At 38.3% G+C, this 144,179-nt stretch overlaps 2 protein-coding genes across 2 annotated transcripts; one reads left to right on the top strand and one right to left on the bottom strand.

Annotated features, from left to right (window-relative positions):
• Positions 1 to 27,357: 27,357 nt before the first annotated feature.
• ERMN (ermin) lies at positions 27,358 to 34,713 on the top strand. The gene is made up of 3 exons (XM_006935296.4): positions 27,358 to 27,803; positions 28,479 to 28,571; positions 31,579 to 34,713. Exons 1-3 carry the CDS (start codon positions 27,563 to 27,565, stop codon positions 32,094 to 32,096), a joined length of 852 nt encoding a protein of 283 aa, XP_006935358.2. The 5' UTR covers positions 27,358 to 27,562; the 3' UTR covers positions 32,097 to 34,713.
• A 5,600-nt stretch (positions 34,714 to 40,313) lies between these two features.
• On the bottom strand, positions 40,314 to 83,034 carry GALNT5 (polypeptide N-acetylgalactosaminyltransferase 5). Its single transcript, XM_003990785.5, has 10 exons — positions 81,089 to 83,034; positions 67,065 to 67,231; positions 65,434 to 65,553; positions 57,292 to 57,427; positions 56,587 to 56,706; positions 54,249 to 54,366; positions 52,695 to 53,018; positions 47,685 to 47,765; positions 44,413 to 44,574; positions 40,314 to 41,203 (listed from the first exon to the last, which is right to left on the bottom strand). Exons 1-10 carry the CDS (start codon positions 82,537 to 82,539, stop codon positions 41,063 to 41,065), a joined length of 2,820 nt encoding a protein of 939 aa, XP_003990834.2. The 5' UTR covers positions 82,540 to 83,034; the 3' UTR covers positions 40,314 to 41,062.
• Positions 83,035 to 144,179: the final 61,145 nt, after the last annotated feature.

The raw sequence follows: 144,179 nt of genomic DNA, 5'->3' as shown, positions 1-144,179 counted from the left end.
CAGTTGTCCCAAGCTTTGTTTTTCTCTAGGTGAAACTGTGTCTTCTTTGAGAAAGCTGAAGGAATCATAGAATATTTCCCAAAGTTCAGTATACATACATGGGAGGAGTATTATTTGCAGGCTGCTCATGCTTATTCCAAGTGCTGTTGGTCTGTTAGAGATGCTGTTAATGAGCTCCAGACACATGACTTTCTTAAACTTGACAAAGAAACAGTGAAAAGTTATGCATGGTAAACACACACACACACACACACACACACACACACACATACACACGCACACACAGAAGGTAAGTAGAAAAATAGAACTTGAACAGAAGCTTGGGATTCTGAATGATGGACCAATTATAAGCATTAGTAAGATGAGGGAGTCCATTTATTGTCTGTTTTCTGCAGAAGGGACAAGGGCACGGTAGCCATCTTTGTTTCTAACCACATGTATATGAACTGACAGCAATAGCATTTGAACAGAAGAGCTGTTTCACCATCAAAAGTAGCCAGAGAGGATACTAAATATCCTCAGAGAGTTGAATTTCTGATCGGACAGATGAGGAAGAATAGTTGCTTCTTAAGGCAAGTGATAAGCTAATATTGGATGCAAGTCAATTGAAATACTTCTTTTAATATTCTAAGACATTCTTAAGATTGACATTATGAATAACACTGTTATGGAGCTGGCTGTCGTAATAGGAAGAGAATGGATTTTGTATTCAGACAGACCTGGATTTTAACCTTGCTCTGCCCTTCACAGTTCCATAACCTTGAGTAACTTATTTAACTTTCCAAGTTCAGGTTTCTTACTCCATAGAAAATAGCCAGCAAGGTTACTTCACTGGGCTGTTCGGAGGATGATGGGAGAAATTAAGGGCAAAATGGAGCTTGGTCTTTCACAAAGTAGTTAAACCAGATTCCTACCGGAGGGCAGATGGGAGTCTGGTGGAAAGCTTGTTATCGGCGAGCAGTCAGCCAGCCCAATATTCAAAGGATTCAGAAATCTAGGCTCCAATGAACAACCTAGCATGCCAGACAAATGTCAGAATTTTGGATTCTAGCCAATTATGTTATTTTGGCAGTCATCCATGTCACTTTTTTATTAAGGGCCTGAAGACCAAGAGTCAGAAACAAAAGGAAAAGCAAAGTACTAGTTGAGAAGATTATATAGGCTGAAAGAAGAAGCCAGTCAAATGGAGTTGGTGTGAACCCTACTGCCCTGGCTTCAAGGGCAGCAAATTTTAAAATCCACCTCGGGCTGGCCTTCCTCTGCAGCTTTTGGATTTCCTTTTAGATATTCTAATGACAAATAATGCTTCTCATGAATATTTAAATATCTTCCATGATGAGGTTCTGGAAACATTTTGCATTTCTTTTTGGCTTAGGACTTTGAGCAACCTTCTTTGTGATTAGAATGTAGAAGAGTTATTTCCCTTTTCTTATTGGTTATTTGGAATTCAGGTATTTCAGACATTAAAATGTCAGGATCCCACAGAGAGTATGGATATGGATGAGATCCCTGAAGAGTAACATCAAAGGTCTTACCTTACCTGTTGATAAAGGTTCTCTTTATAAGATATGTGTTGTCATGGTGATAGGGGTAGAGACCGAGTTGGAAAGGAATTAGAGAAGACAGTATAGCATGGTAACCAAAGGCTTAGCATATCTAAATTATGGAGAAAGTACACTTCCTTGAGCTAGTCTTAGACATCACACACACTGCTTACAGGCTACTGGCTCACGATATGAAATCAACAAATAGCTGAAGAAATGGTTTCTTTCTTCTCTACTTTATCTGAGTTATAACTTCAAATTTGTGAGAGTGGAAGTTAGGTGTGGAAATTGTTCTGGTAGTTAACATCTGAGAAGAGCAAGAGGTATTCCTATCTTAAACAAATTTTCTTGATACATCTAAATGTCAACTCAAACATTTGAATATTTAGTTAGCAACAATTGTGCATTCAACACTCAGATGGTTACTGCAGGTCATGCAAAGGAGGCAGGATATTACCCTCAACTTAAAGGAGATAAAATCAGGTATCACATGCAAATTGTATTTTCATTATTTATTGATGAATCCTTTTAAAATTCTGCGGAGGAAGCTTTGAGAGTCAGTCTTAGGAATTTGTGCCAAGCACCAAAGAACTAGTTTCTCTTATTAATAAGAAACAACTTGATAATAAGAATATAACTTCATTGGCTGGGGGCGCCTGAGTGGCTCAGTTGGTTGAGCGTCTGGCTTTGGCTCAAGTCATGATCTCGTAGTCTGTGGGTTTGAGCCCCGCGTCAGGCTCTGTGCTGACTGCTCAGAGCCTGGAGCCTGCTTCGGATTCTGTGTCTCCCTCCCTCTCTGCCCCTCCCTCGCTCATGCTCTGTCTCTCTCTCTCTGTCAAAAATAAATAAACATAAAAAAAAAGAATATAACTTCATTGGCAATGCTAGTATAATACATTTAAAAATGTGTACATTGAATTATAGACTATTTCCACAGTCTTTTATAACTAAGTTCATGATTTTTGCCAAAGCTCAACTCACCTGTACTAGTTTTCACTTGTTATTTAAAATAAATCAATTAAAAATTTTTTAAATTACTTTATTTGAAAAAGAAATGGGAAATTGAAAACAAATATTGCTTGGCATAAATAGAAGGCAATGGTAAAAAGAAATACAATTAAAACAAAATAATGTAATCAAATCATAGATGAATGCCATTGCCTGCTGAAGAAAGGCCTTTGACCTAGTTTCTCTCTGTTTAAAAGGGAGATTAACAAGTGCTAGAAAGGTGTGAAACCGTACTAACACTGAACACAGACTTTCTTCTTTACATAATTAGAAGGACTAAAGAGAACTGAAATAATTTTCTTACTATGTGACTTAATGCTGTTTAGTACACATCCAACAGCTGTGTAAAGCATCATGTTCCAAACTTTGGAATTCACTGTCTTGAGGCACTAAGGTCAAGTTCATGTAGTTTGTTTTATTTACCCTTAACCTTCTGAGGTTGGCACTAACAGCATATTCACTTATTTATTTTAAATTTTGTTAATTCTTTTGAAAGAAAGAGAACATGCATGCAAGTGGGAGAGGGGCAGAGAGAGAAGGAGAGAGAGAACCCCAAGTAGGCTCTGTGCTGTCAGTTTGCGGAGGGGCTCAAACTTAAGGAACTGAACCATTAGATCATGACCTAAGCCAAAACCAAGAGTCAGACGTTTAACCGACTGAGCTGCCCAGGCTTCCCAGCATATTCATTCATTAACCCAATTTTAGACATGTGGAAGCAAAGGCACAAGAAGTTACAAGGTCCCTTCTATGTTTGGTCAGTGGTGGACAGCAGACAAACCCAGATTTTTGAAAAGCAAAGCCCTTTCCATTATAAGATAATGTATTGTATTATGGTATGCACTATGCAACAAATTTTTCCAGCTCTTTTTTATTCTACACCCCCCTGCTTTATTGAGATACAATTGACTTACAACACAGTGCAAGTTTATAGTGTACAATCTGTTGATTTGATACACATATATATTGCGAAATGATTACCATAATAGCATTAGCTAACACCTGCATCGTGTCACATAATTACCTTTTTTTGTGATGGGAACATTTAAGATTTACTCTCTTAGCAACTTTCAAGTATGTAATACGGTATTATTTACTATAATCACCATGCAGTACAATAGATCCCCAGAACTTATTCATCTTGTAACTAGAAGTTTGAACTTTTTTTTAATGTTTATTCATTTTTGAAAGACAGACAGACAGAGTGCAAACAGGGGAGGGACAGAGAGAGAGAGACAGAATCCAAAGCAGGCCCCAGGCTCTGAGCTGTCAGCACAGAACCTGATGCGGGGTTTGAACCCATGAACCACAAGATCATGACCTGAGCCGAAACCAGAAGCTCAACCAACTGAGCCATCCAGGCGCCCCGGAAGTTTGAACTTTTTAACCAACATCTCCCCATTTTTCCCACCCCACAACCCTGGGGAACCACCATTTTACTCTGTTTCTATGAGTTCAGCTCTTTAAAGATTCCACATATAAGTGATAGAATACAGTATTTGCCTTTCTCTGACATTTCATTGAGCTCTTTTATTAATAAATATCTCAAACAAGTAACATAGAAATTAGCAAAATTTTTTTAATCAAGAAACAGGAAACTGAGCTTCCTTATATCAATACCTTAATGATAGGCATTTTATTAACTAGAGAGATATTCAACCTCTGCTAGTGATTTGTTTCAAGAGGGATATAGACTGGAAGTGAGCTTTATTCATCTGCATTTGTATATAGTGTAATAAATGTATGAAGAAAGAAGAGAATTGATATGGGTGGCAATAGAGAAATCGTATTAGACTTCTCCAATTGACCTTAGATTTACAACAATGGAAACAAGGGCTCCTAATATTAAACAAATATATATAAGGTGACAACAGAGGGGAAAACAAAGTTCTGAAGATCAGATTTAGAAAGGCTCAGGTCCAAAATGGGTCGCAACTTATGATAAAAACAAAAACGATCAAAAGATCTTAGCTGCAGGGTGCCTGGGTGGCTCAGTCAGTTGAGCTTCTGACTTTGGCTCAGGTCATGATCTCGTGGTCTGTGGGTTCGAGCCCGGTGTCTGGCTCTGTGCTGACAGCTCAGAGCCTGGAGCCTGTTTCAGATTCTTTGTCTCCCTCTCTCTCTGCCCCTCCCCCACTCAAGCTCTGTCTCTCTCTCTTTCTCTGTCAAAAATGAATAAACATTAAAAAAAAAATCTTAGTTTCATTTAGGACAGGAATAAGATCATCATAAGAACAGACTCAGGAATAGGGCAGTATTTCACCATTAGGGTATGAAGCCAATGGCTGACATAATGGAGTAGAACCTTTAATTCCTATTTTGCTTTGTCTTTTTCTGTGAAAGAGACTGACTTCTACACTGGACTATGCAGAGTAAGCATTAGTGTGGAAGAATAAAGATAAAGATGAGATAAATGGTATAAGATGATCCTGCTGCTAAAAATGAGCTCAACTTTTCTGCTGTGGGAAAACCAAACCCCAGAGTACAATATCCTAGGGTGCAAATGAGGAGAGTAATATATGAAGAAATTTTAAGGATAAAGCGGGAAATGGAAGACAAGAAAATGCAAATGTAGATTCAAATTTTAAAAAGAGGAACAAAAAAATGTATTCTGCCATTCCAAATTAGTGAACTTTAAATTAATGTTGGGCAAGGTTCCAGAATGAATTATTAAAGAGATGATTCATAAAATCCTAGAAGAGGATCCAACAAAAGTTCACTATGATCAACTTATGACAGAATTCATCATTTTGTTTTTTAGCAAAAAACATTGCCTGTTTTATATCTGATATTCCACAGGCATATTGGAATTTTTTCATAAAGTTTCTGGGGAAAGGATGAAAAAGTATGTATTTAAAGCAACCTATTGCAAGATGGTTCACATATGTCCAAACAAGGGATGCTTAACAGAATGATGTCATTCAAAGAGGATTTTTAATGTTGCCTCCCAGGATCTGTGCCTGTTTAACATTTTGTGCAGGACAGGTCTGCTGGTGATGAATTCACTCAGTGTTTGTTTGTCTGAGGGAGTCTTTATTTCTCCTTCGCTTTTAAAAAAAATTAATGTTTATTTATTTTTGAGAGAGAGAGAGCAAGAGAGTGAATGGTCAAGGGGCAGAGAGAGAGGAAGACACAGAATCTGAAGCAGGCTTCAGGCTCTGAGCTGTCAGAGCAGAGCCCAACTAGGAGCTCAAATTCTTGGACCACGCGATCATGACCTGAGCCAAAGTCAGATGCTTAGCTCTCTGAGCCAACCAGGAGCCCCATATTTCTCCTTCACTTTTAAAGGATAATTTCACAGGAGATCTAGGTTGGTGGATTTATTTTATTTTTTTTCTTTCAGCAATCTATTTCATTCTACTCTCTTCTTGCTTGCATCGGTTGTGATGAGAAGTCTGCTGTCATTCTTATTCTTGTTCCTCTACAGATGCACTCCCCCTCCCCCAGCTTTTTTCATGATTTTCCTTTTTTGTTTGGTTTTCTGCAGTTTGAATATGATATGACCAGGTGTTTCTTTTGTTTATATCATTTATCCTGCTTGGTATTCTCTGATCTCCCTGGATCTGTGGTTTAGGGTCTATCATTAATTTGGAAAATTTGTGGCCATTTTTACTTCAGATATTTCTTCTGCTCCACTCCCGTTCTCCTGATAGTTGAACTATACATATATTATGACTTTTGAAATTGTTCCATAGTTCTTAGATGTTGTGCTATTTTTTTCCTCATCATTTTCCTCTTTACATTTCAGTTTAGGAAGTCACTGTTGACCTATCTTTAAGTTTGTTGATTTTTTCCCCAGCTTTAGTGGGTCTACTAATGAACCAATCAAAGGCATTCTTCATTTCTGTTACAAAGTTCTTTTCTTTAAGTATTTCCTTTTGATTTTTGTTTGATTCATTTTTCTTCTTGCATTGTTCATCTGTTCTTGCATGTTGCATACTTTTTCCATTAAGGCCCCTAACATATTAACCATAGAAATTATATTATAAAATCCCTTTCTGATTTTCAATATCATTTTAATATCAATGACATATTAAGTCTGGTTCTAATGATTGCTTTGTCTCTCCTGACTATGTTTTTTGTTTTCTTTTTGTAATTTGTTTTGGGGGGAAGCAGTCAGACAGGTAAATAGGTAATAGGCTTTTTCTGTAAGGATTTATGTGAATCTGGCTACAAACTGGGCTATGCTTAATGTTCACTAAAGCTTCAGGTGCCAGAGGCTTCAAATTCTTTCTTAAAGGTCTCCTCTTTTGATTTGGGCTTCCCCATGCACTTTTCTTCAGAGATACCCTGTGTCTTCTAACTCCTTCATCTGTAATCCTCTGTTATCATACCAGAGTCCCATTGCTATGGTGGGAAGGTATAGGGGAAGGAAAACATTCAATAATTTTATGATTAAATCTCAGTCTTTTCTTTGAGGGGGTACTGTTTCTCTGGGGTATCTACAACTGTTTTTTTAGTGGCATCACTTTTTAATTTATCCCTTAAAATTAACTGGTACAGTGAGGTGAGAGGGGGATGGGCAGGGGGAATGGCCTCATTCAGCTGGAATAAGGCTCAGGGAAAGACTCCCCCCCCTTTCCGTGGGTAGGCCTTTGTTATGGAGAAGACTACAAGATTTCACAATGATGATTTTTCCCCTTTTTCCTCCAGAGCCAATGGAGAATCTCAGATCTTCACCATGAGAACCTGGCTGGGTTTCTGGAGGTAGCATTCAAAAATATGTGGGGCCGCTCCTAAGACTACAGCCCCAGGAGTTTTTCCTCTCACACTAATCCTGACTTAGCCTCTAGCAATTTATCAGACCTACTCTATAAATGTTCTTAATGGCTTATGGTCCCAGTGCCTTCTGTTCTAAGTAAACACTTATAGACTTTGTCTCTCCAGATTACAGAGTAATGTTTTGTTTTGAAACCTGAGTTCTCTGATGGGTACAAGCAAAGTCACTGAGTTTTAGTTTAACCAGATATTTTAATCAGAAGGATGGAAATGATGGCTTTCAACTTCATTATGTTGAGGCTGAAAGTGAAGGTCCCAATTCTTCTGTTTAACATTTGTAATTCCTTGTCTGAAGATTTAGAGACTATGGTCAGCTAGTCTGAGGATGAATTATACCAGGAGGAACAGTGACTCTACAGGATGACGGAGTTGTGATACTGACAATCTGAACCCATAGCATAAATTTAACTAAATATAAAACAGGAGGGATAAAATTAAGTCTTTGGCCTTGGGTTCAGAACACATTTTCCAATGGTGGGAAAGGTGAATGGGTCCTTAACAATGACATGAAAATAATATGGGGCTCTGAGTCACCATTTAGATTACCATGACTCAAAAGTGAGGATCAGTTTAAAAAATAATTAAAGCATTGGTTCACTAACGTGTTTTGGGGTATTAAACATCACAAGGGGAAAAACTCAAATACATTAGATAAACCATTTCCTTTATTGAAGACCGTCTTAGAATCTTTAATGTGCTCAAGTTCAACATGATTTTGCAAGAAGATAAAGAACTGGCCGTATTCCCCAAATTTATTTGACCATTGATCTGTTTTTTAACTTTAACTCTGGCATTTAATAGTTGTGAAACAATGGATACAATATGTATCCTCTGAGGATCTTAGTTTTCTCATTTATAGAATAAATATAATGATGACTGCTTTACAGTTATGCTATAACAACAAAATGAGAATAATATTTGGAAACACTTGCCATTGTGCTAGGCACAGAAGTGCTGAGTAAATGCAGGTTTTCTATAAAGGCTTTTTTTTTTCCAGGCATTACTTTTAAAAAGATAGTTAGGAATGGGTCATGTTTAAAATAGTTAGCAATTGATATGACTTGGTCATTTACCAATCAAAAAGACAGTGGTCTAAGAACAATTCTTAGCTATTGGTCATAAAGATGTCAGGAGGGTCCCAGTTGATAGGGGAGGGCAGTGGTGAGCACTGAGGGAGAGTCTTAGAATCATGGCTTTTTATTCATTATAGTGAAACTATTTCAATATTTTGATGCAGTGTGTCTGTAGCAGTGTCTCTCTGCCCACGATCAGCTCTGTACACAGGCAAACAAGAATATGTTCAAAGAACAATGTTGAACAGTGCAAATATACTCAATATAATGTAATATGAGGGATAGCTAAAAGAACCAGAGATGATTATTTCAGAAAAGGGAAGGTTTGGGGGACAGGGATGGGCATAAAAGCTGTCTTCAAATATCCAAAAGATTGTTAGGTGGAAGACAGATCAGATTTGTTCTGTGCGGCTCAAAGGGTTTAATCAAGAACAATCAGTGTATGAAAGTTTCAGGGCATGAAAGTTCAGCTCCACACAAGAAGAGGTTTTTAGAACTGAGAGCAGTTCAAATCATGGCTGCCCCCATGAAGTGCTGAATTTTCCATGATTTAGAGATGTTTAAAAAGAAAATAGTCAAATGTTGAACAGATGTTGTAGAGGACATTAAACTTTTGGACGGTACGTTTCATAGATTCAACTCAAGTTGCCTTCATCCCTGAGCATCTGGGCAGGGGACAAAAGAGGCAGGAGTTCTCAGTGGTAATTCTTCCATTTCCATGAATTTACACACTCTTCCATTTTCATGAATTACACATTTATATATAAAATATAACTATGTAAAATATAAATAAATATGAAAACATAAATTATTATATGTAATATAAAATAATTTATATAAAATGAAAATATGTATAAAATAACAAGTGCATTCTCTTCTTTAGCCACTAAAATAAAATGAGAGCCAGAGAACTACATAAAGTAACCAGCAAGGTAAGGTGCTGGTAAGTTAGACTACAAATTGAGAACCTCTTCACCCCTGAGGTGTATTAACCCAAAGACCGACAAATAAAAGCAATTTGCTATTGTAAAGATGTACAGAAAAAACTCAAAACTAACTGAAGTCAGCTTATCTTTTAAAGATGTGTGTTTAAATGCTTTAATTTTCCTTAACCCACTACATAAACAACATATTTTAGTTACTGATTAATGCCAGTTAGTTTAATGAACAAAGACCCAAGGGAGAATAAGAAGGACTCACAGACATACAGACAAAGGGTGAGAGAGAACTGGAAAAAAGGAAGGTAATTGCCAGAAGCATGTTCTCCTTTATATGCCTGGCTCCTTTTCCTCTCTCCTGCCTTAATTTCTGCTTCATGAAACTTTCTACTTCTATGAAGGTCGAGTTTTTCATTTGTAAGAGAAGGAATTTGGGTAAGATGCATCATTTATTCATTCAACAAACACTTATCAAGTGCATATTTAGTGCCAGGCACTTTGTTAGTTCTCTGTGTATGATGCAAAAGTGCAGGTCCTTACTCACCCTCTGTTTCTCCAAGCCCACATCAGTTCAGTGACAAGATGTCTGTGATCCTGGTTTGCCAGGAATTGCTTTTGGAAAGTTCCTTTTTTTTCTTTTACATTTATTTATTTTTGAGAAACAGAGTGAGACAAAGCGTGAGCGGGGGAGGCACAGAGAGAGAAGGAGACACAGAATCTGAAGCAGGCTCCAGGCTCTGAGCAAGCGGTCAGCACAGAGTCTGATGCAGGGCTCGAACCCACAAACTGTGAGATCATGACCTGAGCTGAAGTCGGATGCTCAACCGACTGGAGCCACCCAGGCGCCCCAGCTTTTGGAAAGTTCTTAACTGGAGTCAGTATGAAATGATTTGCTTCAGTCATATCAAATGAATGCCTGGTTATGAACCCTGGAATGCTCCATCTATACACACATAATTATCATCCCAAAGCCTGTGCACAGACCATGAGGGGTTAGAAAGGAGAAATGAAAGAAATCACTGTTGAATTGCCACCAATTCCCCTTAAGGATGACTATGAGTTCTGACTACTGTCATTTCCTTACTTATGTTCCTCTTCTCCCTTGGGATTTTGTATGGAAGAAGTGGCAAGTTGTTCCTTAAAATTGGTTGCAAAATCCAGCCCTATGAATGAATTTTATTCTTAGCTATTGATCTCCTGAAATACAGCCCAGGAGATGCTACCCATTAAACTATGGCTCTTGCTATAGTTGGTAAAAATGAGGTATAAACTTTAAGCTTTTAAGTACACATTAGCTCTTTCCCCCAAAACCAGCCCTCTATAGAGGTTGTTAGGACTCCATCCCTCCAGCTTCTGTGAACCCTGACTTTCAGTAAGGATGGGTTGGTTTTGTTAGACAGCTCATTTTTAAAATTAGAGGGCAGTGCCTGAGTGGCTAAGTCAGTTGAGTGTCTCACTGCAGCTCAGGTCATGATCTCACAGTTCGTGGGTTCGAGCCCTGTGTTGGGCTTTGGGCTGACAGCTCGGAGCCTTGGAGCCTGCTTTGGATTCTGTGCCTCCCGCTCTCTCTGCCCCTCCCCACTCATGCTTTGTCTCTCTCTCTCTCTCTCTCTCTCTCTCTCTCAAAAATGAATAAACGTTAAGAAAAAAATTTTTTTAATTAGAGGTGCACACACGTGTACAGACTGTTGCATGTCTATCCATGAACATCAGACTAAAACATGGTAACAACAGTAATTCAGCATGGGGATATTGTAAGGTAAAAAAAGTGGAGAGCAACAAATGAAAAGAAATAATTAAAAAAAAAAGTTGAACGCAGCAAAAGGCTGTCATTGACTACAGTATTAGTGACCTGTTCTCCTGGGGACTTCATTAAATAGAAAAACTCTACAGAAAACTTAGTCCCTCTTGTTGAAGAGTAGCTGTTTAGTCCATGTGATTTGGTTTGGCAGAGAATATTGCCATATTTGTGATGAAGGGTGGATCTGTGTTTAAGAGCATCAGCTCTGGAGCCTGACTTTTTTGGTTTAGAACCTGGCTCTCTTTGCTCTGTTCCTTATAGAGAGACCTTGGCAAGTGACTTAAACTTTCTGTGCCTCAGTTTCCTCATCTGTAAAATGGTGGCAACAAGAGTACCGATCTCAAAGGGTTATTTTGAAGAATAAAGGGCTACTGTATTCAAAGTGTTTTGACCAATCTTGGTGCATAATAAGTTGTAGAGTGTGTTGGGTATGCTTATTATTATTGTTGTTTTTTGTCATTACTGTTCCCAGAAGTTTGTCTTAAGGCTTTAAGTTCTTAAGTAATACAAATAATGAAAGAAGTTTTATCCTTCAAGAGAGTTGCTGCTTTTTATTTTTCCTTGCTTAGGAGTGTGTTGGAGGTCAGTTATCATAGGTGTTTGTTAGAATGTATACCCAAATCACCCAGATATTTGTTATCATGTATATGCTCAGGGACTTAACCCAATCAAAATATCTAAAAGCATTGGAGAAATTGTGTTTTAAATGAGGAACCCAGGAGATTTGAGGCAAACCGAAATTTGATGGCAACAAGAATATCCTGCATTAGCTTAATCACAGAAGCAGGCTCTTTCTAGAGAATATGTTAGATGCCAACTACTGAGCTCTCTGGACATGATTTTAATCTTCACAAGAGGCTTTTTAAATTTTTTTTTAATGTTTTTATTTATTTTTGAGACAGAGAGAGACAGAGCCTGAGCAGGGAAGGGGCAGAGAGAGAGGGAGACATAGAATCTGAAGCAGGCTCTAGGCTCTGAGCTATCAGCACAGAGCCTGATGTGGGGCTCGAACTCACAGACTGTGAGATCACGACCTGAGCTGAAGTCAGACGCTTAACCAACTGAGCCGCCCAGGCGCCCTTATCATTACAGGAGGCTTCTATGAACAGGTCCTATCATAATCTCAATTTTTCAGATCAGGAATTGTGGCTTTCAAGAGTTAAATGATTTGCCCAAGGTATACTAGTTAATAGGACTTTGAAAGATGGGATTGGGTCTATCTGGCCACAATCTGGTCTTAAACACGTCAAATAAGTCACATCCTGTCTCAGCACAGGCTCTTCCTCTGCTGGGGCTTTCTACTCTGAGAAATTTGACCCAGAATATCCATCTTCAAATTAGTCAGGGCTGACTTAGAAATCCCTCTAATACATGATACACAATACACTCTTTTAACATGAAGAATGTATTAGCCAATGTGTATTTTGCCACGAGGGTCTGTCTGGTGAGCAGCCAGGAGGTGAGAGAGAACAGCATTCTGTGTGGCCTTAGGGCTGTATTTTTATTTCATTTTCTAACTTAAATTCTGCCTGTCTGCCCGTAGGTGGTGTCTTCTAAATCCTACATTGTAGAGAACCCAAGGAACACTTAGATCCTGAATCACTAATATTTGATAAAAGCATATTTATAAAAGAAGGATAGGGTGGCTAGATCAGCACCAAACCATTTTGCACACCTAGAAAACTGATCTGAGGACTAACACAACAATATGCATAATTTGAATCAGAGAACTCAGTAAGTACATGGCACAGCGAGCTGAACTGGGGGAGAGAGAAGCCCTGGAAGGTAGGGAGCTGTTTTTGTTTGTAGAGAGAGGGCAGAGACAGAGAGGAGAGTATAGGAAAAGCACTCCCTCCGAAAGCAGCTGGAGAGAAAGAGAAAGAGTGGAAACACCCAAAAGGAACCGAACAAGAAAGGGAGAAAGGGAGAAAGGAGAAAGGAGAAAGGAGAGGGTTTCAATACCATTAAGACTCTATAAACAAGGGAGCACAGAGTCGGAAACTCCGCAGCTCGATACCTGGTGGTGCTCTGGTGGGAAGGGCGAGCCCCAGGAGCAGACAGCAAGGTCTGAGGGGTCCTCGGGCCACACAGGGAGAGGCGGTTCCCCTGCCCTGAGGACGTTTTGTAGAGGCCGTGCAGCCTCCCCACAAAGGTCCCAGCAGACCCCAAATTACAGCCATGTTCGCTGGTGTAGGAACAAGAACCCTAGGGTGCAGTGAAGCCTGGCACAAGATGTCTTTAGTGATTTACCGTAGTCCCTTAACCGCTGCTTCTACACAATCATGCAAATTTTGGGGGGACAGGGTGGGCACCCAGTCACAGTCTCTGGGCCTCTGCAGTGACATGGTAGCATGAGCACTCCCGGGAGTGGGATGGTACCCAGCAATTGCTCAGCAAGACCCTCTCCTAGAGGCTCAAGCCACAGGGCCCTTAGAAATGAGGGATTTGGAAACATAGCCCCACCTGAAATAAAATTAGGGAGGGAGGTGCAGCTTGGCAGACTGATGACTTGGTTGTGGACAGTGTAAAGGCAGGGAATGGATAGAAGCTGGAGACAAAGGAGGGGGTGCTCAATTTCTGGTTGGTGAGAGCACAGAGTTCTGATGCTAGAAACTAGGAAACTGGGTGATGCCATTTTCACCTGTCCTGTGCCTATGCATACACACATATGCACCACACCAGTCCAACCCAGTAAGCTAAGCATTGCCACCTAGTGGAAAACGGAGCTGTTATGAGCCTCGTCCAAGTGTGCCAACTAAGCTCTAGAGGACCACCATAAGTTTCTCTGTCTGTTTAGCTTATGGGCTATAAAGGGCTTCACAATTTGACTTCTAGGGGAAACTCGATGTAATTTCGTTTGGATTTCATTCTGTTCTCTGGTCCATCTATTCAATTTTTTTTCCCTTTCATATTCTTGGACACAGAAAGAGGAAACGCATTTTTATTTTCCATTTTTATAAAAAAGATTTTCTTTAATTTTTTCTGCTATATTTTTTATTCTTTTTTGTAAATTCAATCTTACTTTATTTTATTTTATTCTACTTTATTATATACTTTTTTATTTTAAATGTTTTCTTCCTTTTTTCCCTTTTTTTCTCTTCTTTCCCTTTTTTCCCTATTCTATCAAGCTTCTTTTGACAACCAGACCAAAACACACCTAGGATCTAGCTTACTTTCTTTGATTTTTTGTGTTGTTTTTAATTTAAAAAAAATTTATATTTTCTTAATTATCTTTCTTCCTCCAAAATGACAAAACAAAGGAATTTACTCCAAAAGAGAGAACAGGAAGAAATGACAGCTGGGGACTTAATCAAAACAGATATAAGCAAGATGTCTGAACCAGAATTTAGAATCACTATAAGAATATGATCTGGGGTTGAAAAAAGCATAGAATCCCATTCTTGGAGAGAAAAGAAGTAAAATCTAGTCAGGATGAAATTGAAAATGCTAGAACTAAAATGCAATACCTACAGGATGCCATGGCAGCAAAAATGGATGAAGCGGAGCAGCGAATCAGTGATACAGAAGACAAACTTAGGGAGAATAATGAAGCCAAAATAAAAGAGGGAAACTGAGGCAAAAGAACATGATATAAGAATTAGAGAACTCAGTGATGCATTAAAAAGGAATAATATCTGAATCATAGGGGTCCCAGAAGATGAAAAGAGAAAAAAAGGGGTAGAAGGTTTATGTGAGCAAATCATAGCTGAAAACTTTCCTAACCTGGGGAAAGACACAGACATCAAAATCCAGGAAGCACAGAGAACTCCCATGAGATTCAACAAAAAACGACCATCAACAAGGCACATAATAGTCAAATTCACAAAATACACGGACAAGGAAAGAATTATGAGAGCAGCAAGGGAAAAAAATTCTTAACCTAAAAGGGAAGACGGATCAGGTTTGCAGCAGACCTATCCATAGAAACTTGGCAGGCCAGAAAGGAGTGGCAGGATATATTCAACATGCTGAATTGGAAAAATATGCAGCCAAGGATTCTTTATTCAGCAAGGCTGCAATTCCACGTACAAGGAGAGATAGTTTCCCAGACGAAAAAAAATAAAAAAATAAAAATAAAAGAGTTTGTCACCACTAAACTAACCCTGCAAAAATTTTAAGAAACCAAGCCCTCTCTGAGGGGAGAAAAGACAAAACAGAACCAAAAAGACCAAAAGCAACAAAGACTAGAAAGGACCAGAGAACACCATCACAAATCCAATTCTACAGGTAACACAATGGCAATAAGTTCATATCATTCAATACTCACTCTAAATGTCAATGGACTAAACACTCCAATCAAAAGACATAGGGTAACAGAATGGATAAGAAAACAAGATCCATCTATATGCTATTTACAAGACTCATTTTGGACCTACAGACATCTTAAGATTGAAAATAAGGGGATAGAGAACCATCTAGCAAGCTAATGGTTGCCAAAAGGAAGCCAGAGTAGCCATACTTATATCAGACAATCTAAACTTTAAAATAAAGACTGTATCAAGAGATGAAGAAGGCAATTATATCATAATTAAGGAGTCTATCCACCAAGAAGATCTAACAATTGTAAACATTTATTTCCCCAACTTAGAACACCCAAATATATAAATCAATTAATCAAAAACATAAAGAAACTCATTGACAATGATAAAATAGTAGGGGACTTCAACGCCCCACTTACAACAATGGACAGATAATCTAAGCAGAAAATCAACAAAGAAACAATGGCTTTGAATGACACACTGGACCAGATGGACTTAACAGATATATTCAGAACATTTCATCCTAAAGCAGTGGAATACACATTCTTCTCGAGTGCAGCACATGAAACATTCTCCAGAATAGATCACATACTGGGAGACAAATCAGCCCTTGACAAGTACAAAAAGATCGAGATCATATCGTGCATATTTTCAGACCACAACACTATGAAACTTGGAATCAACCACAAGAAAAAATTTAGAAAGACAACGAATACTTGGAGATTAAAGAACATCCACTATGTTACCTATAAAGTTGCTGTTCCTGGAGATTGCCTTTGTTCCTTTCTAGTCTTTGTTGCTTTTGGTCTTTTTCCCGCTCAAAGTGTCCCCTTTAATATTTCCTTCAGAGATGGTTTAATGTTCATGAAGTCCTTTAGTTTTTGCTTGTCTTAGAAACCGTTTGTCTCTCCTTAGATTGTGAAGGGAACAATCAACAAACTAAAAGGCTACTTATGGAATGGGAGAGTATATTTACAAATGACATGTTGGATAAAGGGGTAGTATTCAAAATCTATAAAGAACTTACCAAACTCAACACCGAAAAAACAAATAATCCAGTGAAGAAATGGACAAAAGACATGAATAGACACTTCTAAGAAGACATCCAGCTGGCCAACTGACACAGGAAAAAATGCTCAACATCAGGGAAATACAAATCAAAATACAAATCAAAACCACAATGAGATACCACTTTACACCTGTCAGAATGGCTAACATTAACAACTCTGTCAACAACAGATGTTGGTGAGGATGTGGAGAAAGGGAAATTATTTTGCACTGTTGGTGGGAATGCAAACTGGTATAGCCACTCTGGAAAATAGTATGGAGGTTACTCAAAAAATTAAAAATGGAACTACCCCATGACCCAATAATTGCATTACTAGGTATTTATCCAAAGATACAGGTGTGCTTTTTCGAAAGGAGACATGTGCCCCCAATGTTTACAGCAGCACTATCAACAATATTCAAATTACGGAAAGAGCCCAAATGTCCATGGACAGATGAATGGATAAAGAATACGTGGTACGTAAATACCGTGGAGTATCACTCGGCAATCAAAAAGAATGAAATCTTGCCATTTGCAACAACATGGATGGAACTAGAGGGTATTATGCTAAGTGAAATTAGTCAGAGAAAGACAAATATCATATGATTTCACTCACATGTGAAATATAAGATATATAACAGGTGAACATAGGGGACGGTAAGCAAAAATAATATAAAAACAAGGAGGGGGACAAAACATAAGAGACCCTGAAATATAGAGAACAAATAGGGTTGCTGGAAAAGTTGTGGGTTGGGGATGGCTAAATGGGCAAGGGGCATGAAGGAGGCACTTGTTGGGATGAGCACTGAGTGTTATACGTAGGGGATGAATTGCTGGATTATATTCCTGAAATCATTATTGCACTATATGCTAACTAACTTGGATGCAAATTAAAAAAAATAATTAAAATAATTAATTAATTAAGGATGGAAAACTGGGTCAGGGATATGTTCAAATGAATTTTCCTGTCACATTCCAATGCCAGAATCTTCTATGGCCAATTCAAAGCATACGTATATAATGTAGACCATGAACTGGATGCAATGCTTGCCCCTGCAGAAATATAAAAATGAATCACACAAAACTTGCAAGGACCTGATAATATATTAATAAATAGCATAGCTATTATAATTCAGCTCTCGTCATGTGTCAGGCACTGTAACAGGTTATCTACATTTATTTTGTCACAAAATTTAATCTTTCCAAAAATTCCATAAGGCATTCTTTGGATGCTTTGAGGTCCTGAAAATTACATAATTTTCCTAAGTTCCCATAGCACTTCAGTAGGAGAACTGAGATTTAAATGGAGGTCTTTCAATTAGAACAAGGTTTTTTGGTAGTGAGATAAAACAATTGCACAAATAATAATGCAAGGCAAAATAATGAGGTATCCATAAAACAATATAAAGATAAATTGTGAAGGAGGCTCAAAGAAAAGTCCAAGTAGAAACTGTGGCTAAAAATGTCATAAAACATTTGGTACAAGATGTAATGTTGGAGCTCCTGGGTAGCTTAGTTGGTTAAGCTTCCAACTCTTGATTTTGGCTCAGGTTACGATCTCACAGTTTGTGAGATCAAACCCCACATTGGGTTCTGTGCTAACAGCATGGAGCCTGCTTGGGATTCTTTCTTTCTGCCCCTCCCAGCTTGTGCTCTTTTTCTCTCTCTCAAAATAAAGAAATAAACATTAAAAAAAAAAGAAGATATAATGTGTGTGATGTACCTTGAAACATGACTCTGACTTTGGTATTAAGTGAAGACAATGCCAGGGGATGTGAGGAGGAAGGTGTTCCATGTGTGGGAAAGAATAAACCAAGACGTGGAAATGGGGCATCATGTTTAGTAGTGTAGAATAGTTGTCTATTACTAGTCTAGAAAAAAAAGGGCTGGGAAATTTTTAGTGATAAGCCTGAAAAGTAGCTGTATCACGTTATGAGTTTGTACTCAAAATGATAATCAGTGGGGCAATGGGCAAAAGCTAAGAGAGAGAGTGTGTGTGTGTGTGTGTGTGTGTGTGTGCGTGCACCCACATGTAGGAGATTATGGCAAATAGAGAATCTTTTAAAATTTTCCTTTTCTATTGGACGTCTATTATAATGTACTAAGGGGTTATTCAAAATATTTCAATTGGGAGGTGGGGGACAAAGGACTGGAGACTGGATGTGCGGAACAAGGCAGAAGACTCTTACAATGGTCCATGTGGACAAATCTGAGAGCCCAAATTTACTTTACTGTGTCGACCCCACTGATTGAGTGTGTTGTTCTTCTCCCCACATTTCTCTTGAGTTGTTCAGCTCCTATAGTGCATTTTCTGTCTTCAAATGCTTGGGGATGAGTAAGCGAATCAATAGAGCTTTAAAATCATTGCCCTCCTCATCTAAAGGTCAGGAGAATCTACACAGCTGTCCAATGTTCTTTTCTTGGACTCAACACAAAGGCTTTACAAGAGATGCTAATACATCTACAGATTTATTTCACTCATTGGGAGTATGCGAATTTTTCCTGCTCACCCTGAGACAAAGTTTATGAAACTAAAATGTCACAGGCATCTTAGGAGAGAAATTTTATTTGTTCACGGTCACGTCACTATCACCTTCTTTCAAATGTATAGATGACTTACTTCTTTTTTTTTTTCGTTAAGGAAAAATGTGTTTAATTATTTTGTTGCCTTTCTCCTCTGAAAAACATGTTGCCCTAAACTCGTAGTAACATTCAACATAGTTCAGGAGAGATTCTGCCAATGGTGATACTACTTTCATACAGCTCTGCTTCCCCAGGAGGATTATAAAATGCTTTTAAACTGCCAAACAGTGTATATGCATATACAGCTAAAATTCTCTTTTTGTGGTTTTATAAACACCTGTACACATTCCATTTCTATCCACTGAACACTTAGGGACTCTTTCATGAATGGTGAAGCCATGTTTTCCATTAAAATGCATCAAGGGAAATCCCACTGTAGGACAAGGTTATAATTTTCTGGCCCAAAGCTCTGGAGAACCCTGTCCACTGGGGACATTTCCTTATGTATGTAAGATAGTATACTCTGAAGCTTATTTCATGGGGCTTCCCTTTTCCTTCCTTGTGTGATTGCTCTCCAATAATCTCAAACACAATTCATTCTCTACTGCATGGATTTGTACAAGAGATAGATCTATGGGTCAGGGTTTAGAGAGTCACCCTATTATTTCATACACCTTTAGGATCAGTTTCTAGCAAGGCAGTGCACTGGGGGGTGTTTATAGCGGCCATAGGCTGGGACTCACACACTCATTCCAATCCAAGATGAGAAGGATGAAGTCATGGTACTCATTCCAGTGTGTGTTATTAGATGGAACAGATGCCACCATTGTCTACAACGATCTTCTACAACAAGCCATTTTAAATGGTTCCAGTGACTGAAATTTTCCTGAAGACGGCAGGAAGGGACAGGACTGAAGCCATATTAGACTCAAACTTCATGTATGTGCAGAAATCTCAGGAGGCGGCATATCACACCCTCCAGTTTGCCTCCCACTGAGTAAAAAACAGCCCTTTGGTGATCTAACTCCATCCAAACTACAAGTTTCAATCAAGCTTGTACTGTCAAAAAGATGAAAAGAGAAGAAAATACAACCTTATTATGGGAAGTCTTTTTGGCCTGTAGCAAGCAGTCCATGATAGTTGAGATTCAAAAATACATATCCTGCAAATGGTTTGGAAAGCTAAATTTTCTTCCCCTAGCCAGTCAATGAAAATTAAGGCAGAGAAGCAAGGAATTCAGTGTATTAGTTTCCTATTATTGCTGTAACAAATTATCACAAATTTAGTGGCTTAAAACGGTACAGATTTACTCTCTTTCAGTCCTGGAGGTTAGACGTCTAAAGTCAAGATGTTGACAGGCCTGTATTTCATTTAGAGGCTTCAGGGGAGAATCTGTTACCTTGCCTTTCCAGCTTTTATGGGCTATCTTGTCACATCTAGTACTCCCTTTCACCTTGTAGCTTCTCTTCTATCAGGGCCCTTATGATTACTACATTGGGTTTGATCTGATATTCCAAGACAATCTCCCCATTTCAAAATCCTTAATTTAATACATCTGCAAAGTCCCTTTTATCATGTAAGGTAACAATTCAGAAGTTATAGGAATTAGAACTTGGACACCTTTGGACACCCACTACACTCAGCTAGAGATAGTATGAGACATGGAAAAAGATTGAACCCTCAGGTTCACCTAAGTACCTCCTAATCTCCTAATACTCACCAGCTTGTGGCCGAGAGAGAAAGGTTACCTCTGACATTGCTTAAATGCTTGGATCCAAATAAGTAGGAAACCAACTCTGGACTTTCTAGTTAAATGATCTGTTATGTTCACAGAGTTTAAGATCCTTTAAATTGTGTTTCTTTAATCTGCAATCCAAAGAGGCCTGATTTGTACACCTGCCAAGGATTACAAAGCAGCAAAGCTAGGATTTCATGTCAGGTCATCTGATGCCTGCGTCCCTCCTCTTGACCACTATAGGGATCAGTGATGATAATGTTCATTTGTCCTCTGAGGGGACAAATTCTAATCCCACACACCTCCCTGCCTTGGCCACAGGAGCTTATGCTGTGGCTTCTTCTTTTTTCGTCTTCAAGAAATACCTAGCTTGTTTCTACCAGTACTTTTCTTTAAAAGCTGTACTGGGGAAGGGTCACTGGGTGGCTCCGTTGGTTAAGTGTCCAATTCTGGGTTTTGGTTCAGGTCAGGATCTCATGGTTTGTGAGTTCAAGCCCCACATCAGGCTTATCACTGAGCATGCAGAGCCTGCTTGGGATTCTCTCTCGCCCTGTCTCTCTGCTCTCTCTGCCCCTTCCCTGCTCACGACCTCTCTCTTTCTCTCTCTCTCAAAATAAATAAATAAACTTAAAGAAAAACTCACCAAGGTAGCATTTAAAAAAGAAAGGTGTACTGGGGACTCACTGGGATGCCAGGCCTTAGACTCTAGGACTACAAAGAGATATACCTTCACTGGGGTATAAGAAAGTCTGTATCTTTATAGAGATGATGGACAACACCTGCTCCCAACCCCGACTTGCCTCCAAGATTGGAAAGCATGTTTTCGTAAGATGTGGTTGAATTGTCAAATTCTATTACATTAAATTTTTTAAATGTTTTATTTATTTTTGAGAGAGAGAGAGAGAGAGAGAGAGAGTGAGCATGAGTGGGGGAGGGGCAGAGAGAGAGAGAGGGTGATACAGGATCTGAAATGGGCTCTGCACTGATAGCAGTGAGCTCAATGTGGGGCTTGAACTCACGAACTGTGAGATCATGACCTGAGCCAAAGTCAGATGCTCAACTGACTGAGCCACCCAGGTGTCCCTATTCTATTAAATTTTAAAATCTTACATGCTACTCATAAACTTCACTCTTAGCTTTTTGAGGGAAAAACCCCATCCTTTATACTTTGAAATCTTATTATTGCCAAATGAAAGTGTGGTTTTATACCAGGCATAAATATAAACACAAAGTATTAAGATGGCATCAGATAATCAACTTAATCTAATTTGTACTAAGTGGCAGGCAATTACTTTTTATGGATATATGGATACTGATAGATTTTATTATGTTATGTTTTATATTTCTGTTTCCTTTAGCTGGGTTGTCCCTCCAATTTGGAATGTTAATCCCTTAAATGAAGCGATTCGGATTATCCTGTCTCCTTCAGGACTGCACATTCCCTTGAGGCATTACCTATTCCCTATAGAAGGTTCTATGGGTTTTTGGTAGGATTTTGAGCCCAAAGTTTGCCTGTAGTACCACCCCGGCTCAGAGAGGTGATGAAAGTCCATCCTGCTGATGTTATGTATCAACCTGGCCAGTCTAAACTACATTTCCCCAAATTCTCTTTCCTGATTGTTTCGCTATTCTGTAACGCATACACTCTTATTGACCTGTTGGCTTACCTGTTGCATGGCGGTACTCAGCCTGCAAGTGTCCCACCTTCCCCTGGATCTTCCTTCAGCTTCTCTGATTTCTCGGCCTTGACAAGAGAACCACCTTCTCCTACAGGACACTCCTACCACTGAGGTCAGAGGCAGCGAGAACTGAGGTTTCAATTTGTCCTTGTGTGTTCCAGCTTGTTCTTGTTTTTCACATCCATCTTTCTTTCCCAACTTCCTGCCTTTGTAGACTTTAAGCTCCAGTACCAGACTCAACCACAAACCCACAGAGACCCCTTAAGCAGCACGCACCATTGTGTAAGGTCAAAACCCTTCAGATAGAGAGATCACAATAGATCAAGCTATAGATCCCTTAGTGCTTCTACTTTTCTGTTTCACCCCTGATTGTTGGAATACCCCTTTTCCAGCCATACAAATCAATTTGTATAAGAATTGACTCCAAGCTGTCAGGATCAAAAGCTGATGTTTCAAATTTATTTCTTGTTTTTCTCCAGTGATCATTGGCCATCTTTTAGATATAACACTGACTTGTGGCTTGGCTTTTTACATATTATTAAAAGTTAGAATTTTATGACTTTTCCCCAAATCTTATTTCTGGACCTAATATAGCCTTAACATTTATCATTTGGTATTTGACAAATGGAATATGGGTATTTACATAATTTTATTTTGATACTTTACATTCCCAAATGATTATCCTTTCATTATTATCATATTTTACTATAGATGTGATGATGGTTACATTTATACAATATCCTATACCATTCAGCATAATACCAGGAAAAAAAGACAAACACTCCACTAAGTCATCCTAAAAAAAGTCATATTTCATGCAGTGGAGATTATGCAATAGTATTTGAATTAAGGACTGTTAGTACAAATTCTAAAACTGCACAAGTCATAAGTTTTTACTGAAGAGAAGAAAATATTGTTATCCCAATATATGCTTCTGGAATATTGATTATTTTAAGCTGGTTACTTTTAAGAAACTGCAGAAAAAATAGAGACGTTTTGAAAAACAAGTAGAAATTACCCTCTTTTAAGAGATATTCACCTTTATAGAGGAAATTTCCATTTGTAAGGGTGTCTGTCTGCTCTACCAGAAAGAAGGGAATGACTCAATCTCTAGAAACTCTTATCAATGCAGAAGCCTATGACTTACATCTGCATAACAAACTTGTCCTTATTTACTGTGCTTTTCCTGGTAAATTCCCATTAGTAACTCCCCATCCCCAATATCTTTTGTCTTGAGCTAAAGATTGTATTTAAGGTGTGACTTCAGCTATTTTGGTGAATGACTCAGTTTTCCTGGGTCTGTCTTGTGTATATGGGAGGTATATGTGTTATTAAACTTTCGTTTTTCTCCTGTTAATTTTTTTCATGTCAATTTAATTCTTAGACCAACCAAAAGAATTGTGAAAGGTATAGAAAATGATTTTCTCCCCAACATTAGAGACAATCGGTGACAGTTTATTACTATTATATCTTTATGGATAAAACATCCTATGTTTTATTTGGTAGTTGGATAGACTCATCTTGGTGCTAAATGTATCTTGTGTCGCCATGTGCTTGTAGGAAAAATAATGTACGTTACAAAAGTCTACCTGACCTCCTATTCTGTAGGACAGCATAAAGACTCTGCTTTTTATAGAGGTGAACATGCTGCATAGACAGAACTCTGGATTATTTTTTTATGTTTCAAAGCTGAACTAATTCTAATGCCAGAAAACAACTGTCAAAGCAGGGCATTCAGAAAGAAGATAATCCAAAGAAGAAAAATAAAACTCCCATAAAAACTAAAGTATAAGTTGCATGTTGTTACAGGGTCACGGAAATATAGGAGTAGGAGACAGACAAGTTAAACTCTCTAAGCTCTGCCATATCCTTGAATTGAAGTGTATGGCAGTCTTGAGGGAATGGAGAACGGGAATTGGAGTCAGGTCTTTAAAGCCAATGCGAGCATTTCTCTATGTCTATGTTTACTGCTGGGCATTCAGTTGAACTTGTGCCCCTTCCTGCCCTTAAGGGCCTCACAATTTAGTATATCCCCACATATTTCTAGCTTTGGTCTTAGTGTCTTCATTTCCCCTGTTTCCATTCAATACTTTCTTCTTTCTCCAGATCAAGGGCTATTCCAGCTCTAAGTTGTGAGGCCGTCTGACCTGCCTTTGAAGCTTCAGATTCTGATCTTGGAATTAAGTGGATAACCCTGTTATTCCTGGTGGGAGGAAATTTCCTGGCCTCCCAACCCTGTCCACAGCAGCTGGGCTGTCTTGGGAAGGCCTTGATATGGCCTCAGGCCCTCTGCTGCCCTCTCCTGGCTACAACTACTTCTCTGCCAAGGAGATTAATGCATCAGGCTGGATGGAGCCCACTGAGACCTCTGGCCCAAGGAAACATTAGTAGCTAGGCCAAGGATGGCACTAGGTTTCATTTATGCTGCAACCTCATCAGTGAGTTTACTAGCTCTGTGACCTTGAGCAAGTTCCTTTATTTCTCTGTGCTTCATTTCATTAGTGTGCAAAATGGGGATGATAATAGCACCTACCTTATAGCACTGTTAGGAAAATCAAATGTGTTGCTATTTGTGAACAGTGCCTGGCATATAATAAGTGCTATATAAATATTAAAGAAATCTTTGAGGGGCGCCTGGGTGGCGCAGTCGGTTAAGCGTCCGACTTCAGCCAGGTCACGATCTCTCGGTCCGTGAGTTCGAGCCCCGCGTCAGGCTCTGGGCTGATGGCTCAGAGCCTGGAGCCTGTTTCTGATTCTGTGTCTCCCTCTCTCTCTGCCCCTCCCCCGTTCATGCTCTGTCTCTCTCTGTCCCAAAAATAAAAATAAACGTTGAAAAAAAAATTAAAAAAAAAAAAGAAATCTTTGAAAACTAAGTGAAGGGTACCAGATTATGCCACCTCAAAATACGTCTCTTTGGCATCAGGATTATGTTGAGCCGATTATTTTTGAGAAGCAGCAGACACTGAAGAAGCTCTGAAAACAAATGAGAAGTTACTCTTTCATAGGGGAAACTGACATTTATAAAGAAAATGTCCTGTTATCTGTCTTTCTCTCTGTATCAGGAAAATAAAAATGACTTTAAATCACAAGAGAATCTTACTAATGGAAAAGGCACCCACTCAAATGTGGATAACAAACCTCACCCTTGTTTACTATGCTTTTCTTGGTAACCCGTCATAACTGCCCCCACACCAACCCCCAATATGCAACTTTTTTTTTTCCTTTTGTCTTTAACTGAAGATGCTATTTAAGTTGGTAGCTTGGGCCTTCCGGGAGTTACTCAATTATCCTGGGTATCTCCCTTGTATATATCAGGTACACATGTTAATAAACTTTTGTTCCTTTTTTCATTAATCTTTTATTGCAGGGGTCTCAGCCAAGGACTTAAAAAGGTAGAGGGACCATTATTTTTCCTCTCCTAAACAAACAATCAGTGTGTTGGGTAGGGAAGAGCCGGTGATGATAAGGGAAAGCATTCTAGGGTCTGTTAGACATGTCTTCCAAGGACATGTGACAAGAGGATGAAGCCAGAGTGTCAGATATTTGTCATCTCTGCTATAGATCCTAATGGGCTCAGCCCTAAACACAATTTTAAAGGTGACAATTTTTAATTATTTGCCAACCTCTATTATTATTCCCTTTAGAAATGACCTAATAGGGAGTCAAATTTACTCAGTTATTCAATTTTATCTATTATTTATCTGTCTATCTATCTATCTATCTATCTATATCTCTTACTTAACTAGTTCGAAGCAGATACTACATGCTGGAGACCTATGTATACAAGCGAACCATGGTCCCTGCTTAGAAAAATCTTAGATTCTGGTTGGTGAAAGAGATGTCACGCAGATAATTGTGCACTTACGTGTTTAATCATAACTGTGAAGAACACTCTGAAGGACAAAATAATGTGAAACAGGAGTCCCATCTTACCCCTGTGGGTCAGGGAAAGTGTCACAGAAGAGACAATATTTCAGCTGAAGAATTGAGATTTAAAGGAACTGGTTAGGCCAGGGATTTGGCCTTGAGGAAGAGAAGGGCATTCTAAGCAGAGGGAGCAGCATGGGCAAAAGTTTCTGGAATCATTTGCACTATAGGAGATCCAAAAAAAAAAAAAAAAGAAAGAAAAGAAAGAAAGAAAGAAAAAAGAAAAAAAATTAACATCTTCCTTTAAAAAGGAAAGGTTGGTAAGTAGCAGGTGTTTTCCATAAGTACCAGTTTCCCTCAAGGGCAGACTGTGTTGGTGCCATATAATTTTACCAGCATCAGGTAGTATCAATAGAGAATATCGAGAATAAATCTGACTGGGGAAAGGGAAAATTTCACGGAGGAAATTCTACTAGGGCTATAAAGGATGGGCTTGGGCTTCAACAGACATAAATAAACTAAAGGAAAAGAAGCTACAGACCAAGTGGATTATTCTGAAATGTAAAATTTTTGGTATTAGCAAGATACAGCAAGATTTGTTTTTGTTTTTGTTTTGTGTTGTTTTGCTTCTATTTCGGTCTTTTCTCTGAGCTCCTGAAAGTACACCATGGAATCTGCTGCCAGAACCACTTACAATAAGGTCGTCCTGTTTACAGGTTCGGTAAGCTGTTTTTATTCTTTAATAAATGAGAAATGATGCCATTATCCCCTACAACATAGCTGAGGTTTTACTTGAACAAAATCCGTTTGGAAATGTTAAGCTGGTGACACAGAACTAATATGCCTCAAGGTGGTCATTCTCTCTGGATTAAAGCTGTGGAACAATTGTGGCTCCTGTTACAAGGAAAATGACAAAGGGCCATTATGAAAAGGGACAAAAATCTCTGTTCCCAGAGGGGGGACTGACAAGCTGAAAGTCCCCATCTACATGCCAACACAAAAGCCTGATTGCCTCAGATTGTTTGTTTATGTAAATCAAAAGGCTGCCATTAATTCAGCAAGTGGGGCTGCTCAGTGACAAAGAAGGTGGTGATTGGCCGGATGCTTGCTCGTGGGCTGGTGGCAAATCTAACAAATCCTATTGCTTTGGTTCTAAGCTCTATCTGGATACCTTTAAGAAAAGCAGCATTTATTATGTACCAAAGTAAATACTCTGTATTCTTAGAGTAGGGGTTAGAACGCTTCTATCAAGGACCTGTTCACTCAGTTTCCCCAAAGCTGTCTCCACATCGTCTAGCGCAACTGCACATCATGACAGACGTTCCCGGGACACTCGGTCAGGCTGAGTGCAACGGGGATACACCACCTGAAAATGGTCAACAACCAATCCCTAAAACAAATGAGGGAGCCAGTGATGTGGATGGCACCCCACCATACTACCGGGTCGAACGCCGTCTTGAAGACTTACCCACAGAAGGAAATCAGGAGAAAAATGAAAAATTACAAGGGAATAGGCTTGTCAGCTGGTCCACCGATGGGGAGCTTCTCAAAGGTAAAGCATTTTCCTTGTCTTCGATTTGCTTGATTTGGCTTATAAACTCACTCAGGATTCTCTTTTGATAAACCATTATGACAGGAATGTGCTGTCCTTCCTCCCACCCGTGTCCCAGACCTGAGCAATTGTTCTACTGGAGCTGGATAGCAGAAGGACAAAACTTCTGCCTCAGGTCGAATTCAGGCTTCTTTCTTTGATAGCTCTGGGACCCTAGACATCTCCCCTCCCCTCCTGAAGCCTTAGCTTTCTCTGTTAGCAGAAGGCAGAAATGACTGTACTGACATTTGTACGGTTGTTGCAAGGATTACTCAGTGTTGCTTAAATGTTTGCTGCCGTTATTTATTATTATTGTCTACAGCCCACATATTACTTACGCAAAGGAAATTCAGTATTTCAAGTTTTTCTTCTGAAATATACCTGAACGTATCCCAATTCATGGTTCTATACCTTTATATAGATGTAAAGTGAGAGGTTATCCTTATGTTTATAAGTAGGAACCAATGAAGAAATGAATTGGAAGAAGTGAAATGGTTACTTTTAGGGATCACAATTGCAAATCAAATAGATCTACCTAGCTAGAGTCTAAATTGATAATTTATTTAATCCTGAATGGCTTTAAGTATTATGGGATTAATCTTGTGGGTGTCTGTTGTTTTTTGGTTTTCCCCTCAGAAAAACCAGAAGAGAATCTTTTTATTGTTCATAAGGCTGTGGCAGATCTTTCTCTCCAGGAAACGAGTAGCGATGAAATGACATTCAGAGGAGGTAAGACGAACTTCCATTTTGTACACCGAAATTGTTTGACTGAATATGGATGGCAGGTTTTGCATGGGATATTGCGTGAGTGTGGTGTTGAAAAAGCAATCCAGGCAATGCCTTCAAAAACTCAGAGCTGCTAGAGACAGATAAGGGAGTAGTCCTGATTATCTGTGGGTTTCACCTTAAGGAGTATTCTAGGAAGATCAAGACTAATACTGACTGGATTGGCATAACTGATTGACATGCCTTGACCTAACCATATGATATCAGTTTCTCAGTAAGTTAGTCCACTAAATCGATCCTTTAACAAAACAACAACGACAACAACAACATCAACAACAACAGGTTTATTTAGTGTCTCCAAATCTGTGTCAGGTACCTTGCAAAATATGAATGTTTCATAAAGGGGTTTGTCCTAAAGTTTTACCTAAAATAACACTATAAATTTATTTGATCTGTAGAAAAATTCCAGGCCTCTGATGCAAGCAGAAGATGGTTATCTAATTCTTGTTAATGAAATCTCCCAGGTGATGAAGTTAATTTTAATTGTGTTCTTTCACAAAATGAGAGAATATTGATTTTTAAATTTTTTTAACATTTATTTATTTTTGAGACAGAGAGAGACAGAGCATGAACAGGGGAGGGTCAGACAGAGAGAGACACAGAATCTGAAACAGGCTCCAGGCTCTGAGCAGTCAGCACAGAGCTCGACGCGGGGCTCGAACTCATGGACTGCGAGATCATGACCTGAGCCAAAGTCGGACGCTTAACTGACTGAGCCACCCAGGCACCCCAAGAGAATATTGATTTTTAAGAGACTTATATTTCAAATAAACTCAAGAGACTAAGAGACACAAAATCTTTCAGACTTTACTTCTGAGAAGATATCTATGTTGAAGCAATTTCCAAATCAAGTACAAGATAAACACCTATTAATGAAGCACTCATTTCCTGTTTTGCCGCCATAACCATCTTGTCTCAAAATTGAAGTCAGTTCATTAGACCTGAGCGATTTAGCTTAGTTAAGACCTTAACAGGAAACAATGTGGAAGAGATACATTTAAAAAAAAAAAATAGAACATCGCATAAAATAATAGGTACCAAAAAAGACAGGGATGTGACTGGCAGTTTCTCGGGTTTGTCCACTTTGCCTGGATGCCTCTCAGACTATCTGCTGTTCATATGTAGTGGTGGAACCTCCATTGTTGTAGTAATGTAGTAAGGAACAACCATTTTTAAGCTTTTACATTATCACACGCCATTTATAAAACTTATGCCCCGTGAAGTGAATTAAATAACTTCTTTGCCCTAATCTTTCTGTTCCCAATGTAGCAAGTTCTCAGAGGCAGGGATGTCAAGGTCCATCAGGAGACCCTTTCAAATTTCTGATCAGGAAGTCTGCTGGAGACAGCAGTTTGCTGGAATCTTTCATTTTTATCAAACAGAGAATGAATGCAATCTGGATTTTCAAGTAGATGGTCTCAGGGTGAATTTTTCCCAGAATAAATCCTTTTGTGTTTGATGGAACATATGTTTTTCCTGTAAGACACATGTTGGTGTCTCCTGTTTTCACAATGACAAACAGCTATAAAGTCTCCAAAGAGAATACTCCTGGGTTGAAAATAGCAAGATGCTAAAAAAACTGAGGAAAAACTGTAATTTAAATTCAAGAAGTAATTTCATGCGTGACAACTCCAGGCCTGAGTCATGATATGAGCAAAAAGATCAGCTTTTTCTTCTTCTTTTCTTCTTCTTCTTCTTCTTCTTCTTCTTCTTCTTCTTAAAGATCAGCTTCTTTGTTTCTGTGGGGGGAAAAAAGTGAATAAAAGAAAGCTTAATATTATAGCAAACATTCTAACATATATTTATTTATAATGTAAAGAACATTGACTAGGCACCAACATGCTGATAGGAACCGTGTATAACTAGTTAGGAATGATAATCCATCTTTACTTCTGTCTCTTTTTATGAGTTTACAATCTGGTTCCTGTAGTTGGGAAAACAAAACAATGAAAAAAAGAATGAAAATTCTTAACTGGGCATGGATTTGTGAACATCTTTCAGTAAAAGTAGAAAATCGTGGAGGGGAAAGGCAAAGAGGAACATTGTCTCTCATTTTATTTTAAAGACTCTTATGGTGTTGAAAGGGAATAGTGAACCAAGGTCCAACAAGGGACACAATCCAGACAATATCTTGGAGTTATGCATACGATAGACTGAAACTTCCCACAGAAGTCCCTTTAGAGGGGCACCTGGGTGGCTCAGTGGGTTAAGGATCTGACTTTGACCATGATCTCATGGTTCCTGAGTTCGAGCCCTCTATCGGGCTCTGGGCTGACAGCTCAGAGCCTGGAGTCTGCTTCAGATTCTGTCTCCCTCTCTCTCTGCTCCTCCCCCACTCATGCTCTGTCTCTCTGTCGATGATAAATAAACATTAAGAAAAAAATTAGAAAAAATATATATATAAGAAGTTCCTTTAGTGGTGAAAGCCTAGAGAACAACTTCCACTCTCCATTCTCTTATAATTAGTTCTCTTTAGCATGTAAAATAAATATTGTGCTGATATGCTGTAGTAATTGTGCAGATATGCTGATGTGATCTGCTTGAAAAGTGAAATTTGTGATGAATTAAGCCATGTAAAATTCACTCCATGATACCAAACCACTTGATTCAGTTGTCGTTAGGGACATGTCTAAAATGATAGGCCAATCTAGCTATATAGAGATGATCTCAGCATGATTTTTAAATCTAGGCTCTCCAGAAATCAGAGGCAGATCTTAGACTACATTGTGTGTGCTTTGGGGGGCTTGGTGTTATAGTTAGCCTAGCATTTGACTCCTGACCACCCATGGCCCAAACTAATTAGATGGTGCAACCCATTTTATTGTGTAAAACATACCCATAGCCCACAGAATAATATCCTATAAAGAATATTGTGGGGAAATGATTGTCCAGAAAGGTAATTTAAAGAATAACAGCTGGGTATTTCAATTACGAATTGATTTTGCTACAGGGTATCAATGGAAGAAGATTCCTCTGAGCGTCAGTAACCAGGAAATAAGTAGACAGGAAAGGATTGCTGAACAATCTCTAGAAGAGAAAGGAGAGGAGGACGGGAAGAACAAAGCTCATCAAGCAACTGAAATTGAATGGTTGGGATATCGGAAACCTAGCCAAGTTGATGTGTTGCATTCTAAACATGAGGAGGAGCAAGAGGTTTGGGATGAAGAAATTAATAACGATGATGATGATGGTTGCAATGATGACGAAGATGAAGTTCGAGTGATAGAATTTCAGAAAAAAAATGTTGAAGATTCCCAATTAAAAGAGGAAGGAAATGCAAATGAGGACTCCCCACTGAGCAGCCCTAGTTCCCAACCTGTGACACCTGATGAGCAGCCACCCTTTGGGAAGAAGAGTGATATCTCCAGAAATGCTTATTCAAGATACAATACAATATCCTATCGGAAAATCAGGAAGGGGAACACCAAACAAAGAATTGATGAATTCGAGTCAATGATGCATTTATAAACTAAATGGAACTGCGAAGTTCTTGTGCCCACTAAAGCAAAAGCTAATTCTATTTTCCTGAGATGCGTCTTTGCCTGCCTTATTTGAGTCATCCCCTTGAAAGATGTGAGAGGTTAACCCCTGCTTCACTGTAGAATAATATGGAAATAACCCTAGACAAAATTCAGTCTGGTAACCTCAATCAAAACGCTTTAGATTCATTCTTGGGCATTTGCTTTTTAAAACTTTACTAATATAGCCTCGTGTGGTAAGCACTAGATAGCAAATAGCAAGCACTCTTGGAGACTGTGGCATGATTTGGCTTTAAAAGTAGCAACACTGGAAAACATAGTCTTCAAATGAAAGAGGACTCTTAGAAATGACCTGTATTTCTTTTGGTATCTTTCTTCCTGTACATTGAGGGTGCTGGAAAGACTGGTTCAGTTCTCTTTCTTTTAAATATGCTTTTATAGACTCTGGCAATAAGCTTTCCAAAATACTTTGCCTTTCCTATTATCTTCAGAAAAGATTTTAAGTGGTTTTCCTTGGCATCTACAGAGTGAAAACTCTGTACAGGCCTCCTTCCTAGGTGTTATCATTCACTGAATTTTCTCACTAGAGGGGCTGAGCAATTGTCAGTCAGGACGATTGTGTTGACTAAATGTTGGCTTCATGTTCTCAGGATGAATGAAATTCATTGTAAGGTTGGTATAAGGAGGGGCTAGAAGATGGGTGGGCAATAGATTAAAGAGTCAGATAGTTTATTTCTGTGACGGAAAATAAAATCTCATCTGGCATAGTTAAATTCATAAAAAATGAAAATGACAGCTTCGGTGAAATTTGAAGAGGATATCCTTCTCTTTTACTATACTTGCTCTTATTAACAGTATCTCAGAAGAATTTTCTTTCCTTAGAAACCCAAGAGAAGTCTCGTCATAACTGTACTCGTTACTATGAAAATGGAAATAATTATCTTAGGGTATTTTCAAAGTAGAGCGTGAGCCTGTATTTTTAGTGAGAAAGCTCTGATAGTTGGGAATATATAATTTACTGGACCTCAGCCCAAATCAAGATGCTTAAAATTGTACTTATGGAGCTTCACTCAAACCGGTGTGTCAAATAATGTATTGAATATTTATGAAAAGGGAGAGTCTATATTTATATTCTTAGATAGTTTCATAATTTTTCATTTCATGCTTCCATATATATCACTCTGGACTTTCTGTCACCACCGTTAAAGATATTTTTGGCCCTGCAAATAAAAAGACAATTCCTTATTGTCTGAATGTAATACAGTCTTCATTGTACTATTCAACCCTTTGTTTATTTCTTTTTCATTTTGTGAAAAACCCTGGGTTAGCCCTTCTTAGATTATTGCTTATTTATGTGTAACAAATCCTGCACATTCTAATGGAAATTTCTTTAATTCTTCCTGGTCATATATTTCCAGGGTATCATGTACTATTATTTACTGTTTACAAGACTCAATTTTGAATTCAAGATTGAAGTGCTCCTTTTATTCTTTCAAACAGATATTTTGCAACCTGATCACGTAAAAGTTCTGTCACTCTTCATCTGTGGAACTTAAAGATTTCATTCTTGACAATGCAAGTTCTCAGAATAAAGCCAGGGAAATCGGGTCTTTCTTGATAAATTTAGGTAGATTAGTGCACTAGGACAATTTCCTATTTATTTAGATCCTCTAAATCATTCCACCTGGACAACCTATTTTCTTTTCTGGATTACTGATGACCCCTACAATTTTCCACTTAACTTCAAAACACAGTATTGTGTTATCCATCATGGAATGGGAGCATTTTGTTAACCTACCATCAGCAGAGCCTATATTATGAACTGTTCCAGCAGAAGTGTTGAATCCCTGTGGAATCTGAGTGAGGTGGGTGGTCTACGGCCACCATCGATAGTGTGACACGGCCAAGCAACTAGCTCTTATGGGGATCCAACGCCTAGTAACCGTGGCCCTTTTAGCTTTGTGCTCTTACCAAAAATTAACCAACCACAAAATATTCTGTCAACAAAGACTTTTTCGGGGTAAGCTCAAGGAGTAAATGCTTAGTGCTCATGGATGAGGCAGTGTAGTTGCAAAAGAGCACTGAAACCATTCTTTGACATTAATGCCCACTGCCCTGTGCCGCCATCTTACACGAAGGCCACAGACTTGAGTGATTGTAAGTAGCATGATGGGGTTAGATGACTGTTTGATTCTTTGTAACCTAGGAAAGGCAAGGGTATGATTCAGATTGCACGAGGGATATTTGACATATTAGACACTCCTATGGGATAAATTAGAACACAAATTGGTAATTATACTGGAAGATTTACTGCTTTTGTGATTCAAGCTTTGAGCGTGGAAGGAGGACTCTGGTACCTGGTAGGAGGGAAATTGGTTTATTGTGAGAATGTTGATACTTCTTACACGAGTTTTAATTTTTCTTGGTTTTTGGGTCAACAGGAATTAATAAAAAGCTCTGTTTCATAGTCAATATAAAATTCACCTTTCATATAATGCTACATTTAAAGGCATGGAACATGTCCGAATCTGTCTATCATCTGTCTACAACTTAAATAAAAAACTGCTGTGTCTGACTTGCTCTCAATAAAAGTTTGTGTCCTTGTTTTTGGTGTCTCGAATTTATTTTCTTTAGCTGCTTTTTAAAACGTAGAAAGAGCCCTTGCATATCAACAGCTACTAAAGATTATTCATAAATGCTGTTTAGAAAGCAACAGAACACCTTATTTAAAATCAAAACAGCATTATTTATTTCAAAAAGGTCTTAAAATGGTTGTGTAGAAAATTGCAAAAAAAAAATTTCTGGTGGATACATATGTAATGTTCATTAAAAAAAATGTGTATTATTTTTTACAGGAACTGAGTCCTTGTTTTAGATACACCTTAATTCCAATAACTTGAAAAACATATATATAAATATATATATCTATATCTATATATCTATATATCTATATATATCTTTACAGTCATCAAAGTAATACATTTAAACCATGATGACACTTTTATAGTAATTGTTTCTGCACATTCACATGGGGTAGTACCTTTGGTACATTTTCTAATGAAGAACGGACATTTAAGTTTTTCAAAGTGATAGGAAAAAAATATTTAAAATACATAATAATAGAGAATTATGGAAAAAGATGAAACACTGAGGTATCATAAAGAAGAAACATGTTGACCACATGAGAAAGGCAACTACTTTTAAAGCCTTAACTTTCATTGCTCTATAAAAACAAGAGGGTTATAAAAAGTAATGTCAAAAGTTACAGCAAACATTTGACAATATTAAAATATCAGACAGTAACATAATAAATATGAATACCAAAATGTGTATGTAGCTCATGAAGAACACGAGGCGACTAAGCCATACAATCAATGTAAACACAATGACGTGGGCAGTAATCAACAGCAGCGGTCACCGAACAGATAGATACGTGGCAAGTTACAAAATCAAAGGATGATATCTAGTAATTAACTGCCAGTGTGGGAGAGTTTTGGACAGGAATTTGGAAAGTAATTTGCGGTTTTAGTTCGAAACGTAATATTACGCATTTGATTCTTTCTTTGTAATGACTTCAGTTGGGCAGAGGCAGGAAAAAACGGATACTTCAAAATGTTCAAATTACTCTAAATTCCTTTATGCTCCATAGTTTTAATCTCGTTCTGTTAACAGAACGAACAGATGTTTTCATTAACTCTTCCTTTGCCTTCTCTTGTTTCTCTGCCCACTTCTTCTAGATAATATGTATAAAACTTGCAACATTTAGACAGTTGTCTGAAGGAAGAGAATTAAGGCATGTGCATATTCCTGAGTGAATAACAAGCATCTTGATAATTTAAAGTTTGGTTATTCCCTTCAAGTATGGAAAACAATACCCAGAGTGAAAGTCTACTGGAGACGTTTTTGTCCAGAAGGCCAGATTCAGACAAGGCTGTGCACCTAAAATAATTCAAAATATCTAAACATATTTCATAATTTTCTTTATATGTGAGTAGAAACTCTTGGTTTTATTTTCTCTCACTTCAAAACATAAGAGATAGAGCCTCATATATTTATATATACACACATATATATAAATATATGCACATATTTATCTATATAAATATAAGTTTATTTACATATATATTTACAAAGATTGATTTTTTTGGTCAAGTAATCTGTGCTCTCAAAAATTAGTGTTAATATCTTATATATAGGTTATATTTTATATAGATATTTATGACTAATATCCTTGAGCTGGCAAATACCAATCAATAATAAAATAGAAAGCCTTTGTTATCAAAAAAATTATTTGTTACTTATTTGATGGCAACTATCATCATTAGAAATGCAACATATTAGAAGCTTGCTCTATCTACTGAAAAATGAGAACTTTCCTGTATGTTTTTGCAAAGTGATGATTCACATAAGTTTGCAAACAGACCCTAATTGGGATGGTAACTATTAGCTGCCCCATTGGGTTGAAAACAGAGGCATTAAATCTGCTTGTTGTGAAGGGGTTTCCCCCCTGCCCCTTTCTTTTAGGTCCTTTCTTTTAGGTCCTTTCTTTTAGGTCCTTTCTTTTAGGACCACCAACACCTGAAATATCCATTAAACCTCAGCAGGAGTAGATAATGCTTTACATTGGCTTACTCAAATCTGTCCATGGAATGGCTGTTTGCCAGAAATAAATATTTTGTGTACATCAGCTTTGGTTACTGTTCCTTTTCTCATTTCAAGGCATGCAGCTTGTAGCAATGTTTGAATAACCTACACAAAAGTTGTAGAAGCACTATGGTGACAATCTGCACAATGTAGTAAAAGTTACAAGACTTGGTTTGTATTTTAAATTAAAGGACCCTTCAATTTTTTACTTCCCACCTCTGTTCAAACTGGACAGTCTTTCAGCCTTGATTAATGGTTGGTAGAAGAAAGGGTCGGCAGAATTATTTACAGAGAAGCAATTTCTCTATGTCCGCTTCTCCTTCGCATATATGTTATAGGAAATGGAAAAGAGTATGTCCTCCACGAAGTCAAGGAGATGGACTATTGCAAAGCATGTGGGGGTAGCTAACCTTAAGCCTACATTTCGGTTGATTAACAGAAAGGATGTAGCCTTTTATCCTATCTATACAACAGCTAAGAAAGACCTAAGAAGCTCGACGTCACAATGAAGGGATTTTAACTGAGTCCACCTGAGTTGACCTCTCTACTTAAAAAACAAATCATAGCAGCATGCTGTAGTCAAAGAGATTCTTTGCTTCTCCTTCTCCTCCTCCTCCTCCTTCCCCTCCTCCTCCTCCTCCTTCTTCTATCTTCTTTTTCTTCCATCTTCTTCTCCTTCTCCTTCTCCTTTTCCTTCTTCTTCCTCTTCTTCTTCTTCTTCTTCTTCTTCTTCTTCTTCTTCTTCAGACAGAATGGAAACTAAATTTTAATCTCTTACTCGTGGGATGATCTTAGACAATCCCTCTCAGCCATCCTCCTTGTCTGCATATTGGGGAGAAAAAAGACCTAACTCATGGAGTTGTGCACAACAGTGAGATGGGGCATAAACAGTGCCTAGCACATCAAAGATATTCAAAGATAATTAGTTCTCATCTCTTTTCCCTTTATTCCCTGTAAATTCCTTGTTTTTTATGGAAGATATTGGGACCCTCACCTGCGGCATATTTCTTTTCTGTGTTTGAATGGGAAGTTAAAGTTGTTAAAACAAATAAAATGGTACTGGCTGGCTGGCCTCAACCCTACTCTCTTACATGAGAGCCCCTTGAAAACCATTCTAAGCCATTCATAAAATCAAGGTGGACTGGAGAGATTGAATTCCTACGTACAATAGCTGGTATCTTTTTACTCCTCTACAATCCCTAAGGCGATACTATAAGCAAGGGTTTTTCATATCGAAAATATTTCCAGATTAGTTGGGAGAAGCTAACAATACATTGTGATTATGGCATATGGTGGTTTTGGGGCCCTGTGAATGACAGCTGATTGAACGTCAGCAGACAGAAATGAGCAAATTTGATGCTAGCGATGAAACATGGCTGTACCAACAACAGCTCTGTCATCTTTTAGGGAGAAGTTCTGGGTAACTGTTGAAAAAGAGAAAGAAACTGGGCAAACTGAAAGGTTCAGAAGTACTTGAATGGTCTGGTAAGTTAGCTTTTGATCAAACAAGTCCTGTGAAATATTACCAAAACTATGCTTGTGTTTAAAGTAACAAAATGTATAGACGCTTTTCTAAGAAAAGGCAATGACTCAAACCAATTCAGGGAAAACTCTGAAGTCCCTGTAACACTGCCTCCTACTGATGGATTTAGGGCCGAAGAGGACCCTAATGTGTCCCATTCAAGGTTTCTCACTAGAAGTACTAGAGACCTAGTAGCATTTACTCCTTTACTATAGTCTTCTAAAAATAGAATTTAGAGGATAATGCTTAAAAAATGTTGGTAGGAGATTTCACAATTAGTCAATACTCTTAAATTTAGGTCTATAAGACTTCTAACGAGTGATTCATTGCTTGAATCTCAGAGTAATAGAAAAATACATGGTAAAAGCTGTTTTTAAAATTCTTTCTAAGAATAAACATGTCACATATGAAAATAATCCTCTGCGATATTGACAGTATGGATTCAAATATAGCTTCATATTATGAGCATGTCATGGTGAAGTCAGGGAGAGTGTGCACTAAACAGACTATAGAAGTTTTGTTTTGGTTTGGTTTTTTTGTGAAAAACATTCCAATTTCTTTCATTGGTATGCCCAAAGATAAGTGAATCCAAACCATAATTCGTCTTTTTCTGAACAGAGTTGATGTTTTTCATGGAAACGTTTTTTGAATAAAAAGAGAGTTTTTACACTGGGGGAAAAATAAAATAAAACCTTTCAACATTTTTGCAGTCACACAAATAATTGCATGAGGCACTCAGCAGATTCAGTTTGGGTCAGCAATTCAGTTAGTCCTTTGGCAACTGGCTTGTGTTTTATCCGTTTTGAAAAGAATTATCTCATTTTCTAGTCATTCTCTTATCTCATCTGCAATGTCAATTATCAGAACAAAACATCTTAAATACGATGCAAATAGGCAAACCTATTTTCCCTTCTGAGTCATAGTTATAGTTCCGCTTTTGTGTAATTAATTGGGAGATAAAATTAAATTTTAGATAGGAAGTCAGAATTAAGATGCCCAGTTTTACCATCAGCTCGACTGAACAAAGTTGCATTTGTTTTTATATTAACAAGCGTATAGCATGGTTATCCTCCAGAGACCCAACTCCAGCGAAAAGCTTTATGTATCTCTATCTTAAGAATGCTCTAGATCAGATTTGTTTGGGCCAGTGGCTTGGGGCAGTGGAATGAGCCCTCTCTGTAGAGATCCAAATTCTAATCATCACTAACTGGTGTGGGATTTTTAGACACATAATTCATCTTTTGGGTATCAATTTTCTTACTAAAAAAACAGTATAAAAGATACTAGGATTTCTAAAACCTTTTCTAGTATGCCTAAGTATTGGCATCCCTAAGATTAGGAGCTCAGTTTGGACCAAAGAAAAATTGGACTTTGTCCCCAATTTATCGGTGTTATCACTAAGTCCACATCTATGGCCTTATTCCCCACTCCCACCCCACCCCGTAGAGGTGCTATATTCCCTTTCTTTTTTGGCCAAGTCTAGATCAATTTTTTTTCTTAACTCTCTTCCTGAGGGTTGTATATTCTTATTCTCTTCCCCTTTCATTATGTTTACTTCATTTTATTTCTACTTTGGAATCTTTTAGAGCTTTTTAAACATATTTCAACCCTGTGAATGCTGTTAAATCTAAAATACTATTTTATATAAATCTTTAATATTTTTCAGTGCTTTATTTCTTTTTTTAAAAAAAAATATGTTTGTTTATTTATTTATTTATTTTGAGAGAGAGAGAGACAGCCAGCACAAGCAGGGGAAATGCAGAAAGAGAGGGAGAGAGAATCCCAAGCAGGATGCAGGGCTCTATTCCATCATGGGATCATGACCTGAGCCTAAATCAAGAGTCAGAGGCTTAACTGACGGAGCCACCCAGGTGCCCCTCATTGCTCTGTTTCTGCTTTATTTATTTCAGCTCCTCTTATCTGATCTTGCATTAGAGTGTGTTCAACGATTAAGTGTATTTTTCGTGACTACTGTGTATTGTGACCCACCCAGTCTTTTTCTTTGCCTTTTTTCTTTCTTTTTTAACGTCCACATAGGTCTAGGAGGTTGCTACTAAGACTGTTTTTTTTTTTTTTTAAGTGTAGCTTTAAAAGCACGAAATGAATTAAAACAATGTCTATGTCTAGAATTGAATCAGCATTTGACTTCCTCACTGAAAATTTTTTTCCATTGACTCATATGGGGAAAAAACAAAACAAAACAACATTATGTAGTCCTCTAGATTAAAGCTCTACCATTGGGGAGTATGATATTGATACTCTTCACACCGGTAGGCGAACATGAGTGCAGTTGGAAGGGACTTCATCAAGATGGCAGCTGCGTGTGTTTCTAAGGTCTTTTCACCATAGGAACTCAAGTCATTGTTTTATTAAAAATAGTAAATAAAGGTCTAGGTTCTCATTGATGATACCAACTTGTGAGGCCCAAGGAGCTGGTTATTATCTGACTCAGTCATCATGAATATCACTGTGCTTCCTCCGGTACTTTTGGCTTCATTTCCAGTTACCTGTTTGATCACATAGGGAAGCTTGCAGGCTGAGGTCCAGCACAGGACGGGAAGCAGGCAATTCAAAAGGCCACCTAGAATTGAAGAAGGACTCCAATCCAATGTTAGACTGTTTCCCTGAGCTCACTCTTGGTTTCTTAACTATTGTGGGTTTTTTAATCTCCTATTCAAGGGCTATTAATTTTGAGAATGTAAACTACCACGGAGAAACACAGTCCCCACCTCCACTGTAATTTTCACAGTGTCTGATGGGTTTACTGGATAAAAAATATTAGTTGCTCTTTAGTCTTCATAATATTTTTCAAATTTCCACTTCTGATACTGCTTCACTGGGTCACAAGCAGCAACTTTCAGGGTCTTCTGAGAAACATTTCCTTCTAAGCATAACAACTGATGATAGTTTCCAAAAACAATGTGATTCACCTAGGAAGAAAGAGAATCTGGAATGAGCCACAGAATGAATTTGACAACTGCCATATAAAGAAATACAAACTAATAAAAAAAAGATAATTATATTTTTGATTCCTCAGGAATTCTTCTTGCCTAAATTAACAACATGCATACAGTCTTTAGACTGTATTAAATTTGTCTCTATCTCACTTCACCAAGCTACAAGGCTGTTAAGACTTTTATGACTTCCTCAGGGAGGAGGCAAAAGATTTATTTTCTGACAATAGGTTTGATTACTCTATTATTTAAAGAAAATAATTCCATACAGCACTTACTATATTTGATGGATGATGGTTCTCTAATTGATGGTGATCATGAAAAAATACCCATTGCAAAAAGTGAGTTAGTTAATGTCTTAATTGAGTTCATACCTTAGAATGCAAACTTGGAATACAAAGTGCTAGAAATGATGTATATATTTATAATCTTTCCACCATAATCTCTGATAGTACATAATACCTGATGTTCAGAAAATCCAGAGGTACTTAGAAAAAAGTCAAAGGTATTTCAGAGAAGTTCTATTATTGGTTAATATTTACTGAATATCCTAGAAATAATGGATAACCAATTTAGAACATGCTTATGGCTTTATATATTTTTTCACCTTTTAATTCTCTCAATTTTCTATGACTATGACAAAGGTAATCTTAATCATACGTACATTGTTTTGAATTATTCAAAAGAATATATCAAACAGGGGTGACTTCATAATAGTTTGTTTTAAAGATGTTCCTACAAAAACATTGCCATCTGTAGGACTCTGGTAAGACGATGTTTGAGTATGCTCAAGGTTTTGTAAAGGAGTTGGCCTTGAGCAAAATCATCCTGGATTATCTACAATGTTCTGCCAGTGGATTATAAAGTGGTAACTGAACAACTTGTCCCCAACCTAAAGACATTTGATGAGGGAACCAGTAGTGGATGGTCATTACATGCCCCAGTATTTAGAAGCTACCTATGAAATGATTTCCTTTTAGGTGTCCATAATCCAGAGCATTTGGGTGGGTGGGCTTAGAGAACATATTTGAAATGCAGGTTGGAAATGTATCATTTTAACAATGCATTGGTATTCAGGGTCAAACTCTCTATTACCCTACTTCCTTCCATGAAGCTCTCAACTCCTAATGCTAAAAGAAAAGATATGTTCTTGTTACTCATAGTCTTATTCTCCATTTCTCTTAACATGCTTTGGAGGATTCAGGAGGTTTAGTATAAAAACTACCAAAATACTGAAAAAATAAGGAAGGCTATTATTAAGATATTCATCTCCATAACATCTAGCAGCATGGAAATGGGGAACCGAAGGCAGAAGGCAGCTATGTGGCATGATACAAAGTCACAGGCACAACCAATGTCGGGAAACAGCTATCCAAGTTTTGCTATCTTAATTAAATTACTCTCTTTACAAACTGGTTTACCATTTAGAGGGACCAAAATTAAGCCTGTATAAAAATCAGCTAATGAAGGCTTAAGTTTTCAGTGGGGTCAAGCCAGTTTGTAAATAAGACCTATGTGACTTAAGGGCTGCTTACTCCTAAATATTTTCTCACCAGCCTGAATTTTTTTCCTGGTAACAGATTCACTTCTGGAAATGAAAAATGTGTTCTCATTCTCATCCTTTCTCTCCCCTGCACCCACCACCTCCCCCAACACCTCCCCCATCCCCCCACCACCTCCTGATTTGTTTGGCATAAGGTTAAGGAAGCCAAAGAAAATATTCAATAGATGTTTATGCATTTTCCCAACACCATGAAATATAAAATTAGTAACTTGTACAATAGTAATACTTCATTTTTCTGAATAAGTCAACAAGAGCCATTATCACTAACAAGGAAAAAAAAAATGTCCAGAAGGAACTGAAATATAACAGAGAAAATTAAAAGGGAGGAAGGTTGGGAAGCGTGTTGCTCAGACCCTGGTTTTGATCCCGGGTGGGAAGAAAACTGTCATGAAGGGAGTGGTCATTGGTTGTGACATCAAAAGGAATGGAGGCACTCTAAGGAGAAAAAGAAGCGTGCTGACTTTGGGGACAGGCCTGAGCAAAATGATGGTCTTCATGCACCCAGTACATTTTGTGGATTTGATGGCTACTTGCTAGTGAGATAGTAGAGACTTTAGGAAGGCCTTCCTGAAACTATTCTTGTCACCCCAAGATCTTACACCAAAACTTACGATTTGATATCTTGTTAAAATAGAATTGGGGAAGGGGTACCTGGGTGGCTCAGGCAGTTAGGCATCTGACTCTTGATTTTGGCTCAGGTCATCATCTCACAGTTCGTGAGATCGAGCACCGTGTCAGGCTCTGTGCGGACAGCAGGGAGGCTGCCTGGGGTTCTCTCTCTTCCTCTCTCTCTGTCCCTCCATCACACACACACACACACACACACACACACACACTCTCCCTCTCTCAAAATAAATAAGTAAACTTTAAAAAATACCATTGAGGAAAACTGTCAGGACTTTGAGAATGAAGCAGATATAGCAGGGGTGGTCTAGGAAATATTAACAGCTGGACCTCTGGACAAACACCCCCAGATCTGTAGCATGGGTTTATGTAATACTCCCATCATGGCTTGTTTCAAGCTACCAATGTGATGTCATTGAATGTGAAGTTAGCGCACAATTAGCTCCTACAAGCTGGTGGGAGATGGTTCCAACACCTGTTGAGAGCCAGGTCTCTGGTAACCAGGGTGGGGGATGAGGAAAAGTCACCCCTTGTGGAAAGGAGGCAGAATGCCAAAAATAAACGGATTCATCCTAAAGTGCAGGCCTTGTAGAAAGCACGCTGGTTCTTGTTTTCCCCATATACTCTCCTTATAGACTTTTCTGGTGACCACTGAGAACCAGTTCTAGCCCATAAGCATTATTTTTGCCGTTGTTAGTTGACTGAAGCAAATGACTTACAGAAACAAAGATGCTGATACTAATGTAACCAAGGAACCTGGTGACTTATATTTAAAACAACCTACCTGAAATAAATTTTGTAAAAGAAAAAGAAGGACTTGCCAATTTATAAAAAAAAAAAAAATCTGTTTATCTCTCTGTATGAACTTTTATTTTGCCTCGATCATCACAAGCACATTTAAAGGTTCTGAGTGAGGAAGCCGACAATGAGAGTTTTATGTCCCCTTTAATTGGAAGTTGGATTTGTGATAAAGAAGAGGTACAGATATTTTGCTTACCAGTTCCGGATGAAAGACTGATGTTGATTTATGCAGCCATTTTAGCCCTTTGTTTCTGTTATCACAAGGGTGCAGCCTCAGGGCCCCGGTATCAGGGACTGGAGCTAAGCACCACTCTCCATGTTTAATAAGTCTTAGCCAGGTATAATTAAATTGCTGAAGCTGTCGGGAAATGAATAAAGAAAAGGTCACTTTAAGCAGCAAACACAGGTAGGATCTTTGCTTCACAGTTTTGTTAGCAATGGTTAAGGAGATGGGCACTCTGATCAAATGTTTTGTACCCAAATCCTGGTATTGCCACTTTCAGTTCGGACAGTACGGGCGTACTATTACCATATCGCATTTCATTCTTGTCATTTTTAAGTTGGATAGCAACAGCGTGTATCTCAGAGAGTTGAGGTAATGACTGCTAGGTGTTTATTTAACACACAGTAAGCCCTCAATAAATGTGAGTTGCAATAATAAAAATTATTTAGTGCAGTTAGTACGTACGCGCAAACGGAGGTCATTTCAGGTAACTCGGAACCCCAGATAAGCCTGGTGTTTTGAAGCAGTGAAACATTCAAACCACCTGCAGCCATTAGGGCTACAAGGAGGTCTAAGTCACAGCCCGAAATTACTTTGGTGGAAATGATTATGCTTCTTTAAGAGTATCCAGATTACTGGACTCCTAGAGGCTTTGTAGGAAAGGCCCACAATCTTTCTTAAGGGTAAAAAATGTTTCTAATGTAAGCAATGTCAAAAATCTTTCTTTGCTGATAGCAGAAAGACTCATCGGGCTCTGCTCTGTTAGCATCCCCTAGTTCCCAAAAATTACTCTTGGAGAAGTCCAGTTTGGGAGAGTTGCTGAAGTCTAAAGTAAATACTGATTCAGGTATTGAAACCAGGTTTTAGATTTTTATAAGTCCTCTCTCCAGTTATTTACAACCTAGTACTATCTGTCTGGTCAATTACTGTATGGCTCTCGGTCTGGGGGACGTCTGTTGTTTTGCACCAATATAAACATAAAAAATAGACTTCTGGTAAAATCTATCTAAATGTTTTTATCTAGTGAATCATTTGTAATGTAACTGAGATGTAAGTTAGATTATCACACTTGTCATTGGGTTAGACCTCACCACTCAAAGGGTACTCCCTGGACCAACATCAGTATCACCGGGGAGGTAGTTGAAACGCCTGACTCTCAGCCCCATCATGAACTATTGAATCGGAATCTGTATTGTAACAAACTTTCCAGGTGATTTGTGTGCACATTAAAATTTGAGATGCATGGTCTTATGCCATAGTACAAGGAAGTGAGGTGGCTACAAAGAGCAGCTAGATATTACCTTTAGAAGGGACATCTCAATTGGTTGAAAAGTTAACAGTTACTGAAAAGCTAATAGGGGACTTTTTAGGTAAGGTGAAGGATAGAGCTTGGTGGTTAATCCTAGAAATTTATTCCTTTTGTGCTTTTTTTGGATGAATGTTATTAACTGGCTTGGTATAAAGTTTAGTTAATTCGGCCCCAGATAAGTTAACTTCCTCCAACTTTCCCTTACTTCTTATTACTCAAACAAACTATAAGAAGCAGAAGCTAAAAATGAGTAACAAGACAAAAAGGGAGATGGGTGTTTTTTTTTTTTTTTGAAAGCAGGGGGCTGCATATCCATATTTTCACCTCCTAGTATCTCCTTGAGAGGCTCAGTGGTTATCCAGACTACAATTTGGGTCTTCAGATAAAATACTGGTTTAATCAGGCATGGAAAATCACTAAAATGATGAGTCTTGAAGGACTGAGTTAAATAATATTTTGCTTTCATATGATTCGGACTACTTGTGGTTTTATAATTTATGACTTTATTTCCTCTCGGAATGGTTAGTATACAAGTTGTGTATTTCAAATGATTTTTGACACATTTTTCTTCCCTCTACCTCCCTTCTTTCCTAATTAAAAAAGAGTTCCCTTAGCTTCAAGTTTATAATCCTTAGCTGAATTATAGCAACACAGATGACAAAGATGCCTTTCTTCTAGTAGCAGCTTTGAATTAAGAGTGGAGAGGAAATGTGCTCAAAAATATAAGCAATGTCTTGGGGCGCCTGGGTGGCTCAGTCGGTTGAGCGTCTGACTTCGGCTCAGGTCGTGATCTTGCAGTCTGTGAGTTCGAGCCCTGCATCGGGCACTGTGCTGACAGCTGCTTTGGATTCTGTGTCTCCCTCTCTCTCTGCCTCTCCCCCGCTCATGTTCTGTCTCTCTCTCTGTCAAAACTAAATAAACATTAATATATATATATATATATATAGAGAGAGAGAGAGAGAGAGAGAGAGAGAGAGGCAATGTCTCTAAGTCAAAGCAAACAAGTAAGTCTGGGCAAGCCTAGGTTGTCATCACAAAATAATTTCTCCACCAAAGTGTGATCTACAATTTTAGGAAGCTGCATTGTACTCATGTACTGATGTTCCCATGAGTTTTATTTGGCACCCAAACCAATAATAATATCCCCACAGAATGAGAATGGGTAGGGAACGCATGTTGAAGAGGGAGGTCCCATCACTCAGAGCTCACCTCCAGCACTGCAGAGTCCTTGCCCTGTGCTCCTGGGCCCTCCTTCCTCCCCTATCTGTTGTGTTCTGAGTTTGTCAGAGATTCGTTGAAGGGTTTTCCATCATGGATCATGGATTATGTAATTTGCATTATAGATGCAAATTACACATGCTCCTTTATATGTATGAGAATGGGGAGGAGGGGACTGAATCAAAACAAAATTTCTCCCTTAGATTATTTAAAAATATGTTCTTCCTTCATTTCCTTTATTATTTTATCTTTATATGTAACTTTTTTTAATTTTTCACATTTTGTGTCTTTATCATTATAACAGTGAACATTTGTGGAGCACTAAGTGTTAAATATTGTTCTACATGTTTCATCGGTATCACATAATTTGATCTTCAAACCTGTTTTAGGGGTAGGGACTGTTATCACGACTATTTACCTAAAGATTAAAGGGTTTGCAAAGTTAACACACTTTCGAAAGCAGTGGAGCCAGCATTGGGTCCCTGGTGGGTTGACTTCAGTACCCACACTTTTACTCCCTTGCTCGCTGTCTGTACGTTTAGTTGTGGGCTCTCTTGTCACCAACCGTATGATTATGTAGAAATGTATAAATTATTGTTTGTAAAAGCGAAAATAAATTTCTCAAGCGAGCAGTAAATGTGCCATACCCTGCACTTATCACCTACACCTGGGCCATCTATCCACTGCACCTATGAGAGAGAAAACCCAGGCCAGGTACCTTGCTGCTTCCGTCACAGTCTTCCAAAGTGGCTGTGGTGTTTTCAATGGAAATGCATTTGCCCAAGGCCACATTAATAAGCTAGGAAGCAAAATATAAAATATGCATTAAGAAAAAAATATTTTGAAGTAGAACAAGACATTCAGAAAACACAGGCCATAAAACTATAATAAGGTTAAAAGATAGTTAAGTTGATAGCTTAGCATTACTTAGCACTATACGATTTTATTGGTTGCTATCTCTAACAGAGACATAATGTAATCTTGCTAAAGTACAGCTTCAATCTGTCAATTTAGGCCTATGATTCAGCCACAGAGCCAACAAACAGAAGCTTTTAATTAACCCTTGCCTGGAATGCTGAATAGGGAATGAGCAAAAGGTAGCATGAGAAGTAGTTATTTTCTTGTCTCAAGTTTTTCTGATGCATACATTAAAAGTCAACGCACATACTTGCAATTTAATCAAACCAACAGTTATGGGCTCTGTTCCCTGGCTGACCCCTCCAAGCTATTTCACTGCTTAGGCACTGAATCATAGATAAATGGAGTCCTTCAAAGAACAGCAGAGTCCAGCTGATTCCCCGTCAGAATCTTCCTAATGACTCAGGCAAGCTACAATTCATTATAGGAAAGTCATGAAAGCTAGTACAGAGCCAAGCTTAAAGACACTATCTGGCAGGCCCCCCAGGTTTTTAGTGGATTTACAGGGTCAAATATGGAGGCAGCTTTCTATAAGTCACCATTTAATGCAGAAAAATGTTGATTCCCTTGCCCTCTTTGACATCTTGGGGAAGGCTAATGAGATGGTGAGTTAATAGGGCAATTTAGACTTCTTAGATTTCTAGAAGAGCTGTGTAGAGTCAAATCTACACTCAGGAAAGCCTTCTGAGCTGGGAGTGGGGGGAAAGTCTTTGTTGGCAGGGACACTATTTGTGCCCTTTCCTGTTCTATCATGCCTAACACAGAGCTCTAAATCCAGGGTGCTTTATGATGCAACTGTCCAGCTCACAGAGTTGTGAGCCTTCATAACAGCATGCTCACTGGTTGGTCCTCACTTTTACATGCATAGCTTAGGTTGCAAGAAAGTAAGGCAAATATTCAGGGACCACCAAATGCAGAAAACAAAACAAAACAAAACCTTTTAGCAAGTGGGAAAATGGCAAATACTGGTAAGCAACGGACTGATATTGTAAGGACAGGAGAAAGAACTTGGGCATGGACAAGCCAGAGAGTTGGGATTGCAGTCTTTCACATAAAGATGGACAACTGTAGACCCTCACTAGAATGGTGTCCCGGGGAAAACAATTTACCCAGTGGCACAGGGAGACAACAGGGAAGCTAGATTCTCCCTTGGGAATCTGAACCTTGCACTGACCTTCATTTGGGTTTGAGATGCAAGTTGAACTGCTTGCATTGGATAGGAACTTTGACAGACGTAAAAATAGTGCCAGGGTGGTTACTTCTAGGGTGGCTGGCATGGAAAAGAACTCTAGAAGGACAGAATTTCCATCAGAAATCTCCAAAGACAGCTCCATTCACAATTTAACGTGACAAATATGGGAAGAGACAATCCACCACTAGTTAATGGAGCAGTCAGGACACACAGAAGGAATCAACTTCAGGGAAGAGATTTAATAGAAATGCACTGAAGGAGGATAATCCTAGAGATTAAAGAAGGGAAATGCGATCCAGTTGTTGTCTGGATTTTCACTGAGATAAATATAAACTTCTGTATTTGTGGATTACTCAGAAAATACCTTCCCACGTGTTTGGAAAACTCTGGCTTCACTACAGCTGAACAGGTTGGACTGCTCCAGAACCTGGCAGAACCCCTAGGACGGTAATGTTTAGTTGTCTGCTACACGAGGGAGTGCAGTGTGTTTGCCAAATATATTTGGCCCTGGGATCCTATTTCTGGCAGCACAACTAACCTTGCGCAGAGCAGTGTATGGGAACCCCTGGTTTAACTGATTACTTTGTATTTATTTTGTACAGTCCCTTCTGCCAAACATGGAAAGGCATTGGATAGAAGGAGAAGATTTTTCTTTCCCTTACTTACCACTCCCCCCAGTTCTCTGAAGATTTGTTTCCCTTCCTCCTGATCAGAGATTTCTGGAGAAACTGCTTTTCTTCATGTATAAACGATTTATGAAGTGCTAAGGGGTTGTTATTCTTTATTGACTTGCGAATGGTTTTAAACATTGACTTGTATTCAGGGGCGCCTGGGTGGCTCAGTAGGTTGAGCATCTGACTCTTGATTTTGGCTCAGGTCATGATCCCAGGGTCGTGGGATTCCTGGGATTGAGCTCTGCCTCAGGCTCCATGCTGAGCATGGATCCCTGCTTGAGATTCTCACTCTCTCCCCCGTGTCTCTCTTCTGCTCATGCTCTCTCTTTGTCTCTCTCAAAATAAATAAATAAACTTAAAAAATTATATTTGTGTTTTTAATGTAAACCATTTCAATCTTTTTTTTTCACCAGGCAGTATGTAAATTTTTCAATTGTTTTTCAAAATCTATCCATTTTGAATTCTTTCCTTTTCCAATTTAGGAGGTGGAGTTCCCCACAATTTATCACGGCATTTGCTAAACATTAGGCTCTAGGCTGCTTACTAACCATTTAATCCAATGTGTATAAAGACACATTGTTAGTGAGGTTCTTTTATTCATCAAACATTTTTGGTTCAACAATAAACGATCGGTTCTTATAAAAAAGAAAAGAAAACAAACAAAAACCTTTTCACTGGATTTAAATTGTAAAATATTTTCTTGGGATTTTTCAAGACTCTCCAGCTAAAATAATGGTTCAGTTAATCTTAAGTCTGAAATGCCTAGTGAAAGATCTTCTTTTTTTTTTTTTTAAGTGGTAATAATACTCCCTACTAGTTGCTTCAAAGAGAAGCCAGTGGCATCTTGATTATAATTTGTCTGAGGAAGGCAACAAATAGAATTCAAAAAAATAATTTAAAAATATTTTGTGCATTTTAATATATTATAGCTCCGGCATCAGCCGGCTGTTCATAGAAGAGCTCTTCAAAAATTTCATGGGAACTCTTAGACACATTAGCCTCACAGAGGAGGCAAAAGGTAGTTTTTTAGTTCCCTCTGGTGGTTAAAGTTCAGTAATGCTCTTGCTGAGATTCTGTGTTAGGACAGAATATGGTGAGAATTTCTTTTTTCCTTACTCAGGAGTTGGAATTAAAAAAAAAAGTGTCAGTTTATTTTACATACAAATAATTTGAATAGTGTATAAATCCACGGTGTTCTCCCTAATGAGTTACCTAGAAAAAAAATATCAGGATAAACCACCTGAAATAGCTGTTATTCTATTTTGACCTATAAAAATGATCATTTTATACTACATTATGTTACAAACAGATCACTTTTACTATTTGTCAATTGAATTTTCAAGTTTCCTCTTTTTTATACTCTTCCAGGATCTTCCCTACACTGGGAGAATGGCTCTACTACGTCCTAGCCATCAGGAATTTTCCTAGACAGAGAGTGATTGGTTTGTGTAATTCACTTTCTAGGGAGAATTGAAAAAAACATGGCCTAAAATAGCAGGCTTACTGTTTGTCAAGTCTGAGAACCTCTTGCATGAAGAAAAAGAAAACTCTGAAAGAAAATAAAATAATGCTGGGAATATTTATAAATAAAAATTAAATGAGAAAGCAGTAACACGGATTAAAAACATGCATGAATGGGAAAAGCTCTAGGTCAAGTCTTGACTAATCACCTCTAAACCCATTTTATGATAAGTATCCTCACGTCTTGCCATCCTCTTCGAATTAAGCCCCACTCCTAGAATGGGTTTGGAATGGCTTTCATCCAGTTTCTCTACTTTCTTGCTTTAGTTCACAGATTTTTGTACTGTGTCCAACCTGTCTAGCTCAGTTTCTTCCTTTTTGGCACATTATGTTGTGCCCTGGAATTTTCTCTGTCATTGTCTTTTATTTTCAGTTCCTGTTTGAAATCTGTGAAAATCTAATTAAATCATGTCATCCCAATCTTAACCCTACTCAATAGCTCCCTATTACATTCAGGAGAGAGAAAAAAGAGAGAGAGAGAGAAAGAATGAAAGAAAGAGAGAAAGAAAGGAAAGGAAAGGAAAGGAAAGGAAAGGAAAGGAAAGGAAAGGAAAGGAAAAGAAAGAAAAGAAAGAAAAGATAGATGGGAGGGAGGGTGTGAAGGAGAGAGGAAGGAAGGAAGGAAGGAAGGAAGGAAGGAAGGAAGGAAGAGAAGGAAGGGGAAGAAAGAGAAGGAAGGGAAGAAAGGGCAGGAGAGAGAGAGGGAGGGAGGGAGGGAGGAAAAAGAAAGGAAGTAAGAAACAAGAAAAAGAAAGGAAAGGGAAAGGAGAATCCTTAGTTTGCCTATAAGGACCCATGGGACCACTCTTCCTTCCTCTCCCTCTTCATCTGTTGCCATTCTTTTCTCCTTCACACCCTAAAAACATTCATCTTCTTTCCGGTTCTTGAGTGCCTAGACGGTCATCTAACTTAGAGTTTTTGTACAAGGGGCATCCTCTGCCTAGGGCTCTCTTTTTTGAAGTTTGGCTGACCCTTGTCTTTGAGGGCTAGCATTCAATATCTCCTCAGAGTTGAATATTCTACCTTAGAAGGACTGGTCACTAGGGACCAGTTCCCTAAATTAGAGCCATTTTACTTTTTATTTAAGCATTACATATTTGTACATGGTTTCCCTTACTCACCTTTAAGCTCCACAAATAGGCATCAAGTCTACTTTATACATATTTACCCTATAATCCAGTTCTGAAATACTGTGTGGTTTATTGATATCCAGTAGGTACTTGCCGAATTAATCAATGAATGTAGCTGCCTAAAAGCCTCCCTCAAGTTCACCTATATTTAATCCTTAACCATGCTCTGTCTCATCTGCCCTCATATTGGATATTTATTTATAGTGTAATCCTTCATTCTTTTCCACACTTTTTCAAGAGTTTTTAAATTTAATATTTATGGACTCACAATTTAACTTCCTCCTTGAACTTACCACACCATTAGCCCTCACAATGGGAGCCTTCAAATCAGGAAAAACATTCTCCAAATACCATTTGAAACTTTTGCATTTTAGTTTCTTTCGAAGTTTCCGTTGTTCGGTGAGGTTTCCAACATCTAAGCCTTGGTCTATGAGGTGGTCCCCGTGGCCATAGAATAGCTCCTTGTACTCATCAAGCCAGACCTCAGCAACCCGCACCAAGTTCCGCTCTACTGTCTTCATCCGGTCCTTGGGGAAGGTATATGGATTGTCATTTCTGAATATGTGGCCTACTCGGGAACAGGGAATGATCTCAATTTCACCACCACACATCCATACCTGTAACAGTTTGATAGGAAGCATCAATGATCACATGACTGCCCACAATTCATGGGCAATTAACAATGACAGGAACCACCTGGTGACCACCCCCCCCCCCCAGCTTGAAGTACTACTGTCAACGTCTAAAATCTTTTTCAATGGTTTCAAATTAAGCTCAACAGGTTTATTTAGCTTTTCACATTGCTGTGGAGCATTTTAGGATTCATAAAATATATATTGTTTTCTTCCCTACGCTGCAGTGTACATCTTTTTTTTTTTTAATTTTTTTTTTCAACGTTTATTTATTTTGGGGACAGAGAGAGACAGAGCATGAACGGGGGAGGGGCAGAGAGAGAGGGAGACACAGAATCGGAAGCAGGCTCCAGGCTCTGAGCCATCAGCCCAGAGCCCGATTCGGGGCTCGAACTCCCGGACGGCGAGATCGTGACCTGGCTGAAGTCGGACGCTTAACCGACTGCGCCACCCAGGTGCCCCTACATCTTTTTTTAATAAAGAAATTCTCACAGAATCCCAATGTATAAAATATATCGTATGAAGTCCTGCTTTGGTTGGATCAGGGTAAGGAGTATATATTTCCTTTTTTTTTTTCTTTCAATTTTCCCTCCTTACATCTTGGGGTGATCCATATAACTTAATGGAACACAACTTGAAAATGAGCTCAAAGTAATATCCCTTTTACTATATACCAACCCACTCCCTAAGAAAACAGTTGCCTTTTGGATTCTCTTCACTCTGGCTACTGCCAAGGATTTCTTAGGTGTTGATCAATGATCATAAATACCCAGAGCTGTCTGAGATGTCCAAAGTTGCTGCAAGATCGCCTGTTGATGGCCTGCTCTAAAGGCACTTTTTGTACCTCTGTCACTTGCACTAAGATGACCCATTACTGAATGCTTTCATTACTTCTGATATATCAGAAAAATGTTCCTGGAGATATTTTGTATGAAGTATGAATCTCACATCATTTAGGTCAAATGGCAGACAATACTCCCCCTATATTCAGATGTAGAAACAGTGTTATAAAATACTAGGGATCTCTGATAAATTTCATGGGAGCTATTGATTCTTCCAAATTCAATCTGGGATAGAAAAACATTCATCTAGAGACCCTAAAGTTTCTGTGAAATTTCTTCCCAGAGACAGTCCCATAGCTGATTATGTTAGTAAAATGAAACCAAATGATAAACTCTTAATTGTAGAAAGAATTTGAGGACCGCTTGGTAATACCTTGAATGAGAGCTCCATATTTTCTCCACCCCAGACATCAAGCCCAGGGTCGTATGTTCCAAGTTCGAAAAAGTAATTTTTATCAATGGAAAATAGTCCACCCGCCATGACGGGACACCTACAAAAAGAAATGTTTGTTTTTTTAAACTTGCATGTCATGTGAATTCAACTTTTTAGAGTGGGTCCCCTGTGCAGTTGTGGTGGAGTTAAGAGACATTTCAAAATAGCTATCGAGGGTGGGGAGGTCTTGGAAAGGAGTCACAAATAGCACTGAAGTGATCAGTTCCGTGGTTCATGGTGGCAGAGATTGATTGGGGTCAACAAAGATGGGGTTTGGAAGTATGATTCTTATTGTCTTTACTCTCTGACCCAAACTCTCTGAATATGTTATTTTTAAAAATGCTTATTTAGTGCTAAGGGAGTACCAGGCACTGCTCTAAGTATTATATATATACACACATACATATACGTATGTATGTATGCATATATATGTATGTATATATATGTGTATGTATATATATGTGTATATATATGTGTATGTATGTGTGTGTATATATATATATGTATGTATGTGTGTGTGTGTGTGTATATATATATATATATATATATATATATATATATAACCTCAGACTTTACAAAAACCCTGAAACTATATACCATTAAGAAAGGACAACACAGAAAAGGTTAGAAATGTTCCCAAGGCCACAGATTAGTATGATGTACATCTGGGGTTCAATTTAGGTGGTCTGGTTTGATGTTATGATCTCTCACTCCACCACACTGCCTCAACTGTAGACAGACTTAACTGACAGCTTGTTATGTGGCAAACACTTTTTAAAGCATGTTATATAATCAGATTTAATTCTCAGATAATGGAGGTAGCTACTTCTATTAGTCTTAATGCAGAACTGAGGAAACAGAGATTCAAAGAGGTTAAGTAACCTTTTAAAGCTCACGCCATCAGTCAATAGTACAGTTGAGATTTGAATCCAGAGTCTGACTCCAGAGTCTTCATTACTGTTATAGATCATGGGGGATAGAAACTACACTTGAATCAGCAGTAATCACTTCCCATGGTGTTAAGATTGAGCCAGCTGAAAGGGGTTTGTGTGGAGAGCTTGCCTTGTGTTTAGGGTATACAGCAATCTCAAGGGTAAAATAATTCCTACCCCACACCTACTTCCCTTCCCCTTAGGCACATATTCTGTCTGAATGACAAATGTCCTTTCCCATCTATCCAGAATGCATTCTCTTCCCAACGTTATGTTGGATATAATCTGAGCTCGATCAGTACATTGACCCTCCAAATGGGAGTCTGAAAAAGGCAAAGATGTTCTTTAGGTGCGGGATCAGAGCAAGAGTGTTACATTCAGGCAGATATGGATTTGAATCCCAATTTGTTCTTTTACAAGCTATATATCCCTGGGAAAATTATTTATTTTAAGGCTCAGTGTCCTCATCTCTGTAATGGCAATCCTACCCACCACCTTTTCTAGGGTTATAGAGAGGGCTAAATGCAGACTGCTTAATAAATGATAATAAGCCTACCTGACTTGCTAGGAATATCAATTCTGAAAGCATGGCACCTAGCAAAGGATAGGGGGTAAGTTCTGAGAGATAATGCCACAATGCACAGTCTGGGCTGGGCTTTCTCTTTACACTTGTCAGTTCAAGTTCTCTCTCCAACTGGGGAGTCTTTGGGACTCCTGCTGTTCTGCCTGAGGCTGGCTTCATGCAGGTCTAGACTCCTGGGGAGTGTTCAGAAGTCTTCACTTTGACTTCAGGTCTAAGCTGTATTCTTCAATCCAGCTTCTCTAGCAATAAAACCCTACTTTCAGTTCATATCTGCTTCTGTGTATATTTCTCAATTCACTTATAGAATATGGCACCCCTCCCATGGAAGGGGTAGGGTTAGACACCAAAAGAAAATCCTAACAATAGTTATTATTACAATAATACTTTTATTACTATTATTTACTCTTCTAATTTTTACTCATGTTGCCTTTAATGTTACGTGTGCTTATATAGCATTTATGCAGCATATTCAACTAGTTTATATTTCTTAGGTTGTAAATCCCAGGGAGAAGGAATAGTATTAGCAAATTTCTCTGGATTCAGGGCTGAATAGGGTGTAATTGACCATTTGAAAAAATGAGTTTTGGTAGTGGGAAACTAATTTCTTAGGGAAACTTTGCTTGCTTTTGATCATCTATTGGCTAAAACCGTAATTCTTGATGGTCTATAGAATGACGGGAAATACTTGTTTCGTGGGATTGCTTCCCATGCCTTTGCAAAAAGATACACGATTGCCTCCTAATCTTAAATCTCACACGCTTACCGTATTATATCAGTTTCTTTAATTCTGTTTTTTGCAACAACATCTGGAGGAATTGTTCTCCAACCAAAGTTCATGGGCCACACGAAGATGCCTCTTTGAAAGTTGTCCACTGTCATGTAACTAATCCAGGAAAAGAACACAAATGCTGCTTGAGATCATACACATATACTTGATCAACCTGACACCATGTCTTGTTAAAATGAATGAAGCAAGTGCTTACACAAATGACTCGAGATTATCACAAACTTTTTATAACATTTCAAGAGAATTTATGAGTACAACTTGCATTAGTGACTAATTGGCTAGATTGCTTGTTTTTAACTTCCACTTTTCTTTTAATAATGTTCTGGATATTGTTGAGGGAAAAAATTAGGAGCATATGTATATTTCCCACAAAAAAGATGAATGAATCTTAAGGGAGATAAATATTTTGGGGCACAGCTGAATAGAAAGAGGAAAGAACTGGACAATGAGTATTAGGAATTCTTGGTATTAAGGGTTAAGCATTTTGATGATCAAGTAAACAATTGGATTGACGTTCTCTGATCTCGATATATCTATTATGTGTTTCCGTTTATGTAAATGGATTAACTGTGTATTTCTCAGAATTGTAAAAGTGTGCAGCCTAAGAATATGGCCAGTACTTTCTGCTGCTGTTAGTTAATGAGTCACTTAGAAGTATCTTGTGGAATATGACAATATTACCTCATATCTTTATCATTGATGACTTCGATTACTGGACAGGCTACCTTCTTTCTACTTAAATAAACTCTTTCCAGAAGAGGTTCCAACCAACCAACGTTACATTCCACGTGAGAATCTAAGAATGTCAACACATCACCTAGAGAGCCAGAAAAAAAAGTTCATTTGAAAAAAGTGATATACTGAGTGTGTGTTTGTTGTGTTCAAAGCTCTTGGAGATTGCTCCAGAAAGGTGATTGCAAAGGCAGTACATCGTAAAGGCCGGAACTATCACCGAATTCCTGGTCCCTATATTTTCATTCTATCATGAAATAAAAGACATTTTGTTTCTGGAAGCATCATTTTTGTTTGCAAAAAAAAAAAAAATGATAAGCCACTTTGAATGGGTAGCCAAGACTTTGAAGGGAATCCTTAGTATTAAAAAGGTGGCTGCTTTGTCTCTTCTAAGGAGGGTGGGTCCCATTACCCTGGGGTGGGGGGGGGGGTCTGTGGAAAACTGAGCTTTGTTTTTCAGAAGACCAGGCAGAGTTTGATAATCCAAGGTTGGCATCAGAAAAGGGAAATACCATTTTGCATAATAGGGGTACAAACAGGCAAAAGGGGAGGAATCAGCAAGGCTAGAAGGCAGTGTGGAAGGGCTACAGGGGTGGGAGGAAGAATAGGGAATAGGTTAATGGGTAGAGAGTTTTAGTTTTATAAGCTGAAAAGCATTCTAGAGATGGGTTGTACAACCGTGTGAATATACTTCAGAGCACTGGACTGTGCACTGAAGAAATAGAACTGAGACGGTAAATTATATGTCACCCGTATTTTACCACAATAAAAAATACGAGCGTGGCAGGAGAAAGAGAAAAGAAAGAGAAACTTGGAGGCTAAAAAATACTCATTAAAAATCCTTGTTCTCCTATTCGTTGTGTGCAGCAGTACTTTCATCTCAATAAAATTCTAAGTAGCACCTACATTGTTCCAAATGATTTATGCAAGTGGATTATGCGTGTGTGTGTGTGTGTGTGTGTGTGTGTGTGCGTCTAAGATTAATAATAACCTGAGGAATCTGAACTATGACCGAAATCCTGTGTATCCTTTCAGGCCTGACCAGAGGCAATCACAGAAGCTTCTCTGGCAGGCCTCGTGGTGGAGGCCGCCCTCTCACACCAGACACGGTCTGCAGCCAGAGCACCCCAGCCTCTGAAGGGAATTGCAGTCAAGAGCTCAGGCCCTCCCTCCCACTCAGTGGACATGCCCTCAGCAAAGCTGTGTTTCCAGGCCACATTCTTCCATGTTCCTCCACTCCGAGGACCGCTTCAGGCCAGGAACCCGGCTTCACCATGTGGGAGATGGGTAGATCTCCAGCACATTTGCCTCCACTCTGATTCAGCATTTGGTACTTTCCCACTCCTACCCCTCTCTTTTCTCTCACCCTAGCCCCCAGGGCTATAAAACAGGAGGAGTCTTTTGTTCTGGGCTCCTTTAGGCAGTAAGACGATCCTCACATCTGCTCAATCCATCAGTCCATTTTTCTACAGGGAAGAATGGAACATTGAGGGAGTCAGCACTTCTGTTTCAATTCTTACTTACACTTCTTACTTACATTATTGGAGGAAATGATTAAAGACTTGAGCGTTACTTTCATTTTGTCTTGTTTGAACTGACCACTCTAATACCCGGCTGCCCCCCCCCCCCCAGCTCTTGACTAACCAGTAATAACATCAGTTATTTTCAATTAAGTGTTTTTTTCTATGCCAGACAATGGTTCTAAGCATTCTACATGGCTGTCTTGTTTAATTCATGCAACAACCCTGAAGTATAAGTCTAATTTTTATTCCCACTTCGGAAATGAGATGGAGGTCTAAGTTTTATTCCTTTTGAAGAGAAACAAAGAACTTAAACTTTTCCAAGTTTGCACAGCCAAGTGGCAGCCTGATATTAGAAAAGAGTTTATTCCATTGCCTGTGTGCCTAAAAAAAGAAAGAAAAAATGGCCAGAGAGAGGAAAAGCTATTAGACCGTGAAGGCTTGAAGTAAAGGCAGAAGACAATAGCAGGCAAAGAACAAGGTGAAATTAGATACCTGGATGATAGATCATGATCCACTAAAAACTGCAACCAAACTCTTAATTAATGGTTCAATATTTTATCAATTAACTGATCAACAATGGAATTTTTGAAAGAGGGTGAAGAAACCGAACTTAGCCAAAATGTTGGTGAGGAATGTTCTTGAGAAGTCTCTTTAGGCAGAAGTGGGTTGTGCTAGACCAAAGTCTCCATCCCCGCTCATCTTCAATTGTTGGGACACAACGGTTATAACTCCTGATCATGCTGGCGGAGTCTTATTTTCAGAGATTATGGCTTGTTTGATAATGAAAGATCATTATCTCCTAAGGGTCTCCCCTTGCACAGCCTGCTCCCTGTGTGTGAAGGTTCACAGGAGCCATCTAGTGTGTAAGGTATGCAAGCATGGTCTGCTAAGGTCCTACTTGGTTGGTATATATAACAGGTGCAGAAGACAGTCCCTTTCTCTTACTACTTATTATTTTTTTTTAATTTAAAGTCAAGGTAGTTAACAAACAATGCAGTATTGATTTTGGGAATAGAACCTAGTGGTTCATTACTTACATATAACACCTCAGTGCGTATCCCAACAGCTGCCCTCCTTAATGCCCATCACCCATTTAGCCCATCCCCCCCATGCATCTCTCCTCCAGCAAACCCTTTGTTCTCTGTATTTAAGAGTCTCTTATGGTTTGCCTCCTTCTCTGTTTTTACCTCTTATCACTGCTACTGCTGGTCCATTTAAACCAAAGAGCAGTCTCTACTAGACTGCCTGTTCCTATCCTCAGGATACGCTTATAGGGTCAAAGAGTCTGGATTGACTTTCTCAGTCTTTGGTGGTAGCTAGATGGGTCCCCAACCCTACATTCACTTCCCACCTGGCCCAGATCCCCATACAGATTTTCATTCACTTGTTGCCAGGACCCAAAGGAAGCAGCCTCTGCCCAAAACATAGACTGGAATTTTATACTGTTTTATTTTGGGCAAGAAGAGAATCCTCCTATGCGTGAATGTCATTGCTCCATTTTCAGACACTTTTTAACTTAAAATAAGATCTCAGGAACTAAACCAGGGATCTGTCTATGTTGCTGACTCTGGTTAGGATTTCCACTTGTGGTGGATATGGTCTGGGGACATTTCACACACTATTCCTATCCTGGAGAGTCACGGTGAAATAGATGTAGGACTGAGGTCATGCAGCTCTGCTTTCCTTAGCCACACTGGATAAGTCACTTAACCTTTCTGAGCTTTACCTAATAGAGCTACTTCTAAGATCTACTTAATACCTAAATTCCTTATAAACGGCTAGTATTGTTACTGTTTGTCAATGAGTATTTAAGCAAGAGCTCAAAATAATCTTATCTTGATGGCCAACTGGCAGGTTTTTCTGTTTCCTAAGAGTAGGTCCCAGCAATGCTGGATTGTTTGCAGATGGATTTGATTGTAACTTACTTATTTATTTACTTTTTGACCAGCCCAGAGATGCTTAATGTGCCTAAAGCTTTGACTTCTTGTTGAGTATGGGCTCCCATATATGTTTAGCTAACCAGCTTGGGATATTGGTGCCAGCACCAGTTAGTGTTGGTTTGCTGTGTGTAGGGTTCCTTGAGGAATGTGAACCTGTCTGGCTGTTTAAATTTTCATAATAATTTATAAATGATGCTAAGGAAACCATCTGTTTTACCTGCAGCAAAAAACAAGTTGTAGAAATTTACGGAAGGACTGTTGCTTTTCAGGAGACCTCAGGGTTGTCCAGGAATTAGATGCCACTTTAGTCCACATACTTAAAGTTAGCCAACTGATTCTTTGGAATGCTCATAGCAATGTCAAATATTTCCTAAATGCCATTGTTATAAAGGAAATGAGAATCTGATCTCTATTCTGACTCTCTGGAGTGTACTACTGAACCTTCCTGACTGCAGACTCTTCTTGGCAGGGCAGTAACTTGCTCTTTCGTTCAATACTAGCATGAGATCCTGGAGGTTGGCTTATACACTTGCACCTCAATCACTGTGTCTCTTTTTACTTCTGTGGCTTCATATAGAACATTTTCCCTAGAGATCCATTGACCGTGGCATACCCTTCAAGTTTTTAAATCCTGTTTGGCCAGTCTAACTCCTCATTCTCAGGAAATAACTGATTGGACCTGGACCTGATCTTTTTGCCTGAATCAGATCCAGATGAAGGACGTATCGTGCCCTGAAAACTGAATATGTAGTGAACATTGCCAGTTGTCAGAGAGTTACTGTTTTTCCCTTAATATTTTGTATTATGTACTTACAGAGAGTCTAATAATACCCTGGGACCAAAACAGGGCCACTTGACCAATTTTTGCAGGTCCTTGGATCTTTGATCTCATCCTTCCTTGTCTGTGGTTTCCCCTTCCTTTTCTCTGAATCCTAAAGGGTAAATCTTTAGGAAATCATAGCTATTACGGTCTGTCAGATTTTGGATTCAGATTCTGGTCCTTCATCTCTTTGTTTGGCTGAGGCAGTATAGAGACATTTTCTGCCCTGATACCTTTGCTGATCTCTGATTACAGAGACTGTTCAGGTCCAGGGCGTCTCCTACTAATCCTCTATTTGTGATGGCTGGGGAATGCTCAGAGGGGAGTCTGGGAGAACTCACCAGGTTGATCAGCCTTGCTCAGTCCAGACCCTGAATAGTCCTTGAATTATTTCCTCACCTAAAGCTGGTACAGGATTCTGAATCCCCTTGAATTTTTCACAGGACTCAAGTACACTTCAGGGCCCTTGGATATATCCTTGGACAAAGCCATTACTAATCCCATTGAAACATACCTTTCTACTTCTTCTTCTATGATAGTTTAGAAGCAACTCTTCATTAGACAGTGACAAGCAATTAAGATGCACCTAGCTGGCCTTTCCAAACTAAATTTGGGACCCCTTAGCAAGTCACTACCACAACATAGTGGGATTGGTCAGAATCTAAAAAACAAATAAAACAAAAAGAGAAGATACTAGAATTTGTTGCACATGTTATTTCATGAAATGTCTATTGCAGTTATATGTGTAACATAGGTATGCAGTAGGTTCTGATGCAAAATTTATTTCTTAACATGGGTTATGGTCAAAATAGTTTTAAGAGTTACCAGAGTAAAATTGAGCTAATGTGCTCAAGAGTATTAGGGACAAAGAGCCAAATTTATATTATTATATTTGGATTTACTAAATTCAAAGAATGATTTGATGGCTGTAACCGTAAGTACTTGAACAGGCCAAGTGGGCAATTGCTTTGACCAAGTTCATTGCACCCCATCTGAAGAGGCCTCCTGTGTTGTCTTAACAGTATGAACTATTGCAGAGATCATCTCCAGCATGCGTCGTGCTCCATGCAAGGCAGAGAGAAGTTTTTATAAGCATTGCATTTCTGGTTCTGCACTTGTCAGCTTTCTCTACATGGATATCTCATTTTCATCTCAAATTTACATGAACAAAATTGGAACTCAACTGCAATCCCAAATCTGTTCCTCTGGTTATGAGGAACATCCACCAAGTTGCTCTGATTCCAGTCCTAGGGGTTTTTTGTTTTAGTTTTGTTTTATTTTTTGACTCGTTTCATTATTACTCTCTTAATATCTTACTTGATGACAAGTCCTGTGGGCTCCATATCCACAATATATTCTTACTCTGACCACTCCCTTCTTCTGTCCTAGTACCTCCCTGGTGCCTGGACAACTGTAATAGCCTCCTAAATGGTCTCCCTACTTCTTCTCACATTTCCCTAATACCCGTTCTCTACAAGGCAGCCAAAGTGAGCTTTAAATTAAGTCAGACAATTTTATTCACCTGTTTAATGTACTTCATTGGCTTCATATTATACCAAGAATAATGCCTACACTCCTCAGATGACTCATAAAACTTTGCAAAAGCCTGCCTTTGCCTTGCCCCCCAAATGAATCTCATACCACTCTCTTTATGGTCAGCACCCATCAACCATAATAAACTTCCTTCTTTAGCTTGAATAGACAGAACATATTTCTACATCAGGACATTGTACTTCTCGTCCCACTTGCCTGGGGATGTTCCTTATCCAGATCTTAGCCCCAAACTTGTCAGTTTGGACTATTTCCTCACTTCCTAGTTTTGTATCATTTGTGGGTAATTACTTCCCAAAAGAAGTCAAACATGGATTTTTACTTAATTTTTCAAATGCAGTCTATCATTAAGAATCTTATCTGTCCCTGCAATGTTAATTTTAGTGTGATGTGTTTGTAATTAGTTTAAAATTTCCATTACAGGCCAAAGAAATTTGTTAGCAAACCAGTGGGATATGAAAAGTTCCAGATTTGTGGTCTCGTTACAAGGTGGTGTAACTCAGGTGAGTAGATAATTTACCATTAGAACATGCTTAAATACAAGCTGGTGGAAATCTGCAATGCCATGGCTTACAGAGGAGAGTGATATCTAAATGTCTAGAGGCAGCAAAATGTAGTAGGTAAGACTGAGGATTCAGAGTTTTCTGGGTTCCAATCCTGCTGTATCACTTACTAGCTGGGAGAACTTGGGCAAGTCATAACCTCACTGTGCCTTTATATCTTCATCTGTAAAATGAGGAAAGTACTTGTACCTGCCTCCTAGAGTTATTGTGAAGATCAAATCAATTAGTCCAGAAAGTGTTTAGAATGGAACCTGGTATGTAAGTTCAGCTATTATCATGGCGTACAGGTCTTTCCACAGCAGGATGTGAAAATGAACCTATATGTTTGGCATTAATGTTAGAGTCCTCATGAGAGAAAAGATTTGCCTCCTCCCTTTCACTCCCCAACACCCACACACTAAAAAGAGGTGAAGAAAAGAGCATATTGCTCTTGGGAAGGTAGAAATTGCTATCAGAAGAGCAGACACAGGTCAGGGAAGAGAGAAGTAAACAATTCTAAGTCCTCAAATACAGATAGGATCAGGCCAAGACAGCTTAGGCTTGAGGGGGCTCCTAGTGATCAAATTTGGGACAATTTGCTTACCACAAATAAATAAAGGAAAGAAGGAAGGAAAGAAAGAAGGAAGGAAGGAAGGAAGGAAGGAAGGAAGCTGATAACATACAAATTGAATTTTTGAAAGCATAAATTAATAGTGGGGATTTCCCTATAAGAGGGAAAGAGGAGGGAGGGAAAGAGGGGAAGGATGGGAGAAAAAGAAGAGGGAGGGAAAGCAGAAGAGATGAACATCCCTCAGTGCAATAAATGATCCAAGCAATGATCATCAATGGGCGCAAAACCATTGGGTAAAATGTAGGGAAAACAGAGTATTCATGTGGATCAAAGTATTACCCCACAAATTGCTTCTTACTCCCCAAAGAAAAATCTGACTGTCAACATTTTAACTAAGTGCTCAAATTTACCATCACCAACAGTTGGACAACTTGACATCATGTGTCTCTTGATTTGAAGCCATAAGCAGTACGCAAGTCCTACCACCTACAGAGTAGAATTCTATCCAGTATGCACGCCAGAAATGTTTAGCCTGAGTGTAACATGAGGAAACAGTGAGGAAATTTCGGAATGTGGTCAGATGTTCAGAACAAATGGCCTGGACACTGAAAAAAACACAAGTCAGTGATAAGTAGGGTGTTTTCTACTCTAGATTGAGAAACCAAGAAGAGTAAATAACCAAATGCAGTGCATGAAACTTAATTAGATCTCAAATTTTGAAAGACAAAAGCAACTATTAAAAACATTTCAGGAGCAATAAGGGAGCCTGAAAAGAGCATAAACCAGATGATATTCAGATATGAAAGTGTGCTTATCTAATAGAATGTCTCTATTTTTTCAGAGATGCCTATTAAGGTACACAGAGTTGTAGGGTCATGATATCTGTAAATTCAGAAGTTGAGAAAAAAAGTGTGTGTAAACAAATGTGTGTATGTGTGTGTGTGTGTGTGTGTGTGTGAGAGAGAGAGAGAGAGAGAGAGAGAGAGAGAGAGAGAAAGCACATATTGCAAAAAGCTAAATATTGGTGGAATAATGATGGCATTATGGTTGTTCCCTGCAGTATTATTTCAAATTTGCTGTATATTTGAAAAAAAAAAAACTAAAACAAAAATATAGCCAAAATACAAAATTAACAGCTTCTTACCTGTTGCATTCTGTGCTCCTGCCAGCCTGGCTCTTATTAAGCCGTGTCTCTCTTTGAGGCGAAGAATTCGAACTTTTGGAAACTGAGACATGTATTTATCCAGATTATCTTTCAGGTAGTCTATATCACAGCAAGAATAGATAAGGAAACACTTTGAGTAACTAGATATGGATAATACTAGCAGTGCCTCCTTAACATCAAATTCTAGAAACTCTGATATTTACTATCGTTGATAAATTTTATTCCTTGGGCCATGATTTTATTTTCTGATGTCATTTTCTTGGATAGGTTTTTGTCTGTATTCAATTCTCTAAGCTATCTGTTTCTTAAATCTCAAATCCTTTTCAGGGTTGCCAAGTTACAGAGGAGGGCTCACCTTTTCTGAGTATTTGTCAGGACAGGGCAAATTTGCCTTGAAATAAAATAAGCTCAGGTTTCTGTACAAACTTCCCAGCTTACAAACCAAGCCAAGCCAAGACCCAGGCAGAAGGCTAAATAAACATTGTATGCAAATTGAAAAATTTGTGAAAGAAAGATATTGCAACTGCAACTGGTTAAGTCCACTGTCACTTCCCTACTATGATGCCCTCTCCATCATACCTCTTTTGTCTTGTTGGGTGGCCAAAGAGGAATCCATCTAAAAGAATGTTGTTGGGGTTCTATGGGGTATATTTATATGACTTGCAGTCACTTCTATGTGTAATTAAGCTATTGACAGATATCCTAGGTAAGAATGGCTTCCAAAAGTACTTCTGCTGCTCACTGTCCTACTAATTTTGTGGGACTTTTTCTTTCTTTCTTTTTTTAATGTTTATTTACGTGAGAGAGGGAGAGAGCAAGCAGGGGAGGGGCAGAGAGAGAGGGAGACACAGAATGCGAAGCAGGCTCCAGGCTCTAAGCTGTTAGCACAGAGCTTACGCAGGGCTCGAATTCATGAACCATGAGATCATGACCTGAGCCGGATGCTTAACTGACTGAGCCATCCAGTCACCCCTGTGGGATTTTTTTCTTAAAGAGGACCCTGAAACCATCTAAGCTTTAGGTCCCTCCAAATATGGACCTGCCATTCATACAGAAGACTATCATTTGCTTGGTGACTAGATACTATTTCTTTGTATGTTCTCAAGGCCCCTTCTCAAAGTTTTCAACCAGTTTTTCTCATGGATTTTCCCTGCTCCCGGACCTCAGTGTGATTCTGGTAGGCACTCTGAGGCTGATGAAACTGGCCCATGTCATTGTGGTTATGATCAAAGCTACGTTGTTCTATTAGGGTTGTCCTCTCTTTGCTATTCGCTAAAGTTTTCTGAAGTGGGTCGCATTTTGGAAATTTGTGGTGTGGTGGGAAGGGGACTTCAGGTGGAAAAGGGCCACTTACGTACACAAATTATGTGATAACCCCAATAGAGAGATTCTTCACTTCTTCTGCACCATGGTGGATTCTGCCTTTGCACTCTGTTGAAGCTTCATCTGTTTGGTCCTATAGACAATTTGTCTTCTCAACACTTAACGTGTAATGTGCTTTGCTCTTGAGGAAGAAACCACAGACCGTCCATATCTTTGTTTTCCACGGAGTCTAACTCTGACTTGTTACATATATACCAAAGTTTAATTTTCAGGAGTGTTTTTCTTACCTTTGGTGCTGAAGTCATCCACCAGAAGAATCTCCTTGATGAGGTGCGGAGGAGAGCGATTAAGTACACTATGAACAGACCTCAGCAGAGTGGACCACACTTCATCCACAAAGCACATGATGACACTGGTGGTCGGGAGGTTGTTGTGAACTAGCTGCTCTGCACACCTGGGCCAGGACACAAGCAGGGCACAGTGATGTGCTAACAAGAGCCATGAGATGGTTTTAAAAGTCACAGAGTACAATTGTATGTATATATATATAGACTCACACGCCCTGTTTATCTGTGGGTATGTCTATCTGTTTTTCTATCTATCTGTTCATCCATCAATCCGTCATCTACTACATATATCAGTGATAATTTTATCATGTATCTTTCTTGAGGAAGGGTATAAATAAAATAAACCACAGAGGAAGAATAACCAGTAACAGTAGTTGCTATAAAAGCAATGCAAGCCATGAGAAGTTCCTGTGGAGGCATCTCGTTGTAGTGGACAAGACATAGGCTTTATTGGTTAGACACTATCTTGAATCTCAGCACCAATATTTCTCAGATCTTTATCCTTTGATACCGTACTTAATATCTCTATATCTCAGTTCCTTAATCTTTAAAATTAGGTGAAAGTTCTTACTCAATAGGGTTTTACGGTCTAGAAAGAATGCACATAAATTGTCTAGCACAGTTCCTGGCACAGGAATTCACCAAATGGTAGCCACCACTATGCTAATTAGACCATATACCACAAGAGAACACTCCGACATAATTAATGTTACCAAGTAGCTTATGATTGCCCTGCCAACTGGCCTCCTGCCAAGTGCCAAAGGAAATATTCTTTTTCTCACTCTGCACGTGAATGCATGTATGGAGATATATGGAGATATATAATTAAACTCTTCATCTTCCCTATCTACTTAGGGGTACTTGCTGAGACTCTCTGTGCTACAGAGTAACCACAGTTGAAATAATTTTGCTGGCATAGAGAGGAGGATAAGGCTCCAGTGGGAGTTGGTATTCAGGTAGGTTGTAATTAGTCTTGGTTTTTTACCTTGCCCTGCAGTGCCTACTGCCTCACTGCTGGTTTCTTCCATCCCCTGCCTGTGCTACACTTCTCAGGAGGGTGCCCAGCAGAACCTCACAAAGAATATCACCATCCTTCTAACACGGCTACTGTTAGTAATGTCATAATTAAATTATGATGATCATAAATAAATATTATGGGCACTCTGTATCATTTCAATTTAAACCAACAGGATCTCTTCCCCCTTTTACGGGTGAATAATTGAAATCATGATGAGGCTAGTTCATGATTGGACTGTTAGTGAATGACACAGTTGGGACTCAAACTCTGCTGCAGTCTGGCTCTAGAAACAGCCATTCAGGAAGCCTTCAGTTCTCGAGAATAAAAGAAGCTGGCAGTCTATGTATCATTTTGTGGGAGTAGACACTCCTGCCAGATAATATAACTACACTTTGCTTAGTCTGTAAAGAAGAAATAGATAAGAGTAAAAACCATAGTAAAACCGTATTTGCATGCATCCACCATTTACCCATCATACTTAATAAAGTACTATTATGCAGATAATTGTAACAACTGGTTGTGATCCATATTATTAACCTCTTCTCTAAATACAGCGAACTGACGCTTGAGAAGTTAGATTACTTACTCAGCATGATTCACCTGGAAAAGATATATAAGGAAATGCGAACGAATGGTCTTCATTTCACTGCGTTATGCTGATTTTTCTGTACTAAGAGCATGGGTTTTGGCAGCAGATAGATAAGTGGTCAAATATCAGTTCCCCTAATTACTGGCTTAAATTGTGCAACTTCTTCAAACCTCAGTTTGCCAGAGATTAAGAACCTCCAAGCAGAGATTAAGAATCCACTTATTGTAGGATTCAATGCAAATATTATATAAAACTCACCTAGTATATATCTGACACGCAGCAGATACTTAAGAAAAGGTAGGCAAATCCAGCTTTGGTCTGTAATTCCAATGGTTCCCTAAAGTGGATGGTTATTATAGTGACCTACAAGAGCCTCATGAAAACATAAATATCCAATCTCCATATCCCCAAAATCAATTCAGCAGTAGGCCCTGAGAATGTATGTCTTAAAAAACAATCAGTATAAATAAAAATCTACAAACAAAATGACAACTCACGAGTTGTTAATAGGCCAGTTTGGGAACTTGAGTTCTAAGAGAAAGTGGATTTATTTTACTTATTTTTGGTGGATAATCTTTAAAAAAAATCAACTGAGTGCTGATAGGAGCATGACCTGAATGTTCAAGTGACATAAAATAAAACAAACAAACACGTTTTGATCAGGTATCGCGATCTAGTGATCAGGTATTTAATGTTAACATTAACTAACAGGCAGCCTAAACTAATCTTATCCTACACTAAAGATCCACAGATTGGCATTTCTGAATAATATGAGATATTCTTGACTTCACTAAGGGCTATATTAGTTTCCTGTGGCTGCTGTAACAAATTACAAGAAAAAAAAATCTGCTTCTCAGTTTCTTCCTCAATTTATCTTTCTTCTTACATTTTACTATGAACAGAAACACCAGGCCACACCTTCAACGCTTGGCTTGGAGTTTTCCTCAGCTAAATATCCAAGTTCATGACTTACACATTCTTCTTTCCACACAGCTGTAGGACACAATTTAGCCAAGGTTTCTGCCACTATCTTGCAAAGATCATCTTCCCTCCAGTTCACACTAATGTGTTCTGCATTTCCTTCTGAACCCTCACAAAAGGCACTTAGAAAGGTCATCTTTTTACCAACATTCAGTTCAAGACAATATATGTATTCTTAAAGCATTTTTTAAATGTTTATTTATTTTTGAGAGAGACAGAGAGACAGAGCGTGAACAGGGGAGGAGCAGAGAGAGAGGGAGACACAGAATTCAAAGCAGGCTCCAGGCTCTGAGCTGTCAGCACAGAGCCTGACGTGGGGCTCGAACCCATGAACTGCGAGATCATGACCTAAGCCAAAGTTGGACTCGCAACCAACTGAGCCACCCAGGCCCCCCAAATGTATGTATTCTTAAAGAGGACAGAAACTTTCTTTTCTGTGCTCCTCACTTCCTTCTAAGCCCTCACCTGCAGCATCGCTAACGTCTGTGTTTCTGCCAGCAATTTTCTTCAAGGTAAATGGATGACACTTTCACAGTTTTAGGTATTTATTATAGCAGCAACCCACGTTTTGATTCCGAACTCTATCTTAGTTTCCTGTGACTGCCCATGATGAACCTTCTGGCTTAAAACAACAGAAACATGTGGTTTCACAGGTTTGGAGGCCACAGCATTAATTTATTGATTTTATTTCATGTCTTCTGCATCTAGAATTTCCTGCTTACTACAACGCCACAAGCTTGTAGCATAGTTGCACGTAATTAATATTTGATAGGTATACATTAAATGGATGGATGGAAAAAAACGGAGATGGCATGGAGCTTAAATCAAAAGATTAATGGTGGAAGAAGAGGTATTTTTCTCTGAGATCGGAAGAAAAAAACGTGGTAATGTATATAGATGAGTTTATGCACATGGGATGAGAAGTTGAAAGAATTTGTAGCTCATGTTGGAGAAAGGGTTATTTGTTAATGTAATAGGTAGGGTGTTGAGAAGAAGAGAGAATGTTGAGACACTATGAATAAAGGGAAGGAGTACTGGCTAACTACACCTAAAAGGATTTTTGAGGAGTGTTGAGTACACTCCTGAATTGGGAGATTTCAAACCTCTAGTGAAAATACCTGGTGCGATTTGCTCCACCAGGGTCGGTCAGCCCCCGGAGTAGGAGAAGATAAAAGCAAATTGCTGAACTAATCCAAATCCAGAGGTCATCAGAGAAAATGAGGTAGAAAAGTGGCAGCGGATTTTGAGGATACTGGTATAAAATAGATAAATGTGCCATTGTGGGCTCTAGGCTGGGAGAGAGGAAGTAAAGCTAAGAGGAGTGTAATAGCCTGAGCGAAAGGAAGCCTACGGAAGACATCGGTGACTTCCTGTGACTTCTTCATTTCTAATTTTATAACGCAAGTGGATGTAAAATGCATTTCACACTTTTTAAAAAAAAAATTTTTTTTTCAACGTTTATTTATTTTTGGGACAGAGAGAGACAGAGCATGAACGGGGGAGGGGCAGAGAGAGAGGGAGACACAGAATCGGAAACAGGCTCCAGGCTCTGAGCCATCAGCCCAGAGCCCGACGAGGGGCTCGAACTCACGGACCGAGAGATCGTGACCTGGCTGAAGTTGGACGCTTAACCGACTGCGCCACCCAGGCGCCCCATCACACCTAAATGTTCCTTATAACATTTGGTGCTGAGGAGAAAAAAAAAAAAAATTCTAAAAAGGAAGGGTCAGCTGCCCAAGTTCTGCCTGAGCCATCTGAACCAATAAGCCTCCACTGGGAAGTCCTGAGAGTTTCTTCATGGTTAAAATTTGGGTGACATTAGAAAATCTAGCTACAAATGAGAATTCATTGGGGAGGTAAACAAGCGGGCTAACAGATGAATCTTCTTGGATAATAAATCAGTAGATTTTTTTATGTCTCTTTTACAAGGAAGTTCTAAGACGTGTCATAATGCTAGACAGTTTGAAACTGGAGGTAGAAACAGCTCTCAGAGATTTGGGAGATTTGGGGAAAGGGCCTCCACTGGCCAAATATCTGAGCTTCCATTTACCCTATCCTATCATGGTTCCTTAGTTTCACCATTAGGCATCCACATGGGTGGGTCCTGAAGGATTCTACTAGATGCCAGTTTCCTAAGAAATAAGTAGGACCTGTGCCAATTATTGACAGATACATATTCCAGATGCATGGACGGAATCCATTCAAAGAAGGTAATATTGCACAGGCCATACTGGTGCCCGGAAAAAGGGGGAGCATGAAAGGATGGGGAAAAGGGGCACAGAAGGAGGTGAAAGAGGTTTGAAGTACAAAGTTGCAGAGCGTGCCTTGCTTCAGGTGGCTGGGATATCAGGGCACTCTAGCATTTATAGGTACCTGGTTTCCTGCACAACTCAGCAGGTTAAACGTGTTTCCAGGTGTCCAGAAAAACCAGCAGGCCAGTAAGACTTTCCATGTTAACTCTCGCTCCCTTTCGTATGTACAGTCATCTAGTTTCTGCAGTCTGTAAAAACTATTTCAAAACTGACCCAACTAAAACAAATTTCCTTTCTTCCAATGTGCCTGTTGGAAACCTTTCTGCTGTACTGAAGGGAGGGGCTGAAGCCCAAGTCAAGTCTTATTTAAATGCAAGATATTTCTGGGTTGGTAATGTTTTTTGAGGTTAGGGAGTCACATCTTTCTTCCGTATGCTCATCCGTTACACAAATTAGGTGTTTAGAGTCCGCAGATTTCATGCTGCACCTAAAAATGAACCCAATCTGTATTGTTTGGGGGAAGCCTAGACTCACATTATGGCAGCCAATCTAAGTACTTAGTACAAATGGGGAGTACCGTCGTGGGACAGCTTTCTGGACTTTGTCTAGACTTGGGAAAGATGACGAGGGACCGAGTTTTGATTCCTTTCTGACACTTATTGACTGCGTGACCATCAGTAAGTCGCGTAACTGTGCGGACCCTCAGTTTCTTCACCTTTAGGGTGAAGATCACAGTGCCTGCATCACAGAATGTCTGAGAAGATTTGATGTGATAATGGATATAAAAATACCGTGTAAGTTCCATAGTCAAAACCCGCGTGAGGACCTGTGATTACCGACAATGCAAACACACCCATTTTGACTGGGTATATTGACCTTTTCTCAGGCCAACCTTTAATTCAGCTCTATCAAGGGCTCATCCTTTATCAAGAGACTCAGAACAGTGATGCGTTTTGCCTTCTTGGCTTGTGAGGCTGAAAGCTCAGCCACTCACCTGATTTGAATGTCGTCTCTCCAATAAAGAAGGTTTCAAATCATAAGATTGGGGGAACGATAACATTCTCTCATTTTTATGAATTTTTCATTTTATTCCAAAACCATCAAAATGCACTATGTGGGTCAAGTCTCAGTCTTCTCAGGTTTGAACAGAAGGTCGAGGAGAATGTTTCTCAACTTTGATTTGCAATTCAACTAGTGCCTGGAGGTGAGCCTTCAGGGGCCTTCACTCCCCAAGCTCTGCTATCTTCGGGAGGATCAGAAGGAGAATCGGGCATTCAGCTGAGGAGCTCTGTCCGGTATTCTATTCTTTTCTATGAGAACTTAGCTATATTGGGGCTTCTTTTCCTCTCCCTGACCACAGGGCATAGTTACATAAAAAGTTTACTTTTATATGTTTTGTTCTTTCTAGGGTAGACTACCTTGGCATTCGGTCAGAATTGCCCAACTAATTTATAAGATTTCAGTCACGCTCACCACCTCTACTCCAAAGGCTTTCGCCAGCTGAGGCTGTGGCTCCTGAAGTAACCGTATATCCATCAAAGCCACTGGACTCAGGATCCACATGCACCACTTTAACAATAGTCTATTTTGAGCAGGCAGCTGTCAGAGTGAGACTGGGATGAAAGGGCGAAGAGCGGGGGTGGGGTAATGTGGCAGAAATAGTTCTGGGTGGAGGTCAGGGCACCTTGGGGGTAGGTAGCTCTGTCTCTCCTATGGTGTGTGACCTTGAGCAAGTCACTTCCCTTCTCAGACTTCTCTGTCACATAAGGGACTGGATTAGATGGACTTCGAAGCTTCATCCAGTACTCACGTTTTGTGATTCTCTATACCGCGTTAGCCTCATTCACCCATAAGTGATTCCTTCTGGGTCATGAGACCCTTGAGAAAAGAAATTAAATTCCTATTACTCTGGCTTTAACCCCTCCCACCTTTTCTTGCTGGCCCTTAGAAGAACCTTAACAAGATCCTGAGTGATCTGGATTTGGCTGATCTCCTGTGGCCTCATTTCCACGGCCCTCTCCCACCCCATGTCAGATTTCCCTCAGTTTCTTAATGGATCATTTTTTAAAAATCTCTTTCCCCCACTTCTCCAACTTCCTACCCCTTCAGGTCACATTTCAAACACCTCTGTCCTCTCTCACGCCAGGTTTGGCCTCTCTCTTCCTTACTCCAGGAGTACCCAGTGCTCCCACATAACGTTTTGCTGTATGCACCTTGGAGGCAGGGGCCATGTTCAGATGTCAGATCACATAGCGGGAGCCTAGGGATGTTCACTGCTGAGGTTGTTGGCAGTGTTGGACTCACCTTTGCTTAGTGCTGTGCAGAAAATAATTCCCTACAAGTTTTCTCTCTGAAGAGGTACCTGACATGCAAAACTAATTCCCTTCCTACACCTCTGACCCACGTGTAGGGAAGAGAAATAGAGATGTCTTTATTTCTGTCAACGTTATAGGACTATAAGGAAGCAAAAGAAGGAGGAGCTGTATCTTTATGGAAAGACCATTAGAATTAGCTGTCAGGAAATTTTCTTTTGAATCTCAGCTCGGCTGTAGGCTTGCAGGGACAGGAGATATATCATTTGTTCCTTTAGAGCCTCAGCCTCATTTTTCTCATCTGTAAATCATACGAGAGGGAGGATATCTTTCATAGCGCTGCTGTGAGGATTGGTTGGAATAAAAGCATGCACACACACACATTTAGAAAATCTACACACACACACACACACGCACGCACGCACGCACATCACTGCCCAGAACATAAAGGAAAGGGACTGCCCCCGGGGAATTATCTGCTGCCATCTCAGATCTCAGGTGCCTCTTCTAGGTCCTGTTTCTCCATCGGCAGAGCTGGGACGATGATAGCACCTGCCTTGGAGAATGGTCTTAAGGACCAGATAAGAGGGGGCAAGTCAGAAAGGCCCTCGTAAATACTGCTCCTTCTCACACGTGTCCACACATAACATTTTAGAAGTGGAGGCCATTTGGAAGATACTTTCATTTGGAATAACAGAGATTTTTTTTTAAACATAGAGGGGACTCTGCAAAGCCTCTTTCACTTTGAGAGCAAACAACAAAATAGAGCTTCTAAACACTGTTATTTTCCCCCAACTTTCTGACCCCCGAGTGAACAACGTTTCATTCTTGAGAGGCTCTGCTCTGAATGGATCTCCCAGAACAGCCCAACAGGCACTTATTTTCTGAGACAAGAGCAGCAAGAGTTTGATAAAATTAGGTTATATTAGGCACATGGATTAGATGTGTCAAAGAGACGTGTAAATAGTTTCGGATTCCTGCATTTACTAATTATTCTCTCCCAGAAATATTTCTAAGTCTCTGGCAGTGTTTTGGGAGAAAAAGTCCCCGATCTGCTGCAACAGTTTTCTCAGTTTAACATTAATGAGGCATGGTTTAGCTGTTTCCTTCTCTCAGAGCTAGTAGCAGAAATGTGTTTTAGGTCCTCTGATCATCTTTCTCCTTATTAACTCTTGCGTAATGGGGAGGGTGTGATAAAGGAGAGTATGGAAATGTTCTGTGTCATCTTTTGGCCCCATTTAACCTTTGTCATGCTATGGTCTAGTCTGTACATTTTAAGCAATTTTTGCTTTTTATTTCCGGCTCTCCGCCTGAAATAGCACATACAAACACGCAAATGCACACAAATGAGCATACATGCACACACACACACACACACACACTCCAAAGCACCAGAAATAACCCTTTTAAATCACCTTGTCAGATTTTTCTTTCCCACTCCTGTTTCATTTTCCAGGGAGATCCTACAGCATCACCAGTCAATTCTAGATAATATTCCCTGGTCACTGTTAGTCACAAGAGTGGTCTCATTTCATCAATTAAAATATCTATCCCATGAAAAAATAAAGCATTTGAACTTTATTTAACTTTAAAGTTTCTCTTTTTTTCCCAGCCTGATGAACTTGTAGGAGCTCAATCCTTGGAAAGATATGTGGTCAGTTTTTTATTTTTTTTCCCTCCCGATCGTTCCTCTTCCTCCAGTAATTTATTAGTTATGGTTTTTGACCTCAGTAGGATTGAGAGGGGAGGAAGGGGTGGAAATTAGGGTTCTAGAAAGGTTTTTCTTTCCCCTCAGTAATTTAGACTGGTTTGTGGCAAATGCCCGGTGCTATCGTTTGCTTTTCGTATGAGCCAAAAGAAAACTCTGTAGCTGTGTAGGAAGGAATCAAATTATTGGTTGACAATCCCAGGACTGGGCTGCGAGAGTAAAGATTGGTTTTATTTATTTATTTTTTATTTTTTTTTAATGTTTATTTATTTTTGGGACAGAGAGAGACAGAGCATGAACGGGGGAGGGGCAGAGAGAGAGGGAGACACAGAATCAGAAGCAGGCTCCAGGCTCTGAGCCATCAGCCCAGAGCCTGACGCGGGGCTCGAACTCACGAACCCCGAGATCGTGACCTGAGCCGAAGTCGGATGCTCAACCGACTGAGCCACCCAGGCGCCCCAGTAAAGACTGGTTTTAATTGCTTTATAGAGGGGCTTGCCAGAGTTCTGTAGGAAAAGCAAAGCATTAAATTAAGCAATCGAGTAACCTCATGACGACGCAGCAGTCGTAGAACAGCATGCTGTAATTCTTATTGTACTTTAAAAACCAACTGCTGGCAGCAAAAACCTTCTTGAGTCATTTTCCTCTAAAACAGATTCCGGAAGTGCACTCTGAAAATAAGTTCATTTTTGGACTTTCATCCTAACTATATAGCTGCAGGCCAGAAGACAGACTTCTCTCTGTAGCATGGCCCTACACTTTCCATGGACAGAGCCACGTTTTAGCAAAATCTGTGTGTATTGACTGTTGTTGACTGAAACAAACTTCAGTGACTAAGAGCAAGAACTGTAAGGATTAGCTTTTTATAAAGAAAAAAAAGTTACATGTGGAACTTTAAAATGACTATCAAGGGGCGCCTGGGTGGTGCAGTCAGTTAAGCGTCTGACTTCAGCCAGGTCACGATCTCGCGGTCCGGGAGTTCGAGCCCCGCGTCAGGCTCTGGGCTGATGGCTCAGAGCCTGGAGCCTGTTTCCGATTCTGTGTCTCCCTCTCTCTCTGCCCCTCCCCCGTTCATGCTCTGTCTCTCTCTGTCCCAAAAATAAATAAACGTTGCAAAAATAAATAAATAAAATAAAATGACTATCAACAATTTTTTATTTGAAGAGTATTTTACAGGCAAAACTTCTAGGCAAAAAATGAAATTGTACTTTACTTACTGACATAAAGCATCATTGTCAATAAAATAAGGAGATTTTTTTTCCTCCCTTGAAAGTCAAAACACTGAAATGAGAAACCAAACAATGAAACTATGAACTAAAGAATAATGAATAGATAAAATAGATCAACGAATAGATCATAGTGTTATAACAGGATGTATTTACCTTAAACCAGATACTAACATAGTCTATATATTCAAAATGAAAAATTAGGTCGTCATTGTTAATTTATAAAAAGACGTCTTGCATGCTGTAGTTGAATAGCTACCTCTCATGTACGGTTTTAAGATAGGACCAATTTTCAAAAATCGTTTCTGAGAAACATACCTTTTAAAACCATGTTGCTCGATGCTAAAGGGGTATAAAATGAAGGAAGAGACAGAGTTTCCTTTAGAAGCTTACACTTTCAGTGAGAAGACAAAACGGATTCTCGAGGCTCCAGTGAAGAAAGAGCACACAACAAGGAGTGGTTCGGTAAATGTGAGCACATTAAAGGTCATTGGAATTTAGAGGTCGGAGTTGATTTATGGTCTAGGAGGAGATAAACTACAGTTGGATTTTGAGCGATGTCAGACTAAGGTGTGCAGGAGAAAAGTGATGTCAGACTAGGGTCCGCAAGGTGGGGGTCTGGGAGAAGGCACCAGTGAAAAGGAACATCAGTAGATGGTATGAGCATCATAGGCAGGCAAGGGTAATGAGATACTTTCTTAATGCTAAGGGCCCACAGAAGAGAATGTCACATGCAGAAAGCTATAGCCACACTGCAAGGGACAGAGACTTGGGTGGCACTGAAAAGGAGAGTGAGAATAATGCTGATGACAGACAGGAGCCCTTGTGCTTTTGGAAAAAGCCACGACTGCATCTCAACAGCTTAGAAATGGTTCTCTGGGACTCAGGAGAAAAGGAGGACAGGGCAGTTTTGGAGAAGAGAGTTTGATTTTGGAACTAGAGCAGGTGAAAGCGTCCTGGGCATCCTGCCTGTCTCCTGTCTTTGTCAGGGCCAACGTCGTCCCTCCTAGCATATCAGTTAAATCATCCTGAAGAAGTTATTAGCTGGTAACTGGTTAATATCTTTACTCAGGGGAATTGAATCCAAATGAACATACTAGCAAATCTATGGTCTTTACCCTTTTCTCTTGGTTCAGTGTGCATTCAGTAGGCAGTTATGATATGCCAGTTATTGTGTTAATCATTCCATAGCAGTGGATTTTTGGAAATATCAAGAGCAGTGGGGAAGATATCCCCCAGAATTCTTAACATTGAAGGGTTTCAGCGGGGGGCTACTGTAGCTACTTTTAAGGCAAGCCCTCCTGTCCACCTGTGTTCCTAACAGATCTCTCTCTGTGTCTGTCTCTGCTCTCTCATACATGCACACATATTTTCTTGCTATATTCTATAACAATTTCCCCCTCACACTGACTTTAAAATGCATTAGCTCCAAAACTCTTCTTGTGTGCATTCTTGTAAACCATTTCACAAACTTTTTGAGCAAGGCTGAAAATAAATAAATTCGAAGTCAGAAGGCCACAGATCACGGCAACCTGACGAGTCAAATGGTTTTCATTTGTATTTTCTTCCAACTTTATCCATATGAATACATAATTTGCACATATTTGTAGGCAGGGTGTTTGGGTAAAAGAAAAGCAAAATAACGTATCCTCTTTCAAGGAAGAGCGGCACACAAGGGCTGTAAATAGTCCGGTGGGCCCTATACCTAGGATCCCCTGTGGCTACACCGTCCCCTCCACCCTGCTGGCATAGAGCACGAGGGAGGCAGCTGGCCGAGAGCGCCTATGTTTAGCCAAGGTGGGTTGTGTGACAAGAGGGAGGGGGCCTGGCCACATGGTGCCTGACTCATCCTGTCAAGCCTACGTGTCAGTTCCTCCTCAGCTGGGACAGCCTCCTTCAGAAGACAGAGCCTGACTGTGACGTTTCCACGAACTTCATCTTCCACAGACCAATTTGCAGAAGCTACAAGGTGCTGGGCACCACTGAGCCCTCAATAAATCGCATGGCTGATAACATCATTATTACTTGCTGTTGGCCCTCACATGATTGCCCTTTCTCTGGTTGGGAACTGGGGTCCGTGCTCCTGGGCGCTGCCTGACTCTTCCCCACGCTCCATAGCAGTCTGCCAGACCACGGTAGGGAGGTAAAACTGAAGCCGCTTTGCCTACTGCTTCGCTCTCTGGCATTTCGTGTTCAAAGCTGGCAAATTTATGTGTGCATACATAAAACAAATGTGTGATATGTGATATCCAGGATTTCAGATCAGAGCTGGTCCAACATAATTTTTAGGATCCTTTTGGGCGGGGGGGGGGGGAGTGGGGGGGGGCGGTAATCGGCAAGAGATAAGCGATAAAAAGCACAGCATAATTTCGGGAACGGAGTTTAATAACTTCTTTAAATTTACTGCTCTCTGCCCACGGACAATATAACTTCCCAGGGCTTCACTTTTACCATGTTTAGTTTGGGCATGTTTGTGTTCTCCTCCAGGTTGTGAGCCCCCCCCAGGGTGAGGGACGTGGGGGGCACAGTGCTTGGTCTCAGCAGGCGTTGGTGCTTGGCTGAAAGCTACTTGCCAGTTGCTCAGAGAGCTGACAAGGGCTTCCCTTAGCTGAAGAGGCTCCTCTTACTAACATGACAGGCACATCTCTGTCTGCCTTCCTCCTAGGAACGCTGACTATCTCGGTCATAAACAAGAGTTTTCCACCGAGGATAAACAAGGCCACTGTTTACATACCACTGGTGCTAAGTCTGAGTCTTGACGTTCCCTAATTCCGACCTTTAGGCAAACATTGTGTGGCTCAGGGATTGCATATCCAGGCATTCATGGATCTGTATTATCAGTTAACTGTATTAACGGTATTGATGGAGAGCGAACATACGCCTACAACGTACTTTCATTTATGAATGGGCCAAAAGGGACCAGGAACCAAAATGCGTTTGAATCAGAGGAGATATTTTGTGATTTGATCCACCTCCCGTTGATGTAGTTAGAGGAATTTAGCTCATTGAAGAATTGGTTGGTGAAGCCTCATCGGGAAGCTTCAGAGTTGTGCTATCCTGGGGAAGTGATATGATTTCTGAGTGTCCTCTATTACCTTGAACCCATAACAACTGCCGGCTCCTTTCTAGGTCTCTTATGAAGTTCACGTGATGGGTATGCAGGCTCTTTGTAAATGGTGAAATTCTAAACATTTAAGTGGTTGGGAATAGGCACTCGTACACCCTGCAGGTGTTGTAAGTTATTGACCGATTGACTTTTTCGACATTATTTTTCCTGTACAAATGAACTCCCAAAATGTCTATCATCCCACCTACAAAGGATATTAAGTTTTAGGGAGTAAAGTCATTTCTTCACTTGCTATTCTGGTGATCATTAGTCACGTTTAGGCAGAATTCTCCTGGTTAAGATATAATTCCAGGGAGGCCTGGAAGGCACCTTCTCTATGCTCATTTCCCAAATACATTCCTGACAAACCCGCTAATCATGTACAAGTTCTGAAATTGGGAATTCACTTCGTTGTCACTATTTTAATGGAATTGCATTTTAAGCTCTATCATTCATATATACCTTATTAGGAATTAAGTTCATCTAATAAGTTTAATAGGTTTTCAGTAGCAGGAAGGAATGGAACATGAGCTAATAGAGGTGGGAGCCAAAGTCTCAGAGAAGTTAAGTGTAGAGAGAGGACACCGTGGGTGTGGTATATCAGAATTATTCTCTCTGTGGATGGTAGACTATTTGGACTATGTCTAATGATTCATGTTGCTTTAATTCTCTAGGTGACCGAGACTCATGCAAAATTGTCTAGAAATATATATTCTCTACATAAGACCCAAAATACTTTGGGTCGAGGAAAGAGAAGAGAAACGGATCTTACCCAGCAGGTCTTGTGTCTTCGATGGCTCTGTCCACTGGAATCAAATCACTGAGGTAGACATTGAAGTTTCCTTCCTTCCATCTTCTTTCCGCCTCCTTCTCTTTGCCCCGGGGGACAACTACAGGACGTCCAAATTGGCCTGGAGCTTTCGGGTCCCTTGGAGAAAGTGTCAGGTCAATTCTTAACACATGGTGCATTCCATGTTCTTCAGGTAAAAAAGCTTTTATATGGTTTTGGTTGACTTCTGCAGGTTGGGCCTTGGCAGTCAAGTTGATTCTTGCTCGCTCTGGCCCCTCAGCTAAGGCTTGATGGGTTTGAGATACTGTCGCTCTCTGTAGAGCAAGTGGAGAGAGAGATGCCTCACTTCTATTCCTGGAAATGTGTTTCCCTTGGCTTTCACCCAATACAAGAGGGAGTGCAGTTTTGTTTTTAGGATTGGGGGCCTCTTTGGAGTCTGTCTTTAGCTCCTCCTCCTTGGTTATAATCACAACGTGGCTTTCAGAGAAATTGAATTTCTTCCCACCAGCCACTTTGGCTCGATCGTCCTTTGGCAAGCCCCCCAACTGTGTTTCATTAATATATTGCTTCTTTGAGCGATTTGAATTGGCAACCAACTTGGAAAAGGGAAGGTTCTTGTTGGCTTTGTGTTTATTTGAGTCTAGTTCTTTGCTCTGAGTCTCAGTTTTATTTAAGGCTACGGCTTCCCTGGGTTTTGGCACGAGTGGGCCGGCAGGGTGTGCCCTCTCATTTGCTACCGCCTGTGATTGCCGCTTTGATCTGTCAGTATTAGGCCCGATGGTCACATTTGGGTTTCTCTCGGCTGCTTGTTTTGATGTGTCACTGCTGAGACTATGACTCTTCAGGGTCTCCTGGTTTACACTGACAGGTCTTGCCTGGACGGATGTTTCTGCCAATTGAGTTTCTCTTGCTGCTGTGAATGGGGTTTTCTGAGCCCCCCGAGTGCCCCCTTGCTTTGCCCTGTGGCGAGAGTAGGCTTCAGGCTCGAGGTCCTGCTTCTCTGTCTTCTGCTTGGTGAAAGTCACTGGAAGGCTCTGGAAATACGCAGGATGCCACAAAGGGGCAACCTTGCCCCTTCCCAGGGCGTTCGGCGTTTTTCTTTCCCTCTGGGTTTGGTCCAAGTCATCCTCAACCTTGACCATACTCTTCTCAGTTTTTCTAAAGTTCTCTTTGCCCCACACGCCCTTCCCATGTCCCCTCAGTGGGGGCTTCATTTCTTTCATGCTACTGTAAAGGATCTTCATCTGGTCTGGCTGAACTCTGAATCCCATCCTCTCCCTCCTGACGATGTCTTCCTTGAGGACCCGAGTGTTGATCTCGCTGAATGACAGGCGGAGAGCTGCCATGTCAAAGAGCAGCCAGATGACAGAAGCGACAAATATAAATGCCAGGACTCGCCCACTTCCTCGGAAAAACTTTCGAATCTTGTTCATGGTGCAAAGGCTCCGCTTGCAGCCTTCCCTCCCTTTGAGCCTGCTTACCTTGAGTGGAGAGAGAGCTCAAGTAGCAGCAGCTTGGCCAGAAAGCGCCCCCTCCCCTGAAAACAGCAGGAAACAGCAGTCCAAGGGGGAAAGCTCAGCTCCTAGTGCTTGTCAGTCTCTGCCTGCGTGGCATTTCACAGCAGAGCATCGCTGCCTGCTTGGCTGGCCCCTGGCTACACTGTGCTAAACACTGCCCTCAGGTCACCCTGGGAACAGTTGACTGCAGCCACCAGACAATTCAACATATCACTTGTCTCCCTGAGCCCACATCCACCTTCCTATAAGCCCGAGGAAAGGTGGGGGCCGGGCTGGGACGGCCACTCCTCTCCTCCCAGCTCCCCCGTCTGCACGCTGTAACTCAACACCACTTCTCATAAGGAAAACATTTCAAGCCGTTACCCAGAAAACTTCATTCAGCTCGCACCTTCCGTGTTCGGTGAGTGTGTGTGTGTGTGTGTGTGTGTGTTTTCAGGGCAATTAAAGGGAAAGAAAACTTGGAGGGCATGTGTTCCTGGTTTGTAACCCCACCTACCCCATGCCTGCTCATTAACCCTGTTGTCCCCAGGTCTCTGAATGATTTGCCCCAGCAAATAATCACTGACCTTAGTGGTTCGGCTCTGAGACGTTAACAGTTTAAAGAAGGTGCCATAATCTCTGTGTGCAGAGGTGGATGTTTAATTATTCAGAAGTTTTTCTCAAATGGGTCTCAGAATGTTTCTTTATAAGTCAACGGATCTTTAAATTGGCTCCATTGATTTTTATTATTAAGTTCACCAGACATAAAGGTGACTTGTCACATTGCTGTAGAAGCTGCTAAACGCATACTTACTCTAGGTTTCAGTACTCATCTTGTCACGGATCAGGATCGAGCACTTTGCAGATTGGACCAGCAGTGGGAAAGGAGTTGGAATAGCCCTGGTAGACCCCACCTGGGCTTTGTGTAAGAATCATTCTAAAGGGATGCTCGGGTGGCTCATTTGGTTGAGCGCCCGACTTCGGCTCAGGTCATGATCTCACGGTCGGTGGGTTTGAGCCCCCCATTGGCCTCTGTGCTGACATCTCAGAGCCTGGAGCCTGCTTCGGATTCTGTGTCTCCCTGTCTCTCCGCCCCTTCCCGGCTCATGCTCTGTCTCTCTCTCTCTCTCTCTCAAAAATGAATAAACGTTAAAAAAAATTTTTTTAAAGAATCATTCGAAAGATGTCCCCCCAGATTTTGATGGACTGATGGGGGTGGCGACAACAATGGCAGCTGGTCTGGTCTTGTGTTTTTAAGAAGCTTCCCAGGTCTTTATAACGTACAGCCAAAGCTGAGACACGCTGGTCTAGAATAAAATACCTCTTATTTTTGTGGTTCTGGAACACTGCTCATAGTTTTTGGGAAATTCCCTCCCAAACAGAGTAAAACTGCGTTTTAACATCACCTGCTATAAACATTGTCCATAAAGTTTGAGAAGCACTTCCCAGGAGCACTGTTCTCCCACGAGCTTTGAGTGATCGGTGGCTGGTGTTACCACTTACTACTCTAGTGTCAGGAGGGGTGTAGAGTCTTTGCTTTGAGATAAATTTAGGCTCCCAAAGACTTGGAAAGGGAAGAAGGACAAATTATTATTTTTTAAGGTTTTAAAATTTTATTTATTGAGACAGAGAGAGAGAGAGAGAGAGACTGGGAGGGAGGGGCAGAAAGAGAGGGAGAGAGAATCCCAAGCAGACTCTGTGCTGTCAACACAGAGCCCAACACAGGGCTCAATCTCATGAACTGTGAAATCATGACCTGATCTGAAATCGAGTTGGACACTTAACCCACTGAGTCATCCAGGCACCCCAAGAAGGACAAATTCTGAATTCTCCATACTTACGCATTGCTGTAGCATTTGGTGTTTAAATTAGCACCTTGTCCCAAAGCAGAGAACTAGATAAGTGCAGCTACAGTAACATGTTTCTTGAATCCCCAATTCTCCTTTTTATTCAGCAGGTGCTCACTCAGACTTGGGATGTCCACATGGATGACAGCCTTGGTACCTTAGCCATTTCCTCCCTGCTGTGATTCATCCACCTTTCCAATATTTATTATGTTTTATGACTCAGGGCCTGTGTTGGGTGTTGAGGGATATTAAGTAAAGGGCATAGTGCTTGTCTGGGATCTCACACTCTATTGGTGGGCGTGGACAGGTAGGCACATCTATAGTACATAATAAATAATATGAGAGAATAATATACTGGATTCTATGGGGACCTCGCTTAGTTTGGGGCTGCATGATAATTTTTGAAGAAATTTTCCTTAACATTGAGAGATGAATGACAATATAGTTATTTCTGCTCATAATATGGTCTGAGAAAAGAAATATTAGTTGGATGGTGAAAGGCAGATAAATTAACAGAATCACAGGGGCGCCTGGGTGGCTCAGTCGGTTGAGCGGCCGACTTCGGCTCAGGTCATGATCTCACGGTCTGTGGGTTCGAGCCCCACGTCGGGCTCCGTGCTGAGAGCTCAGAGCCTGGAGCCTGTTTCGGATTCTGTGTCTCCCTCTCTCTGACCCTCCCCCGTTCATGCTTTGTCTCTCTTTGTCTCAAAAATAAATAATAATTAAAAAACGTTAAAAAATTAACAGAATCACAGAAGTGAAGAGACGTATAATACCTGATGGGAAATAAATTTCTGAGAACAAGCATGATTGGAAACACAGGCTTTGGCTTGAGCGTGCATGAGTGCCTGCTTGTGTACCCAATATGTTCCAAACACTTTACTAGTCTCTTTCCATTGAGCATCTCACCTAATTTCCAAACAACCCAGTAGGGAAGATACAGTTAGAACTATCACTTTGTTGGGGCGCCTGGGTAGCTCAGTTGGTTAAGCATCCGGCTTAGGCTCAGGTCATGATCTCATGGTTCATGAGTCCGAGCTTTGCACTGGGCTCTGTGCTGATAGCTCAGAGCTTGGAGCCTGCTTTGGTTTCTGTGCCTCCCTCTCTCTGCTCCTCCCCTGACTGCACTCTGTCTCTCCTCTTTCAAAGATGAATAAACATTAAAAACATTAATAAAGAAAGAACTATCACTTTTTTTTTTATCACAGAAACACAGCTTAGAGAGGTCAAAGAACTTGAAGTGAAAAAGGAGGATTGGGATCTCGAATAAATGACTGTGTGGCACGACAGTCCACGTGGCTAGATGCCAGAGCACTGCTTCTCTCGCTGTATAATCTTGTAAGTTAGTTAATTTTGTGTGTTTACTCTTCCATTAAAAAAAAAAAGAAGAAGAAGGAAACGAGTTTTGCCTTGCAGGTGAATGTAAAGATTAGAGAAAACAAGTTAAAATTCTTTTTCTATTGAATGACAGTCACTGTCTCTAATCTGGTTGCTGATCTTTTGTGTGATAGCAGTGGGGGGTGCATGTGGGAGACTGAACGCACCCTCTCCTTGAAAATCAGATAAGAAGCCTGATGACTAACATGATTTTGGCAATAGGACAAGAAGTATAGTTGAGTATTTTATTTTTCCTTGCTATTCTTATTTCCTTTATTTTGGGTTCAGTGAACCATTGCTCACGGAGAACTCACTACAGACCCAAAACTTTGAAGTTGGTAACATTGTTTCTGCCCCTAATGGCTTTGAAACTCCACTGAAATAGAATACCTTCAACATAAAACATAGTGCAACTAATTGGGATCCAAGTTCCAAAATAAAGTGAGAAGTTATTTCTCATGTCGTGGATATGTGGTTTATGTTACAATATTGCTTTAAATATGAAAATAGGATTCTTTGAAATATTTTACTGTCCAAGATGTAAGTCTTGTCCAACAACATCTCCACCTCAAACGGCATCTGGAATTAATCTAACTCATGTTAGAAAAGTCAACACTTATTACATCCTTACTTCATCTTGACAGTTGTAAAACACTGCTCGAAAAATATCCCGAGTCTTCGATATTCATTTGATCAAAGAACAATGATTTCTTTCTCCCTCTGTCTCTCTGTCTCTGGTTTGTCCATACAAATCAAAACATAAAGCACTTGCAACAGGAGAGAAAATTGTTAAGAAAATTAAAGGAGAGTGTTGGCTTATCTACTTAAGGTAAAGTTCTGTATTAACTCTGCCTTAGTCTTGAGTTCCAGCTGATATAAAATGCAGAATAAGATGTGAAGAGTACATAAGAAAGGAAGGAAGCATTGACCCAGTCCCCTGTAATAGAAGGAGTGGATTGATAGACTTGGTCTAAAGTACTGACTTGATTATTAATAGACATGATTATGGGTACGTCACACATGAAAAAGCTCCTCTAGGGGCCTCTTTCAGCCTCTTCCCCCTCCCCCCCCCCCCCCCCCCCCCCCCCCGCGCCGGTGAGTCTATAAGAATCTAAGAATCTGTTAGGATGACAGAAGTTGGTTTTAAACTACATTACAAACCCAACACTATGGATCTTCAGGAACCTAGCAATAATTTCTGTGACCCCCGACAGCTATACATCTCTCCTCTTTTTCCTCTCTTGTGTGGACACGTGATGTTCATATGAATGACAGAAGTGTAAATACAAAGAAATAGAAAATAAAGAAATTGGGGCGCCTGGGTGGCGCAGTCGGTTAAGCGTCCGACTTCAGCCAGGTCACGATCTCGCGGTCCGGGAGTTCGAGCTCCGCGTCGGGCTCTGGGCTGATGGCTCAGAGCCTGGAGCCTGTTTCCGATTCTGTGTCTCCCTCTCTCACTGTCCCTCCCCCGTTCATGCTCTGTCTCTCTCTGTCCCAAAAATAAATAAACGTTGAAAAAAAAAAAAGAAAATAAAGAAATTAAGAAATTCTACACTTAATAGAAGTGAATATACACACTATCCAACAGATGACCTTTCAAATAGGTAAAAGGTGCTGTTTTTTTGTTTGTTTGTTTGTTTTTGTTTCTTGTTTTAGCTGTATTAATGTCCATATTACCAGCAGAAAACACATATGGGTGGGTTGGCTATGTAAGATACTTCTAGCTGTCATCCCAAATGGTAGCTTTAACTGATCAAATTTCTCAAGAATCTGCACACACTTTGTTGGAGTGGATATCGGTCTTTAAACCTTGAGTTATCAAGTAGTCCTTGGGAGGCTTTTGGAGGCACTGTTCTAATTTTTATTCTGACTCCGCCTGTGTAGTAAAAAAAAATAATAATATTTTTTTCTTCTGTGAAATGAGTATATCGGTAGGAAGAGGGTTGTCCTTTACTTGGTTGCTGTCAAAATAATTATATTAACAGCAACCACATTTGAAAATTTACTGAGTTCCTGCCACTAGGTTCTCCCAGACGAGTTCATGGACTGTTCAGCAGGACAGCGCTGTGTATAGTGTGGGACCTGAACCTTTATTCTACTTCCATGGCAAATATCTTTGAATCATCTTCATTGTTAATCAGTAGAGATTAATAAACATGTTTTTATTTCTGTCCTTAAACTTCTCCAGTGGAAATATAGAATCTGAGAAGCACGAGTTCTAGTTCTCTGGCTTTGCAGTAAAATTACTTTCTCAGGGTATTTGAATAGCTCTTGACTATATAAGTAAATTCCAATTACTTAACATCTACTTTCTTTTATGATTTTTACTCAACTGCTTACCTCTAATTACAACGGCTTTAAAAAAAATATTTAGACATATATTTTACAGAGAATAATGATAATCTATGGATGCATCACTGAATTTGAAGTTAGATATAAATTTATGGATTCTACTTAAAGACAATATGGGATGAAATTATTATTCATTTGGGAAATTCAAGTAAGAATGCCAAGTATATGTTACATATCATTTTGCTTTCTTGTTTTAATATGGTTATGTTTTTTCCTTCAAAATTCTTTTTTTTTTTTTTTTGGAAATAAAGAAAAATTGTGTTTAACAGGATATCACCATCCTGTGAACAAAATCCACAAAAAAAAAGAGAGAAGATTGAATTATAATTTAAGGCTGGAGTTATTGCAAAATCCATGGGTAGACTGAAAATACAAATCAGAATCTCATTCCATTTGGCCCAGTTCCTCCAAAGAAGACAATTGATAAATTCTGGCAGCCATTTAAGCATTGGTGTATGTCTCCTTCTTTAGAATGTTTGAAAGCTGGTTATGAAATGGCCTCAGTGTCTAAGGCCCAGAGAAGGAGAGTTGTAGTATTCCATTAGACATTTGTTCTTGAAAAGGGTCTGGGGCACCTGGGTGGCACAATCAGTTGAGCATCCTACTTTGGCTCAGGTCATGATCTCACAGTTGGTGGGTTTGAGCCCCACAGCAGGCTCTGTGCTGACCGCTTGCTCAGAGCCTGGAGCCTGCTTCGGATTCTGTGTCTCCTTTTCTCTCTGCCCCTCCCCCACTCACACTTTGTCTCACTCTGTTTCTCAAAAATAAATAAATGTAAAAAAATAATAATAAAAAAAAGAGAAGCGTTTCCTATGTTAATGGTGGTAAATCACAACCCGTTAAGCCTGTGTTTAAAGAAAGCAAGACCTTCCTCAAAAGAGATTATACCGTGCTTGGACCTCAGTTTTCACTGATCATTGAAGAGTAGAACAAAGTCAACATTTGTGCTTCCATTATAGGCCCCTGGCCAATTTTAATTCTGGATTATTTTATTTTGATTAGGAAAAATTTAATAAATTTAAATGGAAGACGTTAATGGAGTATCTCCTGTGGATAAAAAATTGCACTAATAATCAGAAAAAAGAAAATGAAAATGCCCTAAAAGTCAAGTCGTCAATGAGCCCAAGACTTGTAACTCAAATATGAAGCTAATAGAGCCGTTGGTATTGTTAATTATGAATTTGGGGATAAAAAAGAAAATACTACAGGGTGACTCTTACAAGGGCTTCACTAATTCAGACAGGTTAGGCAGGGAGAACAAGGATAGTTTGAGAGAAAAGAGAAGTTTAGACTTAAGCATGTTGGGTTTGAAATATATATGGAGGTTAACACCAAAAAGAAATCAAATAAGTTAAAAAATGGGCAAAGGACTTGAATAGACATTTTTCTAAAGAAGACAGATGGCTAACAGACATGAAAAAAATGCTCAACATCACTAATCAACAGGGAAATGCAAATTAAAACCACAATGAGATATCACTTTACACCTGTGAGAATGGCTAAAATAAAAACACGCAAGAAATAATACGTGTTGGCTAGGATATAAAGAAAAAAGAACCTTTGTGGACTATTGGTGAGCATTCAAACTGTTGCAGCCACTGTGGAAAACAGTATGTGAATCCCTCAAAAAATCAACAATAGAATTACCTTATGATCCAATAATTCTACAATACATGCACCCCTATGTTTATAGCAGCATTATTTATAATAGCCGAAATATAGAAGCAGCCCAACTGTCCATTGGTAGATGAATGGGTAACAATAATGTGATACACACACACACACACACACACACACACGACTATTACTCATCCATAAAAAAATGAAATCTTGCCATTTGCAAAACATTGATGGACCTAGGAAGTATAATGCTAAATGAAATAGGTCTGTCAGAGGAAGACAAATACTATATCATTTCCTTCATATGTGGAATTCAAGAAACAAAATGAACAAAGAAAAAAAAAGAGAAACAAGAAAGACTTTTAAAAACAGAGAACAAACTGATGGTTGCCAAAACAGAGAGGGTGGGGGATGGGTGAAAGATAAAGGGATTAAGAGCACACTTATCTTTATGAGTACTGAGAAATGTATAGAATTGTTAATGATTATATTCTACATTGTACACACGAAACCAATATAACATTATATGTTAATTATACTTGAATTGAAAATACAAAATATATATGCTGATTATATAAGTGTGTGTGTGTGTGTGTGTGCGCGCGCATGTGTGTGTATCACATTATTGTTACCAAATATTTATTGAGTACCAATCATGTACTAGGCTTTGGAAAAACAAAAAAACTGACGCTCATAGTTTAGTATAGTTGTTCCCAATTTTGTTGTATATCAAAAAGCTCATGGGGAGGGATTGTTAAATTATAGATTGCCATGTTTTACCCTCAGAGATTTTGAGGTCAGAATCTAGGAATCTAGATTTTTAATTAGATTATTGGATGATTCTGATACAGGTGAACCAAGAACCATACTTTGAGGCTCCATGGTTCAATAGAGGCAGCAAATATATTAATATTAAAACTAAAGAAAGTGAAACAAGCCACTGATTTATTGGGGGGTGGCTGAGAAGGCTTCTGCTGGTGATGATTGTGTATGAATTCACCTTATGGATAGGGAGGGATTCCGGACCCAGACCGAAGATGGAAATTGTGCCAGGGACCCTTTCCAAGAGTGATGGTGAGGGCTTTAGAAGTATAGAAAGAGGGTGAAAGTGGGTGGAGGTGCAAGGGGTGGGAGAACAGAACTCAATGGTTAGGAGGGTTTAGTAATCAATTATAATTTCTCAGTAAATGAGACAAGAAATAGGGAATAACCCCAGGGAGTATAGAAGAAACTCAAGATTTTTACTTGGGTGACTGGGTAGCTATTATATTTTTATCCAGTGGTTTCCAAACTTTAGCCTGAACCAGAATCACCCAGGGCTCTAGTGGCCTTAAAGCCAAAGTTTCCGATTGAGTGAGTCTGCAATGAATCCCGGAACTTACTAGTAATTTATAACAAATTCCCTAATGAGGCTAATTGCTAAGAATGAGGAGCGTAGAGGAGAAAGAAGTCTGTGGAGGATGATGATAATTTTGATTGGTCATGCTGAGTTTCATATGCCAATGGATATTTGATTAGAGATGCTTTGTAAAAAAAAAAAATTGGTTTGGATTTTTGTAAAGAAGCCAAGGCTCAAGGCCTTTGTAGAGTCATAAGCATATATTTAGTATTGTATGCATAAGATTACTATAAGATTACTCTAACATGGCAGAGAGAACAAGACCTGAAATAGCTGGGAAAATCATACAAGAAAGGTAGAAGAAGTGTATAGTAAAAAAGAGAATGAGAAAGAATAGAGAAGAGGAAGTCTGGAAAAAAGTAGTCAAGAAATCCCAGGGAGGAGGGAACAGAAGACAGTCAACAGGGTCAGAGGCTTCTAAGAAATTAAACCAAATGTATTCTAAATTTTTTTTTCAACGTTTATTTATTTTTGGGACAGCGAGAGACAGAGCATGAACGGGGGAGGGGCAGAGAGAGAGGGAGACACAGAATCGGAAACAGGCTCCAGGCTCTGAGCCATCAGCCCAGAGCCTGACGCGGGGCTTGAACTCACGGACCGCGAGATCGTGACCTGGCTGAAGTCGGACGCTTAACCGACTGCGCCACCCAGGCGCCCCTAAACCAAATGTATTCTAAAAATAATCCTTTAGATTTGCCAGTTAAGAGATCTTTGGTCATTGTCAAGTGAATCTGTTTTTACTGAGGTGAAATTCATATAGCATAAAATTATTTTAAAGCGAATAATTCAGTGCCATCCAATACATTCACAATGTTGTACAGGCAACAAAAAATGTTCATTACCTCAAAAGGACACCCCGACTCATTAAGCCTTCATTCCCCACACTTCCCCTCCCCCAGTCCCTGGCAGTCTGATCTGCTTTCTGTGCCTATGGATTTCCCTATTCTGGATATTTCATGTAAATGGAATCATGCAATATGCAACCTTTTCACAACGTTCTGGGCACTGAGACTACAAGAATGACTAAACCAGAGAAGGGACCATGCTTCTATAGTTCCACTCTCATGGGGGGTACACAACTAAATAACCTGAGGAAAAATACAATGTCAGGTACTGATGCATGCTAGAAAGAGAAAAGGGAAGAGAAAGGGATCGATAAGAATATAAATCAGGAATGCCTCTTTAAAGAGATAGTATCTAAGCATAAACCTGAACCAAGCGAGGGAGTGACCCATGAGAACATCCAGGGGAAGCGATTCCAGGTGGAGAAAACAGAACGAGCCAAGACCAGAAATTGGGCCCAAGCCTGGGGTGCAGGGGATTGGTGGAAATGCACATGTAGCTGGAAAAGAAGGGGTGAGACCTGGAGTGGAAGGAGATGAATTTGGAGAGGTAGGCAGGGGCCAGATATCGTAGCTAATTTATTGCATACATGATTGAATCGGCTAAAAGAGCGGGCTTGCATTCCTGGCATTACGTACATTACCTCAGGTAGTCTTTTTAAAAAATCAACGGTATAGGTGGAATTTAAGAGGCAAAACAGATGAACATAAGGGAAGGGAAGGAAAAATAAGATAAAAACAGAGAGGGAGGCAAACCATAAGAGACTCTTAAGTACAAAGAACAGACTACGGGTTGCTCGAGGAGAGGTCAGTGGGGGGAAGGACTAAATGAGTGATGGGCATTGAGGAGGGCATTTGTTGGGATGAGCACTGGGTGTTATACGTAAATGATGAATCACTAAATTCTACTCCTGAACCCATTATTACACTATATACTAACCAACTTGGATTTAAGTAAAATTTAAAAAATAAAAAAAGGGAAAAAAATCAACTGTGTGTGCTACTATCCCTATTTTACAGATAAGAAAACTGAGGCATAGTGAGGTTAAGTAACCTGCCAAATCTCACACAACCAGTTGAGTATTGGTGGGTCCAGGATGTGAACTCAGGTAGTCTGGATTCACACCAGTATTTCTCAATCTCCTTTTCATTATTGGACCCCACTCCTTGGGAGAAAAAATTAAATTAAAACTCCCTAAAGAGAGATAAATTAATTACTCAGAATTACTATTTTGTTGAGTAGAGTTGAGCTTTGGAGGGCCAGAAACAATTGTAATATTTTAGAATTTTTTGCCCCAAGGTCCAATTATTGCCCCCTTAAAGGCAACATCTCTTCATTGAGAAAAATGTATGCACTACATTGTAATGCCTCTCATAAGCATAATTTATGGTAAAATTTCTTGTAAATAAATCTTATAAGTAAGTGAATGCTTTTTCTTATAAATAAGTAAGATATTTTAATAAATGCTTTTATTTAAAATTTTCTTACAAATAAGGGAACAATAGGGATAAGTCAGTAACTTGATGAGACTGTCTTTTATTGGAGGTTAGAGAAGAGCTGGGTGTTTTCCAGACTAAGGCAGGAAGATGGTAAGATTAAAGATGAGAGTAGATAAGGTCTTATCAGATAAAAGTGAAGTCCCAGAGGAGACAGATAATAGGCTTACAAACCCAGGTGGATTCTTTAATTCATTAGAAAGGACTAGGGGCAAGTCTCATTTTGAAATTGTACCTGTTCCCGGGCAGATAAGGATGAGTGGATAGGAAGCAAGGGAAGTTGAGAGACTTTGTGCATGAAGCCTCAGATTGTTTTAAATAAGTACAGGGCAGACATGACAAGTTGGGAGCCAGTGACATTTAAACCAATGTCTCTAATCCAGGGGAAAACACACTGAGTGACAACAGAACAGAGTGGGGATCTGGAGAGTCGCATAACATTCATGAGGCCGAGTGACAGAGGGTGAGGGGGAAACAGATATGGAGTGTGATTTCTGACCACCTTGGTGGGAAGCAGGATGTCACGAAACACTTCTTACCTCTTGGAGGAAGTGGAATGGTTGGATCTTGAAGCATTCATAGAACTCACACAGGTTAGAGTAGAAGGTAGGTACTAGGGTTTTTTGCTGTTGTTGCTGTTTGCTTTTTTTGGTGGAAGGAGGCGTACTTAATGACCACAGGTGTGTAGGGGCTTTACCTTTGAAAATCTATTACCAATGAGGAAAAAAATTCTGCCTCTGTCTCTTTTGGGAGAAACTGGATTAATCTTCAGCTGCTCTCTGACATCACTCCCTTAAAAGTTTCAGTGACTTATATGCAGAGTTTGGGTTAAAAGAACAAAGACGTGGCCAGGTCTCTTTAGGGCTTGGCCAGAGCAAAATTGCCAGGTGAAGTGAAAAGAGTGCTTGGTGCCCAGTCCTCTGTCCTGACCCCCAGGGAGCTCCACATGCCCAGTTTGGGCCACCTCTGGGTTCTCCAGGAGCCTATACAAATAATACTCTCAGAACATGTCCTGACACTTCTCTTCTCATCCTTCTTACCCTGGTACCTTTCTGTTCTCTTTATGACCTCCATTTTAACAAAGAGGAGTAGAAAAAGAAGTGTCATGGGAGGGGCAGATAGCAAGAGCTATGGAGGGCATTTGAGGGCACTTTTCATGTGCTATGAAGAAGTGGGATGAAATTAAAGCCTTTCAAATACAGCAAGTTGCTGTCCCCCCCGCCCCCACCAACTCAACTCCTGCCCCCAGGAGAAAGATCAAAATAACTGTCTGTGGGCTGAAATGATGACAATGACTTTGGATCCAATTACGTTATCATAACCTTGAAACAACCCTCTCATTTGAGGCTTGTTAAAGTACTGAACTGTGAAACTCCAAAACAGTGTGAGAAATAAAAGAGATTTGAACTCAGGGCCCTTTGGACATTTCCCGCAATATCAAAGTAGATTTTTAAAATCTGAAAACAGCCTAAGAAATGGACAAGTGGTATACGAACTGAGGTACGGTGGAAGCAATACCTAACTGGAAATGAAGCTCAGAGTAGAAAAGAAGAATAGATTTAGATTAATGTCAGGCTTGTATTTTATCACAGAATCTGAATTTTGTTTACATTATCACATAGCTTCAGAGTTACTCTGCTCTTCTGACTTGGAGTGTCTAAGTGTTTTCTTTCCCTTTGGAAGCTGAGGATTAACTAATTACGCAAGGCTGGAAACACAGGAGACAGAAGCGTGCACACATCCATTCACAGTTGACTTGAGAGAGGAGAAGGCAGCTCTAAAGCCCCCCTGCCCCTGATATTTCTAGAGGGATCAAATCAGTCTGGAATTAGGGGAACTCCCCCCCACACACATATTGGGGCTGAACTGGATCCACGCAAAGAAGGAACATTTGAGAGCGAAGGAGAGATGAGCAACATGTAGATTTGACACGCGTGCACACATCTATGTCTATATATTTACATGCAAACACACAAACTCCATGTGCCGTTTATGTTTGTGGGCACATATCCGTCGTTACATGCATATGCACGTATGGAGTGCACAAAGCACTCCAAACAAACACACACCAGATGTGCTGATTTGGAGCTCTGGAAGAGAAAGAGTACTATTGAGAAAGAAATGAGACAGGCCTTTTGAAGACACGCTCCTACTACCAGGTATTCTGGTTTTGGAGGACATGTCGTATGTTTTGCATATGTTGATTTTGGGTAAAAGAAGACTCGGGGCAACATAACAACTGCTTCAAATTTTTGGAGCAGTAGCATGTGGAAGAAGGATGCAACTTATTCCATATGGTTACAGAGAGTCGAAATGGGGCTGAGGCGTAGCCGTTCTCTATTCTAAGTGAGAAGGACTTTCTAACAATTAGTACCACACAAAAGAGACACGGATTCCTTCTAAAAGTAGATAATGATCTGCCTTGCTCTTGGAAATGACATGCGGCAGAGGCTGCATGGCCATCTGTCGCAAAAGTTGTCAGGGGCCTTCTTCCATTTGGTGGGCGTTCGGACCGCAGTCATTTGCTGGGTCTGAAATTCACCATTCTGAAATTCAATGGTTCTCGAAAATATATAAACATATTTTGAGACAAGTCACATCAGCTGATGGATTTGGCTTTGTGACTGCTTTTATCTTGTTCAGTGACTTGTGAGCAGTTAGTTCCTATCTCAATAGGTCGTAGAGATAATATTTTTTTGTCTTCTATTTGACTTCTGTTCTTCCCACTTCTTTTCTTCACCTTTGCTTTTTATATTTTCTGTTCTTTTAAAAATTTTTTTTACCTTTCCTCTCCTTCGTCCTGTCTGTGCCATTGAGACATGGGGGATGGAGTAAAGGCAATGTTTGTTAAGAAAGTAAAATGAAGAAGAAAAATGTTTGACTCAACTGACTTTTATTTCCCCTTCAAATTGTGGCTGTGTATGACTACGTGAATATGTATATGTATACGTGGTGTGTGTGTGTGTGTGTATGTGTGCGTGTGTGTGTGTGTGTGTGTGTGCGTGTGTGTGCGTGTGTAAATGCTCAGAGAGCTGTGCTATTGCTTGGAAAATAAGGCTTGTAGTGTTTTTAACCTAGACAATTCCTCTCCCAAGTGCGTGTTTGGAAAAACTGGGAATTGGGAACCACTTTTAACAGTCATAACGTATGAGGGCTATGAGTTGCATTTAATGGGAGAAGGGAAGGAATGTTTAATGTCCTAAAATGTGTGGGACAGTCTCATCTAATCAAGTATTATGCCTCCACAAATGAAACTAGAACCCCATTCATCCTGTAAGCGAAGGCTTTGGTGATAGACAACTTGGGTTTGAACCTCGGTTCTGACTTTTTTCCCTTTGTGATGCTGGCCAAGTACTTTAACTTTCCTGGGCTTTTGTTTTTCTCATCTGTAACATGGAGAGTGATAAGAGCATCCACCTCACGAGGCTGTTGTGAAGGAGAAATGAACTAACAAGCCAAGTGATCAAAGGAGCACAGACAAAGAAAACACACACAACAAGTGTCAGCTCTGAGCTTCATGGTTCTGAAATGGCCAGGAATAGGCTACTTGGATTCTTTGTAAAATTGAGTTTATGTGAGTTTTTACATGATTTCACCAGTTTTTAGGGCACTAGGACATGATGGACCAGTATTTGCAGAGGTGTGCCTCATGGACCATTTCAAGTTGTGAAGCGGCTATGATTCCACCACAGACACTTCTGTGCAGTGAGCATTGGCAAGATAAAATGAGTCTTTCTTTTTCTTCTCTCACATATGCAAAACATCCCTAACCATTTCCCTAGCACACGCGCGCACACACACACACACACACACACACACACACATACACACACACACACAGCTGTAATTAATAAAATGTGAATGCACTAAAAGTCCTAGGAGTTTTGTCACTATGCATTTGCTCAATAAGTGGATACAAAAACAACATGTAGGGACTACAGAATTTTAAAAAAGATTTTTCTTTAATTCCTTATGCTTAGACAGGTTACAATTCATACCACAGACCATTTTTAACCATACCCCGATAATGAAGACTCTTTTTTTTTAATTTATTTATTTATTTGAGAGATAGCATGAGTCGGGGAAGGGCAGAGAGAGAGGGAGAGACAGAGAATCCCAAGCAGGCTCCACACTTAGCATGGAGCCTGACTCAGGGCTCAAACTCATGAATCTCGAAATCATGACCAAGCCCAAATCAAGAGCTGGATACTTAACTGCCAGGCATTGCAGATTATTTTCTTTCTAAAGAATGACTCAGAAGGTATTTCAAGATTTGTCATATCCCAAGGTCATAATCATGGACTTTAATGATAATTCTGTCATAAGCCAGCTCTGGAAGACACAGTTCATTAAGAAAATCTGTTCAAATATTGTACTGACATAGAAATTCCTTTTAGGAAAATACAATCCCTGGCATTAGCTTGTTTACTTTTCATTTTTAATCTATTTTATGCAGAGTCAAGATCCTTCATAATAATATATATTTTAGTACGATGAACAATATCTCCAACGGATTTTGTCCTATTTGTTTAAATAATTTCTCTTTCCATTTTATGTGGCCATTTGGAGGGAAACACAAGTACACATGACAGTATGTGGTATGAACCGTATTATTCCCCCAAGATATGACTATTGTATTTTTCTATAAGTCTAGATTGATTTCCTGCCTTTCCTGGATGCATTAGCTGATCTACCTCTGGCACATGTAGCTTGCATATGTGGATGCCACAAATTCCATGGAGAGAATGGAGACATTTATAGTTGATTAAAATATGTATACTCACCCACTTTTCATTATTTGTTAGGAGAATTAAATGACTTCTTAGAACTCAAGGGCTAGAAAAGCACAGACAAATGAAACATTCAGCAACTGTCAGCTACAATTCTGATATTTCTGAAATGGCTGGAGATGAGCTATTTGGATTCTTCTCACATGTTGATTATATGAGAATTTCTGTAAGCCTTAACTGGTTTTCAGGGAGTTGGAACATGATGAACCAGCACTCAACAAATTCTACGGAAAGGATGGAAATACTGTATAACTTATTAAAATATGAGTACTCTATGTACCACTCTGGTCCATGACCTTGATAGTGGGGGTGGCTATGAATGTTGGCGAACAGGAAGAGTATGGGAACTCTATGTACTTTCTGCTCAATTTTGCTGGAAAATAAAACCGCTCTAAAAAATAAAGTCTACTGGGGCATCTGGCTGGCTCAGTCCATAGAGCATGCAACTGTTGATCTTGGGGTCGTGAGTCCAACATGCCATGTTGATTTGGCATAGAGTTTACTTAAAAAAAGTCTACTAAATGCTCAAACATACTACCGGGACTAAGATTCAGATTGTAAAATAATAATAATGAATAGTTGAGGGTTTATAAAACCAATACTTTATTTAACTTATTTCTTTTCTCTCATGTATACCTTCACCGGTAACTCCCTTGGGGGTGTCACCAGAATTTGACTCTATAAGGAATTTTTATTTACTGATTTCTGTTTGTCTGCCGGTGAGGAAGCCTGGCCTAGGAAGGAAAGCATACAACACCGGTCTTCATAGATGTATGATTGGTACAGCTGGTCTGTCTAAAGTGCTCTGGGTTCATTAGTGTACATGGCTATGAGCTGGCTATAATTTGCATTGTTTTCTTTTGTCTTTACTGTTCTGTTTGTTGGTGTTTTTGTGCATTAAAGGTCTAGTTGCATTGACAAATGAGTATTTACCCATAATTTATTTTTTGTAAAAAACCAAAACATTGAGTAGAGAACCACATGTACAAAATTCTCTTAGGGAGACAGCCGGGTATAGTGAAGAGCAGACAGAGTTTGAGGTCACTGAGTCTCAAAGTTATATCTTAGCTGTGCTGTTTTTTTCTTTTTGTGTGTGTTGGGGCTTAGGTACCCCGGTGTCCTCAGGTACAAGCTGTGGATTTTGATGCATATTTGATGCATATTTTGATGCATATTTGTGAGAACTGCAAAACACCTAGCTCTGTGTCTGGTTTTGGTAGATGCACGTGGTAGATGCTTATCAAATGCTAAGGTGGCAATTATGGCAGTTGCCATGATTCTCTGCATGTACATTTTTTTGATAAATGGTTTTGTTAAATATTGTCATTTTTTTTTCAGTTATGACACTATAGAGTAGTGCTTGCAGCAGTAATAACAGCAACAAAAAGGTTGGAAACTAAACCCAAGAACTCGCTATATCGTAAGAAAGCAGAAGCCCACAGTTCCCAGACCACATTGGCCATAGACCTTAGGGACAAGGTATATAAATACTACCCTATGTGCCTGAAATGTGTATATGATGAACCTACATCGACACATCGTCATCGCTCCAAGTCCATAGTTCACATTACAGTTCATTTTTGGGGTTATTTATTCTGAGGATTTGGACAGATGGATAATGACATGCATCCATCGTTATAGAATACAGACTTACGGTACCACAGTACCATATTTTCACTGTCCTAAAAGTCGTCTGTGCTCTACCTATTCATCCTTCCTCCTATCTACCTCCTGGCAATCACTGATCTTTTTACGGTCTCCACAGTTTTGCCTTTTCCGGAATGTCAAATGGTTTGGATAAGAGAGCATGTAGCCCTTTCAGATTGGCTTCTTTCACTTAGTAGTAATGCCAGTTAAACCTCTTTCATGTCGCCTTATGGTTTGATAGCTCGTGTTTTTAGTGCTGAATAATATTCCACTGTCTGGATCTGTCACAGTTTATTATCTACTCACCTACTGAATGACATCTTGGCTGTTTCCAAGTTTGGGCAATTATGAATAAAGCTGCTGTAAACATCTATGTGCAGGTTCTTGTGTAAATGTAAGTCATTCTCAAAGTTCTTTCTTTCTTTCTTTCTTTCTTTCTTTCTTTCTTTCTTTCTTTCTTTCTTTCTGAAAAAAGACCACTGAGATAAATAAAGAATGGAGAGAAAGAAATACCTTGTACTACCCCCAAATCCTGTAATGTTGAAACTGAAAATAGGCCTCCATGAGTGGACTGGCATCATAGTAGACTGACCCGGGGGACCTTCTGAGAAGAGGGGTCTTTGGCTTTTCCTTAAGTCACTCAACCCAAAGAGGTCACTGATTTTGCTGCACTGAGGAATTTCCTTGCTAAATTCAGTGGTTCTCATTCTTTTCGATTTCAGAGTTTGCTACAAATTTTAGTGGTCTACTTAAAAGAATTTCAAGACCCACAATTGCACTGGACAAACCAGCAATCGTTATTGCAGTCTGACAATATTCCGGTCTGTCTTGAACAGAACGTATAATTATTAAACTCTTGACTTTTTCACTAATCAAATCCTTTCTCTTATCAGATGCAACACTTACAGCCTTGATCATATCATATATCCTCACCAGGAAAGTTCTTAGAGGAAATGCCATTGCATGATTCTGGCAAGCACCACCACTTTGTTCTTCGAAAGTGGTGCCCTTGGAGTTGTGCGATACTATAGCTTTGTGTGGTCTGTAATTACACAATATTTATCTGCTTTCGGCTTGACTGTTAGTCAATTCTTCCTTAACCTGTGCTTTTCACTATCTTTTCATACACCTGATTCAGCACAGTGTTCTATCTAACAAACTACAATAACATTGACCATATTAATTAAAATAAAATGGGATCTTCTTGTTCTTGACTTACGACTAGTCTCAGCAGTGAGTCCTAGGGGGTCCGATGGAGTGGGTGGAAAGTGCCATGATTATTTGTTCTGTGATAATTTTGTCCTTATCACATGCTTCCACGTGAATGGAAATTCACATGTAGATTAAATTAAATTAAATTGAAATTAAATTCAAATGTAAATTTTACATGTAGATTAAAAATTACCCACAATACCTTTTAAATATTTTAAACACAGTAGCCTACTTTGCAGTCAGAGAGTTTATATATAGACATTTATATGGATTATTTATCAGCATAACCACCAAAGATCATAAACCCCTCAAATCCAGACACTTGGTTTCCCTTTTTGTTGTTTCCTTTACCTTATATAATATTGGGTCCTCATTTTTTATTTCCTTTTAATCATTAGCTGAAGTAGCTTTCTACTTCACACAGAATATTTATCTTGTTCTGCTATTGTCACTACTTTGAAGAGTATCTCATTACTTAAGTAAGAAACTCCTCATCTTTGAGTGTTGAAACATAGCTCTTCATGCTATTTTAAAATTGGACCAGTATGGGCTTAACTAATCAATTTATCCATACAAAGATGACTGTTTTCTCAAGGGAGGAAGTGCTGTTCAAATAGACAGGACTATGTGTTGTATTTGTGGAGAAACTCTGTCTATAATACTTGCAGTGGGAATGTTTGGCCAGGCTAATAGAAATATTTTTCAGAGTTCAGGTCAAGAGCACAAAGTTGAAAAGTATAGAGGGTTGGGGCACCTGGGTGGCTCAATCAGTTGAGCATCCAACTCTTGATTTTGGCTCAGGTCATGATCCCAGGGTCCATTCCAGAGGAATGGAGCCCTGAGTCAGACTTTGTGCTGAACATGGAGACTGCTTAAGATTCTCTCTCTCTCTCTCTCTCTCTCTCTGTCTCTCTCCCTCTGCCCCTCTTCTCCCCTGTCTCTAAAAAATAAAAATAAGTTTTAAAAAGTATAGAAGGTTATCTGTACTTTGGTGGATGATCAGCTATCCATCTGAGCTGTGTCAAATAATAGACTTCATTTTCTCCAGAAACTTCCTCCATCTTTTCGAACACAATAATTTTTTAAATGAAAATACAGTGGTAGAGTAACAAATTGCTACTGGAAATTTAATTTAGAGAACTTTATAATTGGCAGAAATGTGCATTTTATTCTTTCCTTTCTTATTAAAGACAGCTTCTTATTTAATTTTAATATAGAAATAGCTACCTTATTTAATGTCAGGGTATTCCACCAGGTACTGTATTGAACCCAGCTTTAAACCTCTAGTCCCCCTCCCACTCGAGAGGAGAAGAATTTTATTATAGGAACCATTTCATGATCCTCAAGTATCTGGAGAACCTTCCTTATTTTCTTTTCTCATTTATTCACTGTATCCATGTGCCTGGCATGGTGTGAAGAGGGAATGTGGGATACATTTTTATTCCAGCTACCCAGAAGTTCTCTAATAATGGGGGGATGCAGACATCAAAAAATACCTAAATAAATACCAAGGAAATGGGGCATCAATGGGTCAGTGGAACCACTGAGAAAGGAGACGTGGACTGTGAATATTTGACTTTACTTTCCTGCTTACTCTTTGACCAAGGGCTTCTTTATTGTCTGATTGTGAATTCTCCACAGACTTATCTGTACTCTTTTCCCAAGAGTTCTGCCTTAGCATTATAAATTCTGATTTCCAATACATCATTCTTATCATTTATTGCCCAAAGATTAGCCAGCCATTAGCCCATGGAATGTAGTGGCCTAGTTATTATTTGCTTAACCAAGACCCAATTAAACAAATATTGAGCCTACTGAATTTATGAGTTAAATTATAAACAAAAATAAAGAATACTAATGAAGAGTCAAAGTTCTAGAAAAAAATTTATGTTGGAGAAATAGTCATTTTCACTCTTTACGTCCCATTCCCATTCGTAGAGCATGAACCCTGAGGTGAGATGATGTGGTTTTGGTTTGAATCCTGGCTGTGACACTTTGCAATTGAATAGCTTTGGGCAAGTTGTCATTGGGTGTTAGTGAAGAAAAAGTAAGATAATGTAGGTAGAGAATACAGCACATTCCTACTTCTATAGTAAGTGTTCAGTAAGTGGAGGCTGCTGTAATTTCCTGATTAGCATTGTCACAAACCTGCTCCTGCGGCTGATGGACAAACCTTCTGCTCAGGGATGGACTTAGGGGGTTACTTGTGTGTTTTAATTTGAGGGACAATTTAAAAAAATGTGTCAAAATATTATCCCACAAGTCTGTAATATCTTCAAGCTCTGTTAACTGTGCTCCTAGTACTTTTGAACTGTAAGGCTTTTTCCACATTTCGTATTCTAAACCATTAACATCCTTATATGCACAGAGAAAGATGATTGATTTGAGGCCCCAAGACATCCTTTCCTCCCTATTCTGACATCATTGAGAAAAGTTACTGGCCTTGGGAAAGAGAATCCAAAAAGACACTCACTAAAGGCAAATTTCACTTATCTCAGTCTTATGGAACTATGGATATCTTTGTCTCTGCTTCTTCACATTGTAGGTATCAGATATAACCCAAGAAACCAAGGGTATCAACCCCCCAAAATACTGTTTAGATACCTTTCTAGTTCCATAATATGGATGTCTTCTCAAATTTTGAGGATGCTTCAGCCAATGGGAATGTAAGTGCATCAGTTTTTTAAAATATATACATATATATTTAGGCAGAGGTGTCGGTGGATGAGGTATATGAGACCTATCCTCCTGCTGAGAAAAACTAGAAAATTTAAACAAAATATAAAAATTAAACATTCACTTGAACTCTTTAGAACTTTAACAAAATAGAGAGAAATATGGACAGTATGAGAGACAAATAAAAGCGGGGCTGGAGGTGGGGAGGGCAGAAAGACAGGGTTTAGGGATGATTTTCCCCGGGGGGGATTAGGTAATTCCAGAGGGAGGACACAGAGAGGATTAGAGGCTGAGCGCCACTTTAGATAGTGATGCTCAGAGAGAGGAAAGAATGGAATATATAAAAGAGAGGGTAAGAGACGGGGGGGATACAGTGAGAAGAGTTAACATATGTTTAACCAAAGTCTAATAGGAAAGAAGAAAAAGTATGAGGCAGAAGCAATAATTGCAGAGATAATTGATGATAATTATCCAAAACTGCTAAAAGACATTAAGCCAAATATTTAAGATACTAAAAACCCCAAGCTATGATGAAGAGGAAACCTAAGAAAATCATGGTTAAAAATCAAAACACTAAAGCTGAGAAGAAAAACTTAAATGTCACTAAAGAAAAGACACTGGTTACCTTCAAAGGAGTAACAATTAGCTGATAAGTAATTTCTCAAAAAGTAAACAAACCAAAACAGAAAAATAAAACCAAAACCAAGAAAAAAAAAAAAAAGAAACCAAAACCAATACAATAATTTCTTTACAGTATTATTAGCAAAATAATTGCTGACAGATGATTTATCCATAGCTGATAAAAATCTTTAGGAAAAAAAACAAAGAAACAACCCAAGAGATTTATGACCAGCAGACTCACATACTAAAGGACATACTAAGCGATATTTTTCAGAGGAAAGGGGAAAAAAAAATAATTCTACATAGAATTCAGAGAAATTCTTGGAGATTCAGAAAAGAACAAGGAGCAATGAGAATAATAAAATTATAAAATATATATAAATCTAAGTGGAAATTGACTGTATAATCCAATAGTAATAATAATGATATAAAATTTAAAATACACAGAGAATTAAAATATAAAACAATGGCATATAATATGGGGGTAGTGACTTAAAATAATCCAAGGTGCTTATATCGTTCAGAAAGTGGTAAAAGTACCATGTTAGACTTTGATATGTTAAGAATGCACACTGTAATTTCTAGGCTAAGTGCACAAAGAATGGTAGAAATAAGTAAAACTTGCAAACTAATATAGGGGGGAAAATGGAAGAATTTAAAATCAATCTAAATGAAGGTAAAGTGTGAGAAATGAAGATAAAGTGTGAAAGAAAAAAGAAAGAACAGGTAAAAAAATAGAAAACAAAAAGGCAAAATAATATATTTAAACCATGAGTGTCAGTAGCTGTGTTCCATGTAAAGGGATTAATGTTTTCATTAAAAATATTTTCAGATGACAAATGTTTCAACAATATGATATTTCAAGAGGCACATTATATTAGACTGCAAATCAACTCTCAAATATTTCAAAGGAATGAAAACAGAGTACGTTATTGAACTACAATGCAGTTGGGCTAATAGAAATCAGTCAGGAAGATAAGTACAAAATCTTTATGTATTTGGAAATCAAAATGCATATTTCTAGGTAAACTATGGTTCTAAGAAAAAAATTACAATAAAAAATGGAAAATGTATAAATAAAGATGGTAAAAACACTATACATCAAATCTTATGATATATGTATTAGAAACGAAGAATGGTTGAAAATCAGTGAGGCAGACGTCAATCTCAAAAAATTAAAAACAGTAGGTTAAACCCCATAAAAGTAGAAGGCAGTAAATAATTTTTAAAAAGCAGATAACAATGTAACTAAAAGCAATCATAAAATACACACCAACAAAGCCAAAAATTAGTTTTTTGAAAAGATTAAAACATAGATAAATATCTAGTAAGAATGATCAAGAAAAACAGTAAGAAGGCACAAACAGCCAACATAGAAAATGGAAAAACAAATGACATTGTAATAGATCCTTCAGAAATTAAAAAAATCAAAAGAGGATATTATGAACAACTCTATAATAAAAAATTTGAATATTGATAAATTCCTAAAAATACAAAACTTACCAAAACTGATACAAGAAAAAAAACAGGAATGGTTCTTTGACTGTTAAAGATATTGAGCTTTTTTTTTTTTAACTTTTAAAATGTTTATTTATTTTTAAGAGAGAGAGCAAACAGGGGAGGGAAGAGAGAGAGGGAGGCATAGAATCTGAAGCAGGCTCCAAGCTCTAAGCTGTCAGCACAGAGGAAAATGTGGGGCTCGAACTCACGGAGTGTGAGATCATGACCTGAGCTGAAATCGGACACTTAACCAACTGAGCCACCCAGGTGCCCCAAAGGTATTGAGTTCGAAATTAAAAAAATAAAATCAACAAACAAAATTCAATTTGCCACAAAGACTACTCCCAATTCATTTGTCATCTTTGATGAATCCTATCACATAAATTTAAAAAAAATACATCAATTTAGATAAATTCTACCAGAGAATAAAGGGACACACCCCCCCCAACTTGTTTTATGTGGCCAGTGTATAATCCTGACACTGAAAACTCATAAGGGCATTATAAGTAAGGAAATTTATAGGCAAGCTTACTCATGAGCATAGATATTAAAAGCCCTAAACAAAATATTAGCAAACCCAATATAGTAATACCCAAAAAAAGGTTCACCATGATTAAGTTCAATTTATTCTAGGAATGCAAAGTTGATTTATCATTAAAAAACAAAGAGTACATTTCATAAATAAAGGAGAATAATCATGTGCCCACATCAATAAATGGAGGAAACTTATGATAGAATTCAGTTCTTATTATGATCAAAAGTTTTCATAAGCTAGTAATAGAAGATTCTTAATTTAATAAATGGTATCTACAAAATAAATCTAGAAATATCACCTTTAATGGGAAATGCTGAGGCTTTCCTTTTTTTTTTTTTTTAAGTGATTGATTTATTTGGAAAGAGAGTGCAAGTGGGGGAGGGGCAGAGAAAGAAAGAGACACAGAGAGAGACTCAGAATCCGAAGCAGTCTCCAGGCTCAGAGCTGTCTGCACAGAGCCTGACGTGGGGCTCAAACTCACGAACCGTGAGATCATGAGCCGAGCTGAAGTCAGGCACTTAACTGACTGAGCCACCTGGTCGCCCCTGAGGCTCTCCTTTAGATTTGAAGGAATGGAAAAGTTAGCTGAATATTTGCTTCTTTTCGGTGCTGCCCTGCAGAGCCTAACCAATGTAGTCAGTCAAGAAAAAGGAGGTATGACAATTGGAAGGAAGAAATGCAATTGTCATCATATTTTAGGTGATATGGCTGCCTAAACTAAAATATTTAGAAGCATCTATAGCTAAATTATTAGCCTTTATAAGTTAATTTAGCAAGCTTGCTGTATAAGAGGTCAGTTGAGAAAAATATTGCTTGCTTTCATATATATATGATACACTTGTAGGAGCTGAAATGAACTTCAAAGTGTTAGCTACGCCACTGAGCCGAATGCGAAATTTTAGGCAGACTCAGAAGTGGAATTAATTTTAATCCAGTTGCATCTGTGGAAAGAGTCTATCCCAAATGACGTTAACATTCTCTGAAGTTTGTTTTTTATAGGCTTTCCGCAGCAGAATCCTATAGGTATGGTAAGTTATTTGAAGGATAACTTTAAGTGAAGTAAGTTATTTGAAGAATGAGCCTATTTTTCTTTTATCTGGGCATATCAGTATCTGCACACAACTTCTTCCAAGATGGCAACGGACAGCCAGGTCTCATGCTGGAGAAGCCATCACGGAGCGTTAAATGGGGTTTTGTTCTGCCACGCTTCCTCACTGCTTCTTCTCAGGTGTCAGCATCTCTTCGTGAACAGGCTCTCTCTTTCCAAGCCTTCCCTGTGGTGAACCCAAATGTTGTTTATCAGATGGGTAGAATTCCACCCACTAAAGCACATCCTTGCCAATGGGATTCGTGCTATGAACTCCAACCCCCTCTGTCTAGTGACATATGCGGGCTGTTCTCAATGTGCGTCATGAAGATCCGTAGGCAGAGGTAGGTGGCACCTGACACATGGAAACTTTTTGTTTATATTTTTGAATTTTTCTTTTATCATTTGCACGTCATGCTGGAGAAAACAATCATTCCTTAGTTATAAAGGATTCGGGGAGAGAGCTGGCTATTGGGGTCACCTCCCAACCCTCACCTGCCTGATGTACCCTGCTTGATCTTTGGGGAGGTAAAACACCGTATCAGCCTCACATTCTGCAGTTCATTTTCATCCCTCTCATGCGTTACTGTATTTCTACAGCTGGACTACACTAATCTACCGCACATCTAACTGGTAAGCAGGGCAGGAAGGCAAGATGTGTCCGAACAGAATCTGGGCCTATAAACACAGCATTTACCTCCACTGTTAAATTAATTAAATTTTTTTTTTAACATTTATCTATTTTGAGACAGAGAGAGACAGAGCATGAACGGGGGAGGGGCAGAAAGAGGGAGACACAGAATCGGAAGCAGGCTCCAGGCTTTGAGCCATCAGCCCAGAGCGCGACACAGGGCTTGAACTCACGGACTGAGAGATCGTGACCTGAGCCGAAGTCGGACGCTTAACCGACTGAGCCACCCAGGTGCCCCACATTAATTTTAAAAATGTGGTTGATATTGGGGTACCTGGGTGGCTCAGTCGGTTAAGCATCTGACTTCGGCTCAGGTCATGATCTCACCAACAGGAGTTCAAGCCCCGTGTGGGGCTCTTTGCTGGCAGCTCAGAACCTGGAGCCTGCTTCAGATTCTGTGTCTCCCTCTCTCTCTGTTCCTCCCCCCGTTCGCCCTCTGTCTCTCTCTCTCTCTCTCTCTCTCTCTCAAAAATAAATACACATTAAAAAAAAAGGGTGGTTGATATTATTTGCCTCTAACATCGACACATTTTTAAAGTGGCTTCCATGAGTCAGAAAATATAAACATGTTTTTCAAACCCAGCAACCTCCAATCAGTTTGGCAGAAAAATGAGAAATGTGTGAGAAGAAAATGAGAATATGATTTTAATAAAAAAAATTCTGTTAAAAAAAAAAAAAAACAAACCCTCTTCTAGTACCAGAAGAAGAATAGGAAACTCCCAATATTAGGATTTAGGAAGATCCTCTGTTCAATTAAACCCCGAGGTAAACCAAAAAAACCCTCCAAATATGGAACCTATGTCATTAACTCTTCTTTTTTTTCCATAACGTTGAATCCAAGGTGAATTTCTAAATGATGTGAACACTTTTTTTCAGATTTTCCAGGTACTACTGCAAACAACCATTCATAGAGTTTAAATAATCTTGAACGCCTGAAAACAAGAAGATGTGGCTTGTTATATCCGAACAAGATCATTTTAGAAATCAGAGTGGTGACATTTGACGAAGGTCTAAGGTTGGCAGAATAATGTCTAGAAAAGAAACAGTAGGTTTTGAAAGTATTGGAAGGCATGTGGTTTGTAATGCAAGAGTGCACCACAGATCAGATCACTTGTTCAAATTTAAATTCTTTCCCTTTCTTCCAAAGAAGGTACGTGTTGATGCCTATCGTCCCGGTTTCAGATTTGGAACTGAATACCACTTTAGCAACCGAAGTACTGTTTTCAAGTTTTGCTGACAACTGTCGGAGTTGGATTATCTTCTCATGTCGTCAGTGGGTTTGCTCTATTAAAGCAAAGGGGTATTTTTAGAAAGAAGAGAAAGGTTCACGTTTAGTACTTTGATCGTGGAATAAATCCCAAGCTTTTCACTCCCAAGCTTTCGGTCGGTCACCGAACGAGCGAGGACGGCCACTTCTGCTGTGTCCTTGCCTTTTACTTGTGACAGTCTACCAATTTGGGAGTATTGCGGAGACTACCATACTGTTTCCTTGGAGTCCTCCTCAATATCTGTTTCCAAAAGGCCAAGTCATTACTTGAAATATCTCTATTTGTTGACATGAAATCAAGGCCCTATTTCATTGTGTTTCCAATGGCTTAGGGCTTTCTTACTCACATTTCCCTCTTTCTTTTCACTGCACAGCCTTCAGAGCCGTATCAGGCATAGAATATCGATAGTGCAAAATGTGCCAGAATGCTCCACCACATGATTTTTGGTGTTATTTTAAGCATAAGCCTGTTTCTGCAGCACAGTCCATCGTGGATTTCTTAAGACTTGTATTTTAGGGGGCACCTGGGTGGCTCAGTCGGTTAAGCGTCTGACTTCGGCTCAGGTCATGATCTCCCTGTCTGTGAGTTCGAGCCCCACGTCGGGCTCTGTGCTGACTGCTCAGAGCCTGGAGCCTGTTTCGAATTCTGTGTCTCTCTCTCTCTGGCCCTCCCCCGTTCATGCTCTGTCTCTCTCTGTCTCAAAAATAAACAAAAACATTAAAAAAAATTAAAAAAAAAGACTTGTATTTTAGAGTTGATTATGATCTCCCACCTGAAATCCACACTTAAATATACTAAATTCTTAATCTCCTTTGGCAAATGGTCATCTGCCCCCTTGTCCACAACTCATGATGATTTCACCGGATTAGGGTCATAGTACCGCAGGCTCTCACTTTGTTCAGAGCCTGCTCCCTTTCCCTGACTCAGCAATGACTCCGCCTGACCTGCTTTACTTCCTGACCCCAGTTGAACACTTCACTTAGCCACTTCTACTGGGGCTCCTCAGTCCAGAAGGTAACATCTCGGAGAAAATCTCATGGACTTGATTTGAACCCATCTACTTTAAGTAGTGATCATTTGGCCTACGGAGAGTTAGGCTTTCTAAGCGTACCAGATGCTGAAAGGACAGATTGATCTCACAGCCGAACTGTCTCCTCTTACAATCCCCCAGATCCTTGCCTTCAAAATTTTCCAAGCAGGAAGCGGATGCCCATCTCTTTGTTCATCCATGTTCCCGGTCTCCATGGGACACTTTACAAACTCTCCAATCACCTCATCATGTCACTAACTTCTGGTCCCCTAAAATCTCCTTAATTTAGCAAATATTTAGCTGGGAAGTTAAATGCCTGTCTGAATTTCAGGCACCTCAACCTTTCTTTGCTCAAGGGTGGGGAGCAGTTCCTTTCTTTACTTGTTAGAGAAAGGAAATGAATGACACAGCATTCTCCATTTGATGATCCATCACAAATCGCTTTTCCAATTTACTTTCTACTCTCTATAGGCAGGAGGTGGGTTGTTGTGATTGATAAAATTGTTACATCATTTCTGCCATCTTAAGTCTAGCATAGGTGTATTTAAACATTGTTTCTTCAGAAGGTGAATATGCTTCTTGCTTAGGACTTTCATTATTGGGGCGTAGGCAGAATTTCCACAATAGGAAAAGTTCCCTCAACATCCTGCCGCATTACCTTATGGAGTAGTCAGCAGGTTGGCAATTTTCTTGGTTTTGAGAAGAGTTAAGTATTCCTAGTTAGCCACTACTAACTTTCTATTCACACATTTCTGACTAAATTTCTGCAAACTTAATCCTGTGATGTGATTGAATACATATTAAAAGAAATCATGAAATATTTTTTTTTCTATTTATCCATTCCATAAGTCTTTCGCTTTGCCAGGATATATAACATGGCTTGCCTCCTATTGATACAAAATATCAATTGGAGTTGAATTTGGTCTAATGCACAATGGCCTTGAAACTGGGAATCGAAACCTCTCTAAATAGAGTGTAAAGGTGACTGGCTGGGCTCCTGTGACTAGGTTTGCACTAGTCTCTTCTTCCTTTTCTTTGCTGGAATGATAGCAAGGGCTTTCTATCAGAGGTAACCCATCGAGTCAAAAGGCAGAAGAACATCCAAGTTCACTGGAAACGCTGAAGCTCAAATATCAGAAGTAGTAATGAAGTCAGGAGTCACAGATCCAGAAGACTGGGGGTTAATAAATATAAAATGAGGGAATTGATTAGGAATAATTAAGAGGATGCTAATGAGAAAAGCTGTAAACCTTTGTAGATATTTAAGGTTTGGCTTAAGGGTTTGTGTAATACGCACGTATTTGAGTTGGCCTGGTTTAAAAAGCCAGAGCTAACCATGATGGAAATAAATACATTTTTCTTATTTAGGTGGATTTTTTGGGTGAACACCCAAGATGCCTATGAGAATGACACTTAAAAGTTCCTTAAATATCTCTAAGGCTAATAGGCTATAGCCTTGCCATAGTTCCTGGCAAGTTCTTATTTCTTATTTATGGTAACACAAGCCAATCTATTTTAAACATATGCGCTCTGGGAAAGCAACAACAACATATACAATACAGTGAACCTTGGTGGGTCCAGAAGGTAGATTTTAGTCCACAATGTGAAATCAAATTATGAAGCAGGGAGTAAATGAATATCCCCTCTAAGTGATAGGTGACAGTCCAGAGCTTATTCCAGAAAAGATGCTGACACACTTTGAAAATCTTACCCACGCAATTGTTATAGAGGGGGAACAGATGAAAAGCAGTAACACGATGACAGCCGTGAGAAATAAGAGCTGATTTCAAAGGATAGAGAGCTCTTTGTGCAAAAGAGAAACATATTAGGGACAGTTTACACAGATAAGGCACCCAACCTGTCTCATGAGTTCCTATGTTCAATAATTAATAATCAGAAGGATAACCCTGAGGTTATCATTACAGACGTTTAAATAATTTTCTTTAAAAAGTGGGTTTGGGGGAGCCTGGGTGGCCCTGTTAGTTAAGCATCCGACTTCGGCTCAGGTCAGATCTTGTGGTTAAAGAGTTCGAGCCCTGCATCGGCTCTGTGCTGACAGCTCAGAGCCTGGAGCCTGCTTCGGATTCTGTGTCTCCTGCTCTCTCTCTGCCCCTCTCCTGCTCATTCTCTTTCTCTCTCTCAAAAAATAAACATTAATTTTTTTTAATAATTGGTCTTCCTGATAATGCTAGGCATATTAGATTTTGCTGCTTGTATTAGGGATGATGCATTTGAATCTTTGAAGGCTTGGTTGGAAACTGACTGGCATATTTCTATTGAGGAAAGCCATTAATTAGGAATTCTACTGTCTCACCAACATAAAGGAATAATACTGCTGAGTAGCTGTGTTTGAAATGGCAGTAAAGGGAAGGGGCAGGGTCCAAGGTTTTCACTTACTGCTGCAGTACCTGCAGAGTTAGATCTCAATCTATGAAATCTTTAGAACCAGATTTCTCATTGCCAGTCCATGAGTGGTATTCGCTGGATTTTGTGGTATGTGTCTCCATTTTTATCCACTTCCCAGGTTATGGAGTTCAAGAGTAAGGGATTAGTTTAGGAAAGAGGAATGGAGCCAGAATCATCTTAGGACTCAGTTATACCTAGAGAACCAGCTAATTTAGGGACCCTCTATTATGATTGTCAAGGCTCCTTGTATTCTCCTCATCATGGGAGGCGCCCTCATAAGACCCTGAATAGTGAGAACCATAGAAACCAGTATCTTCTTTTTGCCCTGGCTGAAAGAGAGCTCACAGCTAAAATCAGTGTTTAAATATGGCAGCCACCTTTTGCTACATAAAAAAAAAAAAAAAATTACAACTATTTCAGGTTATGCTAAAGTGCTTGTTTTTTCCCTTTATTGTGGTGTTAATGGGTTGGTTCTTTGTCTTCTAATGTATGTCTTTTATAGTAAATTTTGATGGGAAATTAACTTGAAGCACTCCATAGGCTTCTTTGAATAGAAAGAAATAAGGGAGAAAAATTCCAAAAGAGAAAGGAAAGAAAAAAGGCTGGAATATTTCAAACAATGGAGGGACTGTGATTATGAACAACGTTAGAAAATGGCAAATAAAGCTTGGAAGCTCTTATACATGTTTAGTAAATATCAAAGGCACTTGAGCTATACCTTTTGAAGCACAAGTTGCCCTGGGTCATAATATTCAATCTATTAGAGGCATTGTGGTTTGTATGTGGTGATATTGCCTTGAACTGGGCACACTTTTTTCTCTCATTCATTCATTCATTCATTCGTCCATCATTGACATGGTCCCTAGTGCAGTGCAGATTGATTGGATTTTATGAGTTTAGGTGTGAGATTTACATAATATATAATCATGATTTTTTTCCTCCCTCTTTTCCTCCCTCATTCCTTCCTTTTCTTTCTTCTGACATAAGTGACAGAATTTGTCTTTCCCTATGTATGGCCCATTCACAGGTTCTTTCTGTGAATGGGCCATACAATAACTCTGTTATTGAGTTATTGAGAAATGGCAGGGTTGTGATTTGTATGCCTTGTTTTTGGAGTTGTAGATGTAAAATTTAAGAGTGAGTGTTGCTTAGGATGAAATACAAGATATGGATGATGTGCCTTTTTATTTTAAAGACTGAAATTAATTTGAACACAACTAATGAAATAATTTATTGATGAACTGATTTAAGTGAATGCTACACTAGGGTGGAATTATTCTCCTTTGAATTGAAAGGCTAGTGCTTTTCAGTTCCACTGCCTCTTTTAGGAGATTTTTAGCCCAATCGTTTAATTATGTAAGCCACTGAATATCCATTGCACAATGAAAGATATTTATATAATAAAAATGCTCAGGTTTAAGGGAGGCCAGACTAGTTTATACTATCATTTTGAGCTTAATCTTTCTAGTATGGTTCCCAATTCTGTTTCATCATTCTTTTCAAGAATCTAGTTCCCATTTTTGAGTTCTCTTTATTACTCTTCTCTGGGTTATTTAAATTCTCTCTCTATACCAACAGTAAAATAGCAATAGTTACCATAAGAATTGCTAAATTATATAAAAATATGCAAATTGCAGGAGAACCAAGACTGCTTAGCATCACATTACAGTCCTTCAACCTATAGTCCTTTACTCCAAACTCAACTATACCAATATGTACTCGTTTATCTCTATAAATGATAATATCAAACAAAATCTAAGCATAACTTTTCACGAGATGTACGTAAAGGTGTTCTCAGTAGATTTGTTTTAAGTGTGGGGCAGGGAAGGACAAACATAATCTGCAAGTTAAGTGAAGAGCAGGGAAGGACTAATGAACGGCTGATGAGCTGTGTTCAGACAATACTAGTTATGTGTTTAGTCAAGTGGCTAATGGTCATACTTTGACTTTTATCACGTGAACCAAACATTCTTTAAATTTCAATCTCCTCATGGGTTAAATAAGATAAAACACACATTCATGGAACTGAGCTAAAGATTGCCTAAATGGTATATAGCTAGAGATAATCTGAGTGGTGGTAGAATGAGTTACTTATCAAAGGCTTTTATGTCCATCTTGTAAACAGACTTTTGGTAAATGCACTTAATTGGTCCTTTGGTCGTGTCCAGTCTTGATGTACCTGAGTCATAGGGTGAGCACAGCTTAGTGTAGGATGGGAATAATTCTATAATTGTAATTATTTTATGGTTCATTAAGATTCCAAATTGTCTGTTTACTCAATTCATTTGGAAACTTGCTATATATTTTTACCATTATGATTTCAGATATATTTACTTCTTCATATCATTCACTATAAATCAGTAAGCTTGAAAATTATTGGCTTTGGTCTATGTTATCCAAACAACTTATTGGAGGAGAAATGTGTAAGGCCTTCTATATTTTGCAGCTTTGTGAAAATGTCTTGGATAGGTTATGACATACATCGAGGATTTTTTCCTCTATAACAACATTTTAATTGTGCATATGGAAACAGAAGGTGGTGGTCACCATAGAGAAGAGTACAGTCTTGAGTATGGGTGAATACATGCGTATGGGTGTATATTTGAATGAAGAGTAGTGGTTAAACAGAGAGCTGCTTAGTATTGATGAAGTAAACTTTAGTATTTACTGTGTATTTCATGAAAACATATTAAAGACATGTTAATGTGTTTTGCTTGATTTTTTTTTTTGTGTGAATCACCATGAAAATAAACTCCAAATCTTTGGCAAAGTCAAATGAGATTTTAAGTGTTTTATTTGTATAAGTGTTACCAGAGCCATCACACTATTATAAAATATTAATTTAGTTTGATAAGACTTATTTTTTCAGGGCCATTTATGTTTTGTTTTTCAGTGTACTGTTTGATTCAAAGTATCTACAAATTAATCTCATTTTAAAAATGAGAATCATGATATAAATGTGGGTTTGTGCGCGTACTATTTTTTTGAATGTAGCAAAAAAAGTGGGTAATAGTATAGTTTGCCTCTTTATGCATTCCACAATTTTGAAAGTAATTCTTATGAAAACACACAGTGAACTTCAGATTGTAAATGAAAATAAAATTAAGCCTTAGTAATTTGTGCAGTGGTTGTGTTTCATTAATATGTGTCTCATATAAGCAGACAGCATGTAAAAATAGATGGCATAGCTGACCAAGAGTTTAAAATTACAAATTATACATAAAATATGTGTTAAATTAATTAGAGAATTAATTGGGAAGCATGAGTTAAAGCGAAAAGCAGTAGACGCTGTACATTTGATAATCAGAGTCATTTTTCTACAATTGTTAAATATAATTTATCTCATAATGTTATCCTTTGGTAAATTGTTACAACACTGTATGATATATGTAGCTTATTAACAGTTTCATTAATTGCTATTAGAGGAGCGAAGCTACGAAAGCTGGTGCACATAGGAACAAATGTCGAGGCAGATGGTTGAAATTAGTGAAACGCGATCAGTTGCTGAGCTAGTTTACTTAATTAGCTTTCTACATCAGAATAGTTGAAATAGATTTGTGATCTTGTCGTCAGAACATTGAAACTCAGAGGACAATCATCATATAGCATAGCTGTAAAGATAACCAGACAGACGGCAAAGAGCGGTGGGCGCTGACCCCTGACCGTTACTTTGCTCTGTAGTGAGTCCGCTGAACAGGTTAGAAAGAGTGAGAAATTTTCCCATGGGGGAAGACCAGTTGCACTGCCATCTCTTCACTGCCTGTTAACAGGGAAAACAGAGGGAGAAGAGCAAGTGGAAGTTGGCCACTGCCCACAAAATGTCCTTGATGCTGTTACTTCTTAATGAACAATTCTTGAACAATTCCTAGAGAGGCTGAAATAGATTTTTGAAATAAAAATTTTAGAGAACGTTTTCATTGTCAGTTAGACTCCAGAAAATCCTAAGGCGTCAAAATTGTAAGAATTTTCATGCTCAGCCCATTCTTGGCTATATTACTGGGGATGAGAGGGAAGCATAATTTTTCCAGGTACTTAAATCTTTGGTTAATTCTTGTAGGTTTGAATTTGGCACCGGCACGCGTAGCGTGAGCAACAATTAGTTGAAGACGGTGGAGATTTTGCTGGAAACATGGTTCATATATTGGAGAAAATATGATGCGAGTTTAATGGAATTCTCCAAATTTGGGGGGAATATTACATGGTTTATACCTGCTGAGATTTATGTAATTTTGAAACAATTTATTATCTCTTCCCAAGGGAATGTTGGTCTGTATTTTCTTCTAAAGAAACACTTGAGGGGCACCGGGGTGTCTTAGTTAAGCATCTGACTTAGGCTCAGGTCATGATCTCATGGTTTTGTGAGTTTGAATCCCGCATTGGACTTTCTGCTGACAGCTCGGCTTGGAGCTTGGAGCCGGCTTCAGTTTCTGTGTCTAGCCCTCTCTCTCTGCCCCTCCCTCACTCGTGCTCTGCCTCTGTCTCAAAAATGAATTAACCTTAAAAGGAAAAAAAAGAAAAGAAAAGAAAATAGAAACATTCTCTTTTTTCGTGTGTTCACGCATATGAATCTGAATAACCATAAACGTGTATCACTCATTAAGGACACATCTCCCCTTTCCCCTTTTAAGATGTAAAGTATGTTTCTTTCTGCTAGTGTTAGTTTATAAATCGTTTGTTCTGGGGACTATAGAGCTGCTGCTACTGGTGGTTTGGCCTTTGACATCTTCCCTGCCTTTATTACCACCCTTGGACTTGGGAAAGAAGGTAGGGGTGAGATTATTTTATTTATGATACGCTTAGAGGCATTGTGCCAAGAACCTTTGAATTTGTTAAGGTTCCAGAGAATGTTTGCCTCCTAAACTTTTAAAAACTGATTCTTATAATTTGATACCGAAGTTGAAACTGACGAGGTTTTTTTTTTTCTACTTATTTACAACATGTAATTCAAAAACATAATCAATTGCTATTTTACTAAATTCTTCAGCAGTAGTATGTAAATAATCTTTATTGCGGGGTGCATTTTTTTATGTTGGTTATGAGAAAAACTTTAATATAAAATGTAGCCAATCTCTATCAAGCTACTTCCTCTTTCCATGCTTTTGTTCAGCAAAGAAAACAAGGTGCATCTTTGCCTCGTGATGAAGGCCATCACATTTTAGCTGCTAAATCTAATACTCTTCATAAAAGACAAGAAGATGCTAAGCATGATGCTTGTTGGAATTTAGGAATAAAATTTAGGGAGCCTAGGGGCGCCTGGGTGGCTCAGTTGGTTAAGCGGCCAACTTCAGCTCACGTCAAGATCTCACAGTTCGTGAGTTCGAGCCCTGTGTCAGGCTCTGTGCTGATAGCTCAGAGCCTGGAGCCTGTTTCGGATTCTGTGTCTCCCTCTCTCTCTGTTCTTCCTCCACTCGCACTCTGTCTCTCTCTCAAAAATAAATGAAGATTAAAAAAATTTTTTTTTAATGTAGGGAGCCTAGAATGATTATCAAAAAATAAAGAACCTTAATTTTATCCTTACAAAGGATGACAAATATAAGACAAAGAAAGCTATTACAAATATTCTGCATGTGAAGTATCTAGAGATAGAAGCATACCATAAATTATCTTTTCGGGCCAATGATAGTATTATTTTAATATTGAGCAACACAGGACTGGCCTTATGCAAAATTTGAGTGACAAAGCTATTTTTGTAGTTTAGACAGTGTCTGATCCTGGGTCCTAGCTTAAACAATACCATTTTCATTATTCCCACTGGACTATTAGAATTATTGTTGCACACCCAACATTCTCATGCACTACATTTATAATGCCTTAAGAGTAGAGACATCGCATCATTACTTGTCTTTCTAGTTACTGTGAAAAAAATAAAAACAAAGCTGACAGGCGTTTAATAAACATGTCTTGATTCAAGTTTTTTACTCTGAATGTTGGGAGTACTTGGGAAAACTGCCTATTCTTTGGATATAGATCATTCCTATTCTAACAACAAAAATATGGGATAATCTATAAAATCATGATTTATTTGTTGTCATCAAAGAACCGAGGTTGCAGAGCAACTAGGATCACTGAATTCCAAAGGACGACAAGTCCCTCTAAAGAGATGAGGGCCACCAAACAGTTACTTTTGGTAGAGCACAGCAAAATAAGGGGGCAGCCATAAAAGCAGATAAGAGAACAATTGTGCAGTCTTTATTTTGTGTGTCAACTTAACTGGGCCATGAGATGCCCAGATAGTTGGTTAAATGAGTTTTCTTATTATTAAAATTATTATTCCATGTGTCCGTGAGGATGGTTTCTAAACGAGATTAATATTCAAATAAATAGACTGAGTAAAGCAAATTGACCTTCCCATTGTGGGTGGGCCTCATCTAATCCCTAATGGCCTGAATAGAATAAAAGGTTGAGTAAGAAAGTATTCTTTCTCTTTGCCTGTCTTTGAGCTGGGACATTGGTCTTCTTTCTGCCTTTAGACTTGAACTTGGACTGAAATGTATACTATTGGCTCCCCTGCTTCTCAGACCTTCAGACTCAAACTAAAAGTATGCCATCAACTCTCCTGGGTCTGGACTTCTCAGCCTTTAAAATTACATGAGCTATTTCCTTATAATAAATTTCTTTATACACACGTACAAACACACACACATCCTAATGGCCCTATTTCTTTGGAGAACTCTGACCAATAGAAACTAAATATTTAATAAATTCTTAAAAATTAAATATGCACCTGTATGACAGTTTAGAAAACTTGAAAGCCCAAGACAAAGAAGAATCTGCAGGCACTCACCAATGCTTGCTCATGGGCCCTAGCTGGATGCTTCTGAATGAGAGTCATGGTAGGAGACCTGAGAAACGCTTTAATGGTGCAGGCATGTGGCTGGTGACAGGCTGCTACTGAGGAAAAGGTGTAAATGTCTGGTCCTGTTCTGAATAATTTTATTACATGAATTAAAAAAAAAAAGGTATCTGCCACTGGGCAAGGGGTAGGTAAATCTATAGCCTCTCACCCCTGATATCAGACAAAACTTGGTTATTATTGGGGTAGGAGTAGCAGAAAAAAAACTGTCTGCCACTAAGGAATGGAATAAGAAATTTACTTGAGCTTGGAAATTTATAAGATCTTGTAATTTACAAGAGGAAATTTACAAGATCTTGTACTGATAATATCAGGGTTCTGTTACAGGATAGGACCACATGACTCAATTTTTCACAAGCCGCTCAACCACTACAAGGCAGACTTTCACTATCATCATGAAAGGCGAAGTAATGCTAAGAAAGCTAAAACAAGAGACTGAAAATTCTCAGGCACCCACATAAGCCTTGCACTTAGTAAGAAGCTAAAGCAGATAGTCTGTCTCAGCGGGAGGAGAGAGATTCTGGAAAGAGATCCTCTCTGTGGCACAGGCACGCAGAGTGTGCTAAAAGGTGACGATGGAGCAGAAATACTGATAAAACTCCTCCAGCACTCTACGTCTCACACTGCATACAAGATGGTAGCAGTCAACCACTGGAGGAGCTTGAAGTCTGCTGTGAACGAAAGGTAATTAAAGCAATAACCAAATGCACCTGAGTTCAACTACTGCTTAGATTTACCGAACCTTCACATTAATGGACTGACAGAAGAAGAAATGTACCCATTTCCTGTTTTTAATTTACTTTGCTGTCATTCTTTTATAAGCTGCATTTGCTCATTTATTATACAAAACACACAAAAAAGCAGCATTTGATCTGCATTTGACTGTTTCTCCTACAATACACAAAAAAAGCAGCGGTAACAACAACAATAACCAATTAGCAGGAGATAAACTGTCAACAGACTCAAAGCAAGATATGACCCTGATTATGAAATATTAGATGAAGTCCTTTGAGATGACTATATTAAACATCTGAAATCATGTAGAAGAAAGGAACAATACATGCATGAACAGGTGGGAAATTTCAACAGGCATATGGAGATTAAAAAAATATAATGAAAATGGTGGCAATGAAAAACATGCTAACAGAGAAGAAAATTTCAACTGTTGGGCTTAGCAGTCTGGATATAGCAGTGGAAAAAACTGGTGAACTTAAAATTAAACCAGTAGAAATTATCTAAACTAAAACAAAAAATAACAAACTAAAAATAAGAAACAACAGAATAGGGTATCCAGTAGCTACAGGGTAATATAAAATATTTAACATGTATGTGATTATAGTTTCATGAGAAGATAGAGACTATACCACAGAATTAATATTCAAAGAGATTATGGCCAATTCTTTCCCCACATAAATAAAAGACCGCAAACGGCAGACCAAAAGAGCTAAAGATGGGGTGCCTGGGTGGCGCAGCCGGTTAAGCATTGGACTCTTGACTTTGGCTCAGCTCATGATCTCACAGTTCTAGGGGTAGGGCTTTGTGCTGACAGCATGGAGCCTGCTTGGGATTCTCTCCCTCTCTCTCTGTTCCTCCCCAACTTGCACATGCACCCCCACCTCTCTCTCTCAAAATAAATTAAATAAACAACAACAATAAAGAACAAAGAAGCTAGAGACTCTCAAGCACAATCAATTAAACGAAAAAAACACACTTAGACACATCATAGCCAAATTTCTTCAAACAAAATATGAAAAAAAATCTGGAAAGCATCCAGAGGAGGAAAAAGAAACCTCATACACAGAAGACAAAAGATAAGAATGGCAATAGGCTTCTTATTAGAGACTAAACAAGGCAGATGGTAATGGACATGTGTCTTTAAGGTGCTGAAAGGAAAAAAAAAAGGAAGCGTTAATCGGTAATTTTATACCACGCAAAATGGTTTTGAAAGATGAAAGTAAAATAGAGGCCTCGTTCAGTAAGAACAATAATGAGAAAATTTATCAATGGTAAATTTGCACTGTAAGAAATATTAAAGGAAGTATTTTAGGTAGAAGAAATATGATACAAGATGAATCTTTGGATCTATGAGATTGAATGCTGTGAATGATAAAAATGTGAGAATACAAAACATTTTTTTTTCTGTTTTTAAATCACTTTAAGAAGATAATTGAGTGTCTAAGCAAAAATAGTAACACTGTATTGTGGGATTTATGACACAGGAGTAAAACATACAAAAATAATAGTGAGGAATTAGTGGAAGGAAATAATATTGTGTGGCTCTTATATTGAAGTAATATATTTTTGGAAAATATGTGGTGAGAAGTTAAACATGCATATTGTAAACCCTCTAGAAAACACTAAAAAGCAAAACAAAAAGCTGTAACTAATAGGCCAATGTTGGAGATAAAACTGAGTCAGAAAAACACTCATTTACCAAAAGACGGCAGGAAAAAAGAAAAAGAACAAAGAATATATGGCATACTTAGAAGGCAAATAGTAAAAAGATAGATTTAAATACAACCCTATTGATGACTATATCAAATATAAATGGTGTAAACATGTCATTTAAAAGCTAAATATTATTAAATTGGATTAACAACAGCAAGATCCATCTATAGTCTGTCTACAAAAAAACTCACTTTAAATATAAAGATATAGATAGATTCAAAGTCAAATGATGGAAAAAGTATATAAACACTAATCAAATGAAATTGAAGCATATATATTAGCATTAGACAAAGTAGACATTAAAACAAGAGACATTACAAGAGATATAAAGGGACATTACATAATGATGAAGAGGTCTTTTAATCCAGGAACTTTAACACTCTTAAATATGCATTCTTCAAAATTAGAGCTTCAGAATGTATGAGAAAAAAAAAACTGATAGAATTGAAAGAATAAAGAGACATCCACAATTGTAATTGGAGACTTCAATATTTTTCTCTTTTTAAATGGTTCATGTAGACAAAACAAAGTCAGTAAGAAGATTCGCACAATACTATTAACCATCTTTATGACACTGACGTTTATAGATTATTTCAACAAATACTAGCAAAATGCATATCCTTTTTAAATAGATATGGAACATTAATGAATAACATTCTATCGGCCATTCAAAATGCCACAAATGCTAAAGAAATGAAACCATACAATTTATGTTTAGACCAAAATAAAATCAAATCAGAATTTAATATCAGAAAGATACTTGGAAAAATCTCTAAGTATTTGGAAATTAAACTTCCAAATATCCCATAGGCCAAAAAATAAATCACAAGTATATTAGAAAATACCTTGAACTGAATGATAATAAAAATATGACAAATTAAATTTGAAGGGATGCAGCCAAAGAGCTGCTAAATTGCAAATGTATAGCATCAAATGGTTATATTAGTAAAGAAAAAAAGGCAATGAAACAACAAAATCACAAGCAACAAAAGCAAAAATTAACAACTGGGACTACGTCAAACTAAAAATCTTCCGCACAGTAAAAGGAAAAATCAACAAAATGAAAAGTCAAACTACAGGAAATATTTACAAACCATGTATTTGACAAGGGGCTAATGTCCAAAATATATTAAAAAATAAAAAAAATGTATAAAGAATCCATACAGCTCAATAGCAGAAAACCCAAACAAACTAAAAAATGGACACAACTGGGGTGCCTGGATGGCTCAGTCACTTAGGTGACCCACTCTTGATTTCAGCTCAGGTCATGATCCCAGTGTTATGGGATCGAACTTTGCATCAGACTCTGTGCTGAATGTGGAGCCTGCTTAGGAGTCTCTCTCTCTCTCTCTCTCTCTCTCTCCCTCTACCCCTCACCCCTACTCTCTCTCTTTCTCTCTCTCTCTTTCTCAAATAAATAAATAAATAGGCCTTCAAAAAATGGACAGAACTAAATGGACATTTTTTTTTTCCAAAGAAGACATCAAAATGGCCAGTTGGTACATGAAAGGGTGCTCAATATCACTAACCATCCAAAAAAACACCAATCAAAACCACAATAAGATATCATTGCACATCTGCTACAATGGATATTATCAAAAAGACAAGAACTAACACATGCTGGCAGCAATGTGGAAAAAAGAGAACCCTTGTGCACTGTAGGTAGAAACGTAAACTGGTAGGGATGCCTGGGTGGCTCAGCCGGTTAAGTGTCCGACTTTGGCTCCGGTCATGATCTCACAGTTTGTGGGTTTGAGCCCCACATCAGGGTCTGAGCTGACTGGCTCAGAGGCTGGAGACTGCTTTGGATTCTGTCTCTCCCTCTCTCTGTGCCCCTACTCTGCTTGTGCTCTGTCTCTCTCTCTCTCAAAAAAACAAAACAAAAAAAAAAAAACAGAAAAAAAAAAAAGAATCCTTAGAAATGTAAATTGGTGTAGCCAGTTTGGAAAACAGTATAGAGTTTCCTCAAAAACTTAAAAATGGAACTGTCATATGATCTAGCACTCACATTTCTGAGTAGATATCTAAAGAAGATGAAATCACTATTGTCAAGAGATATCTCAATAACTATGTTAATTGTGGCATTATTTATAACAGCCAAGACATGGAAATAACCTAAGTATCTATTGATGAATGAATTAATAAAGAAACTGTATATGTATATGCATATGTATATGTATATGTGTATGTATATGTATATGTATAGTATACATATATACGTATGTATATGTATATATACACACACAATGGAATATTTTTCAGCCATATAAAAGAAAGAAATCTTGCCATTTGCAACAACATGGATGGACCTTGAATGAGCATCGTGCTAAGTGAAATAAGACAGACAGGCAAAGACAAATACTATATGATCTCACTTATATGAAGAACCTAGAAATTTCAAATTTATAGAAACAGTAGAATGGTGGTTGCCAGGGACTGAGGGGTGGGAGAAATAGAAAACTGGTGATCAAAAGATATAAACTTTCAGTTAAAAGATGAATAATTTCTGGGGATATGATATACAGTATGGTGACTATAGTTAACAATACTGTGTCGTATATTTGAAAGTTGTTAAAAGTAGAGCTTTCATTTCATGTTCTCATATGAGATGTGAAATGTACAAGATGTGTTAATGAGCTTTATTGTGGTAAATATTTCATAATATATATGTGTATCAAGTCATCACATTGTATACCTTAGAATTATATCATGAAATATTCAATTATATCTCAATAAAGCTGGATTTTAAAAAAAAAGGGAAGAGAAGCAACGGGCTAAACCAAATAATCTAAGCATCCACTTAAGACTCCCTAAAAACAAAAGAAAATTAAACATAAAGTAAAGAAGAAAGGAAATAATACATTTAAGAGAAAAATCGATAAAATAGAAAAAATAAAGCTAATAATGAAAGGGAAACCAAAAGCTGGCTCTTTGAAAAGATTAATAAAATGAATAATAGTTAGCCAGACAAAGGAAAAGAAGAGGATGTAGAAGTTAAAAATATCAGGAATGAAAATTTACATTACTACAGACCCTAAAAAGACATTTAAAAATATAATAAGGAAATATTATGAGGAATTTTATGGTTTTAAATTTGACAACTTAGGTAAAGGGAAAAAAATTCTTAGAAGATAGAAACTGCCAAATGGCATGCAAGAAGAAATATGTAATCTGAAAAGCGTTGTCTTTATTAAAGACATTGAATTTGTAGTATTTGTAGTTAAAAATATTTCAACAAAGAAAGTTCTAAGATTACTTGACTTCACTGGTAAATTCTATTAAATATTTAATGAAGTAATCACAGCAAAATTTTATAAATTCTTCCAGAAAAATAAGAAGATAGACTTCTAAGCTCATTTTATCAAGTCAATATTACCTTGATATCTTGATACAAAATTATAGAAAGAGACTACAAGATAAGAAAATACAGACCAATATTTCTCATAATTATAGACACAAAAGTGATCAACAAATATTAGCAAATCAAATCTAGCAATATAGAAAAATAATAGAATATAATTACAAACCTGGATTTATCCTGGGACTGCAAGTTTGCTTGAACACTTTAAACAGCAGTTAATGTACTTTACTGTGTTAAAGGATTAAAAATAGTCATAACATTATGTTAATGAATATGGAAAAAGATACAAAGTCAACATATAAGAATTAATTGTATTTCTATATATAAGCAACAAACAACTGGAAATTGAAGTAAAAAAAATACCATTTATATAGCATAAAATACATCAAATCCTTAGGAATAAAATCTTAAAAAATATATGCAAGGCCATTACAGTAAAAAAACCACAAAACATTATTGAGAGAAATTAATGAAGACATAAATAACTGGAGAGCGATACTGTATTTTTAGATTAGAAGACTCAATATTGATAAAACGTCAATTCTCATTGACATCCAAGAAGGCTTTTTTGTTGTTATTGCTGTAGAAATTGACAAACTGATTCCAAAATTTATGTGGAAATCAAAGGAGACTTAGATTCCCCAAAACAATTTAAAGTATCCAAAAATTTGGAGGATTCACACTACTTGATTTCAGAATTTACCATAAACCTATACTAAATGAAACAGTGTAGTATTGACTCCAAGATAGATAAATTAATGGGATAGAACTGAGTCTATAAATAGATCAATACATACATGATCAATTGGATTTTGATAAAAGCTCCAAGGTAAGCTAACGGGAATGAATAGTCTTTTTAACATGTGAGATTGAAAAAAATTTGGATATAGATGCAAAATAATGGAATTCAACACCTGTCTCAGAATATATAAAAAATTGGCTGAAAATGGATTATAGATCTAAACTGTAAGATCTAAAACTAAAATAATTACCATAAGAAAACATAGAGAAAAATCTACCTCATGTTTGGAAGGGATTTCCTAGACAAAACATGAATCATGAATGCAAAACAAATTTAGCATACTGGCTATATGACTTTGAAAATGTTATTTGCTTAATATGGCTCTCATTTTTCTTATCCATAGACAGAGATAACAATCCTACTTTCATTCGTATATAGTAAAGATTAAGTATGTAAAGCATATAGTAGCTGCTCAAATTAGTGGTATCTATTTGTAATTACTATTTTTGTTAGCAGTAATATTAACAGTGACATCTAAAACAGATGATTCTCAGGGTGTCTGGGTGGCTCAGTTGGTTGAGTGGCCGACTTTGGCTCAGGTCATGATCTCACAGTTTGTGAGTTGGAGCCCCGCAGAGCCTGATTCAGATTCTGTGTCTCCCCTCACTCTCTGCCCCTCCCTCAGTCACGCTTTCTCTCTGTCTCTCAAAACTGGATAAACGTTAAAAAAAAAAAAATCAAGAACTTTCCTGCTTGCAAAAGCTTATCTTTTCAATAGGAAATGTTTACAGGTATCTAAACAGTTCTTGCAAAGATCGGAAAGAAAATTTATCCTAGAAATTAAATTTTTTCTTCCTTCTTATGTATAATCATTTTGTGGGGCAGAGTCACTAGAAAATGAATTACAGTGAATTTTAAATCCATTTCTTCCAATCTCTTTTCTTCCCTCTCCTTGACTTTCTGAAATCTATCAAATGGATGGATTTACATTACTTTGATGCCTCCTTGTAGTTGATCTATGAGGACAGATTTATATTGAATAAATACTAATAGTTAATAAGTCTAACAGACAAATTTATGTGAAATACTAATTTAAATTTTTCCTACTAGAAGTCATTTTCTTGTTATGGCAAACCGATGGAAAACAGGATATAGGCTTATCTTTGACATGAAAAGTAAAATGTGTAACTACATAGAATGATATTAGAAATTGACTTTCAGACAAAAACAAATTTTTGCTTTTTTTGTACACCCCATCTTATTTTTTATTGTTATTTTTCAATGTTTTATTTATTTTTGAAAGAGAGAGAAACAGCACGCGAGTGGGGGAGGGGCAGAGGGAGAGACACAGAATCTGAGGCAGGTTCCAGGTTCTGAGCTGTCAGCGCAGAGCCCAATGTGGGGCTGGAACTCACAAACCATGAGATCATGACCTGAGCTGAAGTCGGAGGCTTAACCAACTGAGCCACCCAGGCACCCCTATACTCCCCATTTTAAGCCATCGGTGAACACTTTGCCAGATCAGTGACCCAATCTTTTGTTTTCTTCTTCAATGATTAAAGAACCTAATAGATTAACAGTATTTTTGTTTTGGTTCCTTGTTGATTATGACTCCAATAAGTGAACAGAAGGGCTTATTTGTTAGAAATTCTGGTGAACAGCTTGCTGCAAGTTTAGTCAAAATAAGTTTTTATTCAGACCTACCTTGTCGTTCCCGGTACCTAAAGTGGACAGTAGGTAGAGGCCTTCATGGGGTCTTGGAGGTGAGTCTAGACTAAAATACCCCAAACTTTGGAGGCTTCAATTACTTGATTTCAAAACTTACCATAAAGTTATACTAAATGAAACAGTGTAGTATTGACGGAAAGATTGATAAATTAAGTAATGGAACAGAACTGAGTCTATACATAGATCAATACATACATGATCAATTGGATTTTGATAAACATGCCAAGGGAAGCTAATGGGAATGAATAGTGTCATGTTTACAAATATAAATTTTATAAAAGTAAAAATAGTATTATTTCTATTGCTCCTAGAAGGTCCTTGATTGAAGACTGCATGTTTACTGAGGTCTTAGGGGGAACTGACTGATTTTTGTGATCTTCAGTCTATCCCTTGAAAATCTGTCAAAACAGAACATGAAAATTTTATGATTTGCTATTTAAAGGGATTGTTTGAAAGATTTTACATCATTATCTTATTTTAATGATTGTATTCAATGTTTAGAGAAAGAATGAAATTTGAATATAATTAGCCTGCATAGTTAGTAAGTATCCTTACAACTGTAACAAATTGGTAATAGAACAATGAGATATGTAAATGTGATTATAAAGGTTCAAAAGAACTTAATACTTAGGCTTTTATCACTTGCATTTTCAGATAAATGGAAACTAGGGGGAAGTTTCATTGGACCCCAAAGACAGTTCTGTTCAAAAAAGGCTCTTAGGAAAAGTGAAAAATATGAGGGCAGTTTTTCTGGAAAAAAGGTCAAGATGATTTCAGTTTTTTACCTTTTGAAGGTCACCCTCACTACTCTTTTGTGGCAGGAGTGATTTTGCCCTCCTTCCCTCACCTCAGGGTATTTGGCAGTGTCCAGAGGATGTTTTTGGTTGTCACAACTGTGTAGGGAGGTTTGCTGCTGGCATCTGGACCATCTATAAACATGAGCTAGATAACCTTCCTTTAGGTTGTTCCAAAGTTGTTTCTCCAGAGGCAGAGAAAATGAAGTAGAATGTCCCATGATTTTGTATTATGATATGAAAGTCTTATTTGATAATACATAGTTTTTTTTCAAGCACCAGTATTTTAGATACATTGTGTCTGGTCTTTATCATAATAAAATAGGTATTATTGTGTGCATTTACATGTGGAGAAACTGAAGGGAAGTGAAGCAAGAGAGCTTAAGACAAAATTTCAAGGTTACCTGACCAGGTAGTGCCACTAGCATTTTGAGTGCAAGTATTTTGACTCCTAACATATTCTATCTCACTGCATCCTTCTATCAACTGCTTTGCATACATATGACAAATTTTTCTAAAACTATAATTGTAGAAGACAATTATGAGTTGTAAAAAGTTTTATGTGTCTGGTTGCAAAGTAAGGACATGGACCATATCTATTATATATTCTTGCTCCCATTTTTCAAGTTACTATTTATTTTATCTTTTAATTTTTTAATGTTTATTTATTTTTGAGAGACAGAGAGAGACAGAGAGTGAGCAGGGGATTGGGAAGAGAGAGAGACACACACAGAATTCCAAGCAGGCTCCAGGATCTGAGCTGTCATCACAGCGCCTGATGTTGGGCTTGAACCCACGAACCTGAGCAGAAGTCAGATGCTTAACTGACTCAGCCACCCAGGCGCCCCTCAAGTTACTATTTCAAGATTAGTGAATCTCTGGAAAATGCAAGAGAATATTTCATTTTTCTAACTAGCAAAATAATGGAAAAGAACACATTTTTTGTTTACCTTGACTATTTGTATGAATCCTATTTCAGGGGAACTGAATGGTTCATGAAGAGAAGTTTTCTTTTTTTCTTTTTTTTTTTTGGTATGTAACTTTTTTTAATTAATAAACTTCATTTTTTAGGGAGGTTTTAGGTTCACAGCAAAATTGAGCAGAAAGTAGTTTCCATCACCACCCTCACCCTTGCCACCCTGTTAAATTTGCCCCACTCTCAGCATTCCATACCACAGTGGTACATTTACTTCAATCGATGGACCTACATTGATGCATTGTCATGGGAAGTTCTCAGTTTACATCAAGGTTCCCTCTTCATATGGTACTTATTATCTATGGGTTTTGACAAATATGATTATGATATATAGCCAACATTGCTGTATCACACAGAATAGTTTCACTGCCCTAAAAATCCTGTTCTCTGCTTCAGTATCCCTCTCTCTCCTGTAACCCCTGGCAACTACTTTTTTTTTTTATTGCTTCTATAGTTTTGCCTTTTCCAGAATACCATATAGTTGGAGTCATACAGTATATAGTCTTTTCATATTGGCTTCTTTCATTTAATAATATGAATTTAAGATTCTTCCATATCTTTTCATGGCTTAAGAGGTCATTTCCTTTTAGTGCCGGATAAGATTCCATTGTCTGGATGTACTGCATTTATCCATTTACCTACTGAAGGATATCCTGGCTGCTTCCAAGTTTTGGCAATTATGTTAAAGCTGCTATAAACATCTGTGTACAGGTTTTCATGTGGACACAAGTTTTTAGTTATTTTGGATAAATATCAAGAAGCACAATTGTGGGATCATATGGGAGGAGTATGTTGAGTTTTGTAAGAAACTACCAACCTGTCTTCCGAAGTGACTGTACCCTTTTGCATTCCAAGCAGCGGTAAACGGAAGCTCGTGTTGCCCCACACCCTCCTCAGCCTCTGGTGTTGTCACTGTTCTGGTTTTGGCCAGTCTAGTAGGTGTGTTGTGTTATCTCACTGTCATTTTAATTTGCATTTCGGTAATGATATATGATGTTGAGTATGTAACATGTTTTTTATTTTATTTTTGAGAGAGAGAGAGAGAGAGAGAGAGAGAGACAGAGTGAGAGTGTGGGAGGGGCAGAGAGAGAGGGTGACACAGGATCTGAAGCAGGCTCCAGGCTCTGAGCGGTCAGCACAGAGCCTGATGTAGGGCTTGAACTCGTGAACTGCGAGATCGTGACCCCAGCCGAAGTCGGACACTGAACTGACTGAGCCACCCAGAGGCCCCTGATGTTGAGTATCTTTCCACATACTTTCTTGGCATCTTTGGTGAGGTATCTGTTCAGTTCTCTTGCCCATTTTTAAATTGGGTCATTCATTTCATTTTTTTGTTCTTGAGTTTTAAAAGTTCTTTGTAGGGGCGCCTGGGTGGCTCAGTCGGTTAAGCGTCCGACTTCAGCTCAGGTCACGATCTCTCGGTCTGTGAGTTCGAGCCCCGCATCAGGCTTTAGGCTGATGGCTCAGAGCCTGGAGCCTGCTTCTGATTCTGTGTCTCCCTCTCTCTCTGCCCCTCCCCCGTTCATGCTCTGTCTCTCTCTGTCCCAAAAATAAATAAACGTTAAAAAAAAAAAGTTCTTTGTATATTTTGGATAACAGTTCTTTATCAGCTGTGTATTTTGCAAATATTTTCTCCCAATCTGCGGGTTGTTTCCTCATTCTCTTGACATTGTCTCTTATGGAGCAGAAGTTCTTAATTTTAATAGAGTCCAGCTTATCAACTATTTCTTTCATGGATTGTGCCTTCGGTGTTATATCCGAAACCTCACTGCCATACCCAACCAGTTAGGCTTTCTTCTATGTTATCTTCTAAGATTTTCATAGGTTTGCATTTTATATTTAGATCTGTGATCTACTTTGAGTGAATTTTTGTTAAGGGTGTAAGGTTTGTGTTTAGATTCATTTTTTTTTTCTTTTAGCATATAGCTGTCTAGTTGTTCCAGCACCATTTGTTGAAAGGACTATCTTTGCTTCATTGTATTGCCTTTGTTGGTTCGTCAAAGTGATGTTGACTATATTTATGTGGGTCTATTTCTGGGTTCTTGTTTCTATTCTGTTGATCTATTCATCTGTTCTTTAATCAGAATCATGCATTCTTAGGTATTATAGCTTCATAGTAAGTCTTAAAATTAGGTACTGTCAGTCCTCTGACTTTATTCCTCTCCTTCAATATCGAGATGACTCTTCTGGGTCTTTTGCCTCTCCATATAAACTTTAGATAAGGTTGTTAATATCCACAAAATAACTTGCAGGTATTTTGATTAGGATTGCATTGAATCTATAGTTTAGTTTGGAAAAACTGACATGACATTATTCAGCCTACCTACTCATGAACATGGAATATTGCTTCATTTTTTTAGTGATTATTTGAAAACTTGCATCACAGTTTTAAAATTTTCCTCACATTGATCATATATATGTATATATATATATATATATATTTATATATATACTTATGTACATATACTTAAGTGTGTGTATATGTATATATATACATACATATTCTTTTTTTTTTTTTTGAGGTGGGGAAGACTGCTAATGTAAGTAGTAAAGTGTTTTGAATTTCAAATTCCAATTGTTTATTGCTAGTATATAGGAAAGTGATAGATTTTGGTATGTTAACTTGTATCTTGCAATCTTCCTATTATTGCTTATTAGTTCTGTTTTCAACAATTCTTTCAGACTTCCTAAAAAGACAGTTTTGTAATCTGTAAACAAAAAGAGTTTGATTTCTTCCTTCCCAATCTCTAAACTGTTTACTTGATTTTCTTGTCTTATTGCATTAGCTAGGACTTCCAGTACAATGTTGAAAAACAGTTAAAAAGTTTCAAGTTTCTCACCACTGATATGATGTTATTAACTGTACATTTTTTTTATAGATGTTCTTTATCAAGTTGAGGAAGTTCCTTTCTATTCCTGGTTTGGTGAGAGTTTTTTTGTTTTTTGTTTTTTGTTTGTTTTGTTTTGTTTTTTAATCATGAATGTTGGATTTTGTCAAATGCATTTTCTACCTTTACTGATATGATCATGTAGTTTTTCTTCTTCAGCCTATAGATGTGATTATATTAATTGTTTTTAAAATGTTGAGCTGTACTTTCATACCTGAAATAAATTCCATTTGGTTGTGGTATATTCTTTTTAGACATTGTTGGATTTATTTGCTAATATTTTGTTGAGGACTTTGCATCAATGTTTATAAGAGATATTTGGCCTATAATTCTTTTGTAACGTCTTTGTCTGATTTTGGAATTAGGGTAATGCTGGCCTCCCTGGTTGATTTCTGTTTTAGAAGGCTATTAATGATTGATTCAATTTCTTTAATAGATGTAGATTGCCAGACTGTCTATTCCTTCCTGTGTGACTTTTGGCAGATTTTGTCTTTCAAGGAGCTAGTTCATTTAAATTAGGTTACAAATTTCTGGGCAGAAAGATGTTTATAGTATTCTCTTACTATCCTGTTAGTGACCATATTATTTTTACTGATGTTCCCTCTTTATTTCTGATATTAGTAATTTGTGTCATCTCTCTTTTTTTCTTAGCCTGGCTAAAGATTTATCAATTTTATCAATCTTTTAAAAGCACCAGATTTTGGCTTTGTTAATTTTTCTCTATTGATTTCTGCTTTCAATTTTATTGAATTCTGCTCTAATATTATTTCTTTTCTTTCCCCTGCTTATTTTGAACTTAATCTGCCCTTATTTTTCTAGTTTCCTCAGGTGGAATCATAGATTACAGATTTTAGATCGTTATTCTTTTCTCATAAATGCATTCAATCCTAAAAAAATTCCCCTCTAAGTACTCTTTTTTCTGCATCCTACAAATTTTGATATTATATTTTCATTTTCATTTAGTTCCAAGTATTTTAAAACTTATCTTGAAATTTCTTCTTTTACTTATGTATTATTTAGATGTATTTTGTTTAATCTGCAAATATTTGGGGGAATTGCCAGCTGTATTTCTGTTATTGATTTCCAGTTTAGTTCTGAGAACAGATGTGGTATGATTTCTATTTTTAAAATTTGTTAAGATGTGTTTTATGACCCAGAATGTGTTCTATCTTGGTGGATATTCTATGTGACCTTGAGAAGAACAATTTGTTGATGCTGGATGAAGTAGTCTATATATATCAATTATATTCAGTTGATGATATTGTTGGATTAAACCATGTCTTACTGACTTTCTGCCTGTGAGCTCTGCTCATTTCTGATTCAGGGGTGTAAAAGTTTCCAAATATGATAATAGAGTCATCTATTTCTCCTCTCCTCTCTATCCGTTTTGTCTCACATATTTTAATCCTGTGATGTTAGGTGCATGAATGTCAACAATTGTCTTCTTACAGAACTGACCCCTCTATCATTATGTATTGTCCCTCTTTATTTCTTATAACTTTCCTTTTTCTGACATCTGCTCTGTTTGGAATATATATAGCCACTCCCACTTTCTTTTTATTAAGTTATTGTGGTATTTCTTTATCCCTTAATTTTTAATTATATTTCTTTTTATATTTAAAGTGGGTTTCTTGTAGGCAACATACAGTTGATTCTTATTTTTTGCCCTTTCTGACAATATTTCTTTTAATTGGTGTATTTAAACCATTAATGCTAAAGTGATTATTGATATAGTTGGATTAACTACCATATTTGTTACTGTTTTCTATTTGTTATTCTATTTGTTGCTGAGTCTTTGGTCCTATTTTTGCCTCCTGCTTTTTTTCTCCTGCCTTTTGTGGTTTTAATTGAACATTTTACACAATTCCATTTTCTCTCCCTTCTTAAGCATATCAGTTATACGTCTTTTTCCTTCCACATTGTTGGCGGCTGGACTATAGTTTACAATATATATTTACCACTAATCCAAGTCCACTTTCAAATAATACCTGTACTGCCTCATGACAGCATCATTGCTGTCATTTATTTCACTTATACACAGGAATATGTAAGCATTTATGAGTATATGTGTAAAAGTACATGCTTATATGTGCATATATATGTGTGTGTGTGTGTGTGCATGCATATTCAAATAGGTTGTTGTTATTATTTTGAACAAACTTTTATCTATTAGATTGATTAATTGTCCAACAGTTTTCAATATTATGTTCTATTTATTTTTAGCCTTTAGTTCTTTTTTTTTTCACTTTCTGAATTTTCTGTTGTCATATCCTGAAACTCAGATTCTTTCCTTATGTGTCCAGTCTACTAATGAGCCCATCAAAGGCATTCTCCATTTCTCTAACAGTGGGTTTTTTCCCCAGAAATCTTTTTTGATTCTTTCTTAGAAATTCCATTTCTCTGTTTACATTATCCATTTACTTTTGCAAGTAGTCTATTTTTTTTAATTATTATTAAAGCCCATAGCATACTAATTACAGTTTTAAAAAATTCCTGCCTTGGGAACGCAAGCTGGTGCAGCCACTCTGGAAAACAGTATGGAGGTTCCTCAAAAAACTAAAAATAGAACTGCTGTATGACCCAGCAATTGCACTACCAGGCATTTATCCATGGGATACAGGTGTGCTGGTTCAAAGGGACACATGCACCCCCATGTTTTTTAGCAGCACTATCAACAATAGCCAAAGTATGGAAAGAGCCCAAATGTCCATTGATGGATGAGTGGATAAAGAAGATGTGGTATATATATATACCATACAGTATTACTCAGCAATCAAAAAGAATGAAATCTTGCCATTTGCAACTACATGGATGGAACTGGAGGGTATTATGCTAAGTGAAATTAGTCAGTCAGGGAAAGACAAAAATCATATGATTTCACTCATATGAGGACTTTAAGAGACAAAACAGATGAACATAAGGGAAGGGAAACAAAAATAATATAAAAACAGGGAGGGGGACAAAACAGAAGAGACTCATAAATATGGAGAACAAACTGAGGGTTACTGAAGGGGTTGTGGGAGGGGGAGATGGGCTAAATGGGTAAGGGGCACTAAGGAATCTACTCCTGAAATCATTGTTGCACTATATGCCAACTAATTTGTATGTAAATTTTAAAAAATAAAAAATTAAATTAAAAAAATCCTGGTTTAATAATTCCAGCATTTCTGCTATATCTGACTCTGTTCTGATGCTTCTGATGCAATCTCTTTAAATTGCTTTTTGTTTTGGCTTATTTGTTGGGTTTGTGCCTTTAAGTTTACCTGGTGATTTGTTGTTCTGATAGAAAAGTGGACATAATGTACTGGGTAAAAGAAACTGGTAAATAGGCCTAATGTAACGGTAAGGTATGAGGACAGAGAAGTGTTTTGTAGTCCTATGATTAAGTCTCAGCCTTTTAGTGAGCCTGTGCCCTTGGACTGTGAACATCACCAGTGCATCTCATCACCAGCTCCCCTTAGTGAGAACGAATGGCCGAGAATGGGCTGGAGTTGGGGATTTCTATTCTCCCAGGTTGGTTAGGTTGTGGTAAAATCCTAGCAGTTCAGCTCTCATAAAATAGTGTCTCCTGTGGGCAGACGTTTTAACAAAAAGGGAATACTCTGATGTATTTCAAAATGGTTGTTCTCTTCTTGCCAGAACATGAGGGGATTTTTCTCTGCTACAGCTCCTGGAGTAAAACTTGCAAAACTATGGTCCCCTCCCTCCTCCAAAAGTGGAATCCTTCGGAGTTTTTAACTCTCAGTGTTGTCCTTGCTTAGCATCCAGTATTTGCCTACCCTGACACAGGATCTCACAGTTTTCTGCTTGTGGGTTTCTGCTTTCATAAGTAGTGGTTCTCTGAATCCATCTGTCTACCTCTCCAATTTTAATGACAGAAGTTTGTCCTGCCACCTCACTTCTCCACTAGATTCAAGAGAAGTTGTTGATTTTTGGTCTGTTTAGTTTTTTACTTGTTGATAGGTCGGAGTGCTGACTTCTAAGCTCCCTACATGTTGGACCAGAAATTGGAAGTTGGGAGGTTTTTCTTTAAGGAAGGATTTCAACTATTAAGTGTGGGAAAATGATAAATTCAGGATAGGATCATTTTTACTATCCCTAATAAAATAACGTATCTAGGGAATGATCATCAATAATTGTAAAAACAGGTGAAAAGCTGATAGGAGTTTTTACATGGATAGTTCAGGATAACACCTTGATCAATCATAACAACCAAAACAGTATGCACAATAGAAAGTACACATTATTACTTGTGAGGTAATCTTGCCAAAATATTGATTATTGTTATCAAGCTTCAAGGTCTTATTATTAGCTCATAGGAGAGGAGATAGAAAGACTTGCTAGGTGACACCAAAGGGGACACCATCAGCTAAAGCCAGAGTATGAAAAATTCTATGGAAAGAACTCTGCTTCTTAAGCAAGTGCATCGGGGGAAAAAAGAAAGAAAATAAAGTGTGTGTTGTGTGTGGCGGGGAGGGGATATATAGATTCAGAAAAGACCTAATAGCTTTTGCAATCTGTGGTTTTGATTGGATGTCAATTTGAAAAAAAAATCAACTGTAAACAATAAATCATGAGACAATAGGGGAAATTTGGATGTTAACTGAATATTAGACAGTGTTGAGACTTTATTGTGATATTGTACTGCAATTAGCTGTGAAAAAAAAACAACTTTGTTTTTTAGAGGCATATGTTGAAGTGTTCATTACTACAGTGAAATTATGCCTCGTTTGCTGGTCATAATCCATAAAGGTAGGAAAGAAGAATAGGAAAGTGTCATAGAGTTTATTTAGTAAAGAAAATCTTCATTTTGTTGGTAAAGGGACAAATTCAGAGAGGCTCTTATTCATTGATATCAAGTACAAGTAATAGCCAAACTGAAACTAAAATTAATTGCTGATTTTTATTCCAGTACTTAAAAAATAGAACAGTTTAAATATTCATAATCTTAACTGCATTGATTTGCTTAACAAAACAAAAATTTGGAAAAATAAAAATTTCTAACTGAATAATGACAAACTTTGAATCAATTGGGTTATGAACTAATGGCATTTTACTTAAATTGAATGAAATGCAAACTATAAAAGAGGTAAACTTTCTTTCCTTTTATTAGCTTTTTCTTTCCAGGGAAACAAAATTTCTACAAAAAGTATGTATCTTAACATGTTAGTACCATTCCAGTGTTGCTCTGATTATATTTGGGCCATTTATCATGTTGCTAGGTTCCCATATCCCCTCACTGTGGTTTCTCATTAATGCTGGCAATTTTTCACACATCTAACTTTATTCCAATTTCTTCATAATTTGAGTTTTCTAAACAGTTTCTTGAAAGTGACTATCTAATATGATAAAGTAATTTCTGTTGAGATGTTAATGGATAATTTATTGGATGTGGGTGTGCCATCATTTTGAAATATCTGAAAGAGTAAGACAGGAATTTAGGCAACTGTGGTAGACTGGTGATAACCAGGGATATTTTAATGTTTTTATTTTTCTAAAGGTTTATTTATTGGGGGTTGGGGGTGGGCCAGGGAGAGAAGGAGACAGAGAATCCCAAGCAGGCTCTGCGCTAGAAGCACAAAGCCTGATGTGGGGCTCGATCTTACAAACTGTGAGATCATGACCTGAGCCAAAATCAACAGTTGGATGCTTAACCAACTGAGCCACTCAGGTGCCCTAACTAGGAAGATTTTTAAATGATGGATGGGAAACTTTTAGTGTTTCTTACATAATATTACATACAGCATGTAACCTTCTAATATTTACGGTCATTCTTAATCCCATTCATTTCAATGTTTAGCTATTGTTCAGTATTTTTTTAATATATTTATTAATTTTATTTGACTATAGTTGATATACAATGTTATGTTAGTTTCAAGTGTACAACTTAATTATTTGACAACTTTACGCATTATACTATGTTCACCACAAGTATAGCTATCATTTGTCTCATTACATCATCATGATACCATTGACAATGTTTCTTATGCTCTGCTTTTTATTCTTGTCTTACTCATTCCATCACTGGAAGCCTGTATCCCCTTCTCTCTTTTACCCATTTTTGTCTAACCCTCCTATCCCTCTTCCCTCTGGCGATCATTAGTTTGTTCTTCGTATTTATAATTCTGAGTCTGCTATTTGTTTGCTTATTCACTTTTTTAAAGATTCGATTTATGAATAGAATTATGTGGTATTTGTCTTTTTCAGTCTGGCTTATGATACCTTCTAGGTCCATCCATATTGTCTATCATTTTTCTAACTTTAAGGGGCATAAATAATCAAATTATGGTTCAAATGCATCATGATTATATTGGTATGCTGTAATTTAGTTCCTTTTGCTATCCATCAAACACTGGTAAGAACAACTCTTGGTTAGTTTCCTTGTGGGAAACTATCTCCCATTATGTTTTTTAATTCAAGTGTATAATATATTTACCAAAATAACTTTCCACAACCAGTGAAAGTGAAAATAAATTTTTCCATTTACCGTTACCATTCATAAAGTTTTTATTTTTCATGTCACATAAGTGAGAAAGGAAGAAGCAAAGTTATATAAATGCTTAAATGCTTTTTGGTTACTTTTTAAATTTACAAGAACTTTAGAAAAATATGAATTAAATTATCTTCAGTTGAGAAAAGAATTGAATTCTCTTTCACATCACTTGTTTTTTTGTTTGTTTTTGTTTTTGTTTTCATTTCTCTTTCTCAGTATTTATTTTCCTCTTCTATTGCTTGGATGAATTTTGTGATGACAGGACATGTTGTTTTGTTAAATGACTTTTGTTCTAGATTACATAAGCTTTCTGCTCCTTTCGTAAAATAGCTAATATGTAACTCTAAAACAGAATTAGAATGCATCTCAAAAGAAAACATTATTTCTGTCATAGACCAAAAGCTAACTTTAAATTAATTTCAAAAGGCTAGCTTGAAGTTAGATACAAGCTGGTTTTAAGTTAATTTAATTTCTTTTTGTCAGGTAATTTTTTTTGACAATTTACTTATGTTAAAAACACCCTAAAAAACAAAGAACCCAGATGTTAAAGGAGATTCTAGAAGAAAAGGGACATGAAATTCAAAGTACAAGAATGAAACTTCATATATGAATATGGTTGAAAAATAGTTAAAGCAATATATAAAGTCGAGATATCGTTACTACAGATGAGAGGGGTAGGTAGGAAGTACAGAGGTTGGGCAAGGGTAACAACTGAAATTGGGTTTGAATTATGACAACATTTTATTTTCTTTGAGACAGGATAAATCAACCTGGATCACTCAGTATACATTAATAATCAGGTGTGTTGAAGTCTACTCACATTGGCTTGCAAAAGCCAATTGTTAAATTTTTAGGAATTTGGAAATATAGTTTTTAAAATTGTCATTATTAAAATTCAATTAGATACATTTTAATTAAGTACATTATATTAAACTCTAACAGATGTTCAAAGCTCGAGACTTCCTAATTTTGCTACATTTTAGTATTACATATGCTTTTGAAATTATTTATGTCAATGATACCTATAGGATAGATAATACATAATAGTATATACTGTACAAAAGTTGACAATCATATAAATCAGGTTTTAATGTATCATTTCTTTTGATTTCTAGAATTAAGAAAGCGATGGTGAATGTTAATATTGTGGATTATATCTAGAAGAGTATTGTACCTGTACCTGCTACATGGTGAATAGCCCCCAAAAACTGAGGAATATTCTTCTAGTCTTTGAAAACAATTATCCACTTCAGCAAAATAGTTGCTTGTGATTGGTGAATGAATGAAATCCGACATGTGCCTTTTTTCATTTTTATCTTACGCCTTAACCTAAATAAAATATCAACTACATGCGTGTCAAAACTACATTGGTTTCTCAGTCGCAACCATATAGATACAGATAAAGAGATGGATAAAAATCAATGAAAGCATCTGTGAGAATCAGACGGTTATAAAGAACTTACGATAAAAATTATTTTATATGTTGTTATTACTTAAGCATGATGAAATACCTACAACCTGTCTCATGGTATCTGCTACGTAGATAATGGTCATTGATGTTACCTTTAAGTCGTTACTTTTAATGTAGTGAAGGAGAAATTGAGAAAATGGTTTCATCAGGGAAAGTTCTTAGAGTAAGTATGCTTTGTGGTAGAGTTTGAAGAACAAGAATTATGAATTGAGATAGCCTAAGACTGATAGCTAAAATGAAGTGAATTCACAGATGTTCAATTTCATCATTCTTTGTTTAAATAGCTTGCCTATAATTTTCAGCTTAAATAGGCTGGTTCATTTTACTAGAACCACAGGGGAGTTTTTTTAAACATAGATTCTTGGACTTCAGAGCCAACCTAGTAATCGGAATCTCCAGGGATTGGGAACACATCCCTGGTAATCCTGAGAGAGCCAGTCCAGCTACACAGGACAGGGTCTGGAAACCACTAGAAAATAAGGAAGGAGACCCTGAGTTCTGGATTCAAATTTTGCTTCTGCTTTCTCCCAGTGTTGTGAACTTGGGCAAGTTACTTGATCTCTCCATACTTTGTTTTTTCCAACTCTAAAGTGGAAGCAAGGATATAGAATAGTAATAAAGTTGCAATGTATAAGAAGACAGAGGAGGGGCGCCTGGGTGGCGCAGTCGGTTAAGCGTCCGACTTCAGCCAGGTCACGATCTCGCGGTCGGTGAGTTCGAGCCCTGCGTCAGGCTCTGGGCTGATGGCTCAGAGGCTGGAGCCTGTTTCTGATTCTGTGTCTCCCTCTCTCTCTGCCCCTCCCCCGTTCATGCTCTGTCTCTCTCTGTCCCAAAAATAAATAAACGTTGAAAAAAAAATTAAAAAAAAAAAAAAAGAAGACAGATGATATTCAGTGTTGGTAAAAGAGAAAAATACCCTGTGGTTATGTGCCCATAGTCTACCAAATTCTGTCAGCAGATCTTTTGCTGTTGAATCATTCTTATCTCAATCCTTCTCTTTTCCCTGTGAATGAAATTTGCCACATAGTGATGCTAATATTTTTAAAAATTTATTTTATTTGCATTAATTCTGTGAGAAAAATTGCTGCTTCCTACTGGACAAATTACTGATTATATTTCTAATTTAAAACGATCAATTGTAAACTGTTTATTAATGAAGTGCAAAGACTAAAATTTTGTTTATTATTATTAAACTCTATTTTTGTTTCAAATTTGCCCATGGTATTTAAGTCTCATATGGTCATTATGTAGTGAGATTTGTAATCGTGAACCCTATCTGTATACAAATGTATTAAAGGTATACTCATTTCTAAATTGTATTAAGTCAGTTAGCCATCTGTTACAGAGAAAGTTACCAAGTGCTTAAAATTAAACTTGACAAATATTTCATAAAAAAATATGTGTGAAAAAGTTATTTGTGACTCAGATTGGCTTATGTTGAAATATTTTTTTTTCTTTTTAGCCACAAGATGGTGCTTTTGCACTCTGTATTTCCTTTGAGAAAGTAAAAAGGTCTTTAAAATGGTTGACAAAAGACTTTAATTTTATAAGAATCATTAGAGTTCAAAGCGCTTGTTATTTCCAAATAACAAGGGTGTAGTCCTCACTACACCCTTGGGTAAGAAATGTTAATATGAAGGTGAAAATGAAAAGCATTTTTTTAATCCTTTGGGACAATTCATTTGCTCTCTTTTTAAGCAGGGTTGTGACTCTATAGAGTGTGTTTGTTATTTCTGTTCATAACCGAGGAAAGTCCCTCCAAGTATATTACTGTATAATCCCTAACATACCATAGACCCATTTATTAAGATGTCAAAACTAGAGCTTGTGAAATACTAGTCACAGTATGTGGTTCTGTCAAGGTAGTCAAGTCCAAAAGTGAGAAGGTAGAAAGAATCCTCTAAAAAATGGACATCTTGTGCTTTCTGTCCAAAAACCTTGCTTTCTTTTTCATATATGCCATTGTTTCATTCTTCTTATTTTATTATTATTTTTTTCCCTAGCAGGACTTCTTGGCCCATACCAGCCTGAGTTTATTCCTTCCACAAGACAGTCATGGGCTTTTTTAATTTGGGAGTTGAAGAGCCTGTAAATACCTTTCATTCAACAACTTCTTAGCCAAAGAAGGCATTGTTGGTGTATCATCTCTTGATTGTCCCATTGTTGTCCCATCAATAAGAACCTTTCTGTGATGGCTCTTTCTCCCCTTTTTGTCAAATGCTCTGCTCATTTTTTTCTTTTTTAATTCTGCTAACCTTGTTTAGATTTTCCTGCCTTAAGAGAGTTTCTTGAAGATTCAAATATCTCATGGTTTTGTTATATCTTACCCTTTAAAATGTAAACCACTAAAGCAAATCACTTACCTGCCGGGTAGAGTTTTTGGAGATATTGCATCCCAACTTTTTTCACGAAGCTTTAAGGAAAAATTATAAAATAAATTCAGAGTTTTCACCTAGGACCATGCTTTCATCTAACTTCAAATTTCAATCTCAAACTGATGAGATTTTTCTTTTTCTACCTGCTGGACTTTTGCCTGATCCCAAGAGCAGTGCACAAGAATAAAGGTTGTCTCTGTGAAGCACAGTCTTTTTTTTTTCCCACTCAGTAATCATTATTTAATATTTTTATTATTTTTTTTTAAATTTTTTTTTCAATGTTTATTTATTTTTGGGACAGAGAGAGACAGAGCATGAACAGGAGAGGGGCAGAGAGAGAGGGAGACACAGAATCGGAAACAGGCTCCAGGCTCCGAACCATCAGCGCAGAGCCTGACGCGGGGCTCGAACTCACGGACCGCGAGATCGTGACCTGGCTGAAGTCGGACACTTAACCGACTGCGCCACCCAGGCGCCCCTATTTAATATTTTTAAATAAAAGTATTCACCAAATTGGCAAATTCTTGCATATCTCAACTTCTTTTGAGCCTTTGTGCGTGGATGTGGTTATAGTTTGAAGGGGAGGAAAGCAGAGGGAAGGGGAAGGGAGAAGATGTGGGCTTACCTAATTTACATGGAATGAACAAGGAGACACCTGTATAAAAGACTCACCTCTGTAAGAGATTCCCTGTCTTAAGCAGCTAAAGTCTCCCAAAGTCTCCAAAACAATTTGCTTTGACCTTTTGTTAAAGATGGCCTCTACCAAGCAACTGATTTTCCTGTTCCCAAGGGTGAAGGATTGAGACACGTTTTTCTGTTGCTGTGTGTTGAACTTCTATCAAACCACGTCATTCCTGTGTAGTGCCAAAAAAAATTCTTAGTGATCTAAACATGGAGGAGAAGTCACAGTTACAATTCCTGACTCAAGAATTGTGTTACCTTGCTGTGAATACCACTATCTTTAAAAAACACTTTTTTTTTCATGTTTATTGATTTTGAGAGAGAGAGAGAGAGAGAGAGAGAGAGAGAGAGACAGAGGGAGAGAGAAGGG

This window comes from Felis catus, chromosome C1 (genome assembly GCF_018350175.1).
Source record: "Felis catus isolate Fca126 chromosome C1, F.catus_Fca126_mat1.0, whole genome shotgun sequence".
Lineage (NCBI taxonomy): Eukaryota > Metazoa > Chordata > Mammalia > Carnivora > Felidae > Felis > Felis catus.
This window is presented reverse-complemented; position numbering and strand designations above follow the sequence as displayed.

Excerpts from the sequence above, each read along its gene's own strand:
- ERMN (XM_006935296.4), top strand. The coding sequence starts at position 27,563 with ATGACAGACGTTCCCGGGACACTCGGTCAGGCTGAGTGCAACGGGGAT. Across the intron at positions 27,804-28,478 it reads CGATGGGGAGCTTCTCAAAG|AAAAACCAGAAGAGAATCTT; the intron begins GTAAAGCATTTT and ends TTTTCCCCTCAG. Across the intron at positions 28,572-31,578 it reads TGAAATGACATTCAGAGGAG|GGTATCAATGGAAGAAGATT; the intron begins GTAAGACGAACT and ends ATTTTGCTACAG.
- GALNT5 (XM_003990785.5), bottom strand. The coding sequence starts at position 82,539 with ATGAACAAGATTCGAAAGTTTTTCCGAGGAAGTGGGCGAGTCCTGGCA. Across the intron at positions 56,707-57,291 it reads ATCAATGATAAAGATATGAG|TTACATGACAGTGGACAACT; the intron begins GTAATATTGTCA and ends TTCCTGGATTAG. Across the intron at positions 53,019-54,248 it reads ATATGGAGCTCTCATTCAAG|GTATGGATGTGTGGTGGTGA; the intron begins GTATTACCAAGC and ends AAACTGTTACAG.